Raw genomic sequence first — 121,896 nt, 5'->3', positions numbered from 1 at the left:
GGCAGGGGAATGGGGTTGAGAGGGATAATAAATCAGTCATGATGGAATGACAGAGCAGACGCAGCCAAATGGCCTAATTCAGTTCCTGTGTCTTTTGGTCTTGTCTTATGGAGAAAAATATTCAGTCAAGGCCAAATGGTCTAATTCTCTTCCAGAGTCTTATGGTCTTATGTCATGTAAAGTGAACATGAATAACTTAGGCCAGTTATTTCAATGAGATTGTTGGCAACAATTGGCATACAAATTTCTCCGTCCAAAGCAAATAATTTGAATTTAGTTGGAAAATGTATATGTCTCACTATATTACTGTGAGTTATTATGCCTTGTCTCAATAAATTATTACTCAATTGCAGTCAAACATTTTACCTCATCACAAGTGACTGCTTTTCTATTCAGACTATGACATAAACTGACATTTAAATAGTTTATAAACTCAGTACAGATGACCAGCTGGTCGAGCATGAACGGAATTTCCAGGTGGTGATATCAATTTTAAAAATGTTTAACTTGATCCCCAATATTCTTCCTTACTTTATTTTTTTAAGTCGAGTTAATCCATGTTTAAAATCGGTGTGCATCAGAGGTGAAATACATGTTATACAAGCAAGTTGAACATTTTGCATAATCTTTATTGAATGAAGTTCTGGCCTTTAGAAGAATAGGATTCAATATGTCATACAGGGATTTTTTTTCCATATCTGTTTTGATTTTGCTTTCAATTAGCATTATGAGTCAGGGTCATTTCAGAGTCAATGCTTCATGGGAAAAGTTATCTTTAGTTATTCGTTTTCTTCAGGAAATTAAATGAATTATAAAATCTGCCAGAAACAGTGAGAATTTCCTGTTTCATTCTAGGTAATGCAACTTCAAGGGGGCACAGGTTTCTTTTCCATGTTTTTATTCAGTTTCTCATTGAAAATCTGAAAAGCAATTAACCTACTAACTGGTACGTGTTTGGACTGTGGGGGGGGAAACTGGAGCTTCCGAAGGAAACACGGGCAGTCACAGAACGTACAAACCGCTTACAGGCAGTGGCAGGAATATGATCTAAATTATTATTGTTACTCTTTCACACATTTGATTACTAAAGTGAAAAGAAATTTATTATGTAATCACCGGCAAGCATACTATACCGCTGAATTTAAAATTATATTCATTGAACTCTGTAGCTGGTTTTCAGTTCAAATGGAAATAGTTAGACTATTATGTTTTGTAACTCCAAAACATAGAACTAAATTGAAAGAAAAAGGCAGAAGCCCAGAGAAAACAGGCTTTTACTTTAAGTAAGGTGCGTATGTTGACGTGGTGGCATGATGACGTTAGCCATTCATATACTTTTACTTGTAACCTGTAATGAATTATTTAAATGAATAAGAATGCTAAATCAAACAATATATTTACAATATTACTCAAATATTACTGAAATATTGAACATAGAACATAGAATAGTACAGCACAGTACAGGCCCTTCGGCCCACAATGTTGTGCCGACCCTCAAACCCTGCCTCCCATATAAACTCCCACCTTAAATTCCTCCATATACCTGTCTAGTAGTCTCTTAAACTTCACTAGTGTATCTGCCTCCACCACTGACTCAGGCAGTGCATTCCACGCACCAACCACTCTCTGAGTAAAAAACCTTCCTCTAATATCCCCCTTGAACTTCCCACCCCTTACCTTAAAGCCATGTCCTCTTGTATTGAGCAGTGGTGCCCTGGGGAAGAGGTGCTGGCTATCCAATCTATCTATTTCTCTTATTATCTTGTACACCTCTATCATGTCTCCTCTCATCCTCCTTCTCTCCAAAGAGTAAAGCCCTAGCTCCCTTAATCTCTGATCATAATGCATACTCTCTAAACCAGGCAGCATCCTGGTAAATCTCCTCTGTACCCTTTCCAATGCTTCCACGTCCTTCCTATAGTGAGGTGACCAGAACTGGACACAGTACTCCAAGTGTGGCCTAACCAGAGTTTCATAGAGCTGCATCATTACATCGCGACTCTTAAATTCTATCCCTCAACTTATGAAAGCTAACACCCCATAAGCTTTGTTAACTACCCTATCTACCTGTGAGGCAACTTTCAGGGATCTGTGGACATGTACCCCGAGATCCCTCTGCTCCTCCACACTACCAAGTATCCTGCCATTTACTTTGTACTCTGCCTTGGAGTTTGTCCTTCCAAAGTGTACTTACCTCACACTTCTTCGGGTTGAACTCCATCTGCCACTTCTCAGCCCACTTCTGCATCCTATCAATGTCTCTCTGCAATCTTCAATAATCCTCTACACTATCTACAAGACCACCAACCTTTGTGTCATCTGCAAACTTGCCAACCCACCCTTCTACCCCCATATCCAGGTCATTAATAAAAATGACGAAAATTAGAGGTCCCAGAACAGATCCTTGTGGGACACCACCAGTCACAATCCTCCAATCTGACTGTACTCCCTCCACCACCACCCTCTGCCTTCTGCAGGCAAGCCAATTCTGAATCCACCTGGCCAAACTTCCCTGGATCCCATGCCTTCTGACTTTCTGAATAAGCCTACCATGTGGAACCTTGACAAATGCCTTACTAAAATCCATATAGATCACATCCACTGCACTACCCTCATCTATATGCCTGGTCACCATTCCCATGGACAACGAGGACATAAAGATCCTAGCCAGAGGCTCAGTAATCTCCTCCCTCGCCTCATGGAGCAGCCTGGGGAATATTCCGCCAGACCCCAGGGACTTATCCATCCTAATGTATTTTAACAACTCCAACACCTCCTCTCCCTTAATATCAACATGCTCCATAACATCAACCTCACTCATATTGTCCTCACCGTCATCAAGTTCCCTCTCATTGGTGAATACCGAAGAGAAGTATTCATTGAGGACCTCGCTCACTTCCACAGCCTCCAGGCACATCTTCCCACCTTTATCTCTAATCGGTCCTACCTTCACACCTGTCATCCTTTTTTCTTCACATAATTGAAGAATGCCTTGGGGTTTTCCTTTACCCTACTCACCAAGGCCTTCTCATGCCCCCTTCTTGCTCTTCTCAGCCCCTTCTTAAGCTCCTTTCTTGCTTCCCTATATTCCTCAATAGACCCATCTGATCCTTGCTTCCTAAACCTCATGTATGCTGCCTTCTTCCACCTGACTAGATTTTCCACCTCACTTGTCACCCATGGTTCCTTCACCCTACCATTCTTTATCTTCCTCACCAGGACAAATTTATCCCTAACATCCCGCAAGAGATCCCTAAACATCGACCACATGTCCGTAGTACATTTCCCTGCAAAAACATCATCCCAATTCACACCTGCAAGTTCTAGCCTTATAGCCTCATAACTTGGCCTTGCCCAATTAAAAATTTTCCTGTCCTCTCTGATTCTATCCTTTTCCATGATAATGCTAAAGGCCAGGGAGTGGTGGTCACTGTCCCCCAGATGCTCACCCACTGAGAGATCTGTGACCTGACCTGGTTCATTACCTAGTACTAGATCTAGTATGGCATTCCCCCTAGTCAGCCTGTTCACATACTGTGACAGGAATCCATCCTGGACACATTTAACAAACTCTGCCCCATCTAAACCCTTGGAACTAATCAGGTGCCAATCAATATTAGGGAAGTTAAAGTCACCAATGATAACAACCCTGCTATTTTTGCACCTTTCCAAAATCTGCCTCCCAATCTGCTCCTTGGTATCTCTGCTGCTATCAGGGAGCCTATAGAATACTCCCAAAAGAGTAACTGCTCCCTTCCTGTTCCTGACTTCTACCCATACTGACTCAAAAGAGCATCCTGCTACATTACCCACCCTTCCTGTAGCTGTAATAGTATCCCTGACCAGTAATGCCACCCCTCCTCCCCTTCCCCCCCTCTCTATCCCTTTTAAAGCACTGAAATCCAGGAATATTGAGAATCCATTCCTGCCCTGGTGCCAGCCAAGTCTCTGTAATGGCCACTACATCACAATTTCATGTATATATCCAAGCTCTCAGTTCATCACCTTTGTTCCTGATGCTTCTTGCATTGAGGTACACACACTTCAGCCCTTCTACCTTACTGTCTTTACACCGTTTATTCTGCTTCTCTTTCCTCAAAGCCTCTCTATATGTTAGATCTGGCTTTACTCCATGCACTTGTTTCACTGCTCTATCGCGCCGGATCCCATCCCCCTTGCAAATTAGTTTAAACGCTCCCGAACCATGCTAGCAAACCTACCTGTAAGGATATTGCTCCCCCTCAAGTTCAGGTGCAACCCATCCAATCTGTACAGGTCCCACCTTCCCCAGAAGAGATCCCAAAGGTCCAAAAATCTAAAACCCTGCTCCCTGCACCAACTCCTCAGCCACGCATTCAACTGCCATCTCCTCCAATTCTTACATTCACTGTCACGTAGCACTGGCAGCAATCCTGAGAACGCCACCCTTGAGGTCCTGTTCTTCAGCCTTCTGCCGAATTCCCGAAACTCACACTTCAGGACCTCATCCCTCTTCCTGCCTATGTCGTTTGTACCAACATGTATCAAGACTTCTGGTTGCTTTCCCTCTCGTACCAGGATGTCGTGCACCCGGTCAGAGACATCCCGGACCCTAGCACCCGGGAGGCAACAAACCATGTGGGTGTCCTTCTCACATCCACAAAATCTCCTGTCTGCTCCCCTGACTATAGAGTCTCCAACGACGACAGCTCTCCTCTTCTCCGTCCCATGCTTCTGCACCACCGGGTCAGAATCAGTGCTGGAGGCCCTGCCACCGTGGCTCACACCTGGTCGGTCGTCCCCGCCAACAGTATCCAGGACAGCAAACTTAATATTCAGAGGAATGGCTACAGGGGTGCTCTGCACTACCTGTCTGCTCACCTTCGCTTTCCCCTCTCTGACTGTCATCCAACGACCTGCTTCCAACAGCCTAGGTGTGACTACCTCCCTGTAGCTCTCATCTATGACTGCCTCATTCTCCCTTATGAGTCGAAGGTCATCCAGCTGCTGCTCCAGATTCCTTACGCGGTCTTTGAGATCGCCCAGCTGTATGCACTTCTGGCAGATGTGACTCTGCGGGAGAGGGGAGTTCCCCCAAGACTGCCACATCTCACATGAGAGGCACATCACCGTCTATTAAGTACACAACATTCCTCCCTAAGTAACTATAAACTTCACCTCAATACAGAATGCATTTCAATTTATATTATAAATTGTACAGTATATAATCTATGAACCATATATTATACAATAGAACTATTATATAGACACTCACTGTATAGTAAATTTTAAATGATCCCATTCAGGCCTAAAGACAATTGCTAGGGAGGATTTCTCACTCATGTGGGATAATGGCTTTCTTGGCAAGGGTGGGAGTTTTCACTCTGTTTGGCGGGTGAGACTTGTAGTTGTGTAGGTGAGACTTGCAGGTTCTGAGGCCTCCTTCATGGTAATTGTAGGAGTTCACTCTGCGATTGCAGGAAATGGTTCTGACAGCTCTGAATACCTTTCTTCTGGACATGTGGCATCCCGAACACTGCATGACAAGCTTCTCGATCTGCTGATCTATCCCAGGCCACCAGACAAGACTTTGAACCTATGTTTTCACTTTGACCACACTTAGATGGTCGGCATGTAGCTCCTCCAAAACTTTAGCTCTCAGCTTGGATGGTACAATAACTGCCAGTTTTCACATAAGGCAACCTCTGTCAAAGACGAGTTTATCCCGGCACTGTTGAAAACGAGGGAATTGGAGTTTCTGCTGCACATTACAGCAATTTTGGGTTGCCATGTGGACATGGGACAGTGTGGGTTCTTTTTTAGTTTCCCATTGGATGAGCTCTGCAGTAAATGGGAGACTTTCAATTTGCATAAGAGAGAATACATGAAGGGAAGAGTCCTCTTCTGTAAATTTTTCAGGTACTTCTTTTCCGAGGGTAAACGGGACAATCTATCAGTACTTCCATCATAAGTCATTCACTTGAATTTGATATTTTAATTGTGTTCTCCAGGAGACAGAGCCCATCTCTGCATTTGTGCTGCTAATCTTAGCGGAGCATCCTTCTCTGAATTGAAAGTGGACCCTGGTGGTTGATGAGTAATGAGGGTAAACTCTCTCCCATACAAGTACTAGTTGAAACATTTTACACCCCAAACCAGACTCAAGGCCTCTCTGTACATCTGAGTGTAATTTTTCTCCCTGAGCGGTAAGGGAACATGATGCCACGACTGTATGGCGTTCACTTCCATCATTCATAAATAACACCTGACATGACTGCACCTATACCATAAGGCACAAGGTCACCGGGAAGCTTCACTGGAAGATGTGGATCATCCTGTGAGAGTACAGTCTCTGACATCACCCTTTCCTTCACCTTTTGAAAAGCTACCTCACACTGCTTTGTCCACTGACATTTCTTCCCGGTCTGTCGTAATGAGTTTAAGGCATGGAGGACAGGCACCTGTTACAGTAATCGACAAATCCTGAAAAAAGACCACAACTGTGAGATGTCCTTTGGCCACTGCTGGTCTTTTCTCAGCACACTTGTGTAATTCTTGTTCATCAATGCTGTGACCACAGTACGTGATGCTTGGTTTAAATAATTCACACTTGTTGCTTTGTGCTCTGAGTCTATAATCTTCGAGTCTTTTTAACACTATCATGTGATTTTGAAGATGTTCCTTGTCATACTTACCAGTAACAGTGAGGTCATTCAGGTAACACTGAATGCCTGGGCAGCCTTGCATCACCTGGTCTATAGCTTTCTGCCAGAGTGCAGGTGCAAATGCTACTCCAGAAATAAGCCTATAATAGCAATAACACCCTTTGTGAGTGTTTATGGTGAGAAACACTTTGGACCCTCTTCCATCTAATGACCTTAAAATCACCACAGTTCCTGACAGATCCATTCTTCTTGGCTACTGAGAAAACTGATCTTGCCCATGGGCTCCACTCAACCTTGGAAAGAATTCCTTTAGCCTCCTTGCGATCTAGATCACTGGCTACTTTATCACTGATGATATAGATGGACTTTGTAAAATTTGTGTGGCATTTTCACATAATACTATTTTACCCTTGACGTGTTTGAGTTTTCCAATTACTTTGGACACTGCTGTGGCATCATCTAATACCGTTCCAATTCATTTTCAGTTGATTCTATTGTAGGGGATGTGGCATGCAAGTGGTGGAGGGATCTCCAATCAATTTGACCTTGTCTCAGCCGATCACTTCCCCACAATGATGGCCTTCTTGATTTTACTACATACAAGCCCAAAGTGGCTCGTTGGTTGTTGTATTTCACTGTAACAGATGTCATTCCCGCAGGAGTTATCTCTTCTTCAGTATGAGTTCTTAGTTGGATATCAGCAGGCTTCAGTTCAGTATCTTTGAAATGCCATAGAAACCATAGAAAAACTACAGCACAGAAACAGGCCTTTTAGCCCTTCTTGGCTGTGCCGAACCATTTTCTGCCTAGTCCCACTGACCTGTACACAGACCATATCCCTCCATACACCTCCCATCCATATATCTGTTCAATTTATTCTTAAATGTTAAAAAAGCACTTACCACCTCATCTGCCGTCCAGACTCATTTTTGAAATGACTGAAATAGCTGAGTACGCCCACAGGAAAAAGAAACTCAGGGTTGTATGTGGTGACATGTATATACACAGATAATAAATTTTACTTTGAACTTTGATGTGTCTGCCAATACTACTCAAGCAAAAGGAGATGCCTCGAACTACCTGTCACCCAACCTTTCCCCTTGAGGGAGGTAATCTAACCGCCAAAGGAGAGACCTAATGCAGTCTGGTTACATGAACTCCTATGAAGATAGATTAAAATCCATTTTCGGTGTATTAAAGCGCGTTTGTCATTGTACCTGTAACTCAACATATTTTGTCCATATTGAGAATAAATTCGATTTGGGATTGAATTTCATCATGGAAGTTTTCCGCGAGCCATGGAGAGCAATTTGTATTTTCCAGTGGTGTCGAAGGGTGATGTGTTGGAGTGCGACAGGCAGAGAACCATTTCACCAGATGCCCCAGTGAAGATGTTCTGATATGAGTTATACAGAGTCCTGGGCGTCGACGCGTGTGCGTAATACAGATGGAGGGGCGTGGCTGCGTCAGTTTCGGCGGGGAGTTTGTTGGCCGAATATTTGCAGGAGCGATGGCGGCGGCTCTCAGGGGTTTCGGAAGCGTGGGTACAGCTCAGTGATGACTTGTGGTTACCGGTAAGGGTCTGGCGGCGCACGGCGAGCTCGGAAAAGTGGGCACAGCTCGGTAACCGGCGGCGGACCGGGGTTTGGCTTTATTGGCCGGCGGCGTTGTTTGGGGTTCAGTATGGCCGCTCCGGTAACAAAGCGCTGGCCCCTCGTTTGTTGTTGGGATGGCGCCAGGTCGTGGGAGGTTCACGTTTAATTTAGATAGGGATTAAAAGTAATGGAGAACAGAAGATCAGTATGTAGCACGGATACACAATGGGCTGCAGATGCTGGGAGTTAGTGTATTAATGGGATTTTATTTGTAAATGTTCTTGGTAACTTGAGATGTGTATGACTGTCATGAAACGTCAACATTTTTAGATAAGAGGAACTTATCTATAATTTAAGCAGGTTGTGTTTGTCTATTATTGTGAGTTAGATGAAGATCAGACCATATTTTATGAGTGGTGAGAACCAGGTAATTGCAAAGGGTTTATAAACTTTTGCATGCAACTGTAGCGCTTTATGGCTTAAGTACAAAACCCATACTTTAAAGGCCTCTCATTTTTACTATAGTGAAATGTCCTCTTAATCATCATGTAGCCTTATGGCATAGAAGGAAACCATTTGACCCTTCTGACCTCTGAGTCTGCTGTCTCAGAGTAATCTCATTAATGACATAATTTCTCTCTGACCCGTACCTCTCACCTCTACTGTACTCCTGTATGAGTCTGCTCAGTGTGCACTGGATCACATTCTTGCCTCATTCTGCTGAATCCCAACTCCTAAAGAGTTTCTGAACGGTTAATTCAGGCCCAGGAAATTTGTTGAAGCTCGATGGCATTGGCATATTTGTGCGATTTGCTTGCACCACTACTTTCCAGAAAGTAACCTTACTTTTAATATTCAAATTTCAAAGTAAATTTATTATCAAGGTACGTGCAGAACCGTGCAAAAGTCTTAGGCACATATAGGGTGCCTAGACTTGTGCACAGTACTGTATTTATCAATGTGGAGCAAAGAGCAAGTTTGTAAATGTGATGGATGGAAAGGATGGTGGAGCACCGCAGGAAGGATGTGGGACAGGTGGCAGAGAGGGATTGCCAAGGGCGGGAGTGGTATGGGTGCAGACACACCCAACCTTGAGACACTAGGCAAGGTCATTTGATTCCAAACAACTGGTTTACTGATCATTAAAGAATGTCTCTCTGGTGCTTCCCACTCCCTCCCCTCTCCCTTCCCCTTTTCCCAGCCATGTCCCTCTCCCTGTCACCTTTGGCTCTCAGTCCACAATAGAGACCCAAATCAGAATCAGGTTTATCATCAGTCACATATATCATGAATTTTTTTTGCAGTGGCAGTACAGTGCAATACATAAAATTACTACAGTACTAAGTAAAAGTCTTGGGCTATATATATATATACTTTTGCACAGTACTCTATATGTCACCATATAGAACCATGAGATTCATTTTTTTATGGGCTTTCACAGTAGGTATAAAGAAACACTATAGAATCAATGAAGAACCGCACATAAGCCAGAAAAACAACCCATGTGCAAAATATATTTAAAAAAGCAGTAAATATTGAAAATATGAGATGAAGAGTAGTTAACAGTGAGTCCATCAGTTGTGGGAACATTTCAGAGTTGGGTTGAGTGAATTTATCTCCTCTGGTTCAAGTGCCTGATGGTTGAGGAGTATTAACTGTTCCTGCACTCTGTGGTGTGGGTCCTGAATCTCCAGTACCTCCTTCCTGATAGTAGCAGTGAGAAGAGGGCATGGCCCAGTTGGTGAGGATTGATGACGGTTGCTGCTTTCCTGTGATCATCATCATCTTCAGGTGCCATGCCCAGATTGAGCTTTGACTGCCATGGCCCACAAACTCCGGTTTCGGGTCAAGTGGATCAATTCATTGGTATTCACTTCTAGTTCTCTGGCTGCTGTCTCCATCATCACAAACATGAGGAAATCTGCAGATGCTGGAATTTCAAGCAACACACATAAAAGTTGCTGGTGAACACTGCAGGCCAGGCAGCATCTCTAGGAAGAGGTACAGTCAACGTCTCGGCCCAGAACGTCGACTGTACCTCTTCCTAGAGATGCTGCCTGGCTTGCTGCATTCACCAGCAACTTTTATGTGTGTTGCTTGTCTCCATCATCATTTGTCTTTGCCTTCCTTTTGCTTTCTTCCCTTCAATCTTTCCCATAATTACCATGCATTCTAACTCCTCTTTCCTAATCACATGTCCAATGAAGTTACGTTGCCTTTGCATGATCTCATACATTATTTCTCTTTTTGTGCTTGCTCTGTTCATGACATCCTCGTTAGATATTTGTTTCGTCCATGATATTCTTTGCTTCCTCCTCAAAAACCACATCTCTGCTGCTTTAATTCATTTCCTCATGTTACTAGATATTGTCCAACATTCTGAACCATATAACGTAACATTTCAGTGCTCTGAGGTGGGTTGTCGTGCCTACGTTAGTGTTGGTCAATATACTCTTCATTCTTGTAAAGGTGTCTTTTGCCATCCCTATTCTTCTTTTGACGTCCATGTCGCACCTGGCATCTGATGTCACCCAGCTTCCTAAGTAGCAGAAGTTCTGTACTTGTTTTATGTCTTCGCTGTTTATTCTCAGCCTGCAGATAGGATTCTCCTTCTTTTTGGATATCACCATACATTCTGTCTTTCTGCGATTGATAGACCCATTTTTGCACTTTCTTCAACAATTGTATCAATCAAGTTTTGTAGTTCTTCCTCCGTATTTGTAATTAACACAGTGTCATCCGCATATCTGAAATTATTAATGTTTTCACCACCAACCAACCTGATTCTCAAGATGTCTCTCTTTTTTTGTAATATTGTTTCACTGTACACATTAAATAAATCAAGGGAGAAAACACACCCTTGTCTAACGCCTCTTGATTTTCGTAAACTGACTGACTTCTCCATCTATTCTTACAGCGGCAGTTTGTTCCCAGTACAGATTTCTGATTAGGCGGAGGTCGTTCGAATCTAGATCTAGAGTTTCCTGTAATATTTCAAATAACTTATTGTGCTTTATCAAATGCTTTTGTGTAGTCGATAAAACAAATAAGCAATTCTTTTTGCACTTGAATAGCTCATTCTGGTAGTATCCTTAACATCAATATCGCGTTTCTTGTACCTTTGTCTTTCACAGAACCACATTGTTCTTTACCTATTTCAGCTTGTATCTTACTCTGAAGCCGTTCAGTGCTAAGTCTGCTCTTTGCTTCAGGGATGTGGTTGGCCAAGTCCATCATGGAAGAGCTGGGCTCGGGCTCGTCCCAAAGAATCCTCAATGGCACAAGGCAACATCAGTGCAGAAGAGGTGGCTCGTGGTGGAGGAGTTGAGAAGACAGGAGGAGGCAGAGCGACACGCCAGGGGCGTCTCATTGGCCAGGCAGGGCCAATGGACTAATTGGTAGAGCTTGGAAAAGAGGAAACTTAGCTGGCGTGACATCTGGGAGATGGAGAGATCTCAGTTAAGTTTGGTCATCAGATCCACTTATGACCTCCTACCCACACCCCAGAACCTGAACCAGTGGTGGGGAGAAGATCCCATTTGCTTTCTTTGTCAGGTACCTGGATCACTAAGGCACATTTTAACAGGATGCACCACGAGCCTCACCTCACCCAGGGGTGGTACACTTGGCGGCATAACCAAGTTCTCAGACAGCTGGCATCAATCTTGAAACAGAGGCGAATCACCACAAATGCTCTCCCACAAACATCGACAGGAAATGTCCACATCACATGATTTGTACCAGCCGGCCAACCTCCAGAGCACCATATAACATCAAAAGATGTAAGTATTCTGCAGGTTGCTCGGGATTGGAAAATGGACGTGGACTTGGGAAAAAAAGCTTGTGTTTCCCCCAGACATTACGGCTACAACACTCTGGCCAGACATGGTCCTGTGGTCCACAACAGCCAAGCTGGCATATGTTGTGGAATTGACAGGACCATGGGAAGATGGTGTCGAAGAAGCTTATGAGAGGAAAAAGACCAAGCACCCTGAACTGGTAACTGAAGCTGCCCAGAATGGCTGGAAGACCAAGATTTTCCCTGTAGAACTGGGATGCAGGAGATTCGTTGCTACATCCACGACCAGTCTATTGAAGAAGATGGGGGTGAGGGGTCACTCCCTCCAACAAGCAATCAAATCCTTGTCAAATGCAGCAGAAGAAAGCAGCAATTGGATTTGGATTAAAAGGAAAGACAGCAACTGGGCTGCAATATGAAGACTGGAGGATATGGAACTGAGGGGGGTGTATCTGGGACGCCAGGTAGCACTGTTGAGCCCTCTGGAGACGCCATGGGCTTATCAACGAAATGTCAAAGAAGGAGGGTGCCCACCTGATGACCCCGATGATGTACCTACCATCCCTCCTTGTCACTACTCCAAGCCCACTGCCAAAATCGAGAGTGCCGACTTAGCATAGGGATTGAAACATCAAGTCCTAGTAGCTTTACTATATTACTAACTCTTTACTATATTACTATACTCAAAATTCTTAGAAGTATCTTGGTGATGTGACTCATTAAACTTATGGTCCTATGTAATTCACATTTTATTGCTCCAGGTTTCTTAGGAAGAGTGATAAATACTGAATTTTTTTCATCTCTTCTGGTATTATTCCAGTCTCATAAATGTCATTGATTAAATCAATAAGTTTTTCAATTCCATAATCTTCAAGGGCAATAATTTGTTCTATTACCAATTCATCAGGACCTGCTACCTTTCCTTTCTTCATCTTATTTATTGCATGACAAACTTCAGATTTTAAAATACTGTGATACACCCTTTAGATGTGCTCAACAGTGGGGAGGGCTTTACCTGTGACAGACTGGACCATATTCACTACTTTTTGTAGGTTTTTCTGTTCAAGGACATTGGTGTTTCTATATCAGGCTGTAATGCAACTGTACACCTATAGAAGTTGGTCAAAGTTTTAGGTGTCATGCTGAATCTTCTCCAACTTTGAAGAAAGTAAGGGTGCTGGACCCAAGACAGATTCTCTGAACTGAAAATACTGTGGAATTTTAAAGTTGCTGACCCTTACCACCTCTGATTCCCCAATGAGGACTGGTTCATGAAATTCCAGTTTACTACTGTAGTCAATAATCAGCTCCTTGGTCTTGCTGACATTGAGAGGTTATTGTTATGGCACCATGAGCCAGATTTTCAATCTCCCTCCTATAAGCTGATTTTTAACCACCATGAATTTGGCCAATGAGAGTGGTATCATCTGCAAACTTAAATATGGCATTGGAGCTATGCTTAGCCTCAGTTGTAGGTATAAAGTGAGTAGAGCAGGTGGCTGAGCACACAGCCTTGTAGTGCACATGCGATGATAGTGATTGGCAACAATATCTCCTGCACAATCCAAACTGACTAGGGTCTGCAAATGAGGAAATCAAGGATCCAGATGCACAGGGAGATATTGAGGCCTAGGTCTTGGAGCTTATTAATTAGTTTTGAGGAGATGATAGTATTGAATACAGAGCCGTAGTTAATGAAGAGCATCATGACGGATGCGTTTTTACTGTATGCATTTCCATAGTTGAGTAAAGATCCAATGAAATGGTATCTGCTGTTGACCTGTTGTGACAGTTGTGATTCACAACTCTCTCAACTTCAGCCCTCTCTTCTTGTGTGCCTGGATCTTGATGAACGTTTCCATGGCCTTGCTTGAACTTTGTTAGAGTAATCTAGCTTTTCATACTCTGAGATTTAGTATAGAAACAGAAAATGGTATTTGCCTATTGTGCCTGTGCCACCATTTTATGGCTTTCAACTAATTGAACTCCTGGCCCTTAAACATTTGGGTATTGATTATAACTGATGTTTCGATGACAAACCTTGCCATCTTACTTCGGGATGATAGGGTTTATAATCGATACCTGTACCCAGTTAGAAACCCGAGAAGTGTTTATTCATCATATATGCTGGGAATGTACTAGATCCTTTTCATTTAGGTATTTCCTGCTATTCTTCACTTCTAGTATTCTTGATGCTGTACCACATGAACATCTCTTTAAGTAACATTTTTACCAATCTTTCCTCAGTTTTTAATGTCTGTTTTTATCTAGAGGCCTCTCCTTTGAAGGCCACTTCAATCGTCTGGTAGCAATGTATTCTGTCCATCCCATATTCAGAGTTTGTCTGCTGCTGATGTTTTTCTGTTTGCTGATTTGCCTGTAGAGTTAATCTATACATACTTCAGCAAAATCCCTCCCTGCTGGCCCACTCCGACACCTCAATTTTCTTTGCTGATTTCACTTGTAAACTTAACTGCATCAAGCCAGCCACAATGCATAAAAACAAGAGCACAATGTAGATATGCTAAACTGAGGCTTTAGGTACACTGATCAAGTGTTTTATCGAATTAATTTTAATAAATTTACACATTTAGTCATTTATTTGATATAATTAAAAGAAGATTAATGTCTGAATGTTTTTGTTAAGTAGATTTATTAAAAATAATGACACAATAAATCCCTAACATGAGATTGTGCAGATGCTGGTCCAAAGTAACACACACAAAATGCCAGAGGAATCCACCAGGTCTGGCAGCAACTCTTGTTACTTGCTGAGTAGTAGTAGTGGTTGGCCAGTGTGCGCTGTGCAAGGCGGCGGCACTTTACATTAGCTCTGTTTGTTTGCTTGTCTTAATGTTCTTTCATTTGTTTTTTTACTGGCTGGCAACACTGCGAAATAGCAATGGACATTAATCTGTTTAAGAACATTTTCATCATCCTTCTGGCTCTTGGGATACTTTATTTCCATCGAGTGCTGTGACTAGTAACGGAGGCAATATTGTATATACGAGAGAGCAGCCACTAGTAGCCTGGAAGCAGCAGAAGCTTGATATTCCGGACGAGCTAAGATGGAGAAACTAAGGCTGCAGATCAGGTAAAAAGCAGCGCAACGAGAGATGGAGATAAAAACCATACCTCCCATCTATCATTGGGGAACATAAGATCACTGGCAAACAAAATGGAGGAACTAGCAATACTCACGAGGACACAGAACGAATATCAGGAATGCAGCGTTATATGTTTCACTGAGACATGGCTACATGAGTAATCCCAGATTTCAGCACTAATATGAATGGGTTTTCAATAATAAGAACAGACAGAGTTAATCTATAGTGCAGTAAGAGGAAGGGAGGTAGGTTTGCTGTGCTTGTGAACAGCAGATGGTGTAATCCTGGTCACATTTCTGTGAAAGAACAAATCTGCGGTCCGGACATCGAATTGCTTGCTGTGAGTTTACGTCTGTATTATCCACTGCGTGAGTTCAGCCACGCCATATTCCTCATTGTTTATATTCTGCCTTCCAGATGAAGTCCTGATGCTGTGTGTGAGGTCTCACACACACTACTATCACGAGTTCCATACTCTGCACCCCAATGGTTCAGAGAGTATCGGGAGAGTTCAACCATGTTTCTCTCTTGACAACTCTACTTACCTTTGATCAGTTTGTCAAGGATCATACAAGGGAAAATAAAACACTGAACCTCTTGTATGCAGTATTAAAGATGCACACAGCTCTCCCCTCACTTGAAAGTTCAGATCACAGCCTGGTTCACCTCATGCCCTTGTATGAGCCCAAAGTATAGCAACAGCTAATTACCACTAAGACAGTAAAGAAATGGTCTCCAGACGCCATCAAGGCTTTGAAGGGCTGCTTTGTGGTTACTGACTGGAATGTGCTTTGTGAACCATATGGGGAGGACATTAACAGACTTGCTGATTGCACCACTGGCTCCAATGTGTGTGGACACTGTAATACCATCAAGGACTGTTTGCTGTTTCCCTAACAACAAACCATGAATCACCAGTGATCTGAAGGCTCTTGTCAACCGCAAAAAGAGAGCCTTTAACATCAGGAGACAGGAATTGAAACTTGCAGAGGGAGCTAAAGCAGGAGATCAAGGTGGCTAAAGGGAAATACAGGAGAGAGCTGGAGAACAAACTTGGGCAGAGTAGTGCAAGGGTATTGTGGAGAGGCATGAAGAACATCACTGGCTTCAATCAGCCTGGCTCTAGAGCCGTGAGTGCAGCCATGAATGGAGTAATGAGTTAAACCAATTCCTCAGTAGGTTTGAAAATTGCCCTACTGTTCACACCTCCCCCCAGCACACCAGCCCAGGTGCTGAGGCACCCAGTACTTCCTCAGCACCAATGCCTTCCCCTTCTCCCTACTCCCCCCTCATGGATAACACGTGGATAACACATGGATAAACACCACAGGCTACCACTCTCTACACCCTCTCCTTCCCCTACATCTACTATCCACACCTCCACTTACCAACTGCTATCATCCCGATCTTCACCTCCCCCAGTCCCCACCTTCCACCAACTGCCCAGTTATCATGGACTTGCCTTCACTGCTGAGCAGGTGGGAAGGGCTCTGGGGAAACTCAGACATGGCAAAGCATTGGGACCGGATGGTGTGAACCCCAAGGTCCTGACGGAGTGTGCTGAGCAGTTGTGTGGAGTTCTCCAGGGCCTTTTCAATCTGAGCCTCAGCCTGGAAAGCATCCCGACTGCGTAGAAAACATCATGAAGGGCTGACGAAAGTCTTGAATGACTACAGTCTAGTGGCCCTGACCTTACACATCATGAAGACCCCAGAGAGGTGGGTCTGGTTCACCTCTGACCCCTGGTCAGATCAGCCCTCGATCCCCTGCAGTTTGCCTACATTGGAGTCGATGATGCTGTCGTCCACCTGCTGAACAGAGCCAATTCCCATCTGGATAATCAGGGCAGCACTCTGAGGATCATGTTCTTCGATTTCTCAAGCGCTTTCAATACTATGCAGCCCTCATTGCTGGGGAGAAGGTCTGTTCAATGCAGTTTGGCATTTCCTGCATAATGAACTAACTAACTGGCAGACTACAGTTTGAGTGGCTTTAGAGCTATGTTTAAGACATGCATATGAGCAGCACTGGGGTCCCACGGGGGACTGTATTGGCTCCCTTTCTGTTTACCCTTGGTAGCCAGAAGAAACTATAGTATACAATTAATGGATTTGATGAATCCATTAATCAATGGACAGGGTGTTTCTCTCTCCCTCTCTCCCCCCCCCCGCCCCCCCCATTTTGTGGACTCATCTGATTCTTGCTGTGGGCTAATATAATCAGAGCAATTGAATGTGGACACAAGGAGCTTCAGGTGATGACCCATAAACCTGAGACCATTCTCAGATAAGTAGATACTAATGTAAAATGCCAGACCTACCAAGGAGGCAATCTGTAATCTTGTTAGACTATGTCTGGGTCATCTCATTTAACTGGTTTGGACCAGTCAGAGTTGAAAGACCAAATACACAATGCTGGGGTGGGCAGAACCATGAAACAATGTTGGTTGTAGTCCTGGACTAGGTAGAACCAGTAAGAAGGTGATCCATGTAGTCACGTGACCTTGAGCCAATGGGCTGCAGATGAGGAAGACTATAAGAGTTAGGAGCTCCAAATATGCAGGGGTGATAACTCAACAGCGACCCGAGACCAACCGTTGCAGATAAGGAGGACCCCATGGACCCGTGGAGATCGGAACCATGAAGAACACGCGGTCAGCGTAGACCCCTTTCCCAGGTAATACCTTTTCTCTTCATTGACTGTTCACGGAGGGTCAGGGGTTCTAGTGGGGTGCACACAGGTGGGTAGTTTGTGAACCCACCTGCTTTTTAGTTGAGATGGTAAAAGTTACTTGTGGGCAAATACAGATTTTCTGTGCCTCAAGCAGTGATTCTTGTAACACCCTGTATACCTCAGACATTAGATACAAAATTGAGTCAGGTCACCTGCAGAAATTTTCTGATCTCAGCAATAGTTGAGTGTATAAAGGGAGGATGAACACAGGGCCCTGGTGGAGGGCTTTGTCAAATGGTGCAAGGTGGATCATCTGCAGCTCAATATCAGGAAGACAAAGGAGATGCTGATGGATTTTAGAAAGACTAAGCCTGCACTGCTCCCTGTTACTATTGATGGTGAGGATGTGGTGAAGACCCACAAGATCCTGGGGCTGCACCTGAATGACAGACATGAGTAGAGCACCAACACAGAGGCTGTGTACAAGAAGGGCCAGAATTACCTCGACTTCCTGAGGAGGCCGAGGTCATTTGGTGTATTCAGGCTTCTCCTTCGCATGTTCTACCAGTCTCTTGTCGCCAGCGCAGTCTTCTATGCGATGACGTGCTGGGGCAATGGCATCAACACGGGTGATGCCAACAGGCTCAATAAACTGATTAGAAAGGCTGGCTCTGTTATAGGAGTCAAACTGGGCATACTGGAGATTGTGGTAGAACAAAGGACCCTCGGGAAAATCCTGGCAATTCTGGACAATGTTTCTCACCTTCTGCATGCCACTTTGGCTGAATAGAGGAACACTTTCAGTAATAAACTAAGGCATCTGCACTGCTCCAAAGAGTGCTGAATGAAGTTATTCTAACCCTTGGCCATTAGTCTCTTTAATGAGTCAACCTGCAATGGGGAAGGTGATGACCCCCTCCTGTTTGACTGTTTTTAAGCTCTGTTTACCACACCTTGCTGTGACGGACTCCATGTGCAATACTACCATAACTTTTTATCTGTACAGTGTGAATGTGCCCCCATTACTGTATAATATTATAGTAATTCTTGTACTACCATTTTATCAGTGAGAACTTGGAAATATTGTAAATCCTGCAATATTTGATTTGTAATTCTTGTACATTTCATTTTTAAGGTAACTTATTTTTTATTCTAATTTGTATACCCATGCACTTGTAATGCTACTGTGACACTGTAATTTCCTTTGGGATCAATAAAGTATCTATAAATCCATCTTTTGGAAGGGAATAGAGTCAATGTTTCAGTTCGAAATACTTCAGGACTGGTAGAGAGTTTGGCCCAAAACATTGACTCTTTATTCCTTTCTATAAATGCTTCCTGTCCTGCTGAGTTCCTCCAGCATTTTGTGTGTATTATAATACTTAACATATTGCCCTCTTAATTCTCCAGAAGTAAAGAGTGATGAGCTTTTCGGGGAGTGTAATTTTTAAGAAAGGATACCCTTCATTTCCATAGCCTCGAAGCTGAGAATTTGGAATGGGTAGTTTGAAATGTAAGGTTTAGGACATTCTAAAATTTTTAAATTACATTTTTACCAATCTTTCCTCAGCTTTAATAGAACATAGAAATCTACAGCACATTACAGGCCCTTTGGCCCACGATATTGTGCCAACCATGTAACCCAATCTAGAAACTGCCTCAAATTACCATCCCACATAGCCCTCTATTTTTCTAAGCTCCATGTACCTATCCAAGAATCTCTTAAAAGACCGTATTGTATCCAGCTTCACCGCTGTTGCCGGCAGTGTCTTTTTTAATTATACGCACCACACTGTCTGGAAAAACTTGCCCTCTGTCCCTACTTTCAAACACCATAAACTGTGACTCCTCATGTTAGCCATTTCAGCCCTGGGGAAAAAACCTGACTATCCACATGATCAATGCCTTTCATCATCTTATACACCTCTATCAGCTTACCTCTCATCCTCTGTCACCCCAAGGAGAATAGGCCAAGTTCACTCAACTTAATCTCATAAGGCAACACACATAGAAGTTGCTGGTGAACGCAACAGGCCAGGCAGCATCTCTAGGAAGAAGTACAGTGACATTTCGGGCTGAGACCCTTCGTCAGGACTAACTGAAAGAGCTAGTAAGAGATCCACATCCTTCCTGTAGTGAAGTGACCAGAAATGACACATGCTCTTAAACTCAAATCTCACGGCTGATGAATGCTAACATACTATACGCCTACTTAGCAACACTGTCAACCTGCACAGCAGCTTTGAGTGTCCTGTGGACAGGGACCCCGAGATCTCTCTGATCCTCCACCCTGCCAAGAGTCTTACCATTAATACGATACTGTCTTCAAATTTGACCTACTGAAATGAGCCACTTCACGCTTACCTGTGTTGAACTCCATCTGCCACTTCTCAGCCCAGTTCTGCATCCTATCGATGTCCTGCTGTAACCTCTGACAACCCTCCAGACTATCCACAACACCCCCAACCTTGTGTCATCATCAAACCTACTGCCCCCCCCACCTTCTACTTCTTCATCCAGGTTATTTATAAACACAAAGAGGGGACCTAGAACAGATCCCTGCAGAACACCACTGGTCACCGTCCTCCATGCAGAATATGAAACACCTGCAACCACCCTTTGCCTTCTGTGGGCAGGCCAATTCTGAATCCACAAAGCAAGGTCTCCTTGGATCCCATGCTTCCTTACTTTCTGAATGAGCCTTGCATGGTGAATCTTAGCACATGCCTTTCTGAAATCCATTGCCATACCTAATAATTGCCATACCGGAAACCTTGGATGAATTATGAGGTCAAGTCCCTTTTAAAGGCTAGAGCTGCGGCTTTTAGGTCCAGGGATACCAGTGGCTACACGGAATCCAGGCATGAACTCCGGAAAGCCATTAAGGGCACCAAGAGGCAATATTGAGCCAAGTTGGAAGCCCAGGCTAACCAAAGGGATGCCAGTAGACTATGGCAGGGTCTAAATGAGATCACTGGACACAAAGAAAAGGCTGGAAATATCAATAACTGTGGCGCTTCTCTTCCTGCCGAACTTAACATATTCTACACAAGATTTGAACAGAAGAGGAGCGTCCCGCTCCCTCCGGATGAACCGGACCTAGTGGCATTGAGATTCATCGTCACTGAGGAGGACGTTAGAAGGGCCTTCTTGAAGATAAATCCAAGGAAGGAGACGGGCCCAGATGGCGTCCCAGGACAGGTTCTCTGGGCCTATGCAAGCGAGCTAGCTGGAGTGTTTGCTAACATCTTCAACTGTTCCTTACTTCAGTCTAAGATCCCCTCGTGTTTTAAGAAGGCAACGATAATCCCAGTGCTGAAGAAGAGCAAGGTGGCATGCCTGAATGACTATCGACCTGTGGCTCTGACATCAATTGCTATGAAGTGCTTCGAGAGATTGATTATGGCACACATCAATCACAGCCTACCGATCAACCTCGACGCTTTGCAATTCGCCTACCAGAGCAACAGGTCAACGTCAGATGCCATCTCTCTGGCCTTACATTCCTCCTTAGAGCACCTGGAGAATAAAGATGCATACATAAGGCTCCTTTTCATTGACTACAGCTCTGCCTTTAATACCATCATTCCCAATAAACTGATTCCTAAGCTCCGGAACCCAGGCCTTAGCACTCAGATCTACAGCTGGATCTTCAACTTCCTCACAGACAGGACCCAGGCTGTAAAAATAGGGGACAAGCTGTCCTCTACAATCACTCTGAGCACCGGTGCCCCACAAGGCTGTGTACTCAGCCCCCTGCTGTACTCACTGTACACACATGATTGTGTAGCCAAGTTTCCATCAAACTCAATATACAAGTTTGCTGATGACAACAACTGTAGGCCATATCTCAGGTAACGATGAGTTTGAGTACAGAGAGGAAATTTAGAACCTGGTGGCCTGGTGCGAAGACAGTAACCCATCTCTCAACGTCAGCAAGACGAAGGAATTGGTTGTTGACTTCAGAAGGAGTAGCGGACCGCATGATCCAATTTACATCAGTGGTGCACAAGTGGAACAGGTCAAAAGCTTTAAGTTCCTCAGGGTCATTAGGAGGTAGTGACCATAATATGATAAGTTTTAATCTACAATTTGAGAGGGAGAAGGGAAATTCGGAAGTGTCAGTATTAAACAAAGGGAACTATGGTGCTATGAGGGAGGAGCTGGCCAAAGTTCAATGGAACAATACCCTAGCAGGGATGACAGTGGAACAGCAATGGCAAGTGTTTCTGGGACTAATGCGGAAGGTGCAGGATCAGTTCATTCCAAAGAGGAAGAAAGATCCTAAGGGGAGTAAGAGGAGGCCGTGGCTGACAAGGGAAGTAATGGACAGTATAAAAATAAAAGAGTAGTATAACATAGCACAGATAAGTGGGAAGCCAGAGGATTGGAAAACTTTTAAAGAGCAACAGAAGGTAACTAAAAAGGCAATACACGGAGAGAAAATGAACATAGAACATAGAATAGTACAACACAGTACAGGCCCTTCAGCCCACAATGTTGTGCCGACCCTCAAACCCTGCCTCCCATACAAGCCCCCACCTTAAATTCCTCCATATACCTGTCTAGTAGTCTCTTAAACTTCACAAGTATATCTGCCTCCACCACTGACTCAGGCAGTGCATTCCACGCACCAACCACTGAGTAAAAAAACCTTCCTCTAATATCCCCCTGGAACTTCCCACCCCTTACCTTAAAGCCATGTCCTCTTGTATTGAGCAGTGGTGCCCTGGGGAAGAGGCGCTGGCTATCCACTCTATCTATTCCTCTTATTATCTTGTACACCTCTGTCATGTCTCCTCTCATCCTCCTCCTCCTCTCCAAAGAGTAAAGCCCTAGCTCCCTTAATCTCTGATCATAATGCATACTTTCTAAACCAGGCAGCATCCTGGTAAATCTCCTCTGTACCCTTTCCAATGCTTCCACATCCTTCCTATAGTGAGGTGACCAGAACTGGACACAGTACTCCAAGTGTGGCCTAACCAGAGTTTTATAGAGCTACATCATTACATCGCGACTCTTAAACTCTATCCCTTGACTTATGAAAGCTAACACCCCATAAGCTTTCTTAACTACTCTTTCAATATACTACTATATATTGAGGCAACTTTCAGGGATCTGTGGACATGTACCCCGAGATCCCTCTGCTCCTCCACTCTACCAAGTATCCTGCCATTTACTTTGTACTCTGCCTTGGGTTTGTCCTTCCAAAGAGTACCACCTTACACTTCTCCGGGTTGAACTCCATCTGCCACTTCTCAGCCCACTTCTGCATCCTATCAATGTCTCTCTGCAATCTTTGACAATCCTCTACACTATCTACAACACCACCAACCTTTGTGTCATCTGCAAACTTGCCAACCCACCCTTCTACCCCAACATCCAGGTCGTTAATAAAAATCACAAAAAGTGGAGGTCCCAGAACAGATCCTTGTGGGACACCACTAGTCACAATCCTCCAATCTGAATGTACTCCCTCCACCACCGCCCTCTGCCTTCTGCAGGCAAGCCAATTCTGAATCCACCTGGCCAAACTTCCCTGGATCCCATGCCTTCCAACTTTCTGAATAAGCCTACCGTGTGGAACCTTGTCAAATGCCTTACTAAAATCTATATAGATCACATCCAGTGCACTACCCTCATCTATATGCCTGGTCACCTCCTCAAAGAACTCTATCAGGCTTGTTAGACACGATCTGCCCTTCACAAAGCTATGCTGACTGTCCCTGATCAGACCATGATTCTCTAAATGCCTATAGATCCTATCTCCAAGAATCTTTTCCAACAGCTTTCCCACCACAGACACAAGGCTCACTGGTCTATAATTACCCAGACTATCCCTACTACCTTTTTTGAACAAGGGAACAACATTCGCCTCCCTCCAATCCTCCGGTACCATTCCCGTGTACAACTGGACATAAAGATCCTAGCCAAAGGCTTAGCAATCTCTTCTCTCGCCTCGTGGAGCAGCCTGGGGAATATTACATCAGGCCCCGGGGACTTATCTGTCCTAATGTATTTTAACAACTCCAACACCTCCTCTCCCTTAATATCAACATGCTCCAGAACATCAACCTCACTCACATTGTCCTCACAGTCATCAAGTTCCCTCTCATTGGTGAATACTGAAGAGAAGTATTCATTGAGGACCTCGCTCACTTCCACAGCCTCCAGGCACATCTTCCCACCTTTATCTCTAATCGGTCCTACCTTCACTCCTGTCATCCTTTTGTTCTTCACAAAATCGCACCAAGGCCTTCTCATGCCCCCTTCTTGCTCTTCTCAGCCCTTTCTTAAGCTCCTTTCTTGCTTCCCTATATTCCTCAATAGCCCCATCTGATCCTTGCTTCCTAAACCTCATGTATGCTGCCTTCTTCCACCTGACTTGTCACCCATGGTTCCTTCACCCTACCATTCTTTATCTTCCTCACCGGGACAAATTTATCCCTTACATTCCGCAAGAGATCTCTAAACATCGACCACATGTCTATAATACATTTCCCTGCAAAAACATCATCCCAATTCACACCTGCAAGTTCTAGCCTTATAGCATTATTTGCCTTTCCCCAATTAAAAATTTTCCTGTCCTCTTTGATTCTATCCTTTTATATGATAATTATAAAGGCCAGGGAGTGGTGATCACTGTCCCCCAGATGCTCACCCACTGAGAGATCTGTGACCTGACCCGGTTCATTACCTAGTACTAGATCTAGTATGGCATTCCCCCAGGTCGGCCTGTCCACATACTGTGACAGGAATCCATCCTGGACACACTTAAACTCTGCCCCATCTAAACCCTTGGAACTAATCAGGTGCCAACCAATAGTAGAGAAGTTAAAGTCACCCAAGATAACAACCCTGTTATTTTTGCACCTTTCCAAAATCTGCCTCTCAATCTGCTCCTCTGTATCTCTGCTGCTACCAGGGGGCCTATAGAATACCCCCAGTAGAGTAACTGCTCCCTTCCTGCTCCTGACTTCCACCCATATTGACTCAAAAGAGGATCCTGCTACATTACCCACCCTTTCTGTAGCTGTAATAGTATCCCTGACCAGTAATGCCACCCCTCCTCCCCTTTTTCTGCCCTCTCTATCCCTTTTAAAGCACTGAAATCCAGGAATATTGAGAATCCATTCCTGCCCTGGTGCCAGCCAAGTCTCTGTAATGGCCACTACATCATAATTCCATGTATGTATCCAAGCTCTCAGTTCATCACCTTTGTTCCTGATGCTTCTTGCATTGAGGTACACACATTTCAGCCCTTCTCCCTTACTGTCTTTACACCGTTTATTCTGCTTCTCTTTCCTCAAAGCCTCTCTATATGTTAGATCTGGCTTTACTCCATGCACTTCTCTCACTGCTCTATCGCTCTGGGTCCCATCCCCCTCGCAAATTAGTTTAAACGCTCCCAAGCTATGCTAGCAAACCTACCTGCAAGGATATTGCTCCCCCTCGAGTTCAGGTGCAACCCATCCAATCTGTACAGGTCTCACCTTCCCCAGAAGAGATCCCAATGATCTAAAAATCTAAAACCCTGCTCCCTGCACCAACTCCTCAGCCACGCATTCAACTGCCATCTCCTCCAATTCTTACCATCTCTGTCACGTAGCACTGGCAGCAATCCTGAGAACGTCACCCTTGAGGTCCTGTTCTTCAGCCTTCTGCCGAATTCCCGAAACTCACACTTCAGGACCTCATCCCTCTTCCTGCCTTTGTCGTTGGTCCCAACATGTATCACAACTTCTAGTTGCTTTCCCTCTCGTACCAGGATGTCGTGCACCCGGTCAGAGACATCCCGGACCCTGGCACCCAGGAGGCAACAAACCATGCGGGTGTCCTTCTCACGTCCACAAAATCTCCTGTCTGCTCCCCTGACTATAGAGTCTCCAATGACGACTGCTCTCCTCTTCTCTGTCCCACCCTTCTGCACCACAGGGTCAGACTCAGTGCCAGAGGCCCTGCCACCGTGGCTCACACCTGGTCGGTCGTCCCTGCCCACAGTATCCAGGATGGTAAACTTATTAACGCAAACACCAGGAACTCTGCAGATGCTGGAAATTCAAGCAATACACATAAAAGTTGCTGGTGAACGCAGCAGGCTAGGCAGCATCTCTAGGAAGAGGTGCAGTCGACATTTCAGGCCGCGTCCCTTCGTCAGGACAGCTTCCTAGAGATGCTGTCTGGCCTGCTGCATTCACCAGCAAATTTTATGTGTGTTGGTAAACTTATTATTCAGGGAAATGACTACAGGGGTGCTCTGCACTACCTGTCTGCTCACCTTCGCTTTCCCCCCCACTGACTGTCACCCAACAACCTACTTCCAACAGCCTAGGTGTGACTACCTCCCTGTAGCTCTCATCTATGGCTACCTCATTTTCCCTTATGAGTCAAAGGTCATCCAGCTGCTGCTCCAGATTCCTTACACGGTCTTCCAGATCGCCTAGCCGTATGCACTTCTGGCAGATGTCACTCTGCGGGAAAGGGGAGTTCCCCCAAGACTGCCACATCTCACATGAGAGGCACATCACCGTCTCAGGAGACATTGTAAAAACTAACTGCGAGCTAGCTTGTCCTCCACCTCTTCTAAGCCTCTCAATTTAAAGCTCCACTCCTTCACTGGCCGCTTCGCTTGAGCTATCCCTCTATTTATCTGTTTGAACTTTTCAAAATGTTAGGTCACCTGACCTCGACTGCCCAATCAGCTGCCTTCTGCTGAGTCTGAGCTATTCAAATCTTGATTGTCTAATCAACGGCTTTCTGCTGATCTATTCAAATCTTGATTGCACAGACCAACTGCCAAAACTGCTAGAATCTCTCGAGTCAAAGCCTTAAAGCTCCACTCCTTCACTGGCCCACTCACGCTCTCAGGTACGAAGGTAAACTGGCCAAGAATATAAAGGAGGATAGTAAAAGCTTCTTTAGGTATGTGAAAAGGAAAAAAATAGTTAGGACCAAAATTGGGCCCTTGAAGACAGAAGCGGGTGAATTTATTATGGGGAACAAGGAAATGGCAGACGAGTTGAACAGGTACTTTGGATCTATCTTCACTAGGGAAGACACAAACAATCTCCCAGATGTAATAGTGGCCAAAGGACCTAGGGTAATGGATGAATTGAATGAAATTTATATTAGGTAGGACATGGTGTTAGATAGGCTGTTGGGTCTGAAGGCTGATAAGTCCCCGGGACCTGATGGTCTGCATCCCAGGGTACTTAAGGAGGTGGCTTTAGAAATTGTGGACGCATTGGTAATCATTTTCCAATGTTCTATAGATTCAGGATCAGTTCCTGTGGATTGGAGGGTGGCTAATGTTGTCCCTCTCTTCAAGAAGGGAGGAAGAGAGAAAACAGGGAATTGTAGACCGGTTAGCCTGACGTGGGTGGTGGGAAAGGTGCTGGAGTCAATTATAAAAGATGAAATTACGATACATCTGGATAGTAGTAACAGGAGCGGTCCGAGTCAACATGGATTCATGAAGGGGAAATTGTGCTTGACTAATCTTCTGGAATTTTTTGAGGATGTAACTATGAAAATGGACAAGGGAGAGCCAGTGGATGTAGTTTACGTGGACTTTCAGAAAGCCTTTGATAAGGTCCCACATAGGAGATTAGTGGGCAAAATTAGGGCACATGGTATTGGGAGCAGAGTACTGACATGGATTGAAAATTGGCTGGCTGACAGAAAGCAAAGAGTAGCGATTAATGGGTCCCTTTCAGAATGGCAGGCGGTGACCAGTGGGACCGCAGCTGTTTACAATATATAATGATTTAGATGAGGGAATTAAAAGTAACATTAGCAAATCTGCCAATGACACAAAGCTGGGTGGCAGTGTGAAATGTGAGGAGGATGTTATGAGAATGCAGGGTGACTTGGACAGGCTGGGTGAGTGGGCAGATGCATGGCAGATGCAGTTTAATGTGGATAAATGTGAGGTTATACACTTTGGTGGTAAGAACGGGAAGGCAGATTATTATCTAAATGGAGTCAAGTTAGGAAAAGGGGAAGCACAACGAGATCTAGGTGTTCTTGTACATCAGTCACTGAAAGCAAGCATGCAAGTACATCAGGCAGTGAAGAAAGCTAATGGCATGCTGGCCTTTATAACAAGGGGAATTGAGTATAAGAGCAAAGAGGTCCTTCTGCAGCTGTACAGGGCCCTGGTGAGACCACACCTGGAGTACTGTGTACAGCTGTGGTCTCCAAACTTGAGAAAGGACATTCTTGCTATTGAGGGAGTGTAGCGTAGGTTCACAAGGTTAATTCCCGGGATGGCGGGACTGTCATATGTCGAAAGATTGGAGCGACTGGGCTTGTATGCTCTGGAATTTAGAAGGATGAGAGGGGATCTGATTGAAACATATAAGATTATTAAGGGATTGGACACGCTGGAGGCAGGAAGCATATTCCCGCTGATGGTTGAGTCCAGAACCAGAAGCCACAGTTTAAGAATAAGGGGTAGTCCATTTAGAACGGAGTTGAGGAAAAACTTTTTCACCCAGAGAGTGGTGGATATATGGAATGCTCTGCCCCAGAAGGCTGTGGAGGCCAAGTCTCTGGATGCTTTCAAAAAAGAGATGGATAGAGCTCTTAAAGATAGTGGAATCAAAGGTTATGGGGATAAGGCAGGAACTGGATACTGATTGTGGATGATCAGCCATGATCACAGTGAATGGCGGTTCTGGCTGGAAAGGCCAAATGGCCTACTCCTGCTTCTATTGTCTATTATCACAAATGACCTGACTTGGTCCGACTAAGCAGAGTTCACCACCAAGAAGGCCCAACAGCGCCTTTACTTTCTGAGAAAACTAAGGAAATTTGGCCTGTCCCCTAAAACCCTCACTAATTTTTATACATGCACTGTAGAAAGCATTCTTGTAGGGTGCATCACAACCTGGTATGGAAGTTGTCCTGTCCAAGACCGAAAGAAGCTGCAGAAGATCGTGAACACGGCGCAGCACATCACACAAACCAATCTTCCGTCCATGGACTCACTTTACACTGCACGCTGTCGGAGCAGTGCTGCCAGGATAATCAAGGACACGACCCACCCAGCCAACACACTTTTCTTCCCCCTTCCCTCCGGGAGAAGGCTCAGGAGGTTGAAGACTTGTACGGCCAGATTTGGGAACAGCTTCTTTCCAACTGTGATAAGACTGCTGAACAGATCCTGACCCGGATCTGGGCCGTACCCTAAGTACCCTCCAAATATCCGGACCTGCCTCTCGGTTTTTTTTTGCACTACCTTACTTTCCATTTTTCTATTTTCTATTTATGATTTATAATTTAAATTTTTAATATTTACTAATTTTTACTATTTTTAATATTTTTAATATTTAATATTTGTAATCCAAGGAGAGTGAAGCACAGAATCGAATATCGCTGTGATGATTGTACATTCTAGAAGCAATTGTTTGGCAACAATAAAGTATAAAACCAACAGCACAATACAGGCCCTTCAGCCCATAAAGCTGTGCCAAACATGTCCTTACCTCAGAAATTACCTAAGATTACCCATAGCCCTCTATTTTTCTGAGCTCCATTTACCTGTCCAGGTGTCATAAAAGGAGACGTTAAAGCTGAGGAAAGATTGGTAAAAGTGTAATTAAAAAGCTGTTCATGTGCTACAGAAGTGCTGCAGGGAACTATGGTAGGTGACTTAAAAGGTACTATATGCATAAGGTGCCGTGTAATGAGAACAAGTTGCTTTTTATGTACTTGGCTAAAGAAATACTGGCTTGTTCATGTCACTCGCTTATACATTTTCAAGGTAACAAATAAAGCCAGGGAAAGTGGATCATTATTCAAGGAGAAAAAGCCAGTTCAAATTTATTGTATTCAGCCATGCACATGTACACAGCTAAGCAAAACAAGGTTCCTCTGGGACTAGTTTGCAGGACACAGTACATGTGTCACACACAAAAATAAAGTAATATTAACGCATCTCAGAGGACCTATCCTGGACTCAACACACCAATTCAATCCCAAAGGAGGCTTCGTTAGGAGTTTGGGGAGATTTGGTATATCACTGAAGACTAAAAATTTCTACAGATGTACAACGGAGAGCATTCTGACTAGTTGCATCACCTCCTGGTATGTATCCTCCAATGCATAGAATTGCAAGAGACTGCAGAGTGTTGTAGATTCAGCCAGTTCTATTACGGTTACAAGCCTCCCCACAGTTGCTGACATCTTGAAGGGACAGATGGCAGCATTTATCATTGAGGACCCTCACCCTCTGTACCAAGCCCTCTTTTTCCTATGATCATGGAGGAGGTATAAGAGTCTGAAAACCCACACTCTGATTTAGAAACTTCATCTTTCCCTCTGGCGTTAGATTTTCAAACCAGTCCACGAAGCCATGAATGTTACTTGGTTATTCCTTTCATTGTACTGTTTATTTTTATAGTTGATTGTTTTTTTTTGTCTTTACACTGTTCTGGGGCCACAAAGCTAACTTCACATTGTATGTCACTGATTCTATTCTATTTGGCTGAGTATAGATTTGATGGTCTTTTAATTGTTTTGTACATTCATATGTATACACAGATCTTTCTAAACCCGTACACTTGAATTGATTTGTGAACCGTGTATTAATTTAGTGGTTTCTTATAATCTTAGTTGATGGATTTCTAAGACTCATAATTTCACTTTTGTTCTGAGACAGCCCATCGTGCTGTTCACTGCATCTTCTGGCTTTGTCTTTCCTCAATTCTTATTTTTCTTGTTCTTCAGTTCACTTTGGTTTTGGTCTCCAAAGTGCCCCCTCTGTAGGTTTCTTCATTCCTCTCTTAAAGGAATCATTGGTGACCGTATTTGCCCAATCTTGTCCCTGTTCCTCTTTCACTCACCCTCATGTCACTGATATGGTGTCCACTGTTCTATGCCAACTTTTTCTATGTAGTAATTTCTCTAGAAATATAGATAGCTATCTGATGTGCAGCATTTTAATTAAACTTGTGTATGAACCTGTTGCCAAGATCCAATGTGTGTGGTTTAACTCCTGCTGTGATCCATTCTTTTCCATCTGTATTTTTGGTAGAATTATTCAAAATACTTCATTGAAGAAGAATGAACGAAAGAAGAAACTAGAATTAATCTGTGCTTATACTCTCATTCAATTGGTGATAACATATCCTCCTCGCTGATGATGAACACTGGCACACCTCGGGTGCGTGCTTAGCCCATTGCTCTACTCTCTATATACACATGACTTTGGCTAGGCATAGCTCAAATACCATCTATAAATTTGCTGACAATACAACCATTGTTGGTAGAATCTCAGATGGTGATGAGAGGGTGTACAGGAGTGAGATATGCCAACTAGTGGAGTGGTGTCACAGCAACAAACTGGCACTCAGCGCCAGTAAGATGAAAGAGCTGATTGTAGACTTAAGGAAGGGTAAGACGAAGGAAAGCATACCAGTCCTCATAGAGGGATCAGAAGTGGAGAGAGTGAGCAGCTTCAAGTTCCTGGGTGTCAAGATCTCTTGAGGATCTAACCTGGTCCCAACATATCGATGTAGTTATAAAAGAAGGCAAGACAGTGGCTATACTTCATTAGGAGTTTGAAGAGATTTGGCATGTCAACAAATACACTCAAAAACTCCTATAGTTGTACTGTGGAGAGCATTCTGACAGGTATGGAGCACTGTCTGGTATGGAGGGGCTACTGTACAGGACCAAAAGAAGCTGCAGAAGGTTGTAAATTTAGTTGGCTCCATCTTGGGTACTAGCCTACAAAGTACCCAGGACATCTTCAGGGAGCGGTGTCTCAGAAAGGCAGCATCTATTATTAAGGACCTCCAGCACCCAGGGCATGCCCTTTTCTCACTGTTACCATCAGGTAGGAGGTACAGAAGCCTGAAGGCACCTACTCAGTGATTCAGGAACAGCTTCTTCCCCTCTGCCATCTGATTCCTAAACGAACATTGCATCTTTGGACACTAACTCACTTTTTTTTAATATACAGTATTTCTGTTTTTGCACATTTTGCAAATCTATTCAATATACGTAATTGATTTACTTATTATTATTTTTATTTTATTTATTATTTTTTCTCTCTGCTAGATTATGTATTACATTGAACTGCTGCTGCTAAGTTAACAGATTTCACATCACATGCCAGTGATAATAAACCTGATTCTGATTCAACTGCAGCTCTTTTGTCATCAATTTATGCTCCTCTGATCCTCTTCTTTCAACTGAAGGATCTTTTTAAGTTTATCCTTTTGCATTACTTTTGTTCTGACCTGACTCTAGTCTTTTCCCCATGCTGGAATTTTCTAGTATTGCTCAGCTACGTTTCCATTACTCAGCTTGCACCAGCTTCCTTGTCCCTGTCGATTTTAATTCTTATGATTTTTTTTCAAGGGATGTTGAGAGCTGAACTGGTGTACCACTCCAAGAAAAACCATACATACATACTGGTGTCTTAAGTCACTGCATTTCCTTATGATATGTGGTAGTTTTTTTTTGTTCAAGATTTCTTTAATCAAACATGTCCAAAGCAGAGTAGATGAAGGCAAGTTTATTTTGTTTTAGAAAAAAAAAGTTGCTTAAGAAGTTCTTTCTTTTCATTGGCACGCATTCAACCTAGTTTCTTGCCAAAGAAAATTGTTCAGAGATGGTATAGGAAGGCAAAAGTTAAGTGTTGAGAATGTGCAATGCTTCTGTTGTTTTTTGGTCTTGAAGGAAAACTTCTCATGGGTTTTGAGGATTTGGATCATTTCCCAAGGAATGTAGAGGAGATATGTTGCACTGTTGCCGTTTTTGAAGGCTGTTCAGTTATCCCAAATCTTGATTTTTGTTTCACAACAAATGCTGTAATTAGGACTTGTGGGAATTTCAGCCACGGTGCTTGGGTAGAATGAGTGCGTCATTTTCACTACTATACTATATTATATTCTCTGCTATATTCCGCATGCATAATATACATGCCTATGTACATATATCAATAATATGCCTAGAGCAAACTTGATGACATTCTCCATTTCCTAAACCAGTTATCCTGTGGCTTCTGAGTGAGATTATGACATTGGTGGGTTTGAACTGTGGTTTTGAATGCATTAATTAATGAACCAGAGTTATTTTGTGCTGACAGAGTAGTTTAGATTTGATTTCATTTTCTTGTTCTTGTCAACACACACGGATCATGGAGAGCCCCACAATTTTTACTCTGGATTATGGTGATCGTATGTCAGTAGCTCTTTTGAATATAAACTTGCAACAATGCGAGCCAGATGGAGTGTTCAACAGTCCTAAAGGTTTTACTGCTAAGAATTGATTCAGATATGCTCTTCCATCTGTCAGATTGTATGTAAGCAATAAGTAGGTGAAGTAGTTGTATGCTTGTGGAAAAATAACCTTGAGAAACTTTGATTGCAGCCTAATGCTGTTTGGTGCATTTTGTCTCCATTCTCTTAGATCCTCCTATTCATAAAGTTATTGCCACGTGAATGATAAGGGAAATTAAAAATCAAATTGAATGGAAAATGATCAATGGAATTATACTATTCTTTATCTTTAGTGGTGTTGTTTCTGTTCTTTTTCCAAACCAAAATTGGTGAGGGTGAACTTCAGCAGTTAATGTATCCTCTGCTATGTGAAAATATTCTTCCTAGACACAGTAGCAAAATTTTAAATATGTAAGAATTCAACACGTTTCTGAATAAATGACTTTCAGAATCATTGGAAAATTAATGCTGCTCATGGGAAGAGAGAAGAGGAATGTGTGGGGCAGCATGAATTACAAACAAGAGAAAATCTGCATATGCTGGAAATCCAAGCAACACATACAAAATGCTGGAGGATCTCAGCAGACCAGGCAGTATCTATGGAAAAGAGTACAGTCAACGTTTCGGTCCAAGACCTTTCGGCAGGCCTGGAGAAAAAGAGCTGAGGAGTAGATTTAAAAGGTGCAGGAGGGGAGAGAGAAACACAAGGTGATGGGTGAGACCTGAAAGAGGAGAGATGAATTAAAGAGCTGGGAAGTTGATTGGTGAAGGAGATACAGGGCTGGAGAAGGGGAAGTCTGGTAGGAGAGGACAGAAGGCCATGGAAGAAAGAAAAGGGGGAGGAGCACCAGACGGAGGCGATGGGCAGGCAAAGAGATAAAGGTGAGAGAGGGAAAAGAGCATGGGGAATAGTGAAGGAGAGGTGGGGAGGGCTTTACCGGAAATTCGAGAAATCGATGTTTATGCCTTCAGGTTGGAGGCTTCCCGGTCATGTTGTTCCTCCAACCTAAGTGTGGCCTCATCACAACAGTAGAAGAGGCCGTGGATAGACGTATCAGATTGGGAATGGGAAGTGGAATTAAAATAGGTGGCTGCTGGGAGATCTTGCTTTTTCTGGTGGACGGAGCTCAGGTGCTCGGCAAAGCGGTCTCTCAATCTACGTTGGGTCTCACCGATATACAGGAGACCACACAGGGAGCACCGGACACAGTATATGACCCCAACAGACTCAGAAATGAAGTGTCGCCTCACCTGGAAGGACTGTTTGGGGTCCTGAATGCTAGTGAGGGAGGAGGTGTAGGGGCAAGTGTAATACTTGTTCTGCTCGCAAGGATAAGTGCCAGAAAGAAACTCAATGGGGAGAGATGAATGGACAAGAGAGTCACACACAGAGCAATCACTGTGGAAGGCAGAAAGTGGAGAGGAGGGAAAGATGTGCTTGGTGGTGGGATCCTTTTGGAGATGGCGGAAGTTGTAGAGAATTTTGTGCTGGACATGGAGGCTGGTGGTTGCTAGGTGAGGACAAGAGGAACCCTATTCCTGGTAGGGTGGCAGGAGGGTAGGGTGAGAGCAGACAAGTGAAATGGAAGAGTTGTGGTTGAGGGCAGTGTTGATGGTGGAGAAAGGGAAGCCCTTTTCTTTGAAGGAGGACTTCTCCATTGTTCTGGAATGGAAAGCCTCATCCTGAGAAAATTAATTGTTCTTTCAGGGTCTCTGACTGGAACATAGATCCTCCTATGGTGTAAAACTGTCCAAGACTTTAAAAGAGCAATTCTGGTTTCCTTCTGTGTTGATCCATTTGTTTCTAATTGTCAATATGCTTTGCTTTTTTTTTGCAGAAGGCTACCATGATGGCAACCTTGGAAAGCTTATCAAATGATTCTTTCAGTTTGCATCAAAATGGACAACCGAAGAATGATTCTGGTAAAGAAAACAAACGTGTTTACAAACTTGCAAGTAAGTTATTTCTTCTGCTTTCGGATTCTTTGATGTCTTTCAATTTACATTAAAGCACAAAACCAGATGATTGGACTGAGCAGGGCACCATGAGGATGTTTATTTGGTATTTACTGTGGCAAGTGATGTTGTAAAAAAAACTAAAGATTCTTGAAATCAGAAATAATATTTCTGTATTGGCTTCCTTCCTGTTTATCCTGTATTAAAAGTAACATTAGCAAATTTGCAGATGACACAAAGCTGGGTGGCAGTGTGAAATGTGAGGAGGATGTTATGAGAATGCGGGGTGACTTGGACAGGTTGGGTGAGTGGACAGATGCAGTTTAATGTGGATAAATGTGAGGTTAGCCACTTTGGTGGCAAGAACAGGAAGGCCGATTACTATCTGAATGGTGTCAAGTTCGGTAAAGGGAAAGTACAACGAGATCTAGGTCCTTGGTCACCAGTCACTGAAAGTAAGCATGCAGGTACAGCAGGCAGTGAAGAAAGCTAATGGCATGCTGGCCTTCATAACAAGGGGAATTGAGTATAGGAGCAAAGAGGTCCTTCTGCAGTTGTACAGGGCCCTGGTGAGACCACACCCGGAATATTGTGTAGAATTTTTGTCTCCAAGTTTGAGGAAGGACGTTCTAGTTATTGAGGGAGTGCAGCGTAGGTTCATGAGGTTAATTCCCAGGATGGAGGGTCTGTCATATGTTGAAAGATTGGAGCGACTGGGGTTGTATACACTGGAATTTAGAAGGATGAGAGGGGATCTGATTGAAACATATAAGATTATTAAAGGATTGGACACATTAGAGTCAGGAAACATGTTCCCGATGTTGGTGGAGTCCAGAACCAGAGGCCACAGTTTAAGAATAAGGGGTAGACAATTTAGAACGGAGTTGAGGAAAAGCTTTTTCACACAGAGGTTTGTAGTTCTGTGGAATGCTTTGCCTCAGAAGGCAGTGGAGGCCAATTCTCTGGATTCTTTCAAAAAAGAGTTAGATAGAGCTCTTAAAGATAGCGGAGTGAAGAGATATGGGGCGAAGGCAGGAAAAGGGTTCTGATTGTGGATGATCAGCCATGATCACAGTGAATGGTGGTGCTGGCTCGAAGGGCTGAATGGCCTACTGCTGCATCTATTGTCTATAACTTGGACTTTAGATACAACACTGAGTCATGTCATCTGCAGAAACTCTCTGATGACTCAGCAATTTTGGTCTATAAAAGGAGGACAGGAAGATGAATACCGACCGGGCCCTAGCAGAGGACTTTGTCAAATGGTGCAAATTGAATCATCTGCAGCTCAACATCTGTAAGACAAAGGAGATGGTGATAGACTTTAGGAAGACTAAGCCTGCACTGGTCCCTGTTACTATTGATGGTGAGGATGTGGATGTGGTGAGGACGTACAAGTACCTGGGGATACACCTGGATGACAGACTTGAGTGGATCACCAACAGAGAGGCTGTGTACAAGAAGGGCCAGAATCGCCTCTACTTCCTGAGGAGACTGAGGTCCTTTGGAGTATGCAGGCCTCTCCTTCACATGTTCTACCAGTCTGTTGTCACTAGTACAACTTCCTATGCGGTGGTGTGCTGGGGCAGTGGCATCAGCACAGGTGATGCCAACGGGCTCAATAAGCTGATTAGAAAGGCTGGCTCTGTTATTGGAGTCAACTGGAAGCTGTGGTAGAACAAATGACCCTTGGGAAAATCCTGGCAATTCTGGACAATGTTTCTCACCCTCTGTATCTTACTTTGGCACTTTTAGAAGAGCACTTTTAGTAATAGACTAAGACAAGACAACTGTGCTACTCCAAAGAGTACTATGTGAGGTCATTCTTGCCCTCGGCCATAATGAGACAACCTATAGCTGGGGAAGTGAAGATCCCTTCCTGTTAGACTGCTTGAGGTAACTTATTTTATATTCTTTCTTCTCTTAAAATAGTTGTATATCTGTGCACTTATAATGCTACTGTGACACTGTAATTTCATTTGGGATCAATAAAGAATCTACAGTGATGCTAGAAAGTTTGTGAACGCTGTAGAATTTTCTCTATTTCTGCTGAAGTGTGACCTAAAATGTGATCAAATCTTCACGTAAGTCCTAAAACTAGATGAAGAGAACCCAATTTCATAAATAACACAAAAACATTATATTTGTTTATTAATTTGGAAAAATGATCCAATATTACATGTATTTGTTGGAAAAAATATGTGAACCTCTGGGGTAATGCTTTCTACAAAAGCTATTTGGAGTCAGGTGTTCCAATCAATGAGATGAAATTGGAGGTATAGGTTGAGGTGACCTGCCCTATAAAAAAGACACAAAGTCAGGTTACTAACAGAGTCTTCAGTTCTAAGAAAGGATCTGTTTATGTGCACTGTGCCTTGATCAAAACAACTTTCAGAGGACCTTGGAAGAAGAATTGTAGAGGTCAGTCCACAGTAGAGAAATTGTCTATAAATTGATGAAACTTGGTACTGTTGCTATTCTCCCTAGGAGTGGGCATCCTGTAAAGATCACATCAAGAGCATAATGTGCAATGCTGAAGGAAGTGAAAAAGAACCCAAGGGTAACAGCAAAAAGACCAAAAGAAATCTCTAAAATTTGTTAAATTCTCCGTTCATGTGTCCACTATAAGAAAAACACTGAACAGAATGGCGCCCATGGAAAGACACCACTGTGGGAACCACTACTCTCCAAAAAAAAACATCGCCGTATATCTCAAGTTTGCAAAAGACCACTTGGATGTTTTACAATGCTTCTGGGAACAATATTCTGTGGACAGACGAGACAAAACTTGAACCTTTTGGCAGAAATGCACATTGCTATGTTCGAAGGAAAAAAGGCATTGCACACCAACACCAAAACCTCATCCCAGCTGTGAACCATGATGGAAGGAGAATCATTGTTTGGAGCTGCTTTGCTGCCTCAGGGCCTGGACAGCTTGCAATTGTTGAGGAAACAATGAATTCAAAATCGTATCAAAGCATTTTACAGGAGAATGTCAAGGTAGCAGTCCATCACCTGAAGCTTAATAGAAGCTGGATAATGCAACAAGACAATGATCTGAAAGACAAGAGTAAATCAATATCAGAATGGTGTAAAAAGAAGAGAATATGTGTTTTAGAATGGAGGAGTCAAAGTCCTAACCTTAATCCTATAGAAATTTCGTGGGAGGATTTGAAGCAAGCGGTTCATATGAGGAAGCCCACCAACATCCCAGAGTTGAAGCAGTTTTGTAAGGAGGAATGGCCTAAAATTCCTCAAAGCCGATGTGCAGTACTGATCAACAGTTACTGGAAACGTTTGGTTGAAGTTATTGCTGTACGGCAGGGGTGGGGGGGGCAGTCACACCAGTTACTGAAAGCAAAGGTTCACATACTTTTTCCAACAAATACATATAATACTGGATCATTTTTCTGAATGAAAAAATGAACAAGTATAATGTTTTTTGTGTTATTTATTTAATTTGGTTCTTTTTACCTAGTTTTAGGACTTGCGCACAGATCTGATCACACTTTAGGTTATATTTATGCAGAAATGGAGAAAATTCTACACGATTCACAAACTTTCTAACACCACTGAATCTATCTAAAATCAGAAAATACTTGAGTTAATCAGATCTCACAACGTGCAAGGAGAGCGAAAGAAGTTGATATTTTTGTTGACCGAAAGCATGAGTTTCAAGTCACAAAAAGCAGTTAAGGGTAGAGAGATTGTACAGATTGTTAATCTATGAATAAAAAATTAAGTCATTTGAAAACAGCAGGTGTGTAAATAAAACCCTGATGTATTCATATATGAAATCCATAAGATGTTCTTCACATCAAGGGAATAATTACAATGTAATGTGTCTAAAGTCACCCATGAATCTTTTGGACATGGTAATCCTGAAATATGAAGGACATGAAGTTGAGATGATTTAAGTCAGGTACAGTAATGTACTTCCAATGTGGAAATGCCATTGAAGTTGGTTTAAACTCCATAGGTGCATACATTGAAGTTCAGTTGAGATAGAAAGCAACTTTAAATTCCAAATGAACCTTCATTGAAGCATCCTGTGGGACCAATTTCTGGTCAAGTAACTCACAGAATGAGAGCTGAGTTCAGTCACTGCTGGCTACTTGATTCAAATATCCTCAACAAATGCTATGATGGACTATAAAAGAACAGAGCTGACATTAAAGATCTGGGAGGAAGTGGTCTAGCTGAAGACATCTTGAATAGATATTTTGTGGAGCAATTTCTGAATGAACTACAGAAATACAACATGCCATTGAAGGACAAGTATCGCTTTGCAAATGTCAATGACCTCTTCTCGATAGCCATTTTTTAAAATGATACCATGTTCCCTGAACAGAGACTTACACATGAATAAATTTTTTTTCTGAAATTATAGAGTCATAGAGCAGTACAGCACAGAATCAGACCCTGTGGCCCAACAAGTGCCCACCCAGCTAATCACAATTTACTATGTTCAGCCCACATCCCTCTAAGTCTTGCCCCTACATGTACCAATCGAAGTGCTCCTTAAATGATACTGTTGCATCTGCCTCAACAATTTTCTCTGCAGCTCTACCCTCATTATCCTCTGTATGGACGAAGTTGCCTCTTAGATGCTTTTAAATCATTTCCTGCTTTACCCTAAATCTATGCTCCATCTTAGTTATGGACTTCCCTACCCTGGCGAAACAACTTTCATTCACCTTATCTATATGCCCCTTATGATTTTATAAACCTCCAGAAGGTAACCCCTCATTCTCATTATACTACACTCTAAGGAATAAAGACTTGGGCTGGCCAGCCTTTCTCAATAATTCAGACTGGCAACATCCAAATTTAGGAGGCACAGTAGCATAACCGTTAGCATAACTCTTACTGCACCAGCGATCCGGGTTCAATTCTGCCGCCGTCTGAAAGGAGTTTATACGTTTTCCATGTGACTCATGGGTTTCCTCCAGGTCCTCTAGTTTCCTCCCACCTTCCAAAGACGTACAGATTAGTAGGTTAATTTGTCACATGCTTGTAATGTGTGGCGTGGGCTTATTGGTGTGGAAAGGCTTGTTACTGTGCTGTATCTCTCCCCAAAAAATTCCTTGCAAATCTTTTCTGCACTGGTTCCAACATAACCATGTCTTTACCATATAAGTGTGACCAAACTGTACATAGTACTGCAAGAGCAGCCTCATCAATGACTTGTACAACTGCAAAACTACGCCCCTATTCCTATCCTCCTTGTCCTGAGTAATGAAGGCCAGCATGCTAAACACCACTTTCACCAGCCTGTCTACCTGTGATACTGTTTTCAACAAACTGCTTTTATATTTCTAGGTTCCTCAGTTCTGTTATACTCCCAAGTGCAACACCATTCACAATATAAATCCTAAACTAGCTTGACTTTCCAAAATTCCATCACCTCAATTCTTTATCGAAATCCATTGGGCATTCCTCAGTCCACTTCCCTGACTGATCAAGATCTTGTAATCTACGATGATTCTTTTCACTATCAACGATAGCTCCTAATTTCATGTCCTCCACAAACTTACTGATCAAACCTTATGTATTTGTTTCCAAATTATTTACATTATCAGTCCCAGTGCTGACCCTACAGAACACCAGTCACTGGCCTCTATTTTTTGATAAACAACCTTAAACTACTACCCTCTGCTTCCTGCCTCCAAGCCAGTTTTTAAATCCACTTAACTAATTCTCTCTGGATTCCATGGAATCTGTCCTCCTTAGACCAGCCTACCATGTGGGACCTTTTTGGTGGCCTTGCTGAAGTCTCACTCCACTGCCCTACTCTTATCTGCCTTTTTGGTTACTCTAAAATGTTCGTCAATTACGATTTCCCAACACAAAGCTATACTGACTCCCCTTAACTGTATTTTGTTGATGCTGGTATATCCTGTTTCTCAGAATTCCCTCCAATAAATTTCCCCTTAGCAGATGAATGGCTGACCACCCTGCACCTCCTGGCTTGTCCTTGCCACGCTCAAACATTGGAACAACATTAGCCACCTTCCACTATTCAGGAGCTTCACCAGTGGCTAACGATGAAGCGGATAACTCAGCAAGGAGCTCTGCAGTTTCTTCTCTAGCCTCCCGCAAAGTCTGAGACAAATTCAGTCAGGTCCTGTGGATTTATCCACCTCTATGTACTTTAAAGCTGTAAATACCTATTCCCTGGCAATATGAATGCACTCTGAAACATCTGCACTTACTTCCCTTATTTCTAAAGCAATCATGATTTTCTTCTTGGTAAACACTGAAGAGAAATAGTCATTCAAGATCTCACCTGTGGTTTGAGACATGGTGGCCCTGCTGGTCTCTAAGTGGTCCTACTTTCTCCCTAGCCCACCTGTTACTCTTCATATAGTTAAATACCTTGCTATGGTACAATGTCCTAGAATCGGTTCTTGGCCCAGGCGGTCATATCCAAGATGGTAGTTACAGAATACAAAGGTTGGAAAGGTAAAAAAAAAAAATGGGAATTGCAAACACAAAGATCCATGACATCATTTGCAGATCATGGAAATCTCAACTGTATCAGTATAGCTGTAATTACTTGATATACAGATAAAAAATGTGGAGTTCTTCAATGTGTCATCACATATGGTCAATGCAACTCAAGGAGGTATCAATTTGATAATACTCTTTCAACTGAAGAGTACTTGCATTAAACATCTAAATGTAAAACTGGGTCCTCTAAAGATAACATGGAAGAGTTGATGAGTACTGTGGTTTCTTTAGTCCCACTGTTTACTTACTTATAGTAGAGATCAGTATGGAGCAGTCCTTCCAACCCAACAAGCTGCACTGCCCAGCAATCCACCTATTTAACAGTAGTCTAATCACAGGACAATTTACAATAACCAATTAACTTTCTAACCGGTGTGTCTTTGGACTGTGAGAGGAAACTGGAGCGCCCAGAGGAAGCACATGCAGTTCACGGGGAGAACGTACATACTCCTTACAGATGGCACTGGAATTGAACTCCACAAACTCCAGAATGGCCCAAGCTGTAATAGCGTTGTGCTCAACTGCAAGACCACTGTGCCATCCAAACATCACCGAGGACCTTACGTAGTCTGTACACACGAGCTGTGTGGTGAAAAAGGCACAACAGCGCCTCTTTCACCTCAGATGGTTGAGGAGATTTGGTATAGGCCCTCAAACCCTAAGAACTTTCTACAGGGACACAACTGAGAGCATCCTGACCAGCTGCGTCACTGCCTGGTATGGGAACTGTACCTCCCTTAATTGCAGGACTCTGCAGAGAGTGGTGCGGACCCAGCGCGTGTGTAGTTGTGAACTTCCCATGATTCAGGACATTTACAAGGACAGTTGTGTAAAAAGGGCCCGTAGGATCATTGGGGACCCAAGCCATCCCAATCACGATCTATTCCAGCTGCTACCATCCAGGAAGTGATACCGCAACATAAAAGCCAGGACCAGCAGGCTCCGGGACAGCTTCTTCCACCAGGCTATTAAATTGATGAACTCACACAGACTTGAGTGTACTCTATATTACATTGACTGTTCTATTTATTATAAATTATAAATTACTATGATTGCACATTTAGATGGAGATTTAATAAGGATTTTTACTCATGTATGTAAAGGATGTAAAAACTAAATTCAGTTCAATTCAATTCAAGTCTGCATATGCCTTTTCTAAATTTGTTTGTGCATGCTCTGTCCTTTGGTACATGGGCAGATCACTGGGATCCAAAAGGAAGCAAAGTTCCTTGATTTAAATTCAAGAGAGAAAAGTCTGTTTAGGTGGGAAAACGGTCCATTCGGTTGGAGGCTGCTACAAAATAGGCCATTATCTCGGTAGATGAAATGACACCTAGTTTCTTTTGGTGAAAAATTTGAATCCAACTTTCTGTTCCTTACTGTTTTAACCTCACCTTTTCCCTTTGGATATCATTGGTGGTTTCTTGGCTAGAATACATTGTTAGTGTTACTGTTAAAGAACTTTTCTTTTTCGTTGTGGATTGATATGGATAATCTGCATCTTAGCTTGCTGTGCTTTACCCATGAGGGGTCAACACATTGTTCGCATATAATGGAAAGGTGTTTTGGAAGTGGCTGAGGAATGAATTTCTAGGAGGTTTGATTCTGTCATTGTAAGGCCCTAAAATTGTGTTGGACATTACAATAAGTATTCTTTTACTGTTTGGTTCCTGTTCTACAGTATGTTTAAACTTTTCATGTTAATGAGTACATGACCTGTCTAAAATTAAAACTGCTTTAAAGTCAAAGTTGCATTGCATTATTTTCTTAGATTTAGACTGATTACCATATAAAGAAAACTCATTGAAAAGATTAAGATTTTTAAATTGATATTTCAGAGTATTGCAATAACAGTTTAACCACTTTTTTTGAAGCGGAGATTAAAATGGATATCGAGAGACTCTATGAAGCAGTACCACACCTATCAAAATTTTTTTCCATTGAAGACAAAATTGGTGAAGGTATGTTTAAACAATTTCATTACCAATACTTGGAAACAACAGATCCCCTTGCATATTTATATATTGATCTTTATATCTTTTAATTGCTTTCTGGCATACCGAGATGTGAATCTCGTTCTCTTTAGCTCTTGGCCTTTAATGGGAACTGTTTTCCTTGTGAAGTAATTCAGCATCAGGCTTTAGTAGAAGAGTTACAGACATATTTACTGAGACCCTGACAGACATATCAAGAAAACAGACCTAACATAGTATGATATTTTTTTCCTGATGTATCATGAAATGCCAATAGAACAGATAATTTAATATTTCAATATGCAGTTCTGGCGGTGCAATGCAGATGAAATTGTGGATAGCCAGTCTTAAATTCTTGTACCAGTAATATAATTTTTGAAACTGATGAATACTCAACATCTAGATATACTAATACTCATTCTGGCATCACCATTATCCCATCCCCATGGCCATCTTTAAATAAATATGCCAAGAAAAGAGCATGGTTAACAGCATTTTATTGCAAATCGTTGTAGTGCAGTCCAAGTCCATTTTGTCTCGAATTGACATATTCTCTTCAACCTGCATTGTAGACTGTTTACTAAAGGCAACTCTTGTACTTTCAGAAAACCATCTGACTGAACAACAGATTTAATTTCAAACACTCGTGAAATTATTATAGTTGTCTTTGTCTAAGAAATGGTCTTCCATCCTTCAACAATATCTGTTATTCAGAGCTTGATGTTAATGACCCTGCTCCCTCCCCGTTATGTTTTATAACTCCAGAAACTAATTGAAAGAAAAACACAGGAGCCGGCATATGTTTTGTCTACTTAGTTTTTCTTTAGTGAGGCGCTCACTTATGATGTGCGGCGTAATGCCATTCATGTACTTACATGAATTAATAAAGCTTATTTACAATATTACTGAAATAGTGAATGTACTACACTCCTCCCTGCTTAGCTACAACTCAGCAGGTCAGGCAACATCTATGGAAATGAATAAACAAGTCAATGTTTGGGGCCAAGATCTTTCTTCAGGACTGGAAAGGAAGGGGGAAGATGCCGGAATAAAGAGGTGAGGGGAGGGGAGGGGAAGGAGGATAGCTAGAAGGTGATGGGTGAAGCCAGGTGGGAAGGAAAGGTAAAGGGCTGGAGAGGAAGGAATCTGATAGGAGAGGAGCGTGAGCAACAGGAGAAAGAGAAGGAGGAGGGATATACAAAATAGACATCCACAGCATAGTCAATTTTAAATTGTCCCAATCAGGCCTGAAGATTTAATTGCTGTGGAGGATTTCTTACTCTTATGGGATATTGTCTTTCTTGACAAGGGAGCGGGGTGGATCACTCTGCTTGGCAGGGGAGACTTGTAGCTGTGAAACAATCTCAGGTTCTGGGACCTCCTCCGTGGACGTTCTAGGAGTTCACTCCAGGACTTCAGGAAGTGGTTCTGACAGCTCTGGATACCTTTCTCCTCTGACAATTGATTCTACTCTCCTCAACTGATCATCAAATGACATGAGACACAATTTCCACTGTGTAGGAGAGTGGTTCAGTTCTGTCCCTAATCTTACCAAGTAACCACTTTTGATCATCTCTGTAGTCCTTTGCTAGGACTGCTTGACAAGAAGTGAAACATTGAACCTCCTTGTTTGAGGACCCCTCAATTTGCTTCAGCTGTTTGTTCTGTATCATCCTTCTGAGACTGGGTTTAAGGAGATCCAAGTGTGAGGTCAAGGGATGACCCAGGAACAGCATAGCTGGTGAGTTGTTGGTTGTGGAGTTCGCTGCATTACAATATGCAAAGAGGAAATTGGCAAGCCTCTGATTCAGTGTAGTATGTTCTGCTGACATGGCTTGCAGTGTGTTATTTAGATTATGGACAAACCTTTCCATCAAGCCATTTGTAGCTGAGTGGTACAGAGCGGATATAATGTCTTATTCCATTAATTTTCGGTAATGACTGAAACTGTTCTGCAACAAACTGGTCCATTGTCACTGAGTGTCCTGGAGCATCAGTTCTTGAGAAGAGATTTCTCAACATATCAACAGTGTGCAAGTTTGCAATGGAAGCCATTGGGTACAGTTCTGGCCACTTTGTAGCTGTATCCATTACTATCAAGAAATTTGTGCCTGTGAATGGTCTGACAAAATCCACCTGAATCCTCTGCTGAGGCAGTGAAGTTGTTCCCAGGTATACAGAGAAGTAAAGGAGGGGGCACCTGTGTGAAGGTCAGAGGGGCAGAGGTGAGGAAGCCCACTCATACTACCTGCTGGCGATTTGACAGGAAGTCCAGGATCCAGATGCACAAGATAGGGTGAAGGCTGAGGTCTCTGTGCTTCTTGTCAAGCTTGGAAGGAATTATGGTTTTGAATGCTGAACTGTAGTCCAAGAACAGTATTCTCACATAAGTATCTTCTTCTCCGGATGTGTAAGGACGGTGTGTAGAGCCGTGGCTATTGCATCATCTGTCAATTTGTTGTTGGTAGGTGAATTGTGGGGGAGGTCCAGTGTGGATGGTAGCATGCTACAGATATAGTCCTTGACCCGCCTCCAAGCATTTGCTTATTATTGAGGTGAGTGCAACAGGACGCCAGTTGTTCAAACATGTTACCTTGGTCTTTAGGTACAGGTGAGAGAAGGAAGAAATTTTAGTACACGGTCGTTATATTTTGGAGTGCACTGGCTGAGAGGGAGGTGGAGACAGACTCGTAACATGTGTGGCAAGGCATAGGAGGCTATGGAATTACTATTGGTGAATGAGATTGGTGAAACAGAAGTGTGGTCCAAAATGCCTCTGTCTTTAATATTCAGACACTACAATTACATCTGTACAATTTTAGTGGTTTCTTAGCACTACTCAAGACTTCTTTCACCATTCCTTACAGTTTCAGTGTCCTAATCAATATTTGTCCCACAGTAAAAATGCATTAAAAAAAATCCAGGCCTTATCACTTTTCTATTCTTCACATCTTACTGGTTGAATTGGATTTTTTTTGTTTCCCCAATGAGAAGAGTGATCACATTTTGAAAGTTCATGGTGGGAAGTACTGTGTAATATCCAACTACAGCAGTTGCATCACCCAGTCCATCACAGATAAAGCTCTCCTCTGCATTGTGTGCACCTACAAGGAACATTGTCACAGGAAAGCAGGATCCATCATCAGGGACCTCCTGCCACCAGCCAGGCCATGTTCCATTCTCATTGCTGCTATCAGGAAGAAGATACAGGAACCTAGGACCCACACCACCAAGTTCAGGACTAGTTATTACCCTGCAACGCTCTGGTTCTTGAACCAGAGGGGATGCCTTCACTTGCCCCATCACTGAATTGTTCCCACAACCTATGGACCTCACTTTCAAGGACTCTTCATCTCATGTTCTCAATGTTTACTGTTTATTTATTATTATTATTATTTATTTTTCTTTTTGTATTTGCACAGTTTGTTGTTTTGCTCATTGAATGTTGGTCCATTCTGTTGGGTGCAGTCTTCCATTGATTCTATTGTGATTCTTGGATCTGGTGTGTATGCTCCCGAGATTGTATATGGTGGCATACATCTACTTTGATAATAAATTTACTTTGAACTTTGAAAAGCAATAAGTAACATTTTTCTTTCCTTGATTGAATCAAATTTTCATTTACTGTTGTAAATTTCTTTTGTTTCAGTGACTGCATTTTAGTGTGTGGTCTGCCATCCAATGGCAGAATGAGTGTATTTTTTTATTTTAGCTCTAATTTTATATGTTAATTTAGTTTTGAACCTGTACAGCTTCTTCTCGACATCAGTAAACAATGAGCTTTTTTTCTTTGTTGTTAAATAGAACTGCCTTAGTTCAATATAACTTGCTTCTATTGATAGTTTTATTCCATCTGAACACAAGAAACATTGTTATTGCTGGAGGAATTCAGATAGCTTTTAATTTGCATTCTATAGTATGATTTACATTAAGGTATATTGTTTTTAACAAAATCCACCTGCTTTTCTTTTTCTGCTTTATTTCTGGAAGCAACTATCAGATACCTTGGCACCAGCACAGTAAACTGCAGTTTAAATCTCTCCTTTTTTTTAATACGGCATGCCAAATATGTGTTGATGTGCTGCTGATGTGTATAATTTTTACTTTTTGTATTTTATCTACAGTAAAAAATATTTATTGGTATCTAATTGTGTACTGAAAGATTAGCACCAGAATATTTCCACAAGATGTCATTACGTTTTTTTTTTAAGAAGATTTATTGTTTTTGTCCTTCTGCAGGTACATTCAGTTCTGTCTATTTGGCTACTGCTCAACTGAAGTCGGGTAAAGTAGAGAAGTTTGCACTAAAACATTTAATTCCCACAAGCCATCCAGTTCGTATTGCTGCTGAACTTCAGTGTCTGACAGTTGCTGGGTCAGTATCAACTCATATACTTAACTCTTCATCTGACTGCTCATATAGTTGGTGCAGAAAACATGACAAAATTTTATTTGCCATTCGATTACAGCTAATCAACAATTTTGTTGTCCAATAGGTAAATGAAATTTTGGATTAAATTGATAATAGGAAACATCATTTATGTTTATATTAAGGTTTTTTGAACTGATTTATTCAATAATTAATTGTTAAAATAATTGTTTCTCTGTTCAGTTGTAGAATTAACTTGACTAAAGATGGAGGTGTAATTTTAATAAAAATGCACTCACACTCCTTTAGTTATAGAAGAACCCGAGGTGTAGAGTAAAATGCTACTGGATGTTACTTTGGCTAAAAATACATATAGTTTGCTCTAAGTTGTAAAAAATCAATACCAAAATTACATTAGAAATTTTTTCTGTTTCTCTCAATTTCCTCCCTCTCACTTGAAGGATTAACTTGCACACCTTATAAGACTGGTAATCTTTTCTCCTTCATTGGTCCTGGACAGACTGGAAGGAGCTTGGCCTCAGTGAAGCCTCAGTTCAGCCAAGTCTCACATATTATGGAGTACTACTTTTCAGTAAGACCATTTTCTTTCACTTTATATCCCTGAGATGGAAGCCAGATAAATTCTATTGACTCAGGCTCTACAGCAGAATTCATTGGCTATTAGTAGACTCAGGATAAATACTGATGTTTTTTTGGTCTGTTGAGTACATTCACTTCCATCTCATGACAGCCCAATCTCTCTCAAATAGAATTAGATTTGAACACTGAATGCTTTTTGAAAATTTTTGCACTTTTGATTTTTGTTTACATATAGACCTTCATTTAGAATTCTGTTGCAGTGAACAAAGAACCAAAAGAAATTCATGAAAAATTATTGGCTGACTTTGAGTCTACCTTGACCTCTTAACAGTGACTATTGAAAACATTAATCAATACTGGAAAAAGATGCCTCTGTTTGAGGGCTATTTTACTAGGATATTTCTCCCCTTTTTTTTTCAAGCCTATAATTTGTATCATTAGCAAACTGGCAAGCTTCTTGGTGACTTGCTCACATTAACTTGTTCATTGAAAGGAGATCAAAAACTTCAAATGTTTGATTCAGCTATTAATGTACATATTGCCAGAATTAGGATAATGCAGTAGAAGTTCAGTTGTTTCTTCTGGTCTCCAAAACCACAGAAATAAGTCTTCAAATCTAATTCACTTTGAGAGATTAGGCTTGCATGATAGTTGAGTGAGTAAATGTAAGTTACATAGTACCCGTAGAACACTACAGCCCATCTAGTCCATGCTGAACTGTTGTTCTGCCTAGCTTCATTGACCCCGCACCTGGACCATAGCCCCCCCACACCCCTCCCATTCATGCACTGATCCAAACTTCTCTTAAATGTTGCAATCAAATCCATATCCACCACTTTGGCTGGCAACTCATTGGATACTTTCACCACCCTCTGAGTGAAGAAGTTCCCTCAAGTTCCTCTTAAATATTTCACCTTTCATTCTAAACCTATGACTTCCAGTTCTTGTCTTGCTCGATCTCAGTGGGAAAAACCCTATCAATACCTCATAGTTTTGCATACCTCTATCAAATCTCCTCCCATTCTTCTACACTCCAGAGATAAAAGTCCTAATAGATTCAATTTTTCCCTGTAACGTAGGTCCTGAAGTCTTGGTAACATCTTTGTAAATTTTTTCTGTACTCTTTCAATCTTATTGATATAATTCTGTAGGTAGATGACGAGATCTGCACACCATACACCAAATTTGGCCTCACCGGCATGTTACACAATTTCAAAATAATATCCCAACTCCTGTACTTAGTACTCTGCTTATCCTGTAGTTAGTTAACTGAGCCCTGCAGCAGCAACTGAGACTGTACGGTTTGTCTGGCTGATGTCCCAAGGAAACAGAGTGGAAGAAACAATGATCTTGCTGACTATCCAGGGCCTTGTGAAAGATAGTACTCTAACTGAATTTGCCGCAGGCAGAATCTGGTGTAACTAAAGCATCTATAACAAATAACAAATAGGTTTCATATAAGGAATTAAAAAAAAGAAAAAATGTTATTATTTAGTAGCCTTAATCAAAAGCCTTGCAGTCCCTGGACATCAGTGCAGGATAAATACTGGAAATATTCATGTCGAGAAGCCATATCTGTGGGAAGAGAAACAGTTAATGTTTCAGGTTGAATGCCTTTTGTTGGAATTGCAGGAATTCCTCAGGGCGGTGTCTGAGATTCAACCATTTTTAGCTGCTTTATCAGTGACTTTCCTTCAGTCATATATCAGCAGTAAGGGGATTTGGTAAAGGATGCACAATGTTTTGCAAATCAGCATATGAAGCATACAACAAGACTTAGACAACATTTGGTCATGATCTGTTAAGTAACAGGGATGAAGGCATTGATAGTCTCAGACAAATAAGTGTCTAACCATCTACCTTTGATACTTATTGGTATTACCATCAATGTACACTCACATTATCAATATCTGTAGATCACTATTGACTAGAAACTCAATCGGACCAGCCAAAAAATGCTGTAGCCATAAGCAGATCAGGCTTGGTATCCTGTGACTAGTGACTTGCTTCCTGACATCCCAAATCTTTTCCCATCATCTACAACGCATATTATTGGGTTCTACAGGTGAAATAATCCACACCACCCTGGATGAGTGCACTGCAAGGAACTCAAAGCAAAGGCCATTGAGGGCAAAGTGGCCTACCTGATTGACACCCCGAGTGGTTGAAGCTTGTACTATAAACAATATGTATTGCAATTATTTGTCCATGCAGTTATTTGTTACTCTCACAGCACCTCCCAAACTGACAACCGCTTCCAATAACATAGACAACATCAGCAGGCACATGGGAATACCATCACCTGCAGGTTCACTTCTCAGCCATGGACAATCATAACGTGACATTTTGTAGGTCTGTACTCAGTGCTGGGTCTAAATCTTGAAATTTCCTATCCCAAAGCATTGTAAGAATACTTTCCCCAAAAGGATTACAGCAGTTCAAGGAAGTAACTCACCACTGCCATGAGGGAAATTAAGGATTTGCGGTAAATGTTGACCATACTAATGACTTCCAAATGCTGAAAATTAATTTAAAAATGGATGCTAATCTATCACAAATTGACTATGTTAAAGAACTGTCAGCCAGTTTTCATTTCAATGTCCATTACAAGTTCACATTTGTACAGTATTGGTGACCTGTTTAATGCACCCTCTATATGTTGACTGAAAGTATATTGCCAAAGGTTAGGTAGAGCAACACATACAAAATGCTGGAGAAACTCAGCAGGTCAGGCAGCATCAACGGGAATGAACAAACAGTCAACGTATTGGGCCGAGACCCTTCATCAAGTAATTTGGATGGTTAACACTTCTGAAGTCTTTGCAATTCCATCTATGTATCTTTACTGGCCAAGATACTTGTTCTACTTCAATGTATTCCATTTCAATTTATAACAATTTTGTAATTACTTTCATACTGATTATAAGATATAATTTTATTTTGGAAGGCTTATTTAGCATTTTGTCTCCTTTTATTGATTAACTCTTCAAACTATTGACAAAATGTTAAAATGACTACAAATGTAGAACTGGAGTTTGGTCAGCATGTTGTTGACCAGTAAATAAAGAAATCAGATTCATTTGGTCACTAAAAATTGTTGAGGATGAATCTGATTTTTGATTGGGAGTAAATTTGTTTAATTATTGTTACATGTACATTGATACAGTGAAAACCTTGTCTTGCAAGGTTATAGAACAATTTCTTACAACAGTTGATTGAGGTAGTGTAAGGTAAAACAGTGAGTGTAAAATAAAGTGTTACAGTCAGATGAAGTACAGCACATGTAGACAGTAAGATGCAAGCTCAGAGCTTGAATTCTAAGGTCAGGAGTCCATCCTTTCGCACTAGGAAAATATTCAAGTCTGGAGCACATGAAAATTATCATATCAACTTCATTAATTTCGATCATTTTCGGGATGTAAACAATTGTTTGAAAGCTTGTGTCTGGTCATTTTCTGTCCCTTTTAATGGTGTAGCTAGTTTTGTCATTTTTTTTAAAGCAGGGAATGCTTGGTCAAGGAACATCTGTGAATATAGAATCTGAGTTAAGTTCTAACAGTTCCTACTTGAAGCATTAACTTGGTTTCAACCTCCACAGGTGTTGCTTTTTGACTTGGACATGTCCAACATATTCTTTTCAGATTTCCAGCATCTCTAGTTTTCTTTTGATTTTAGATAATTGCAATTTGATATTTAATATGATCCTTTTGCAACATTAAAATATGCTTATTTTATAGTATGGTAACTATTTTTGTTCAGTAGTCCTTGTAATGCTCAACTAGGTTGTTGCAAAGATGCATAAATAATACTGATCCTGCATTCTTTTAAAAACTAAATCCAAATAACTTGTGCATTTTTCTCTGCGGTCTCTTCATGCTATCCATGGGATGTGATTACTGTATAGCATTATATTATAGTAATTGTTGGTCTGTTGATTTGGAGCTGAGCTCAGATCCCATATCAGACTGGAAATAAAAGGAAGAACATTAATAGTGTCCAGGGGACTTGTGAAAGCCCAACTGATTGATTGATATTTTTCAATGAAGGGCATTTACTGTTATTCTTAGGTCTGCCTTTTTGGTGATTCTAAACTCCCAGTCCTCTTAATTACCCTCTGAAAGGATCTAGCAAGCAACACAAGGCTATTAGAGTTGTGTGTCAAGGTCAGTGGCACCACGATCCCATGTAAAATAAAAATGGAAAGGCATAATCCCAGAAAAACCTGCAACAGACTAATGAATCCTCTAGAGGTGAAAGAAGTGGCTTGAGATGTTTACTTTCAGGTTTTTCCCTCTTGTCCTATGATGAAATTAGTTAGCATTTCTTCAGGAATTTAGCTAAGGCTTTAGTGGGATTTTGTTGATTAAAAGCTTGCCATCTGCAGTAAGTTGGAGCTCATGCTTGTCCATAGAATTTTTTTTGCAGCTGTTTCAGAAATCTATTTTTTTTTTCTAATATTTTGAAGCTGCTGCTGCATTGTGGCTTTTCAGCAGTGAGAACCCAAAGTGTTGTGGAATGAACCAGAATTGATTAGAGAGCTTAAGGTAAAAGAACCCTTGGGGGCAAGTGATCATAATATGATAAAGTTCACCCTGAAATTTGAGAAAGAGAAGCGGAAGTCAGGTGCATCAGTATTACAGTGGAGTAAAGGGAATTACTGAAGCATGAGAGAGGAACTGGCCAAAATTGATTGGAAAAGGGCAGCAGCAATGGCTGGACTTTCTGAAACCAATTCAGGAGGCACAGAATATATATATCCCAAAGAGGAAGAAGTATTCTAAAGGCAAGGTGACAGAACCATGGCTAACAAGAGAAGTCAAAGGCAACGTAATAGTCAAAGAGAGGGCATATAATAGAGCAAAAGTTAGTGGGAAGTTAGAGGATTGGGAAGCTTTTAAAAACCAACAATAGGTACATTTAATGTCGGAGAAATGTATACAATGTACATCCTGAAATTCTTTTTCTTCGCAAACATCCATGAAAATGGAGGAGTGCCCCAAAGAATGAATAGCAGTTAAATGTTAGAACCCCAAAGCCATTGAGCACTCAAGCATGCAGCAAAATGTCAATAAAGATACAGACTTGCAGTACCCCAAAAACTATTCGTTCACCTGGTAATTTGACATCTCTCTCTCTCTCTCTCTCTATATATATATATATATATATATATATCTATCTATCTATCTATCTATCTATCTATCGGGGAAAAAGGATATCCCCGTTTCACAGTGAGAGAGGAGACATAACATAACAAACTCGCTGATTTATACTCGCTGTTGTGTCACTTTTTAGACCATAAGACATAGGAGCAGAATTAGGCCATCTGGCCCATCAAGTCTGCTCTACCATTCAATCATGGCTGATCCTATTTTTCTATCTCCTCCTCAACCCCAGTTTCTGGCCTTCCCCCCGTAACCTTTGATGTCATGTTCAATCAAGAACTCATCAATCTCTGCCTTAGTTATGCCCAACGACCTGGCCTCCGCAGCTGCATGTGGCAACAAATTCCAAAATTCGCCACCCTTTGGCTAAAGAAATTTCTCCGCGTCTCTGTTTTGAAAGGGCGCCCTTCTATCCTGAGACTATGCCCTCTTGTCCTAGACTCTTCTACCATGGGAAACATCCTTTCTGCATCTACTCTGTCTAGGCCTTTCAACATTTGAAAGGTTTCAATTAGATCCTCCCTCATCCTTCTGAATGCCAGCGAGTACAGACCCAGAGCCATCAAACGTTCCTCATATGATAAGCCCTTTCATTCCTGAAATCATCCTTGTGAACCTCCCCTGGACCCTCTCCAATGCCAGCTCATCTTTTCTAAGATGAGGGGCCTGAAACTGTTCACAATACTCAAGGTGAGGCCTCACCAGTGCCTTATAAAGCCTCAGCATCACATCCTTGCTCTTGTATTCTAGACCTCTTGAAATGAATGCTATCATGGCATTTGCCTTCCTCACCATTGACTCAACCTGCAAGTTAACCTTCAGGGTGTTCTGCACAAGGACTCCCAAGTCCCTCTGCATCTCAGATTCCTGGATTTTCTCCCCATTTAGAAAATAATCGGTACATTTATTTCTACTTCCAAAGTGCGTGACCATGCATTTTCCAACATTGTATTTCATTTGCCTCTTTCTTGCCCAATCTCCTAACTGTCTAAGTCCTTCTGCATCCTACCTGTTTCCTCAACACTACCTGACCCTCCACCAGTTTTCATATCATCTGCAAACTTGGCAACAAAGCCATCTATCCCATCATTTAAGTCACTTATATACAGCATAAAAAGAAGTGGTCCCAAAACCGACCCTTGCAGAACACCACTAGTCACTGGCAGCCAACTAGAAAAGGAAACTTTTATTTCCACTCACTGCCTCCTACCAATCAGCCAATGCTCTAATCATGTTAGTAACTTTCCTGTAATACCATGGGCTCTTAATTTGGTAAGCAGTGTCGTGTGTGGCCCCTCGTCAAAGGCCTTCTGAAAGTCCAAATACACAACATCATCTGCATTCCCTTTATCCATCCTATTTGTAATCTCCTCAAAGAATTCCAACAGGTTCGTCAGGTAGAATTTTCCTTGAAGGAAACCACGCTGACTTTGTACTATCTTGTCCTGTGTCACCAAGTACTCCATCAACTCATCCGTAACAATTGACTCCAGCATGTTCCCAACCACTGAGGCTAACTTGTCTATAATTTCCTTTCTGCTGTCTTCCTCTTTTCTTAAAGAGTGGAGTAACATTTGCAATTTTTCCAGTCCTCTGGCACCATGCCAGAGTGCAATGATTTTTGAAAGATCATTTCTAATGCCACCACAATCTCTAACACTACCTCTTTCAGAATCCGAGGGTACAGTTCCTCTAGTCCGGGTGACTTATGTACCTTTAGGTCTTTCAGCTTTTTGAGCACCTTCTCTCTTGTAACTGCACCCACTTCTCTTCCTTCACACACTACAACATCAGGCATACTGCTCGTGTCTTCGCAAAATACTCATTTAGTTCATCTGCAATCTCCTCGTCCCCCTTTGTTATTTCTCCCGCCTCATTTTCTAGTGGTCTTAGATCCACTCTCATTTCTCATTTATTTTTTAACATACTTGAAAAAATTTTTACTATCCACTTTGATATTATTTGCTAGCTTGCTTTCATAGAGTCTTTTCCCTTCTAATGATATATTTTTTTAAAATCTGTAGGTTTTTAAAAACTTCCCAATGCTCTAGTTTTTGCTCTGTTGTATGCCCTTCCTTTTGCTTTTACAATAGCTTTGACTTCCCTTGTCAGCCACAGTTGTATTATTTTACCATTTGAGTATTTTTTCATTTTAGGAATACACATGTCCTGTACCTTCCTCTTTTTTCCTAGAAACAAGCCATTGCTGCTCTGCTGACATCCCTGCCAGCAGCTCCTTCCAAATTACTCTGGCCAACTCCTCTCTCACACCACTCTAATTTCCCTCATTCCATTGAAATACTGCTACATCAGACTTTACTTCTCCCTGTCAAATTTCAAGTTGAACACAATCATATTGTGATCACTGGTTCCTAAGGGTTCTTTTACCCTAATCGCCTCCGGTTCATTACATAACACCCAATCCCAGTATAGCTGATCCCCTAGTAGGCTCAACGACAAACTACTCTAAAAAGCTATCTCTTAGGCATTCAACAAACTCACTCTCTTGTGATCCATTATCAGCCTGATTTTCCCAATCGACCTACATGTTAAAATCTCACATGACTACCATAACATTGCCCTTTTAACTCGCCTTTTCTATTTCCTGTTGTAACCTGTGGTCCACCTCCCATCTACTGTTGGGAGGCCTGTATATAACTGCCGACAATGTCCTTTTACCCTTGCAGTTTCTTAGCTCAACCCACAAGGATTCAACATCTTCCGATCCTACGTCACATCTTTGTACTGATTTGATGCCATTCCTTACCAGTAGAACCACACCACCCCCTCTGTCTACCTTCCTATCCCTCTTGATATAATGTGCAACCTTGGACATTCAGTTCCCAACTACAACCATCCTTCAGCCACGATTCAGTGACGGCCACAACATCATACATGGCAAACTGTAATATTGCAGCAAGATCATCCACCTTATTTCTTATACTATGTGGATTTAGATATAACACCTTGAGTACCGTATTTGTTGTCCTTTCTGACTCTGCATCCCTAATGATTTGATACTTAGCCTGTTGGCTACAACTAAGTCCCATCACCTGCTTGCCCTTCCTGACAATCTGACTGCACGCTACCTTTACTTTTTTACCATCCGTCCTTTAGTGAGTTCCTTCACTCCAGCTCCCACCCTCCTACCAAGTTAGTTTAAACCCTCCTCAATAGCTCTAACAAACCTGTCCGGGAGAATATTGATTCCCCCTCGGGTTTGGGTGCAACCCGTCACTTTTGAACAGGTCATAACTCCCGCAGAAGAGATCCCAATTATCCAAGAACCTAAAGCCCTGCCCGCTGCACCAACTTCTCAACCATGCATTTATCTGCCAAATCATCCTGTTTCTGCCCTCGCTGGCATGTGGCACAGGCAGTGACTTTTTCTGAGCTCCGTGCCCAGAGACTCAGGTCTCTGGACACACAGCCCACGGCAGCAAACCCGCTGCTCCCAATGTTCCGTGTTCTTCCGTGACGCCTCAGTCAGCTGCGCTGGCCTTGAATCAACCCGTCTCCAGAGCCACGAAAATCTGGCACCCTGAAGGCGCGCTAGTCTTCCAGCTGCATCCTTGGGATATCAAAAACTGGCTGGTCATGAGGCCCTGAGAGCAGGTCCCATTCCCACCAAGAACCAGAGTGTAATTCCAGGTCAGGGTCTTCAAAAGAACCTTGAAAAGGAAAAAAAGAGATACCAAAGATAGAAATAGAGCCGTTTCCGAAGATGCAAGCAAAGGATTAGCCATTCAGCACCATCATCACTTTGTTCTCGTTTCCAGAAGGCGACTTTAAAAAAAAAAGTCATTAAGGAAAAGATGAAATGTGAAAGTTAGCTAGCCAATAATATTAAGGACAATACCTAAAGTTTCTTTAGATGCATGAAGTGTAAGAGAGGTGAGAGTGGATATTGGACCGCTGGAAACGATGCTGGAGAGGTAGAAATGGGAGACAAACTGAACAAGTATTTTACATTATTCTTCACTGTGGAAGACACTAGCAGTATGCTGGAAGTTTGAGAGTGTCAGAGGTCAGAAGTGTCAAGTTGCCATTACTAGGGAGAAGGTTTTTGGGAAACTGAAAGGTCTGAAGATAGATTAGTCACTTGGCCAGATGGTGTACACCCCAGGGTTCTGAAGGAGGTGGCTGAAGAGCTTGTCAGGGCAATAGTAATCATCTTTCACAAGATTCTGGAATGGTTCCAAAAGTCTGAAAAATTGCAAATGTCAGTCCCCTCTTCAAGAAGGGAGAGGGGCAGAAGAAAGGAAATTAACCTCAGTGGTTGGAAGATGTTGGAGTCAGTTGTTAATAATGTAGTTTTGGCGCACATGCTAAAATAGGCCATGGTCAGTGTGGTTTCGTCAAGGAAAAATCTTGCCTGACAAATCTGTTGGAATTCTTTAAAGAAATAACAAGCAGGATAGACAAAGGATAATTGGTTGATGTGTATTTGGATTTTCAAAAGACTTTTGACAAAGGTGCCACAGATGAGGCTGCTTAATAAGTTAAGAGCCCATGGATAAAGCAGTGGCTGATTGGCAGGAGGCAAGGAGTGGAAACAGAGGGAGCCTTTTCTGGTTGGCTGTTGGTGACTTGTGCTGTCCTACAGGGGTCTGTGTTGGGACCGCTTCTTTTTACGTTATATGTCAATGGCTTGGATGACAAAATTCAGGATTTTGCAACATTTGCGGGCAATACAAATATAGATGGAGGGGAAGGTAGTTTTGAGGAAACAGAGACTACAGAAGGACTTGGACAGATTAGGAGAATAGGCAAAGAAGTGGCAGATGGAATACATGCACTTTCTGTCTCAAGTCATGCACTTTGGTAGAAGAAATGAAAGGGTCGACTAGTTTCTAAATGGAGAGAAAATCCAAAAATCAGAGGTGCCAAGTGACTTGGGAGTCCTGTGCAGGGTTCCCTTAAGGTTAACTTGCAGGTTTAGTCTGCACTGAGGAAGGCAAATGCAATGATGGCATTTATTTCAAGAGGACGAGAATATAAAAAGCAAAGATGTAATGTTGAGGCTTTATAAAGCATTTGGGAGGCCTCACTTGGAGTATTGTGAGCAGTTTTGGGCCCCTTATCTTAGAATGCATGTGATAACACTGGAGAAGGTGCAAAGGTGGTTAGTGAAAATGATTCCAGGATTTAATGGCTTGTTATATGAAGAGCGTTTGATGGCTTTGGGCCTGTGTTTGCTGGATTTAGAAGAATGAAGGGTGACCTAATTGAAACCTCTGTAGATTGGATGTGTAGAAGATGTTTCCTGTGGTGGGAGAATCTAAGACCAGAGAACATAGCCTTAGAATAGAGGGTCATCTATTTTGAGTGGCAATGAGGAGGATCTGGATGAATCTGGGAACTTGTTGCCACAAGTGGCAGTGGAGTCCAAGTCTTTATGTATATTTAAGGCAGATGTTGATTGATTCTTGATTGGTCAGGGCATGAAGGGTGTTGCGTAAATGAAATCGCTGGAGAAAATTACTGGTAGATACAAAGCGCTTCTTTATTTGACAAAACAAGATACAGCAGCATCATATGGAGACGCTTTCGGTGGAAAGGTTTGCTGGCTCAGCAAATATTTATGTGCTAGACACAAAGGACAATTCCATATTTACAAAGTATAGACAATGCTTTCTTTTGAAACTACGTACAAACTTCGCACCTCCTGATTCACATCCATCCCACAGACGTCAGCATCGTCTGGACTGGGTTCCAGCTTTTAGGAATGCATTGTTCAAAATTAAATCCACAATGCAGTTTCAAGGAACAGAAGACTCGTAATCAAAGCCATTTGCTAAATGTAAATGACCTAAACCCAAAAATCACTTTAACAAAGGAATATGGGAAGAATTCAGGAGATTGGGGCTGAGAGGGAAAATAGGTCAGTAGTAATACAATGATGGGCCAAATGGCCTAATGCTGCTCCTATATCTTATGGTCTGATGTTGAATTATTAACACTAATATAATTTTGTCATTTAAGTTGGTTTACTGTTACTCAAAAGTGATGCCGCTCTCACTGTGATGATCTTACTGTTAAATAGAGGTTGAAGGCAAAAGATGTGACTTGTGTGTGCTGTCTATGCTCAAGTTGCAATTCTACCAGACTCAAATGCGTACATTTGTTGATTCAGATTTGTAATCGGTGGTACATTTAGACAGAACATGCATGTTCTGTTGATAAGGATTTATCCTGTGTCTGGTGCAGTTGTCATTCTTAATGAGAAACCTTGAAGTGAGTTTGAGCAGATGTGCTGCTGAAGTTGCCTTGATGTACTGAGGTAATCAATCTGAAAGGAAGAGAGCTGTTTTTACAAGGAGATTGCACTTCTGTTTTGTACTACATCAACTCCTTTTCTGAGAATAAGGTATTTTAACAGATTACTTTAGACTTTGTATAATACAGCAAGTGGAAGTTTGTATTGTGTTTCAACAGAAGTACTTTTCAATATTTAATGCACTTTCAATGTTAACTATTGGTTAACCTGGCTATGTCAGTTTCCTGTGGAGTCTACCTTATCATCAAATTGGGCTGCATGTAGCTCTTGTCTATTAATGTAAATAGGCTTTTGTTGCCCCCTCTCTTCCAAATCATAGTTACTTTAACATGGGTTCAATGTCAACACAAAACTCATCTTATTACATGTGCTTGCGAGTTTTGTTGTGATAGCATCATATACGACCAAAGAAATCTGAGGTGTGGTAATTTGTAAGGTCAATGCCATTCAAATGTTACACAGTTATAATTTAATGCTACTTTAGTTAAACAAGGTCAAGAACACAATTATCAAAATATCTGCTTACAGCAAACTGTTCTTTAAAAATGGATTTGTATTTACATACATTGCTATGCTAAAATATAGTATATATTTTATGTATGTTTTAATATATATTAATATAGTATCTATTTTAGTATTTAATACAGCAACTGGACCAGATGGTGTACTTGTGTGGGTCCTCAGAGACTGCACTGACCAGCTGGCAGAGGGTTTTAGTGAAATCTATAACCTCTCTCTGTCCTTTCCTGTGGTCCCTGCGTGCTTCAAAATACCAGCCATCGTACCAATTCCAAAGTAGTCAGTGGCAGCATGCCTTGACGACGACAGATCGATTGGGCTCACCCCCTTAGCTGCCGAGTGCCTGGAGAGCCAGGTTATGTCCCACATTAAGAATGCCATCCCTGCTACTGTGGACCAGTACCAGTTTGCCAATAGGCCAAATAGATCAACCGGGGACATCATCTCCAGTTCTGCCTTCAACACTATACTCCCCAACACATTGACTGCCAAACTACACAATCTGGGATTCAATACATCAATTTTCAACTGCATTCTGGACTTCTTTACCAGATGCATCCAGCAATCAGACTAGGCAAGTACACATCAACCTCCCTGACCCTGAACACCAGTGCACCTCAGGGATGTATACTGAGCCCACTCCTTCTCACACTTTTCACCCATGACTGTGCCCTTCCCTGCCTATGCCACCAACTCCATCATCAAATTTGTGGCACCACAGTGACTGGATTAATTATAAATAACATTGCAATAGCATACAGAGAGGAGGTGCAGAAACTGAATGGTGCAACAACCATCACCTTTCACTCAATATCAAAAAAAAAAGAAATGATTATCGACTTTAGGGAATCAAGAAGGCATGAACAAGCTCCACTACTCATAAATGGTGAAGCAGTGGAAAGGCCTTCAGCTTTAAGTTCTTGGGAGTGCACCTCAAAGAAGAGCTCTCTTGGACCACCAACACCTCCTTGATAGTAAGGAAGGCTCAGTAGCACCTGTACTATCTTAGTTTAACAAGAGCAAACCTGCCCCAAAAGCTGCTGGAAAACCTTTATTGATGTGTAATTGAGAACATACTAACCTACTACATGAGAGCATGGTACATGAGCTGCAGCATGATCGACCGAAAAGCTCTTCAACGAGTGGTCACGACTGCACAGAGCATCATTGGGACACAACTATCAGATATGGAAACTATCTACAACTCATACTGTCTATGGTGGGCTTGTAACACAATGGACTCATCCCATCCCAGTGGCACCTGTTGAATCTCCTGCCATTCAGCAGCAGATACAGAAACATCTCTGCACAGACATCCAGACTGAAACAGTTTTATCCCAAGGGCTGTAGTGCAATGGAACAATGCCCCCCTACCCACCCATAGTCCATTGGCACTATGGACAGTCTCTTAAGTGCAATAGGTGGGCATGTGCAGTATTTAGGTTTAAATGGAGCAGCTACCTTCCTTTGATATCAGAGCTCTGTTGAATTTCATCTTTAATTCTTGATGCCATTTTATATTTATTCACTGCATTTTATGACATGGGCAAGTGCAACACTTGAATGGGGCAGCCACTATTTCTTGTTTTTAATTCACCTGTAACTTAGATGTCATTCTAAATATCTCAGATGTTATTTTAAATTTAGTCATTGTGTTTTTAGTAATTAAGTTGCCAATATGATGTTTTGCACTGAATGGAGTAGCACTGCAATCTTGTCCTCAGGAATGACAACAAAGCTCTAACTATAAAAATTCTTAATTCAATTCGCCTCTGAAAAAGGAAACTTTATTGCATGTTGCTAACTATCAACATTCTGATGTTAATAGGAGAATAAATAGCTCATTAAATAATATATTTTATAGATAAAGGATATGAAACAGAATTATCTTTTATGTATTTTAGTTAATGCGACCAAATTATTTATTTCAGGGGTGAAGACAATGTAATGGGAGTTAAATACTGCTTAAGGAAGGATGATCATGTGGTTATTGTCATGCCATATCTGGAGCATGACTCCTTTTTGGTAAGTTTTTAGTTCAAATTGCATTTGCTGCATCTATCCTCCACATTAACTTAAAACATGAAGCTATTGATTTTTATTTTAAACATCCACATTCTTTTTCAGGATCTTCTGAGTTCGATGAAGCTGGAAGAAGTAAGAGAGTACATGTATAACTTACTGAAGGCCTTGAGACGCATTCATCACTTTGGCATCATTCATCGTGACATTAAGCCAAGCAACTTCCTGTACAATGGGTGTCTGAAAAAGTACAAATTTCTTCTTAAGAATGTTTGTGTCATGATGTAATTAAAGCACATAGTTTGGCTAAAGAGAAGCTACACGTAATTTAATTGAATGCCAGAAATTTTTAGTAAGGTATTTTATTGAAAGCATGCTGTGATATAAGCCCAGTTAATACAAGTAAGTACTGCATGGATTTGTCTGAATAACGAGATTGAATTCTTTGATCTCATAATAAGGCGAGTCGATGAAGGCAGTGTGAGTGATGGATTTTATCAAGAGCTCTCAAGGTCCCATGTGGTGGATCAGTTATGAGTAAAAGCTCAGAGAGAGTCAAGAGAAAGGCAGATTGTATCCAAGATTGGTTCAAAGACAGGAAGTTGAGTATTGGTTGATTGCTGTTTTTCGTGACTGGGGTTCCAGAGTCCCAGTGTTGGCCTTTTGCTTTCTTTCACTTTGTAAAGAAATTACAAAAATTGGTTGTCTGCCTTACAATGAGTAGGAAAGGTTTAAACTGCTGAAAGAGATGGGTGATGTGTTCGGTTGTGCAGAAGAAAGACAAATGACATTTAATCCACAGAAGCATGAGGTAAAGCTTCCCCAAAGGCATTATCCTTATTTTTCAGGATAACCCCACATCTTGACTACGACATATGATTCTGGTCACAGTTTTACAGAAGAGATATAAATTCCCAGGAAAGAGTACAGAGGTGATTTTTGGAAATCTCCTTACTGGAAAGTTGTACTGCAAGGAAAGTGCGCATTGGCTAGAATTGTTTTATTTGAAACAAGGGAGATGACAGAGTGAAATATGTATAAAATTTTCAGGGGCCATGTTGGAGAAGGAATATCATAATTCCTTTAGCAGAGAGGTCAAAAATGGAAGGGCCTAGATTGAAAGTAATTAGCAAAAAGGTAGGAAGAGAGGTGAGGAAAATATTTTGAACTGGGCGTGTAGGGGGCTGAAAGCTATGGTAATAAAGGAAGACATTCTTTACATTTAGACACTGGTTGAAGAGCCGTGACTTGAAAGGCGGTGGGCATCGTGCAGGGAAAGTCATAAGCATGAGAAATTCTGCAGATGCTGGAAATCCAAAGCAACACACACAAAATGCTGGTGGATCTCACCAGGTCAGGTAGCATCTATGGAAATAAATGAACAGTCGAGACGCAGGAGGAACTCAGCAGGTCGGGCAGCATCCGTGGAAACGATCAGTCGACGTTTCAGGCTGGAACCCTTCATCAGGACTGAAGAGGGAAGGGGCAGAGGCCCTATAAACAAGGTGGGGGAAGGGCGGGAAGGAGAAGGCTGGTAGGTTCCAGGTGAAAAACCAGTAGGGGGAAAGATAAAGAGATGGGGGAGGGGAAGCAGGGAGGTGCTAGGCAGGAAAGGTGAAGAAGGAATAGGGGAAAACACAATGGGTAGTAGGAGGAGGCGGAACCATGAGGGAGGTGATAGGCAGCTGGGGGAGGGGGCAGAGTGAAATAGGGATAGGGGAAGGGAGGGGGAGGGAATTACCGGAAGTTGGAGAATTCTATGTTCGTACCAAGGGGCTGACCCCAGCATCTGCAGAGTATTTTGTGTTTATAATAAACAGTCAACGTTTCAGGCTGGAACCCTGAGTCCTGAAGACGGTTCTCGGTGCAAAATGTTAACTGTTTATTCATTTCCATAGATGCTGCCGGACCTGCTGAGTTCCATCAGCATTTTGTATGTGCTGGTAAATCAGATTGGGTTGAGTAGATCTTTTTGGGCTAGTAGAGTTGCAATTGGCCAGTTGGGCCTCCTTTATGTTGTATATTTTCCATGATTATATAATCATGAGATTTGACTCCATTCCTTGTGGTTTTACCACAATGAAAATGTTTGTGTCCTTTTGGTTAATGTGTCGTGGTTTATGTAATGCCAGTGGAGCAGACTGTGGATTATTTTGTCTGGGTGGGTAAGTAGCATAGACTTCTGAATGCCCATCAATTAATTTCCTGGTCACTCAACAAACTGGTAATGTGCGGCTTTTGACTGAGAGAAGAGTTAACCTTTATGTCAAATTATTTTATCTTTTTACTAATTGTTTGTCTCATATGAAATTGCAGATATGCTTTAGTGGACTTCGGTTTGGCCCAGGGGATACCTGACACTAAAATTGAGCTTCTAAAGGTAGTAAAGACAGAAGACCAACAGAGAAGTTGCATAAGGAGTAAATCAACTACCAGCTCTGGAAATAAGCTTCCCTATTGTGAAACGTCGAGTAAACTCTTGGTTCAACACAGTGCTGAAAAACAACCTATTAAAAGGCCCTGGCCCCCCACACAAGCTAAACCTGGAAAGGTTCTGTCTTTATTTTCATAACCGATTTTAGTAGAAACATAGAGAATATGGATAGGAGGGTGAGAGGGTTTTAGGCTAAATGCAGGCAAATGGGACCAGCTCAGGGGCAGCATGGATGAGTTAGGCCAAAGGGCCTGCTTTCAAGCTGTATTATTCTGACTATATAATAACAATAATAGTTCTTGTTGGTTTTGTGTTTGCACCAACAATTGCCCAGTTGTTTTTGTTTAATGGTAAATGGCTAAAATGTGCTTATAATTTCATAGAATTAATTGTGTACTTCATTCTTGTGATTTGCTGCTTCCTCTAAAAGTGTGGTGGTGTACAAGATTGGTTATCAAAATACACATCCCATTATCCAGGAAATGTCTTTCAGAATCAGGTTGTTATCACAGGCATACGTCTTGAAAGTTGTTTTGTAGCAGCAGTATAGTGCAAGTTATTAGAAAATGTATGATAAGTTACAATAAAAAATAAAATTAATAAACATCGCAAAGAGGAATAGTGAGTTGATGTTAATGGACCATTTAGAAATCTGATGGTGGTGGAGAGACTTGTGCCCATGATGTAGCTGGTTGAGTCTGCAGCCTCTTTTGATATTCTGCATTAGAAGCTCCACATCAGGTGATGATACAATGAGTCAGAATGCTCTCCGCAGTGCATCTGTAGAAATTTGCTAAAGTGTTCAGTGACACACTAAATCTCTTCAAATTCATGAAGTATAGTCACTGTCATGTCTTCCTTGTGATTGTATCAACGTGTTGGACCCAGAATAGATTCCCTGAGATGTTGATGCCCAGGAACTTGAAATTGCTCGCCTTTTCCGCTGCTGATCCCTCAAAGTTAAAAGTAAATTTTATTGTCAGATTACATGTATGTCACCATATACAACCCTAAAATTCATTTTATTGCGAACTTACTCAGCAAATCTGTAGAATAGTAGCTATAATAGAATCAATGAAAGATCAAATAGAGTGCAGAAGACAACAAACTCTGCAAATGCAAATATAAATAAGTAGCAATAAATAATGAAAAAATGAAATAACAAGGTAAAGAGTCGTTAAAGTTAGATCTTTGAGTGTAGGAACATCTCAGTGGATGGGCAAGAGTGTAGTTATCCCGTTTTGTTCAAGAGCCTGATGTTTGTGGGATCGTAACTGTTTTTGAACCCGGTGGTGCAAATCCTGAGACTCTTGTGCCTCCTACCTGATGGCAGCAGCAAGAAAAGAGAATAGCAGGGGTGGTGGGGATATCTTGATGATGGATACTGCTTACCTTTCAACAGCATATTATGTAGAAATGCTCAATGGTAGGGAGGGCTTTACCTGTGATACACTGAGCCAAATCCACTACTCAAGTTTTCTGATCAAAGGCATTGGTGTTTCCATAACAGGCTGTGATGTAGTCAGTCAATACATTTTCCACTACACACCTGAAGAAGTTTGTCAAGGTTTTTTGATGTCATGCTGACTCTGCAGATGATTAACGCTGATCACTGTGTGTTCTTCAGACTTCTATCCCATGAATTTCTTAGTCTTGGTGATGCTGAGTGTAAAGTTGTTGTTGTGACACCACTCAACCAGTTTCACTCCTATACACTGCCTCATCGCTATCTGAGGTTCTGCCAACAGTGGTGTTTGAGCTGCGCCTAGACCGTGGTCCTGAATGTAGAGAGGGTAGGACGGTGAGCTAAGCATGCATCCTTGAGGTTAGCCTATGTTGATTGTCGGCGAGATGTTATTTCCAGTCCACACTGTTGTCTTCTGATGGGTGAATCCAGCTGCAGAGGAGGGTTCAGCGGTCCAGGTTTTGAAGCTTATTGATTAGAACTGAGCTATAATGAATGCCGAGCTATAATTAATACATAGCTGTTTGATGTAGGTATTGCTTTTGTCCAGGTGGTCCAAGGCCAAGTGGAGAACTAGTGAAATTGTGTCTTCAGTAGACCTGTTGCATAATCTTTGTCAGAATTTACTTCATCTATATGGTATAATTTCAGAATAAGTCTTCATTGTCTTCTAGTAATGATGCCATGTCCATTCCAATATTAATTGGTTAAATCTAAACTTATTTGCACTCTTCCTCTTATGCAATGTGTTCCCTCAATCTTAGTATCTACTTTTTTGGCACATCGGGGCTTATCTTCGTGATAGGTTTCCCCTTGATGGGCTATTGGATGTTTAGAAAGCTCGATCCTTCAGAGATAATATGGGGTTTTTGCAGTTTTGTAGCTTGAATGTCCAAGATGAAACTTGGATCACCCAACAATGTAATTACCAAGATTTTGCTCTTGCAATCCTGTGTCAATTGTATTCAATTTTATTTTGAATGTTCTATGAGAAAATTTACTCAACATTGATCCTGCATTTGCAGTTTTGAGTCCATACTGCCAATGTTTTCATTTTATGTATTTCCCTTTCTGTGTTCTAGTTACTGTATTATGCCCATCTTGTATTGTTTTTAAACCAAAAATATATACTGTAGTCCAGATCTCTCAAGTATTTCCCCATTGCTTAACTCATTGATAGGAGTAGCTTTGTGTCTTTTTATTGCTTCCAAACCTTGCAACTGATTGGCAGAAACTGGACCTGTTTCAAGCTGTTGTCTGACCAGGCACTGCAGTCTCTTACTAGCTACAGATCTACCCCTTTTTTCCAGTTGCATACATTGTGCATTCCATTTTCCCTTTCATTTACTTGGCACATTGTCCTTGTCATTGCATTGACTGTGCAGATGAAGGGTCTCAAGCTGAAATATCAGCTGCCCCATTTCCCTATACAGATGCTGCCTGACTTGCTGAATTGCTCCAGCATTTTGTGTTTTTTTTTTGCTTCCTTTGCCCTGAATAGAGTTTCTAGTCATCTGACAGCACACTGATTATTTTTGTGTGCATATTGTCATTTATATACTCCATCCAATTCCTGCTGCTGGCCAAGTAACTAATTAAAATTATTTGGTTGATTATACTCGTAGTTGTGATTAATGGTATAACAGTATTTCATTATTTTTGTTATCATATCAGTTTGATAATGATTGTCAGGAATGTTGAAGTAAAAACAGCTTTTGCACTGGGTAATTGCAGAGGTTTATTGAAATGTTCATCCCAAACTTCGAGGCTTGTACCATTGCACAAATTTCAGCTGGATTGAATTTGTTTGATTACTGATCTATCAAGCCCTGGACCGTATGTTTGTTTGGAATTGTTACTTAGGCTTATTGGATTTACAGTAACAAGATGCAATTATATAAAATCGCTGCAAAATTGAAGCTCTGCTGGAGAAAGGAGAAACTGAATTTGCTAGAAGGATGATTGATAACCAGAGCATAGAGAATAGGAAGAAGAAGCTGAGGGGAGATCGGAATATTTTTTGCCCACTGATATTCATTCCTTGACAGCAAATTCCATGGCAGCATTCACAAGGAATTGCTTATATAATTACCAAAATGCTGGTGGGGGGGGCGGGGAAGGGGGTTGGGGAAGCAAGGAAGATGGGATGAAGTACAGAACTCTTGGCTAAAGCTATTGCTGTGTGCCAAGTGGCTGCTACCTTTACCATATGCATGGGATTCTGTTTCCCCAACATTATATGGTTCAGTTTCTTTCATTATCTGTCACTGTTTAGGGTTGCATGTTTTAAAACATTGTCAAAAATTACATTTAGGGCTTTGTTTGGGCTGTATATATATATATATGTTATCTTACATGTGTCACACCACCTGAAGCGCAAAAACAGATTTAAGTTTTTTTTATTGTAGGGGGAGTCTTCAGTTCCACGATCTGTATTTGGGGAAAGAAATATGAATGTTCGTAGTTCTGGAATTAGTGAGGGAGTAAATATAAAGGTAAGGAAACTACAGCAAGAAATTAAAAACACCTTGAATCAACTGATTTTTACATTGTACGCATTTTGGAGATTAACATCAGTTCTATTAGCTAACACCATGCTTCTATGACCTGAGTGATTTATGTGCTGTATGTAATCCAACAGCTGGATTTTTATTTTGGACAGTTAATATTAAATTAATAGTAGTCCAAACTGGATACTATACTTACTGACTTGAGTACCAACTGATTACCTTTAAATTACTGTAATTTAGTAATTTGACACAACAGCAATCTACTTGGTATTGAGAGCTCTTGAATTAATTCTAGCACTATTGGCTGTACAGTTAAGTTTTCATGTGACTGTCATAATAGCTAAACTTTTAAGCTGTTACTGGATGATGTTTCTGTTTTGTCACTCAAACAAAGCAAAATTCGTCATGGTCACTTGTTTGTTTTGCTCTCCTTCCATTTGCCTCTCCTTTTGAATCCTAGTACTTTCTTTATAGATCCCTGGAATATAAACCCAGTTAATCATTTGCATCTCTGATTTGCCACCTTGTAGCTAATAAGCCTTCAATCACGTGACTTCCGCTGTTGCTGATCTGCATATTCACACCTTATCTCAACTATTGATTCCCTAATTGCACTTCAAAGTCATCTCCCTCACCATGATTATTGTTCAGTTTATCTCGGTTTTAAATCCCTAGAGACTGTGTGACATGCTTGAATATTTGCAACAGACTGCAAATCTGCACAACCATGTTATATGCTATTGACCAGAGTTGCTTGGTTTTTCAGGATCACACAAAATGCTGGAGGAACTCAGCAGGCCAAGCAGCTTCTCGGGAAAAGAGTAAACAGCTGACGTTTCGGGCTACCTGCTCTGCTGAGTTCTTCCTGCATTTTCTGTGTATTAATTGATTTCCAGCATCAGCAGATTTTTCTCTTGTTTATTTTTCACAATCATACTGGACTCAAAAGATGATTTATTTCCTTAAAATTCTTGTCCACTGTCCTCTCTGCTCCGACTTCCAATAAGTTTTGAGCGCTTGTGCATTTGTTTGTTAAAACTGGGACCATCTGCTTGATTGCCTCTGCAACCTCCCTTACTTTCCTTAATTTTGTTATAGTATTGAAGCAGGGTGAACAGAAAAATCTCCATAATGAAACCTGATTCCAATTAGGCTTGGTTCACTAATCTCTCTCTCACATCCCTGGTCACTGTCACTCATAAACTTTCTGAGGTGCCCAGAAAATCACCTTCCTGTGCAAACAACTTTTTTCCTGTGGAGTTCTAGAATGGCTTTGTCGAGCACCTCTGCACTATCCATCATAAGCAGGACTTCCTGGTGGGCAAACATTTTAATTCCGATTCCCATTCTCATTCCAATGTGTTGATCCATGGCTGCCACTTGTGCCGAGATAAGGCCACCCTCAGGTTGGAGGAGCAGCACCTTATATTCTGTCTGGGTACCCTCCAACCTGATGATATATTGATTTCTCCTTCTGGTCCAATATTCTCTCTTCTCCCCCCCCCCCCCCCATTTCCCACTCTTGACCTTTTACTTCTTATCACCTGTCTGTTATTTTCCCCTGGGTCCCTGCCTGCTTTCCTTTCTTCCATTATCCACTCTCCTCTCTTTATCAGTTTCTTTCTTCTCCAACCCTTGACTTTTCCCACCCACCTGGCTTCATCTTCCAGCCAGCCTCTTTCCCCTCTCCCCACCGTTTAATTCAGGCATTTCCCTCCTTTCCCTCTCTGTCCTGAAGAAGGATCTCTGCCTAAAACTTTGACTGTTTTCCCTTTTCCATAGATGCTGCTTGACCAGCTAGCTGAGTTCCTCCAACAGTTTGTGTATTGCTTTGTAGCGTTGTTGTTAACCATCTTTTCCGGCTTGGTTCCCATGTAAACTGAAATTATTAATGGTTCTCTTTTGTCAGTGGCCATCAATCCCTTCTGCCATCCACAATCATCACTTTTCATTTCAAAAAATGGAATAATTTAACCCCCTGCACTTGGAAACAGCTGCCACATCTTAAACCCGCCTTTCCTCAGCAAATCAAACCTCACAAATCTGTCTTCCCCACAACCAAGATGTTGGAATTCCTCCAATTAGGTTTCTGTTGTTGCCATGGATGCTCCTAGTAAGTTACAAATAATTATGAAGCTGATAAACAATCCCTTCTTGGATTGTAGCCCATCGCAGTCTTTGGCAATCAACCAGATAGATTTCAACTCTTCTCCTTTATTGTTCATAAAAGAGCAGCTTTAGGGGTGTAACTGCTTCCAGTTTTATCTATTTCCAGTCATAGCCAGAGAATGATCAGTAAAGATTTTTCTTGAGTTATCCAAGATTCTAGTTTTGTCCTCTTTTTATGTGTTGCTCTGGATAGCCAGCATCTGTGTAGAAATCCTTGTGTTTCTGATTTACTCTCTCTTGTTCCCCTCAGTTCTGCTCCACAATCATTGACTCAGTTCATCTAGTATCTCATACTGCTCATTTGACTTCAAACTATTGAAATTATTCCCCTCTATACTAATGTTGGGAAGATTAAAACCATTGTCTTTAATTACTGCCATAGACTCTTGCTCCTGGCTTTTGATTTTATTAATTTTAAATTTAAAGAAATAGGAAGCTGCTTTAAAAACTTAGCAGGTAATGAGAGGGAAACACTATGTTTCAAGTTGATGGTCTTTCATCTGAAAGTCATCCATTTTCCTGGCACTATCTGTAGTTGATTTTTGATGTATGCAATGAACTGAGCTTTCAAACACTTCCTACACCTTCACCAAGACCACAGGGGTTGTGTTTGGCAGTGTAAATTCTACAGCTGTTTTTGCTCATCTGTGATATCCTCATGTATACTTGTAACCACCTGTATTCCACTATCTGCATGCTTGGTCATCTAGAAGTTCTACTGCTAACTCTCACCATCCTCTGCTTGCTGACTAATACTTTTTTTTCCAGTTTTGTAACTTGTCAGTTATAAATCCAATATACATTGTTTATGCAGTTTCCATTTCATCTCTATAGCCTCCTGCATCTTTCATACATTCCTTACCTTATCCCTAAACTCAGAAATTCTTTCCTAAGCATGTCTCACCCTTTCAAACATTCTTAAAAATTACTTTTCTGCCCAAACATAGGCTGTCCTGTTCTAATATCTCCCTGCATGATCTGTCTGAAACTTTGTTGGTAACACTCCTGAGACGATTCAAAGTTCAAAATAAATTTATTATCAAAGTACCTGTACTGTATGTCACTGTATGCAACCCTGAGATTTATTTTCCTGAGGGCATTCAGCTTAAATATAAAGAAACACAATAAAATCAGAAACCATGCACAAGACGACCAACAAATGTTCAAAAGACAATCTGTGCAAATACAAAAAGAAAAACAAAACCAAAATAATAATCATAATAAATAAATTAGCAATAAGTATCGAGAACATGAGATGAAGTGAGTCCATAGGTTATGGGTATAGGTCGGTGTTGGGTGAGTGAAGTTATATTCTCTGTTTCAAGAGCCTGATATTTGAGGGATAATAACTGTTCCTGAGCCTGATGGTGTGGGTCCTGAGTTGCTCCTGTACACCATCGTGACGACAGCAGTGAGAAGCAAGCATGGCCTAGGTGGTGAGGGTCCTTAATAAATGCTGCTTTTCTGCAACGGCGCTCTGGATACATGTGCTCAATGGTGAGGAGACCTTTGCCTGTGATGGACTGGGCTGTACCCACTACTTTTTATAGATTTTTCCAGGTCTTGTTGCAACCAGTCAGTATTGCATATCTGTTGAAGGTTGTCAAAGTTTTAGATGACATACAGAATCTTCGCAGACGACTGAGAAGAGGCGCTGCCGTGCTTTGTCCCCCAACCAAGAATCCCAGCGACTGAGCCGAACTTGGCAGAGCCCACGTGGCGGGGGTTCAGGATATCATAAAGAGAGTAAAGTCATCTGCTGCCCCAAGGCCAAGTGGTATACCCTACAAGGTGTATAAGAAATTCCCAAAACTCCTCCAGAGGTTGTGGAAGATGATGAGGAAGATTTGAACCAAAAGCTGTATCCCACCAAGCTGGAAAATGGCTGAAGGGTGCTTTGTTCCCAAGGAAGAAAGTTCCTCTGCAATCACTGAGTTTAGGACAATCTCCCTCCTTAGCGTGGAGTGCAAGATATTCTTCTCGGTGCTTGTGAAAAGGCTGACCTCTTACTTAATGGAGCACCATAATATCAGCACATCCATCCTGAAAGATGCCATTGTGGGTTTTTCTGGGTGCCTTGAACACACCTGGAATCAGCCATTGATCCGCGAGTCCGGGCAGAAGAAAGGCAACCTCACAGTTGTCTGGTTAAACCTAGCCAACGCTAGCGGGCCAATTCCACATATCCTCATCCTGGACCACTACCACATCCTGCCAGTAACGTGAGACAGGATTACCAGCTTCCTGGGAGGATTCAACTCAGCCATAGACCAGGTAGTGAGCCCCCTTAAATTGAGAAAGATCATTGGCAGCCCATGCCTGGGACGGCAAGGCCTCGGCTCTGCACACTTCCAACAATGGGGGAGTGCAAGTGCAAGGGATAGGCATGACATGGTCCAGGCAGAGGCACGGAACCGTGACGGCGAAAAGCGGTTATCGAAGGCAGTGGAGTTGGGGGTCACAGGGTGCCTTGAGGAAATGGGATCTTCCCAAGCACAAGATCACTTGGGCAGAGCTTTGGAGTCTGGAGCTGTTCCACATGTCTTTCCTCCTGCGATTCATATATGATCCTTTCCCTACACCATCACAGTTGCACACATGGGGGAGAGAGAGCTGCAAGCTTTGTGGTCAGTGAGGTTCACTGGGATGTGTACTGTCAGGATGCAAAACAGCTTTAACGCAATGAAGGTATGGGTGGCGCCATGACAAGGTCCTGCTGTCCCTTGCTGACCTACTGGAACAGGAGAGGTGTAAAAAGAGACCAGTTGGCAGAGAGGCAAACAGGGCAGTCATTTTCATCAAGGAGAGGGTCACGCCAGTCATACAGTATTAAAGAGGCCTAAATCCAATCTGCTGAAAACTGCCTGATTATGGGAGATGAGGGTCAATGTGAGGAGGAAGCTGCAGTTCCTGGAAGTGGTGCAAGCAATGCCTTGACCAGACATCGTACTGTGGTCCACTGAAGACAAGAAAACCATCTCGGTGGAGCTCACAGTACTATGGGAGGAAGGATGCAAGGAGGCTCACAAGAGGAAGGCTTCGCAGAACCAGTCCTTCGTCCAGGAGTGCAGGGATAAAGGATGGCAGCCATGGCTATTCCACTGCAGATTGGCTGTAGAAGGTTCCTAGAAAGTTTGGCATGGAGGTTGCTGTCTGTGCTGGGCCTTGATGCTTGATGAAAAGAGCAAAAACCAAGCAGCTCGCCAGATGGGGGAGGAAGCAGAAAGAGCCTCTTCCTGCATATGGAGCAGGCAAGAGGAATTGAGCTGGAAGTCAGGAGCAGATGGGCAGTGACTTGGCCACCACTGCTGACCTGCCAACTGGAGAGTGTAATAATGCTTACGCGTCAAAACATGAACCAAGCAAAGATCTGTCACTATGAACTGAAAATTAAAGGTAATTATGAATATTCAGAATATTCTGGTTGCAGAAATTGAAGAATAAGCATGGCTTTAAATTTTTGTAAAGATTTTAAAGATAAAACATTTACCGATTATGAAGCAGCAGAGAAATTCATTAGTTTGCCAAGATCATCGCTGATAAAAATCTAACACCAGAACAAGTCTACAATGCTGATTGTTTTTGTACCTTACATAAGCCTAAAAAAAGTAAAATACAAATACAGTGTACTGTAACCTTGTTGTCAAAACACGGTATCTTAGGTGAAGACTGAAAGCCTGCCGTTGTTTGTTGTTTAACAGCTTATTCAGGTAATCTCCCAATGCTGCTGTGCTGCTTTTCTTATCCTGCACACATTATGTTTACATTATATTAATGGTGGGTAATAATTTTTACTGTTAACTACATGTGCGTGATGAATAAGTGTAAGACAAATACTGCTTTCTGGTAGCGCATAAGTTCCAAGTTGGAAATGTTGGCTATCCCAAAATATCTCAAAGTATATTCCAAAGTCCAAAATCCCAAACACTTCCAGCCCCAAGCATTTTGAATAAGGTTTACTCAACTGGTATCATCAAAGACTTTGAATTGAGAATGCCCAATAAATTTAGTTAATTAAATATACTTTAAATTTAGTGATTCTGATATTAATATGAATGCTATTCTTATGTGTCAGGTAATATTTGAAGAGAACAAAACAAATCTGTTAAATGTCCTCAGAGCAACATGCAGAAGAGTTTTCTCTGAGGTTGCAAATGGAAGTTTGTGCAGGTTGAACTGAAGTGAAACTACACCTTAGTTTCTGTGCAAACTAATTTGTATGAACCATTATTTAAAATAGGATGTGAATTAGTTCATTCAACTGATGTATTGACTCCGCGATGATTAATAATACTATTGTTCTCATAATATGAATCTATGGGATTCAGTAAATTTTTGAGAAGCAAAAAAATAAATTGCCTTTAAGAACTGCTGTTTACTGAGTGATATATACTTACTGATATTTTGGGATCTTAGTATTGCATCTTCATAACTTGCATGTGACTTTCAAAGTACTCAGGAAAACCAGATTGCAAACACGTGAACAGATTGGGCAGCCATTGGGTGACTGCTGGTTTAGATACTTACTGAATTTGCTCATGAGTTTCTCCTTTCTTGGACTCAATTTTTGTTTTACAGCCAGCAAGATCTACAAAGACTGCAGATATAACCTCCAGGAAAATATTAGTGGCCAAACGCAAAGTGGGATCACCAAAAGGTGCTTCAAGTTGTTCAATCCGGAAGCCCAGCATTTGTCCAGCAAACCTGACCTGTGATTGTTATACCACAGACAAGATTTGCAGTGTTTGTCTTTCAAGGTAAAGTAAAATGTACTACTTAAGAATTAGTTCTTTGTTAAGAAACATAAAATAGCAAAATGAATTGTTTTGTCACAATACCAGAACATTATAATTTAAAAAGTCAGTCTTATTTAAATATTTGAGGCAATTGTATAATTGTGCACACGAGATTCTGCAGATGCTGGAAATCTAAAGCAACACACAAAATGTTGGAGGAACTCAGTAGGTCAGGCAGCATGAATAGAGAGGAATAAACATTCAACATTTGATGCCGAGACCTTTCATCAGTACTGGAAGAAGGGCTTCTTCCCCCCTCCTTCTGATCCTAATGAAGGGTTTCAGCCTGAAACGTCAGCTCCTTATTCACTTCCATTGATGCTGACTGACCTACTGAGTTCCTCCCACATATTTGTGTTGTGTAATAGTGCAGTAAGATTGTAAACCATACTTACCAGAAATTTACTTAATATTTGAAACATAAACTATTATGTTATAACATGGACTAAACTCAAAATTAAGCTTACGGTCTCTATTAATATGTAACGATGTCAACCTCCCTTGCACTTGACACTTCTTTATGAACTGGTATCTTTGACTTGCAGGTTAGTACAGATTAAGGACAGTAGCCCTTATGTACTTGAGCCCACAATGGAAAAGATAGATATTCCTTCAACTCATTTTGCTTACTATCGTTGAAGGCTTTAGTTCTGAGTTTGAGAACAATCTTGGATGTTTAGCTTTCTGATCCACATTCAGTATTCTATTACCCAATCTGTTTAGAATAGAGGAAACTCTGGTTTTTGCCATCCTGTTGTTCTCTTGACATCCTTGGAAACAAGTTTTGTTTCCATCTTCCTCTCGCATTGTATCTAGTCCTGCATGAACTAACTGCATTCACTGCACTAGGTGGCAGTCTGCTCAAAGTTTAACTTATTTAGATGTGAAGCTGTTGACCTTAAGGTTATGGCCAAAACAAACTTATCTAATTCTGGCAATTCAGCAGAGAACCACCAGCAAGGTCCACTTGGTGGGTCAGCATGTTCCTGACTTGCCACATGTCATTGCAGAAATCAAAAGCATGTCTGCTCTCCGCAGTTCATCTCCCTTCCTCTGCAGCTGAAATCTGCGCTGAAACCAAGAGCAGAATGTAGACATACTAAACAGAGCCATTGGATATGCTTGACAATTATACAGTCACTGATCAGCAAGTGCTTAATCTTCTTTAATTATATCAGATAAATGTCTAAATGTGTTTAAACTTAATAAAGTAAATCCCCACTATTTTCAGATGATATGAGGCATTTGGATGTCTTTGATTAATAGGAGCATTTAGAAACTTGGGAAAGAAAGAGTTGGAGTAATATTCATTCTCACTGTAGGCTCAAGCTCATAATTACATTAATGGAGAACCATTAGGGCAAGGTCTCAGGATCTACCTCTTAAGGTCTGAGAGGGTAGTTTGGGCTGTGAGGCCTGGGGCTCCAGTACAACTGTCAGGAGAGGAAAAACTTCATGCAGCTATTTAGAATGTAGTTGAGCACAAGGTGTGGGCTGTGTTGAGTGTAATCTAACCTGTCCTTATCCCTCGTTCGTTGTACCATTTACCACTTGCCTGCCCCAGACATTCACATCATCATTTTGGCTTTAATCCAGCAGTTCCCAGCCTTTTATATGCCATGGGCCAATACCATTAAGCAAGGGATCCGTGGACCCCAGGATGGGAACCCCTTCTTTAAGTATTAAACCACACCTTGTTCGGTCCACCCAGTACTCTCTTCTTTGAAAGTCACAACACAGCTGTATTTTCAGCTATCTACCCTTTATCCTATTTTCGCATGTCATTCCTGTAACCATAAAACTACTTTAAACAAATCTTTGCTTCCATCTCAAAGTTAAAAATAAAATTTATTATCAGTGTATATACATGTCACCACATATTTGCTCAAATTCACTGTTAACCTTTTATTTTCTAATTACAATTCTGTTTTCTCTCACTTTGGCTGGTGAGACACAATATTTTGCAGTCAGCTAATAAAACTAATAACTATTCTATTAAATATACTTTTTCTGGACTATGATCACTACAATCCCACAGCCTGTAATTTCCCTTTGGGAGTTGTGCTTTTGAACCATGTGTATGACCTGGTGTTTTGCAGTATCCTGAAGGATTTGGTGAACTGCATTCTCGGGAATACAAGCATGACTGCACCGGCCATTGCTGGAGTGGACTCAGGGTCAGATTAAAGTGGCAGGGCCCAGGCCCGAGAACAAAAACACTGACTGATGTTTAACTGATTTTAAGTGCCAAGCCAGATTAGAAAGATTAAGGCATTGAGGCCAAGGTTGTTAAGGCAAACTGGCTCACTCCTACGTAAGGCTTTGCTCACCTCAGCTCTGAACTGGTTCCATGGCTGTGGACTCACTTTCTGCTGGTCATGTTCTGTGCATTATTTGTTTACTTACTGCGTGCATGATTTGTTCTTTGTTCATACATCAGATGTTTAGTGGTCTTTATGGTGTAGTGTTTTATGTGGATTTGATTGTATTTCTTTGTTCTGATGCTGCCTGGAAGAAGATGAATCTAATTGTATACAGTATACTGTACATACTTTGATAAGAAGTGTATTTTGACTTCTCCAATAAACAGAAGTCTATTCAAAGGCATAGTAGAACTAGATTCTTACCACTAACATTCCTGGGGTCATGATTGATCAGACATCAACTGTACCAGCCACATAGTAAAGTAGATCTAAGAATGAGTCAGAGGCTGGGTATCATATAGTGAGTGACTCACCATCTGAAACCTCAAGCTTTCCCACCATCCACAAGACAGGTCAGGAGTGCGATAGAATGAGTGGAGTGCCATCAACTCTGTAGAATCTCAACATTGTCCAAGGCAAATTAGACACTCCAACAACCTCCCTTAGCATTGATTTCCTAAACAGTGGCTAGTAAGTTTGACGATTTACAAAATGCATTGTAGTTATTCACCCAGATTATACCAAAGACACCTCCAAGACCGGCAATCTTGTGAGATCATCAGGCATATGGAAACGCCACCATCTGTAGGTTCTCCTCCCAAGTGGCACAGCATCCTGACTTGGACCTGTATCAATGATCCTTCATTGTCACTGGGTGTAAATGCTGGAACTAACTAACCAACCAACAGCATTGTGAGAGTAACTTCACCACGAGGACCACAGTGGTACAAAATGACTGTTCACCAGCTTCTCAAGGGTGATTAGGGATTGTCAGTAAATGCTGGCTTTGCCCGTTGTGTCAGAATGAAAAATTTAAGAGGAGATCATTAAGATGGCTCACCCCTGACATCCCAGAAATGTTGCATTATCTGCAAAACCAAATTCAGGAGTGTGGTTGAATACCACAGTTATTGTGGATTTCCAGCATCTGCCGAATCTCTAGTACAGGTGCACAATCCCTTATCTGAAATCCTTGGGGCCAGTTACATTTCGGAATTCAGAATTTTTAGGATTTCAGACCCCTGCCCCCGATACCAAAAAAACACGTGTGCTCAAGTCCCTTATTTAACTTGTCTCAGTGCGGTGGACTTTAGGACCCAGCGGAGCACCAAACGTACGCACATCCTCCCGTATACTTTAAATCATCTCAAGATTACTTATAATACCTAATACAATGTAAATGCTATGTAACTAGTTGTTATACTCTATTGTTTAGGGAATAATGACAAGAAAAAATTTTATTTCCAACAGAAACATTCAATAAAACATAAAAATATACAGCTTTAAACAAACTGAATCAAACACATCGTAAGTGACTTATTGGAATAAATGTAGAACGTCACTGTCACCATAAAACTTCAGTAACTTGTCTTTCTGTTTATTTAAATCATACACAGTGGTAGTTCTGACACTATTCAGTAAGACGCTGCACAGACACACCACGATCAAGCTTCTGCAATAACTCCACTTTCTGCGTTATTGATAATGATAGATACTTCCTTCTCTTTTTCTCATTGTTACCCATAGGGGTATCTGCAGCTCTTTTTGACATTTTCACAGTGAAATTAAACACAAAGTCAACAGTGAACACAAAATATCAGCGAACAGCAAATGTACGTGTAACCAGTACGAGCGCTGAGCCACAACTGACGAATGGCGGCCTCTGCTAGTGGCTGCCACATCACACCTGAGTGACGTCAGCTGTCGGCGAAAAAAGCTTTGGTTTTCGGAGTGTTTTGGATTTCAGAATTTCGGATAAAGGAATGTGCACCTGTATTTATTAATTCCCTTCAGCATTGCCACAAGTGACAAAGGTGTTTACCTTTTCCAAAACACTCCACATTTTGTACACATGTTCTACATTCATAACCTCTGTTCCCAAATCTACACGGTAAGAGAGTGAATTGGAGCAGTGCCACTGGAAGTTACCATCCAAATTGCAAGCAATTCTGATGGGCTAAATCATGGAACTTCCAACCCGACTGCTTTGTGAGACAACATTCTTCAGGACCGCATTGTTTCAAGGAGGCAGCTCAGCTATACCTGCTCAAGTGCATTTGGAGATGGGGTAATAAATGCTACCCTTCCCAGTGAAATGAATACTGAAAAATTGAACTCAAGTCTGGGGCATAATTAAAATCTCAAAGAAGTGAAATGGAAAATCTACTAATCCAAAACTTTATTGTACTAAGACAATCCAAGTGCATTTGTCAGAAATGTGAAATATGCTGGGTGGTGGGATTTGATGCTTTTGCTGTTGCTTGAGCTTGTGAGGGGGAGGAGGGGACACTTTGGGGTTCTAATGTTTCCTATCATTGATTCTTTTTTTTCTGTTTCATCGATGTCTGCACTGAGTAAGGATTTCAGGTTGTATACTGTATACATTCTCTCATCTTAAATTGAATCACTAAAACATGTTGAGGCTTATAATCTGAGTTTTACAGCAGCCAACTTAATTGATATGTTATAGTGGGGGAAAAAATTAACTTAATCGTTGCTTGATTCTTGAGAGGTTATTTACAATGCAACACACAAAACAAGGGAGGAACTCAGCAAGTCAGGCAGCATACATGGAAATGAATGAACAGTTGACCTCTCTTCAGGACTGGAAAGGAAGGGGGATTTCTGGCATCTTCACCTTTCCAGTCCTGAAGAAGGGTCTCAGCCTAAAATGTTGACTGTTTATTCATTTCGAAGGATGCTGCCTGTCTGCTGAGTTCCTCCATCGTTTTGTGTGTGTTGCTTTGGATTTCCACCACCTGCAGACTTTCTCATGTTTGGATTACTTGCATGTTATCAAATAAACCTAACTTTATTTTTGTTAGACGTCAGCAAGTGGCACCAAGAGCAGGTACTCCAGGATTCAGAGCTCCAGAAGTCTTAATGAAGTGCCCTCATCAGACTTCAGGTATGGAAGGGTTAAAATAATTTTGTTTTGGTTTCAGTAGGAAACCAAGCTTAAGTAATGTGGGAGAAAGGTGTGTGGGTTGTTTCAGCATTTATGTTAAATCACCCTTTTCCTTAAAATTTCTTCAAAACAAAGACTTTTTGTATGTTCCCCTTGAGAGGAAACATTTGCCTGTGCAGGTCATAAAGCAATTGGGGATAGCTCAACACGCTGGTCTTTTCCTTCAAATAGACCAATTTTGATGAAATATTAGGAATTGTGACTTTGGCCAGGTGTTGAGTTACTGTAATTGTTGGCATTGAGTTTTTTTCATTGGAACTTGCTTGGATGCGTTATTTACCCCAAATTTGAATTTCATGGACTGAGAAAAGTACAAAGGAAGCAACCGTGTTTAGTACAAAGTTGATAAAGTTCTCTTTCAAGTTTGTAAGGGAACACCAACAGATGTTTGGTGTCATTTATAGTCTCTTAACATAGAAACATAGAAAATAGGTGCAGGAGTAGGCCATTCGGCCCTTCGAGCCTGCACCGCCATTTGTTATGATCATGGCTGATCATCCAACTCAGAACCCAGCACCAGCCTTCCCTCCATACCCCCTGCTCCCCGTAGCCACAAGGGCCATATCTAACTCCCTCTTAAATATAGCCAATGAACCGGCCTCAACTGTTTCCTGTGGCAGAGAATTCCACAGATTCACCACTCTCTGTGTGAAGAAGTTTTTCCTAATCTCAGTCCTAAAAGGCTTCCCCTTTATCCTCAACTGTGGGATAACTGTGACCCCTCGTTCTGGACTTCCCCAACATCGGGAACAATCTTCCTGCATCTAGCCTGTCCAATCCCTTTAGGATTTTATACATTTCAATCAGATCCCCCCTCAATCTTCTAAATTCCAACGAGTACAAGCCTAGTTCGTCCAGTCTTTCTTCATATGAAAGTCCTGCCATCCCAGGAATCAATCTGGTGAACCTTCTTTGTACTTCCTCTATGGCAAGGATGTCTTTCCTCAGATTAGGGGACCAAAACTGCACACAATACTCCAGGTGTGGTTTCACCAAGGCGTTGTACAACTGCAGTAGTACCTCCCTGCTCCTGTACTCGAATCCTCTCGCTATAAATGCCAGCATACCATTTGCCTTTTTCACCGCCTGCTGTACCTGTATGCCCACTTTCAATGACTGGTGTATAATGACACCCACGTCTCGTTGCACCTCCCCTTTTCCTAATCGACCACCATTCAGATAATAATCTGTTTTCCTATTTTTGCCACCAAAGTGGATAACTTCACATTTATCCACATTAAATTGCATCTGCCATGAATTTGCCCACTCACCCAACCTATCCAAGTCACCCAGCATCCTCCTCACAGCTAACACTGCTGCCCAGCTTCGTGTCATCCGCAAACTTGGAGATGCTGCTTTTAATTCCCTCATCCAAGTCATTAATATATAATGTAAACAACTGGGGTCCCAGCACTGAGCCTTGCGGTACCCCACTAGTCACTGCCTGCCATTCTGAAAAGGTCCCGTTTATTCCCACTCTTTGCTTCCTGGTCTGCTAACCAATTCTCTATCCACATCAATACCTTACCCCCAATACCGTGTGCTTTAAGTTTGCACACTAATCTCCTGTGTGGGACCTTGTCAAAAGCCTTTTGAAAATCCAAATATACCACATCCACTGGTTCTCCCCTATCCACTCTACTAGTTACATCCTCAAAAAATTCTATGAGATTCGTCAGACATGATTTTCCTTTCACAAATCCATGCTGACTTTGTCCGATGATTTCACCACTTTCCAAATGTGCTGTTATCACATCTCTGATAACTGACTCCAGCAGTTTCCCCACCACCAACGTTAGGCTAACCGGTCTATAATTCCCCGGTTTCTCTCTCCCTCCTTTTTTAAAAAGTGAGGTTACATTAGCCACCCTCCAATCCTCAGGAACTAGTCCAGAATCTAACGAGTTTTGAAAAATTATCACTAATGCATCCACTATTTCTTGGGCTACTTCCTTAAGCACTCTGGGATGCAGACCATCTGGCCCTGGGGATTTATCTGCCTTTAATCCCTTCAATTTACCTAACACCACTTCCCTACTAACATGTATTTCACTCAGTTCCTCCATCTCACTGGACCCTCTGTCCCCTACTATTTCTGGAAGATTATTTATGTCCTCCTTAGTGAAGACAGAACCAAAGTAATTATTCAATTGGTCTGCCATGTCCTTGCTCCCCATAATCAATTCACCTGTTTCTGTCTGTAGGGGACCTACATTTGTCTTTACCAGTCTTTTCCTTTTTACATATCTATAAAAGCTTTTACAGTTAGTTTTTATGTTCCCTGCCAGTCTTCTCTCATAATCTTTTTTCCCCTTCCTAATTAAGCCCTTTGTCCTCCTCTGCTGAACTCTGAATTTCTCCCAGTCCTCAGGTGAGCCACTTTTTCTGGCTAATTTGTATGCTTCTTCTTTGGAATTGATACTATCCCTAATTTCTCTTGTCAGCCACGGGTGCACTACCTTCCTTGATTTATTCTTTTGCCAAACTGGGATGAACAATTGTTGTAGTTCATCCATGCAATCTTTAAATGCTTGCCATTGCATATCCACCGTCAATTCTTTAAGTGTCATTTGTCAGTCTGTCTTAGCTAATTCACGACTCATACCTTCAAAGTTACCCCTCTTTAAGTTCAGAACCTTTGTTTCTGAATTAACTATGTCACTCTCCATCTTAGTGAAGAATTCCACCATATTATGGTCACTCTTACCCAAGGGGCCTCTCACGACAAGATTGCTAATTAACCCTTCCTCATTGCTCAAAACCCAGTCTAGAATAGCCTGCTGTCTAGTTGGTTCCTTGACACGTTGGTTCAAAAAACCATCCCGCATACATTCCAAGAAATCCTCTTCCTCAGCGCCTTTACCAATTTGGTTCACCCAATCTACATGTAGATTGAAGTCACCCATTATAACTGCTGTTCCTTTATTGCACACATTTCTAATTTCCTGTTTAATACCATCTCCGACTACTACTACTACTCACTACTACTGTTAGGTGGCCTGTACACAACTCCCACCAGCGTTTTCTGCCCCTTAGTGTTATGCAGCTCTACCCATATCGATTCCACATCTTCCCGGCTTATGTCCTTCCTTTCTATTGCGTTAATCTCATCTTTAACCAGCAACGCCACCTCACCTCCTTTTCTTTCATGTCTATCCCTCCTGAATATTGAATATCCCTGAACGTTGAGCTCCCATCCTTGGTCACCCTGGAGCCATGTCTCTGTGATCCCAACTATATCATAATCATTAATAACAATCTGCACTTTCAATTCATCCACCTTGTTACGAATGCATTGACACACAAAGCCTTCAAGCGCTCTTTTACAACTCTATTAGCCCTTATACAATTATGTTGAAAAGTGGCCCTTTTTGATGCTTGCCCTGGATTTGTCGGCCTGCCACTTTTACTTTTCTCCTTACTACTTTTTGCTTCTACCCTCACTTTACACCCCTCTGTCTCTCTGCACTGGTTCCCATCCCCCTGTTGTGAACTAACCTCCTCTCGCCTAGCCTCTTTAATTTGATTCCCACCCCCCAACCATTCTAGTTTAAAGTCACCTCAGTAGCCCTCGCTAATCTCCCTGCCAGGATATTGGTCCCCCTAGGATTCAAGTGTAACCCGTCCTTTTTGTACAGGTCACACCTGCGCCAAAAGAGGTCCCAATGATCCAAAAACTTGAATCCCTGCCTCCTGCTCCAATCCCTCAGTCACGCATTTATCCTCCACCTCATCGCATTCCTACTCTCACTGTCGCGTGGCACAGGCAGTAATCCCGAGATTACTACCTTTACAGTCCTTTTTCTCAACTCCCTTCTTAGCTCCCTATATTCTCCTTTCAGGACCTAGCTCCCTATATTCTCCTTTCAGGACCTATATTCTCCTTTCAGGACCTTATATTCTCCTTTCAGATGCCATGTACGCGATAAAATATTGAAAGACAGATTGGTATGCTATTGCATGCAACAGTTGAAGACAACTCAGAAACTTGGCTTTTCAGTAACTATTAGCTTCCCAGTGTTTCCCTTGCTACTGAAAATAGGCATAAAGTTAAAATTGAGAACTTTTACATCGAACTGGATAATCTTAGGTTATCATCAACAGTGGACAGGCAAACCTTGGGGAGCAACTCATCAAATTTCTCATTCTCAGGGAGGAGACATTTTTTGTTGTGAGGGCCTAATTAAGCTTCTAATTATCAGGCCAATAGGATGTATTTTAAAGCTGCAGATATTTGTTACACTGGATTTTACTGATATCAGTTTAAAAATGTTTTGAGGTTCATTTCACAAATTTAACTAAGAGATAACCTTGTCCAGCAAATGATATTTGAAATGTGTATGTGTTCTTTACAGTCTAATAAAACAAATACTACTAAAAATAATTTTGCTGTCACGACATTCAGATGTGACGTGGATAATTAATTCTTTTATTAGGTATCATAATTGTGTTGGCAAAGTCAAATCCATTTCAGTAAAGGAAGCTCCCTACAGTACATATTGAGCTAGCAAATACATATAAACTAAATTATGCCGTGTATGCATGCCTTGTGTTTTTCTTTCAAATAAGAATCAGTCATCCTTTACGGTAAGAATTTTTAATGCAATGTTTGTCACTATGGAGTTTTCATTAAGTAATTCAACTGGTTGAATATTTCAAACTCAGAATGCTTCAAATGAACACAGGTTCATTTTGAGTTCCGAAATCCACTTCTATTTTCCATTCAATATGTTCTATTCAAGGCGATCCCTGGGACTTGATGGCATGCTTCCTGGCATGCCAAAAGAGATGGTTTTGGAGATAGTTGATACTCTGGTTTCATCTTCCAAAATTCCATTGATTCTGGAATGTTCCCCAGAGACTGGAAGCTAGCAAGTGCAATCTCTCTCAGAAAAGAGACAAACACAATAGGAAGCTGCTGAATAGTTAGCTTGACATCATTAATGGAGAAAATGCTAAAATCTTTTGTTAAAATAAAACTAAACAAACTGATGATAGGATGCGACAGAGTATCTTGGAATTATGAAGGAAGTAATTTTTGAGAAATTTTGAGCTTGAAGCAGAATTGAAACGTGAAATAATTTGTGTGGTGTGTTTGGAACTACAGAAGAGCTTTGATATGGGGCTATGTGAAATTGTTAAACAAAATGAGAGAACTCAGTATTAGGAGTAATCTACAGGCAATCTCCCCAATGTTAATGGACAGAAAACAAATCAGTTATTTTTGAGTTTTGAGGCAGTCTAGTTGGGATCAGGCTATTCAAACTATAAATAATTTGACAAAGTGGTATGGATAAAATGTAGTATTTCCAAGTTTGCTAGTGATACGAAACTGCATAATTTCAGAGGGAGGTAAACAGGTTAAGTGAATGGGTAAGGATGGTATGTAATATGAAAAAAAATGTCATTCACTATGGAGAAAAGATACAAAGTACATTTTAAATTGTGAAAGATTTAAAAGTTGGTGATTTTCAGAGGGACCTAGCTGTCCATGTACATAAATCAACAAAGTTAACATGAGGCACAATAGAGGTTAAAGGCAGCAAGTATATTGGACAAGCAAAAGAATGCAGATGGTATAATTTCATATATTGCAAAAGGACTTCAGTACAATAGTTTTGTATGAATTGTTTTGGATTTTGTTTAATATTTAAATATCTTTTTGAATATCAGAAATTTTGAACATTTGACAGCTTCCCCACTTACCTCACCTCACCCTACCCAGCACTACATACTGCATGTCATATGTCAGCATGCAGAACCTCTCCACTTGTGATCTAGCCAACCCTCTGGGAAAATTTTGGTTGTCTGGATCAGTCCAGGCAATTTTGTGGCTTGTACAGTAGAAACCAGCTTGCTTCTGAATTCAGATTCTGGGTTTTTAAGTAAATTACTGGTCACATAGTTGTCAATGTTCTGTGTCCATATACCATAGGCACCAACTTGTACATCAGAGGGAAAGTGTTTAACTAACACAAAAGTATTTAGTGGGTTGAAGTAGAATAAATATTAACCAGTCCAACCAAACACCCATTTTGTTAGTTAAAGACTGATTGAACTTTGCAATTTGTCCCCTTTTTCAAATCAATGTAATACGATATGTACAAGTAACAGTAAATTGAATGACTTATTTGATCATGGAATGGCAAATGAAAGGCAGATTTTCATAAGAGCTTCAATATCAGTGTCATCTTGTGGGATGTAAATTTTAAAATTTGTATGTGACAGCACCTTTTATGTTAGAGTTTTTTTGTTTGTAGATCAAAGTTTATAAACTTAGAACAGTTTTTTAAGCTTTGTAAATTCTATTGTAGTGGTTTTAAAATATGTGTTAGGAAATGAATTACCTTTAGCCTGGCTTTTTATGTGTGGACCCAGGTTATGCTTTTGTTTTGCAGCTATCGACATGTGGTCTGCAGGCGTCGTCTTCCTTTCCTTACTGAGTGCCCGTTATCCATTTTTCAAAGCCAGTGATGATTTAACTGCATTGGCACAGATAATGACTATTCGTGGATCGAAAGAAACCATCCAGGCTGCTAAGTTATTTGGTAAGTAATATGCATCGTAAAATCATTTATTTTTAAGATCATTGAGTGTTTTCTTTATATTTTTAAATATCCAATAATTTCATGTCAAAAGCAATGTTTGGGCATAGTTGTATTTGTCACAGATTTTTTTTTAAATAGTCTTTGAATATTGACTAGCATTTATGCTCAGGAGTTTTCTTTCTATGCGGAACCAGAGCACTAACATTGACAATTGAACAAAAATATACATTTTGACACAAATATTTTCTTCTGTCGTCACAGCCCCTTGTCACTCAGCTCATTTTATTCTTCGGTAATTACATAAGAACATAAGGAATAAGAGCAGGAGTAGGCCATCCGGCCCATCGAGCCTGCCCCGCCATTCAATAAGATCATGGCTGATCTGTCCGTAAACTCAGCTCCATCTACCTGCCTTTTCCCCATAACCCTTAATTCCCCTACTATGTAAAAATCTATCTAACTGTATCTTAAATTTATTTAGTGAAGAAGCCTCAACTGCTTCCCTGGGCAGAGAATTCCACAGATTCACCACTCTCTGGGAAAAACAGTTTCTCCTCATCTCTGTCCTAAATCATCTCCCCTGAATCTTGAGGCAATGTTCCCTAGTTCTAGTCTCACCTACCAATGGAAACAACTTTCCTACTTCTATCTTATCTATCCCTTTCAAAATTTTGTATGTTTCTGTAAGATCCCCTCTCATTCTTCTGACTTCCAGAGAGCATAGTCCCTGATGACTCAATCTCTCCTTATAGGTTAACCCCTTCATCCCTGGAATCAACCCAGTAAACCTCCTCTGCACTGCCTCCAAAGCCAGTATATCCTTCCTCAAGTATGGAGACCAGAACTGCACACAGTACTCCAGGTGCGGCCTCACCAGTACCCTGTATAGTTGCAGCACGGCCTCCCTGCTCTTGAATTCAATCCCTCTAGCAATGAAGGCCAACATTCCGTTTGCCTTCTTAATAACCAGTTGTACCTGCAAGCCAACTTTTTGCGATTCATGCGCAAGCACTCCCAAGTCCCTCTGCACAACAGCATGCTGCAATCTTTCACCATTTAAATAATAATCTCCTCTTCTATTGTTCCTTCTAAAGTGGATGATCTCGCATTTACCAACGTTGTATTCCATCTGCCAGACCTTGGCCCACTCACTTAACCTTTCTAATCCCTCTGCAGACTCTCCACATTCTCTGTACAATTTGCTTTTCCACTTAGTTTAGTGTCATCAGCAAATTTTGCTACGCTACACTCAGTTCCCTCTTCCAAATCATCAGTATAAATAGTAAACAGCTGCGGGCCCAGCACCGGTCCCTGTGGCACCCTACTCACCACTGACCGCAAACCGGAGAAACACCCATTTATACCAACTCTCTGCCTTCTATCAGTTAACCAATCCACTATTCATGACAATACACTTCCTCTGACTCCATGCATCCATATCTTATTTATAAGTCTCTTGTGCGGCACCTTATTGAACGCCTTCTGGAAATCCAGGTATACAACATCCACCTGTTCCCCTCTATCTACTGCACTCATTATGTCCTCAAAGAACTCCAGTAAGTTTGTCAAATAGGTCCTGTCCTTTCTGAATCTATGCTGTGTCTGTCTAATGGAACCACTCCTTTCTAAATGTTTTGCTATTTCTTCCTCAATGACAGCTTCAAGCATTTTCCTGACTACAGATGTTAAGCTAATTGGCCTATAGCTGCCGGTCTTTTGCCTACATCCTTTTTTAAAAAGTGGCGTGACATTTGCTGTCTTCCAATCTGCTGGGACCTGCCCAGAGTCTAAAGAATTTTGGTAAATGATTAGCAACGCGTCTACTATAACCTCCACCAATTCCCTCAGCACCCTGGGATGCATCCCATCAGGACCAGGGGACTTATCTACCTTCAGGCCCTCTAGTTTGCTTATCACTATCTCTGTAGTGACAGTGATTTTATCGAGGTCCTCACCTCCCATTTCGTCCATAACATCCTTCTTTGGCATATTAGACATGTCCTCCACCGTGAAGACTGACATAAAATAGTCGTTCAATGCCTCAGCCATTTCCATATCACCCAATATCAATTTTCCCTAATCGTCTTCCAAGGGACCTACGTTGACTTTAGCCACCCTCTTCCGCTTTATATATTTATAAAAACTTTTGCTATCTGTTTTTATATTTTGTGCTAATTTACTTTCATACTCTATCTTCCCTTTCCTTATTTCTTGTTTAGTTGTTCTTTATTGCTTTTTAAAGTTTTCCTAATCCTACAGTCTCCCACTACTCTTTGCAACTTTGCACGCATGAGCTTTTAATTTGATACTACCTTTTATTTCCTTGGTTATCCAAGTAATTCCAGTCAGACCTCATGCTAAACATCCTCCCCAAATTTCCCTTTTCAGATTTCATTATATCTGCATTTGTTTGGTGAATCTACTTGGCTTCCCTAGTGGGAATATACTGAACTTCAGCTTTCCAGACAACCTTGCTCATGACTGCATGCCTAGGTTCTGCATATACAAGTTTGTAGATGATACCACTGTAGTGGGCTACATCTCAAATAAAAATGAATCCGAGTACAGGAAGGAAGTAGAGCTTAGTGACATGGTGCCATGACACCAACCTTTCCTTTTATGTCAACAAAACAAAGGACCCTAGTCATTGACATGCTCTTGTCGAATTGAACAATTTTAAGGTTGAGAACTTCGACTTCCTAGATTTGAACATCACCAATAGCCTACCCTAGTCTAACTACGTTGATGTCACAGCCAAGAAAGCTCACCAATGCCTCTACTTCAAGAGGCTAAAGGAAGTTTGCATGTCCGTATCAACTCTTTAAATTTTTTATTAATGCACCTTCGAAAGGATTCTATCTGAATGCATAACAGCTTAGTATAGTATCTGCTCTGCACATGACTGTAAGAAACTGCAGAGAGTTGTGGACACAGCTCAGCACATCACAGAAGCTGTGCGGACTTATTGATGCCTCTCATTGCTTCAGTAAAGCACCAGGTGTAATCAAAGACCTCACCCACCCTGGACATTCTCTCTTGTCCTGTCTCACATTGGGCAGAAGAAATGCAAGTCTGAAAGCATTTACCACCAGGCTCAAGGATAGCTATCCCACTATTATCCAAGCTGTAAACAGACCTCTTGTACAGTTAGATGAACTCTTAGCCTCACAATCTACCTCATTATGATTTTGGACTTTATTGTTTACCTATGCAGTACCTTTTTGGTAGCCTTTACACTTTATTGTGCATTGTTATTGTTTTAGCTTATTCTAGCTCGATGTACTGTGTAATGATTTTATCTGTATAAATAGTATGCAAGATAAGCTTTTGGTAATGGTCACATCGTACATAGAATCTGATTTATTATCGCTGACATGCATCCTGAAATTTGCTTTGTGGCAGCAGTACAGTGCAAAATATAACAAAAAGAGCATGCTGGTTCTTGGTACATTTGACAATAGTAATCCAAAATTTCAGCAGAGTCCGTGAGCTTTGTGATGGCTTTCTCGCCTGTGAATCATCGAGATTTTGCCTTTCCAGTTAAAATGTCGAGAATCATCTTTGGCTGAGGTATAGCCTCATGCTGCTAATGTTTATGAAATTGTACTTCAACATTAACATCACCCTCTAGGCAGAATAGAGAAAGGAAGAGATTGTAGGGCAGAATAGAGAAAGAAAAAAATTGTAGGAAGTTGTAATCACTGTTTTCTCAGCAGGGTAGCAGTGGAGCAACACTACATCTTGAAGTTGTACACATTTATCATGGTGTATCTTGTGTTGATTTACCCAAGTTACAAACATTATTACAGTCAGGGCAGAGCTGCAGGAGCCTGAAAATCCTTAGGTACAGCCTCTTCCTGCCTGAAATCAGATTTCTGAATGGTCCACGAACGCTACCTCATAAGGGCCAGCTGGTGGCGCAGTGGCATCAGCGCCGGACTTCGGAGCAAAGGGTCCCGAGTTCGAATGCAAGTCGGGCCACCCCCTGAGCATGCTTTCCATCCATGCCGGGTTAAGCGTCGAGCTAACCACTCTGCCTGGTTAAAAAAAAACAGGGGTCAAGTCAGGAACGTTCATATCGGGACCCGGTTAATCCGAAAGGAGACCAATCCTGACACTACGCGCCAAACTAGACTGGCTGACGGTCTGGTGCGACACGCTAGGAAGGACTACCTCGTAATTCCTTTATCTTTTATGCTGTTTACTTAATGTGTTATTAATAGTAATCTAATGTCTTTGTACTATACTGCTGCAGCAAAACAAGATTTCATGACATTTAAGGCAGTAATGATATACCTGATTCTAATTCAAATATAGGACAGATGGAGCTTCTCTGAATTGCAGGAAAAAATGGTTGACAACATATACAAGTTGTTGGCATCGTTCTGTCTCGAAAGACAGTGGGTAGGTAGCACTGTCAGCTGGTGGTAATGCACTTCCTAGAGTGGTTGAGAAGTCCTGCTCTGGAGTGGCAGACTCTTCCACACCGCCTGCAGGTGAAGGAAGATGGACGTCCTGTTGGAGCGGCTCTCCTTGTCTTTCAAGTTCTCTTGGCAGCCAGCTTGTTGACGTGGGTATTTTCTGCTCTTTGCATGCCCAATGGAACTGCCAAACTCCAGGCAGCCTGCTCGTCTCCCACATCTTCCCAGTTGTTCACATCAATGTTGGTCAGCTTCAGATCCTTTTTGCAGTTAATGTTGAAGCGAATTTGTGGGCGACCAACTGGGCATGCACCCCCTGCCAGCTGCCCATACAGCAGGTCTTTCAGGATTCAGCCAGAGCCCATTCACCTGCTATGTCCTAACCATCTGAGCCACCTCTGGCTGAGGGTAAACGTGCTGGGGATACCTGTTGTAAGACCTCTATATTAGTGGCCCTGTCCTGCCAAGCAATGTGCAGGATCCATGTGAGCCAGCGCAGGTGGAAGCTGTTCTGTTTCTTCTCATGAGTAGCATAGATTGTCCAGGTTTCTCTGCTGTAGAGGTGAGTGCCAAGAACACAGGCTTGGTACACACACAGCTTGGTTTTCTCAGTCAGATGGCTGTTGCTCCACACTCTTGTTCAGCCTAGCCATGACAGCTACAGACTTGGCAATTCTGATGCTCAGCATTACGTGACAGAGTGTTTGTAATGGTTGGCCGAAGATAAGTGAAGTAGTCAATCACCTCCAGAGTGTGACTGTCGATTGTGATGGATGGGGGCAGTCAGTGTCCTAGGGCATACTTGTTGTCTTCAAGTTGATGGTCAGCCCAAACTCCTTGCAGGTATGGGACAGGTGGTCAATAAGATGCTGCAGTTGGGTTCTGTGTGGAACTTAATGCTGCGTCATCAGTGAACATCAGCTCACGAATAAAGATCTCGGAGCGAAGGCAAGCAAAGTTGAAGAGGTTACCATCAGCTCTGGTATGTAGGTAGATGCCGTCAGCTCATTCTCCAAAAGCATACTGAAGCAGCATGGAGAAGGTGATGCTGAGAAGTGTTGAAGCCAGAATGCAGCCTTGTATACTCTGCTTCTCGCTGGGAAGGCTTCCAAAGTTGTGCCATTAAAGTAGACAGTACTGTGCGTCTCTTCATGGAAGGAAGTAATCATGCTCAGTGGTTTGGAGGGCAGCCTGTCTTCTGCAGTAACTTGAAGAGCCTACTTTTGCTGACCAGAACAAACACCTTTGTCAAATTAATGAATGTGATGAAGAGTGACAAAGTGGGAATTGTAGTAAAGAAGCTGCACCACTGTAAGGGGAAGAGTTAACTGCGCATCAACATTTGCTGTGCATTCAGTGCCAAACAAATTTATTGACTGCTTTGAAGAGACTATGGGAGTCTCCACCTCTGATGACAACTCAATCGAGAACAAGTTGTCCTGTCTCGATGATACCATCTACAGCTATAACTGCGTTCAGTAAGAGGGAACACACGCAAGCAGACTGGCATGAGGAAAGTTTGGGAGGAAATGGACCCAGTGACTGAAGCTAAACAAAGAGCCCTCCTTGCCTACAAGAATGATCCCAACCCCTGCACCTGATACACGAGAAACAAGGCCCAGAAGACTGCCCACCGCCTTGCCAACAATTACTGGCTGAACTTGTGCAGCAGTGTCCAGACTGCTGGAGACACAGGGGTTGCCTGAAGCATGTATGAAGGCATCAAGAAGGCCCTCTGACACCAAGGCTGCCCCTCTGAAGTCTAAAACTGGAGAAATCTTATCTGATCAAGGCAAGCTTTAATGCTGCATTGAGCACTACATAGAGTTGTACTCGGCCCAGAATGTGGGCATAAGCACTGCATTCGGGGCTATCCCAGATCCAACAGTCATGGAGGAGCTAAATGCACTACCAACACTAGAAGAACTCTGCAAAGCCATTGACTATCTTGCTTGTGGGAAGACCCCTGGAAATGGCGATATCCCTCCAGGAGACCCTCTGAAGTTCTGGGAAGACCCTCCAGAAGTCTTGAAGAATGGCAAACAAGCATTGCTGCACCATCAGCACAAGCTCCTCTGTCTGCTGGGAGAAAGGCTACGTACCAGAAGACATGAGATACCAACATAGTCACCATGTAGTGTCCAATATTAAGGACCCCCAGCACCCAGGCCATGTCCTTTTCTCATTGTTACCATCAGGGAGGAGGTACAGAAGCCTGAAGGCACACACTCAGTGATTCAGGAACAGCTTCTTCCCCTCTGCCATCCAATTCCTAAATGGACACTGCCTCACTTTTTAAATCTATATTATTTGTTTTTGCATGTTTTTTAATCTATTCAATATACATATTCTGTAATTTATTTATTAATTTATTTTTACTTTTTTCCTTCTCTATTATGTATTGCATTGAACTGCTGCTGTTAACAAATTTCATGACACATGCCAGTGATAATCAACCTGATTCTGATGTACAAGAACAAGGGTGACCACAGTGGCAGTAACAACTACCTCAGCCTTGTGGGAAAGGCCTTTGCCCGAGTCTTTTGGGCTGAACGTATCTATGCAGAGTTGCAATGTGGTTTTAGAGCAGGCAGATCCATTGTGGCTATGATCTCACTATGCCAGCTGCAGGACAAATGTTAACAGCAACATATACAAGCATCTCCCATCATATTTAGCTGAAGTTCAAGATTTAAAGAGTAAAGAGCATACAGAGTTGGACCTCCAGGACTTCACTAGAAAATTAATACCTGGCTTTATATTAAAAATAATGTTGGCTTTCTGAAAATTGCCTGGCAGTATTGAAAAGTTTAATATAAATGTTTCAAAACTGAAGAAAGTCCTGAGCTGGAAGTTTTGACAAAAACACAATATTTAACCAAGTAAACTGGCCAGATGTTTTGCATAATTGACATTGAAATTTGAAAATAATATGTAGTTTATTAGAACACAACAAATGTGTGCCTCCTTTTACTAGAGTTCATTTGAAGGAAATTTTAGCATCAGGTCTATGTATCATTTGAAGCTCCTGATAATGACTAAATTTGTTCCATATTTGATCCACTTGAGACTACCACATGCAAAGAACACGTTAATGTTTCTTTCATGGAAAGTATGCCTTTAGTTTGAAACTGTACAGGATTTTTAAAATATTACATTGTTATTGCATGAGTGTGGGTTGTTTATTGGGTCTGTTTGCATATGGGCATATTTAATTCAATAAATTGCTCCATGGAGTGGTTGGTCATCAAATCAGCACACTCCCTTTTTAGGTCATAATGATGGGCTTTCTCATTGCCAGATGTAATAATTTCTTTCTGAAATGACTTGTACGTTTTGATGCAGTTCCTTGTGGGTGCACAAACATGTTTTATTAATTATATATTTGTAAGACACTGCCTGTGCATGGAGCACATTGCCTATGGGTGTTTAGATTGCCAGATGTAATGGCCTAAGTGAAAGGAATTTCAGATAATTTGATGCAGTTCCTATTGGGTGAAAGCTGGCAACAGGAAGATATAATTGCAAACAGAAAAGTTAAACTGGCATAATATATTGCATTGTCCACCCACTGAGTACAGTGCGTAATATTCTGTAACAAATGATGTGGAAGATTTGCATGAATGTCATTGTAGAGAGGTGCTGACCATAAAGAAATAAACAGCGATCCAGGTCTGTTCTCTGTTATTTTGGGTGCTCTATGGAGACCTTTTAAAGTATGAAGAATGCGATAGCATTCATATGCAGAAGAGGTTTTCATTTGTGAGCAAGGAACAAACCCAAAGGAAGTAAATACAAAATAGTCACTAATGAAGCCAAAGAATTCAACAAGGAAGTGAGACTTGCATGTCTAGTGCTTCTAATGATCTCAGGGTACACTAAGTCACCTCAAACCAATATATTAGGTTTAAAATATGGTTAATGTGATCTTACTCCACAAACGCTAATTGATAATTGTCTCAGTATTGGGCCAGGTCTTACTTGAGCAGCTTGCATGTGTCTGAACTTCACCAAAGTTCCAACCTTAAATGTGCAATTAAAAATTGTGGACTTGAAACAGATGATTAGTTGTGTGGGACTGATTGCTTTCTGCAGAAATTTCAGAGCAATATGTTTTTAGTAATCTTGATCGAGGTGCCAGAAGAAGGCAGCGTGTTGGGATATCTACCTTGCTTTCTTTGAAACGGTTCTGCTTGCGAAAACAGATCTACCTAGGTTTAACATTTCATCTGAGAGGTAGCTGCAACAACATGAAGTGTCAGCCTTTATTCATCTGGTGAGTGCAAAAACCTAGGCTAATACCGAAATAATTTTGAGCTTGCAACTTTTGACCACATGCCTTCAGTTGAGCCAGACTGACACAAAATTATTTTTTATTGTCATGAAGGAATTGGAATGTGGAGCTTGTGTGACATTGGACAAATTGTGCAGCAGCAGCAATTTTGATGATTGGGTAACATAGAAAACATACAGCGCAATACAGGCCCTTCGGCCCACAAAGCTGTGCCGAACATGTCCCTACCTTAGAACTACCTAGGCTTTACCCTTAGCCCTCTATTTTCCTAAGCTCCATGTAGCCATTCAGGAGTCTCTTAAAAGACCCTATCATTTCCGCCTCCACCGCCGCCGTCAGCAGCCCATTCCACGCACTCACCACTCTCTGCGTAAAAAATTACCCCTGACATCTCAGTGAGCCTAACATTAGTGAAAAGAAATAAGGGGATGGAGATCATCTACACTTGGGGAAGCAGCAATTAGTCAAACTTTAATGCATGGCTTTGTTAGGGAGTGATCATGTCGCAGCAACTTGAATGACTGAACATTTTGAAAAAGTTGATGAAGACAGCATGGTCTTGAGGCGTACAGTACTGTGCATAAGTCTTAGGCACGTGTATAGCTAGGGTGCCTAAGACTTGCATAGTACTGCTGCCAAAAAAAAAACAAATTTCATGACATATGTGAGTGACAAACCAGATTCTGATACGGGTCTATTGTGGACTGAGAGCGGGAAGGGGCCAGGGAGGGGGAATCATGGATGGGAAAAGGGGAAGGAAGAGGGGAGAGAATAGGAAGCACCAGCGAGACATTCTGTAATAAACCAACTGCTTGGAATCAAATAACCTTGCTTGGTATCTCAGGGCTGGGAGTGTCTGCACCCCTCCCCCCCCCCAGCACTGTCACATGTCCCACATCCCTCCCGCAGCGCTCCACCCTCGCCATTCCCAACATTCTTTGATCCCGCCAGATTTGCAAATTTGTTCTCTGCCCTATGTTGGCAAATACAGTACTTTCCAAAAGTCTTAGGCACCCGAGCTATATATGTGTGTGCAAAAGATTTTTGCACAGTACTGTACGTGGACTTCAGTAAGACCTTTGACAAGGTCCTGCATGGGAGACTAGTGCCAAATGAGATCCAGAGAAAGTTGGAAAATTAGATCCAAAATTAGTAGTAGTGGTAGTAGCACAATCACTCGAGTAGAGTATGATCTCGTAAGGGGTTGTCTACTCCAGTACAGTGTGGAAAGAGTAAGTGATGGCTGTGGTTAGTCATTAGATCTTTTAGTTCATTATCTCCTTCTGCAGTTGCTGTTCGTTCTCTGAGGCACAGTAGAGGTCTCTCTCATGTAGAGTAGCTCTCTCTTGAACAGATTTCCTCCAGGTGTATAGAACATAGAATAGTACAGGCCCTTTGGCCCACAATGTTGTGCCAACCCTCAAACCCTGCTTCCCATATAAGCCCCCACCTTAAATTCCTCCATATACCTGTCTAGTAGTCTCTTAAACTTCACTAGTGTATCTGCCTCCACCACTGACTCAGACAGTGCATTCCACGCACGAACCACTCTCTGAGTAAAAAACCTTCCTCTAATATCCCCCTTGAACTTCCCACCCCTTACCTTAAAGCCATGTCATCTTGTATTGAGCAGTGGTGCCCTGGGGAAGAGGCGCTGGCTATCCACTCTATCTATTCCTCTTATTATCTTGTACACCTCTATCATGTCTCCTCTCATCCTCCTTCTCTCCAAAGAGTAAAGCCCTAGCTCCCTTAATCTCTGATCATAATGCATACTTTCTAAACCAGGCAGCATCCTGGTAAATCTCCTCTGTACCCTTTCCAATGCTTCCACATCCTTCCTATAGTGAGGTGACCAGAACTGGACACAGTACTCCAAGTGTGGCCTAACCAGAGTTTTATAGAGCTGCATCATTACATCGCGACTCTTCAACTCTATCCCTCGACTTATGAAAGCTAACACCCCATAAGCTTTCTTAATTACCCTATCCACCTGTGATGCAACTTTCAGGGATCTGTGGACATGTACCCCGAGATCCCTCTGCTCCTCCACACTACCAAGTATCCTGCCATTTACTTTGTACTTTGCCTTGGAGTTTGTCCTTCCAAAGAGTACCACCTCACACTTCTCCGGGTTGAACTCCATCTGCCACTTCTCAGCCCACTTCTGCATCCTATTAATGTCTCTCTGCAATCTTTGACAATCCTCTACACTATCTACAACACCACCAACCTTTGTGTCATCTGCAAACTTGCCAACCCGCCCTTCTACCCCCACATCCAGGTCGTTAATAAAAAGCACGAAAAGTAGAGGTCCCAGAACAGATCCTTGTGGGACACCACTAGTCACAATCCTCCAATCTGAATGTACTCCCTCCACCACCACCCTCTGCCTTCTGCAGGCAAGCCAATTCTGAATCCACCTGGCCAAACTTCCCTGGATCCCATGCCTTCTAACTTTCTGAATAAGCCTACCGTGTGGAACCTTGTCAAATGCCTTACTAAAATCCATATAGATCACATCCACTGCACTACCCTCATCTATATGCCTGGTCACCTCCTCAAAGAACTCTATCAGGCTTGTTAGACACGATCTGCCCTTCACACAGCCATGCTGGCTGTCCCTGATCAGACCATGATTCTCTAAATGCCTATAGATCCTATCTCTAAGAATCTTTTCCAACAGCTTTCCCTCCACAGACATAAGACTCACTGGTCTATAATTACCCGGACTATCCCTACTACATTTTTTGAACAAGGGGACAACATTCGCCTCCCTCCAATCCTCCGGTACCATTCCCATGGACAACGAGGACATAAAGATCCTAGCCAGAGGCTCAGCAATCTCTTCTGTCGCCTCGTGGAGCAGCCTGGGGAATATTCCGTCAGGTCCTGGGGACTTACCTGTCCTAATGTATTTTAACAACTCCAACGCCTCCTCTCCCTTAATATCAACATGCTCCAGAACATCAACCTCACTCATATTGTCCTCACCATCATCAAGTTCCCTCTCATTGGTGAATACCGAAGAGAAGTATTCATTGAGGACCCCGCTCACTTCCACAGCCTCCAGGCACGTTTTCCCACCTTTATCTTTAATCTGTCCTACCTTCACTCCTGAGTATATTGAGTGCAATGTCTTCCCAGTTTTTAGATGTAATGTTGAGTTTCTTCAGGCTGATTTTTGATGTTATCTTAGAAGCATTTCTTTTGCACACCAGGAACTCACTGTCCTTCCTTCAAATAGGAGTAAAGGAGTTTGTGGTACGTGAGTTAGGCATCCACTATCCATCGGAGTTGGCATTGCTTTATCGTGGTGCAAAATTGGTGTGGTATTGAATGATACAGGGTTGTTTTTGCAGTTGGAACTAATGGAATACCTGGGAATTGCCTCTGAGACCTTTTACCCTTCGTTAGCTATGAATATGTGGATTGTGAATGTGAGAAATATGGTCCTACATTTACAATCCAGTAAGTCAGCTGACATGAAAAATATATGGTGTAATAGTGAGAGGCTAATCCCATACTACAGTACAGTATTGATGGGCACAGCATTGGCAAGTACAACTTAACCATGATGAAAATTAGGTGATGCATTTTTGTTATGACTCGTAAGGCAAGGATATATATGTACAATAAATGGTGATACCCCGGTAGACCAGTGCAAGGATGCTTGAAGCAATTTGCTCAAGTATACAAGGTGATCAAGGAGTATGCGATATTTGTCTTCATTAATCAGGACACAGAATGAAGAACTGAGGTTATGGTACAATCTTAAAAAAGGGGTGGTTAAGCCAAGCTGAAGTGCTGTGTTCGGTTTTGAGTGCTGCACTACAGGAAGAATGTGATTGTACTAGAGAAAGGGTGAAGATGAGAGTTATGATGAGAGGCTGGATAGCTGAGAGACACCTGACTAATTATATGCATCATGAAGGCATTAGATAGGAAAGAACATTTTGTCCCCATTGCAAAGATGTGAAAGAATACTGTGCATACGTTTAAGAGGTAGGGTGGGGGTCTGACTAAACAATTATTTCTCCGAGAGAGTGGAGGCTGAGTCTCATAGTGGAAGTAACAAACAGTTTCCAAGAGGATCTCAGTGGGTGAAGCAGCTTCCATTTGTTGGGCGTTTGGGGGAGTGTTGATAAATGAGTTCCACACGGGTGTAGTTCATAACACTAAGGCACTCATCAGTGTAACCGAAAGAGACGGGGAGTAGTGCCAGAGGAGGTATGGACGAAGGACAGTGGTTATAGAGGTAGGAGTGACAAAGATTTCAACATCTTGATGGGCCTGGAACTTGTAGAGTAGTGGGCGAAGGGATACAGAGGCAAGCTTTCCATTGATGACTGATTGCTCGGCATCAGAGAGGTGACAAGAGAAGGTCAAAGTAGATATATTATACTACGCTGAGATTCATTTCATTGCAGGTATTTACAGGAAAATAAAGAAATACAATGGAATTTATACATAAAGACTGGCAAACAACCACTGTGTATTTTGAGGCTAGCTGAATACTTGAGTCACCAGAGCACAGAAATCTGTGAAAAATGAGAATAGTACAAGTGGATACATGATGGACAGCATGAATATACTGGGCCTAATGGCCTGTTTCTGTACGTTGGCTCTAAGAAAATAATGTTTCCATAAACTACCAGGTGCTCAGTTACAGTTTATCCTTCCAATGATATAAGACTTCCAAAAATAACAGATAGACATCAAATCTGGAGGCCTAGCTTAGCAACGCAATCTAATGAATTAAACATATCCCTTTCAAAATAAGGGAACTTGTGGAATTTAGTTCAAGTATTTGTTGAACCACTGGCTCCTCTGTGCCACCCCTTTCAGAAGGCTCTAGAATCTTGGGAGGTCAAAATGTCCTTCTTGGCAAGGTCCAGATTATTAATAGAAAAGTCAGTGCTTGCAATGTATTAAATAATTTCTGCTGCTGGCAAAATGCCCTGAATGTATAAGATTTGAGGAAGTTATCATTTTCTTGGAGGCCACTCCAGACGTTGCATGTTTGTTTACCTGCAGTGCATTTTAACTACAACGTTAAATTCTGCATTCTGTTTTCTTCTTACTACTTCATTGTATTTGTGCATGGCAGAATCTGAAGTTTGGATGTCGTAAAGTCATAATCATAGAGAAGTACAGTACAGAAACATGCCCTTTGGCCCATCTAGTCCACGCCAAAACCATTTAAACTCCCTTCTCCCATCAACCTGCACCAGGACCATAAACTTCAATATCCCTTCTATCCGTGTACCAATCCAAACTTCACTTAAACGTTGAAATCAAACTCGCATGCTCACTTGTGTTGGCATCTCAATCCATGCTCTCACAACTCTGAGTGAAGGAATTTCCCCTTGTGTTTCCTTTAAACTACTCACCTTTCACCCTGTCTAGATAGCACACAGTTTTTCCACTGTGTTTGATTTTATCAGATGCGAGGTAATGTCACAGCTCTATAAAGCCCTGGTTAGACCACACTTACACTTGGAATATTGTGTTCAGTTCTGGTCACCTCATTATAGGAAGAATGTGGAAGCTTTGGAAAGGTTGCAGAGGAGATTTACCAGAATGCTGCCTGGATTAGAAGCATTTTGAAGCACTATCTTATAAAGATAAGATGAGTGAGCTCGGGCCGTACCTCTGTATCCCTTCGCCCGTTCCTCTCCAAGTTCCAGACCCATCATGAAACTTACTCTTTGGAGCAAAGAAGGATGAGAGGTAACTTGTTTGAGGCATAGATCAAGTGGACAGCCAGAGACTTTTTCTCAGGGTGGAAATGGCTAATACAAGGGAGCATAATTTTAAGATTATTAGAAGAAAGGGAGATGTCAGAGGTAAATTCTGTACACAGGTAGTGGTAGAGACAGGTACATCAGGACATTTAAGAAACTTTTATATAGGCACATGAATGATGGGAAAATGGAGGGCTATGTCAGAGAGAAGTGTGAGGTTGATCTTTGAGTACGTTAAGACGTTGGCACAGCATCGTGGGCTGAAGGGCCTATACTGTGCTGAAATGTTCTATGTTCTATCTTGTCACACATGACATTAATAGTAAAAATAATCTAAGGGATATAGTTCACACCTCAGTGATTAGAATTATTTTATTTTTCTGGCCTAAACGAAATTATAATCCTTTATGCCTAGTTTAGTTGGCTTTCGGAATTAACTTGATTTGTCATCAGGGCTATGGTAAGGATATCATAGCAAGGGTGTTTGTGAAGCTTAAAGGGGACCCTTAAACAAAGATGCAGTAGTAGTATGGCAGATGAAGTATGAAACATCTTGGAAATGCTTTAAATATATAAGTTCAAAGTAAATTTATTATCTAAGTACATATATGTCACCATATACATGCCTGAGATTCATTTTCTTGCAGGAATACTCAATAAATCCATATTAGAAGAATAATCATAATAGAATCAACTTGGGCATTCAACCAGTGTGTAAAAGAGAACAAACCATGTAAATACAAAAATAAACAAGTAATAATAATGAATAAATAAGCAATAAATATCAAGGACATGAAATGAAGAGTCCTTGAGAATGAGTCCATAGGTTGTGGGAACATTCCAATGATGGGAAAGTTTTGGTTCAAGAGCCTGATATTTTTTAATAACTGTTCCTGAACCTGGTGGTCTGAGTCCTGAGGCTCCTGTACCATCTTCCTGATGGCAGCAGCAAGAAGAGAGCATGTCCTGGCTAGTGGGATCCCTGATGATAAATGCTGTTTTCCTGCAACAATGCTTCATGTAGTTGTGTGGATGGTTGGGAGTGATTTACCCATGATAGACTGGGCTGTATCCACTACGTTTTGTGGGATTGGTGTTTCCATACCAGGCTGTGATACATCTAGTCAATATACTCTCCACTACACGCCTATAAAAGTTTGTCAAAGTTTTAGATGTCATGCTGAATCTGTGCAAACTCCTGAGGAAGTCGAGGCGCTACAGTCCTTTTTTCCTAATTGCACTTTCATACCAGGCCCAGGACAGGTTCTCCGAAATAGTAACACCAAGGAACTTAAAAGTTGCTGACTCTCTACCTCTGATCCTCCGTTGAGCGCTGACTCATGGACCTTTGGTTTCTTTCTGAAGTAATAATCAGTTTCTCGGTCCTGGTGACATTGAGTAAGCAGTTGTTGTTAAGATATTACTCAGCCAGACTTTCAGTCACCCTCTATGTGCTGATTTGTTACCACCTTTGATTCAGCCTATGACAGTGATATCATTGGCAAACTTGAACAGTTCTTAGCCACACAGCCATATGTAAAGTGAGTAGAGGAGGAAGATGCGGAATTAAGGTTTAGGAAAAATTCTCTACACCTCTCAACAGTACTGTCCTCCTCAGTCTGTTGTCAAAAGGAAAACAGAACTAAGAAGTCATACAGTATTAGCTTTTTGCAGGATAGAAGCTATAAAATGGATTGCAAGTAGTGGCATTGTTTCTTTTCCCAGTCTGCTGATACAGTTCCCATTGTCTTTGCCAGTTATGTGTGCTGGCAGTTTGCAGATACATGAATTCAGTTTAAATGAGGCACATCGAGACCAGTAGATTTTGATGCCAATAAGTGGCTGCTTCAATTAGTTGAAGATTCATGGAAATAGTTAAAAAGGTATAGAAAAAAAAACTGAGTAACAACTTGTGTATTTAAGTGAAATACAGAACAAATTAGAACACTCTCAATAGTACTACTGTATTAGTTCTGAATGGTTATCAATGGAGGAATTCATCCAGTGTATCCAATGAACAAAATCAGCGCAGACACCTGGTGCAGATAATGGTCTACCTTCATAAAATACTGTCGTTAGTTGCATCCTCCAGATGTTCATTTTCATTGTAAGATGACTGTTGATACCTTCTAATTCTTTGTAGCCCTCTACGTGCTGAAGTAGTGAAATTGTTTCATTTTCACTCCCACCTATTTGTGGCATCTCCAAACCTGAATGCTTGAAACTGCAGTGAGCAAAACAGTTCTTGCTGCTTATGTCTTGCCAACTATCAGTGACAGAAATCACTGCTTTTTGAATACAAGTACGCGAAACTGACGCTATTTAAAAAACTGTCCGCTCTTAGCACAGTAAAGCATCTAACGGCCACACAAGTGTGTGTGACTGACGCCAGTTAGAATCTACTTGGCCAATCTCCTGTCCCAATTAAACAATATAGTGTCCCAAATCAATTTTCTCGATTAGTTTTTGTTCTATAAGAGGTGTTCCAAATACGAGGGGTGATTGATAAGTTTGTGGTCTAAGGTAGAAGGAGTCAATTTTAGAAAACCTAGCACATTTATGTTTCAACATAGTCCCCTCCTACATTTACACACTTAGTCCACTGGTCGTGGAGCATACGGATCTTGGACCTCCAGAAAGTGTCCACAGCAGGGGTCATTGATAAGTTCGTGACCTAAGGTAGAAGGAGATGAGTTATACAATTCTCGTTACATGCACATGCAGTTCAACTCTGAGTGATTATGCAGAAAGTTTGAAGTTAATAACTCATCAGGGGTGACTGATAAGTTCGTGGCCTATGGTAGAAGGAGATGAGTTATTAACTTCAAACTTTCTGCATAATCACTCAAGGTGTTGAACTGCATGTGCATGTAACGAGAGCTGTATAACTCATTTCCTTCTACCTTAGGCCACAAACTTATCAATCACCCCTCGTAAGTGGCTGCCACAATTAATCGGTGGCCCAATTAACCAAAATCTACTGTCTTTGGTAACGTCTTCGCTAAGAGCAGTCAGAGTGCAGGTCACACAGAATTACCACCTTGTACACAGCAAACTTCTGATGATGATATCACACTTAATCATTGGGTCATGTGTACCATTGGACTGGTTGCCTTTGAGAACAAGTGTTTGTACAAACAATTCCACTTGGAGTACAGAAAAAAACGTTTGTTACATCCCTGCATTCCTGTACTTTTCATTAGCAGATACTTGCAGCTCCCAGTAGGAAGCCTGTTGTTTCATATCTGGAGCGGGGGGATACTGACAGCTCCAGTAACCTTAGACACTTTTATCCAGATACAAAAAAAACTAAAATTACTTCTAAAAAAATCAGAGTACACAAAATCTGCTTTGAATCATTTAGGTAGAGATGCTTTAAGATAGATTACAGATTGTTATGGAAAATAGATAAGGATGGAAAAAATGTGATGGGAGCTGTAAAAGACCTGGAGCTAGTGTTGGGATTTCCCTCCCCACCCTCCATTTACTTACTATGTTTATTAAAATGTAAAACTTTTGGTTGCAATGTTGGTCAGTGTTTGCATTTCATCCCCAAATGTAATTTCACAGCAGTAGTTCACTTGGATATAGTGACTGATCCCTGAGAATGAAGACTCCTTCAGGATAGTCATGTCTATAGTACTGTCATACCTCAATGTTGGAGTTCAGCCAAAATATTATTTTTATGCATCAGAAAATTGATGTTTTGTTTTCCTTATTTAATGAAAATATACTGTCTGAATTTAAAGGATTAGAATCGTATCTAGTGGCAGCACTGCAGCATAGCGGTTACCCCAGTCATTCTAAAGCACCAGCAATCACTGATTGGGCTTCGATTCCCACTGCTGCCTGTAAGGAGTTTGTATGTTTTCCCGTGACCACGTGGGTTTCCTCCAGGTGCTCCGGTTTCCTCCCACATTCCGAAGATAAATGGTTAGGGTTAGTGAGCTGTGGACATGCTGTGTTAGTACTAGAACTGCGACAACACTTGTTGTAGCACAATCCTCACTGAATTGATTTGATGCATGTTTTGATGTACGTGTGACAAATAAAACTAATCTTAAAGCTTATTTCTAATTTCCAGGTAAGGCTGTGTCGTGCAGTAAGGAATGTCCGAAGCTGGATTTGAGGACTTTGTGTGAAAGGCTCCGAGGAACGCACTGCTCCAGTAAAAGAAAGTCAAACCAAAGGAGTGAGCAGGTGGATTGTTTATATAGCTCGGGCACAGTGCAAGTTCCAGATGCCAAGAATGATGAAACAGAGGGTGCTTCCTTGTCATGCACACAAGAAGTTCCAAACCAGCTCAGAACAGTGAAACAGGATATTCAGTGGAACTCTGATTTCAAAAGCAAAGCCAAATCTTCAGACACAAAGAACTGGTGTGGAGTCCCAGATCTAGCCTATGATCTTCTAGATAAGCTTTTAGATTTGAACCCGGCAACCAGAATAACTGCAGAAATAGCTTTGAAGCATCCATTCTTCGAAGGCATGTAATTGTTTTTAGGATACTTAATGATCCGTATTGCGTCTGTGGTTAACTACTGAAATGCACGTCAATACGTTCAGAATTTTCTACTAAAACTAACCAGCCTCTTTAGGTCAAGTTTTTCTGTTTCTTGACATTACTTGTGAAAACTGCTGTTTCTTCAGTCGCTAGCTCTGACTTGATAGTGAATCTGCTTTTTATTAAAAGGCATGAAATTCGTGCCTTTAGTGATTTTATTTAAAATTTTAATTTTCTCCCCAAGATCTTCAATACCAAACAGTTTCCCCTCCAACCAAGGGAACGCAAGGACTGATAGCATGGTGCAAGGGTCAATAGCAGTCTACGTGTCTACACAAAGATTGAAGGTTTTGGGCGGGTTTTCCTAATGAGAAAATGGATCTAAATTTTATTTGAAAACTGAATGATTTGCACCCTTTATTACCAAAAGCTCAGTCATAACCAATGTCTTGTTTTCCATTTACACCCTTACTGCAAAGCAATGATCGTCAATAAAATGATAGTTTATTGAAAAATGGTGTTTGTCACATTTCTTGGTCACAATCATTGTTAGTTACACTGATACTGAGGGTTGCATTGATGCTGATGCAGAATTAGCTGAAGTTTTTGCTAACAAATGATTGGGCACTAGACCCAAATCCAAATAAAACCCATTTATTTATGAATTGTTGGTAATTATCATTACAGTCACCCGTCAAGCGCTTGGTAAATGTGCTTAAATAGTTACGTGAGCTTTTTAAAGACAATGTACTCCTTAGATTTGAGGACAAATTAGCTACCAAACTGTTCATAATTTTATTTCGGATGCATATTTCCCAAAATATTAAACTATATGAAAATCCCTTTTGTTTTTGTTTATTGCATATGTACTTGATATAGATCAAGGCACCTGTTTAGGAAGGAAAAGCAAAGAGGTCCTGAAGAGAGAATTTAGAGGGCTAGGCAGAAAGCGGAGAAGCAGGACTTCCAGGGTAGTAACTTCTGGATTGCTACCTGTGCCATGTGCCAGTGAAGGTAGAAACAGGATGATCTGGCAGATAAATGCATGGCTAAGAAGCTGGTGCTTCAGGTTCTTGGATCATTGGAATCTCTTCTGGGGGAGGTACTGTATTACATGTGTGTGTGTGTATAATATATATATTTTAAAAAGGGGGCGAGTTGCGTCTGAACCCAAGGGGGACTAATATTTTTGTGGGCAGATTTGTTAGAGCTGTTGGGGAAGGTTTAAACTAATTCCGCAAGGGGATGGGTACCAGAGTGAAGGGAATCAGAACAGGACAGATGGTAAAAAAGCAAAGATAGCGTGCAGTCAGACTGTTAAGAAATGCAGGTAGATGATAGGATAACGTTGCAGCCAGCAGGGTGAGTATCAGTGTGTTAGAGATGCAGTTATCAAAAAGGGTAGCAAATACAGTACTAAAAGTGGTATAGCTCAATGCATGGAGTATAAGAAATAAGGTGGATGATCTTGTACTTTTCCAGATTGTTGGGAATAGTGATGTGGCCATCACTGAATCATGGCTGAAGGATATTTGTAGTTGGGAGCTGAATGCCCAAGGTTACGCATTGTATCAGAGGTATAGAAAGATAGTTAGAGAGGGTGGTGTGGCTCTACTGGTAAAGAATGGTATCAAATCATTAGAAAGATGTTGAATCCTGGTGGGGTGAGTTAAACTGCAAATGTAAAAGAACCCTGATGCCAGTTATATACAGGCTTCCAAACAGTGGCTGGGATGTGGACTACAGAATACAATGGGGAAATAGAAAAGGTGTGTCAAAAGGGCATTGTTATGATAGTCGTGGGAGATTTTAATATGCAGGTCGATTGGGGAAAATCAGGTTGGTAATGGATCTCAAGAGGGTGAATTTGTTGAATACTGACGAGATGGCTTTTTAGAGCAGCTTGTCATTGAGACTACTAGGGATCCATTATACTGGATTAGGTGTTATGTAATGAATCGGAGGTGATTAGGGAGCTTAAGGTAAAGGAACAATATGAGTTGCAACTTGAAAGTTGATGGGGAGAAAGTAAAGTCTGATGTAGCAGTATTTCTTTGGTGTAAAGGAAATTACAGTGATATGAGAGAGGAGTTGGCCAAAGTAAGTTGTGTTACATGCTCAAGGAGATCTGGGTTTTTTTGTGAGAATGATGTAATGGTCTTTTGGAGGTTACCTGATGTGACTTTCCTGCCGATGTGAGGTCACGTGATGACATGTGCCCCGTGACTATATATGGGTCGACTCAGGTGACTCAGTGGGATTTTTGAGTTTGTAGATTTCCAGGTAGAACGTGTTGTGCGTCCGTTTCTGTTGCGTTTGTTTTTGTGACGCAATTTCATTTTTAAAACGGAAGCTGCGTTCTCTTACAAGATATTGTATTATTGGACTGGAAATTTTTGCTAGATGTGTTGATTTACTCAATTCCAACATTCGAAGGGAGAGTGAAGAATTCATCGAAGTGCAGGATCGAGAGGAGTCGGCATCATTTGGCAGTTTAATAAACGATCGACCTTATTGAGTCTTCGTTGGAGTAGTAGCTACCTGCATCGAGATAACTCTTGCCAGAAACAGCAAAGAGTTCATGCAAAAAGGTGCTCTCTCTCTCTCTAAAGGAATTTAAGGTCAGTCGATTTAAACAGTTTATTTTCGGCATCGTGAATCCTGTGGACAGAACCAGCAGTAAAGGTGCGTTTGTGAAGAAATCTTTCTTCAGAGAAGTCTCTCCCAATTGAACGTGTAAATCTGATGGACTTACGAAGTTATCGCTTTAAGAACTATATCTAACTGTATTGCTTTAAGAACTGTTTTCGCATTTAACGCTTTAAGAACCAGAGCGGAGTGGAGTTGGTGAACGGCTGCATATCTGTTAACTTCCGGTTAAAGTTTTCCTTTGTTTTTTTCCCTTATCGTTTATACGTGTTTAATAAGTGCTTGGTTGTTTTTATATAACCTGTCTCGATTAATATTCATTGTTGCCGGTTACGCAACAGTTGGAAGGAGACGCTGGCAGGGATGACAGCAGAGCAGCAGTGGCGTGAGTTTCTGGGCAAAATGAGGAAAGGTGCAGGATAAATGTACTCCAAAAATGAAGAAACACTCAAGCGGCAAAATAGCATAACTGTGGCAAGGGATATCAAAAATAATGTAAAAGCAAAAAGAGAGGGCATACAACAAAGCAAAAATTAGTGGGAAGATAGAGGGTTGGAAAGCTTTAAAAACCCCACAGAAAGCAACTAAAAAAATCTTTAGGAGGGAAAGATGAAATATGATAGCAAGCTAGCAAACAATATCAAGATGGTTAGAAAAACCTTTTTCAAGTATATAATAAAAATAAAAGAAATGGAAGTGGATATAGGACACTAGAAAGTGAGGCCAGAGAAATAATAATGGGGGACGAGATGACAGATGAACTGAATGAGTATCTTGCATCAGTCTTCACTGTGGAAGACACGAGTAGTGTGCCAGATGTTGAAGGGTGTGAGGGAAGGAAAGTGAGTGTGATTACTATTACGTGGGGGTAGGTGCTCAGAAAGCTGAAAGACCTCAGGATACATAAGTCACCCGGACCAGATGAACTGCACCCTAGGGTTCTGAAAGAGGTAGCGGTAGAGATTGTGGAGACAGTAATGATCTTTCAAGAATCATTGGACTCTGGTATGGTTCCGGTGGACTGGAAAACTATGAATGTCACTCCACTCTAAGAAAGAAGGGAGCCAGTAGAAAAGCTAGAGACTGGTTAGCCTGGCCTCAGTAGTTGGGAAGGTATTGGAGTCAATTGTTAAGGATGAGGTGATGGAGTACTTGGTGACACTGGACATGATAGAACTAAGTCAGCATGGTTGCCTTAAAGGAAAATCTTGCCTGACGAACCTGTTTGAATTCTTTGAGATTACAAGGATCGATAAAGTGGACGCAGTGGATGTTGTATATTTGGACTTTCACAAGGCCTTTGGTGAGGTCCCACACATGAGGCTGCTTACCAAGTTCAGAGCCTATGGTATTACAGGAAAGTTAAGATTATCATGTTTAGAGCATTGGCTGATTAGTAGAAGACAGCGAGTGGGAATAAAAGGTTCTTTTTCTGGTTGGCTGCAGTAGTGTTCTGCAGAGGTCCGTGTTCGGATGACTTCTTTTTATGTTGTACATTAATGATTTAGATGATGGAATAGATGACTTTGTTGCCAAGTTTGCAGATGATACGAAAATTGGTGGAGGGACAGGTAGTGTTGAGGAAACAGGAAGGATGCAGAAGGACTTAGATTAGGAGAATGGACAAGAAAGTGGCAAATGAAATACAATGTTGGAAAATGCATGGTCCTCGCACTTTGGAAGTAGAAATAGATGTACCGACTATTTTCTAAATGGGGAGAAAATTCAGGAATCTGAGATGTAAGGGAATTAGTCCTTGTGCAGAACACTCTGAAGGTTAACTTGCAAGTTCAGTCAATGGTGAAGAAGGCAAATGCAATGTTAGCATTCATTTCAAGAGGTCTAGAACATAAGAGCAGGAATGTGATGCTGAGGCTTTATAAGGCACCGGTGAGGCCTCACCTTGAGTATTGCGAATAGTTTTGGTATCCTTATCTGAGAAAAGATGTGCTGGCATTGGAAAGGGTTTAGAGGAGGTTCACAAGGATGATCCCAGCAATGAAAGGATTATCATATGAACAATGTTTGATGGCTCTGGGTCTGTACTCACTGGAATTTAGAAGGATGAGGGGGATTCCAATGAAACATTTCGAATGTTGAAAGGCCTACTTAGATGTGGAAGGGTGTTTCCCATGGTGGGGGGGGGTCTAGAACAGGAGGGCACGGAGTCTGGATAGAGGGGCGTCCATTTAAAACAGAGATGTGGAGAAATTTCTTTCCCCAGAAGGTAGTGAATCTGTGGAATTTGATACCACATGCAACTGTGGAGGCCAGGTTGTTGGGTGTATTTACAGCAGAGATTGTAGGTTCTTGATTGGCCACGGCATCAAAGGTTACAAGGAGAAGGCTGAGGAGGGGAAAAAAGGATCAGCCATGGAGCAGACTTGATGGGCCGGGTGGCTTAATTCTGCACCTATGTCTTAGGGTCTGTTTAATTTCCAAGTTGTGTATTTGTGAATAAGAAGCAAAACTGCATTTCTGCCAACTTAAATGAAAAGGATTGAAACTGGAGCTTCAAAGGGCACAAACTCAACTTTCAAATGTTATTTGTAAATGCTGATGGCTATCCGTTTGTTTTGGGAACTGCATGTGTAATAGGTGTGTATGTTTGACTTGGAAATGGTTTGACTTTAGTACTGCTGTTACTCCTGCCACTGGACAGTTGATCGATGAGCTGTTAGTTAAATCAGAACTTTTCACCGGATAACCACCCAATAACCTCTTAATATCTCTCCATATCTGAAAACTGGTTATTTTCCAATCAGTCTTTCAATTGTTTTATTTTTTTTATTGAGAGATACAGCGTGGTAACAGGCCCTTCTGCCTATTGAACGCACACTGCCCAATTACACCCATGTAACCAATTTAACCTACCATCCCATATATACTTGGCAAGTGGGAGGAAGCCCACATGGTCACAGGAAGAGTGTAGAAACTCCTTTGGAATGAACCTGCCTGTTACAGTGTTATGCTCACCACCACATCATCGTACCACCCTCATCTTTCCATACTAGGCCCCAGCAACTACTTTTATCTCTTCCATAAAGTGCCTCTGAATGCCTTGTTCTGCATGGAATAGACTATATATTCAAGTTGTTCCATGCCTCGTAGACACTCGATGGCCAGAGGAGGTACCTACTAAAGTGGCCACTGAGTGTGGCTACGTGGCAGTGAACAATGTGCTTTGCCATTAGATCACTATCAGCCACATTTAATGAGCTGAATGTAGTGACTTCAGTGTTCATTATATTTGTCATTTCTTATGATTACAGCTCCAGATTAGTGAAGTTCCAAGGTTGCGGTTCATCTGTTCAGTTTAAAGCAATAAAATACGTCAGTGGAGCTGTGACAGGATGAACTGGCTGGAAGTGGGCAGCAGTAAGGTGGGTTTTGTACCCGACAATCTAGTGATTGAAATTAACCACTGTAATGGGAAACTGATGTTAAGTTGATAGTATTGTGTTCTGAAATAGTGAATTTATAATAGACATGTGGTTCTCTAGACTTCTTGGAGCCTGTAATCCAAACCTTCTCTCTCTCCCTCCCCCCACCTTCTGCCCCTCCCACCGCCATCACTCCTGCCAAGATAAAGTGTATACAGCATCTGGAGTTTAAAGTCATTCATCTAATACACTTCTGAAATGGAGAATGAATCTACAAAGAATTGGGTATCTGTTCCATTTTGTAATCCACTGTTTCCTCAAAGTTCATTTTGAATTTTGCTTTTTATTCACATTCGCTTATTATTTTGCTCGAAGTGCATGATGATGCATTCGTTACAAACAGGCTGCTAACTAGCTGGATGACCTTTTACGAAAACAAACTAGCACTGTAATTCCTCCTGGAGCTTCTCATTAGTAAGGACTGTACTGTGAATGCTGTTTGCACTCAGAACTCAAATTATCACAGACTGCAAGTGCAATCAAAGTGCACCCACTCGTTTGCATCACAAATCTGGGACCAAGGCAGGTGAACATGCTTCTCAATTAACCTGTATTTTGCAGAATACTGAAAATAACACTTCCTGAGTTAACCATTTCTGTCTGTTTCACTGATATCACTGCCCTCGTTTGTTTACTTTGTCTTGCACTGCTTTCCATACAATTGCTTCATTCTCTGGAATTTTGAAGGTTACGTGTTCATTTGAAGGAAGTTTCAAGATATTGAGGGGCATTAAACAGAGGATTTAATGACTGTTTGCTGACAGAGCAAAAATTAGATTCAGGCATTTTGCAAGTGAAGTTAGGGAATAATTCTACACTCAGAGTGATAATAAAAGTTTGGAATTCACCTCTGCAAATGCCATTTGATATTAAGCCAATTGTGAATTTTAAATTTTAGATTTTAGTTCACCAAGGGAAATGTGGAAAAGGCAGGAAATGAAATTAACTTACAGAGCAGTGCTAATCAGCGGAATGGCAGCATATGCTTGAGGGCAGCTCTGTATCATTTCATGATATATGAGGACTATAGTTAGGGTAAGTGCAAGTAGGCTATTTCCACTGAGGTTGCATCAGCCCAGAACTAGAGAATGAAGGGTGAAGTATTTAAGGGAAACATGAGGGGGAACTTCTTCATTCAGTATGATGCCAGTAGAAGTGTTTGATGTGAGTTTGATTGCAACATTTGTATAGGTACATGGTTGGGAGGCTATGGAGGGCTATGGTCCAGGTGCAGGTCAATGGGACTAGACAGGAAAACAGTTTGGCCAGGATTAGATGGATGAAAGGTCCTGTTTCTGTGCTGTAGAGCTCTATAACTTAAATATGATAATGAAATGGGAATTACATTGGGTCCGAGTAAGAGATACTCGTCCTTATGGTACAGAAATGTACCCCTGTTGTATCTTCCGAACAGCCAATATGATCAAAAAGATTAAATTTGATACAAAGGGTCAGAATATGTGGAGCTTTTTGAAACTACTCTAAGAGTGTAAATGACAATAGATAATAGGTGTAGGAGTAGGCCATTCGGCCCTTTGAGCCAGCACCGCCATTCACTGTGATCATGGCTGATCATCCACAATCAGTATCCAGTTCCTGCCTTATCCCCATAACCTTTGATTCCGCTATCTTTAAGAGCTCTATCCATCTCTTCCTTGAAAACATCCAGAGACTTGGCCTCCACTGCCTTCTGGGGCAGAGCATTCCACATATCCACCACTCTCTGGGTGAAAAAGTTTTTCCTCAACTCCGTTCTAAATGGACTACCCCTTATTCTTAAACTGTGGCTTCTGGTTCTGGACTCAACCATCAGCGGGAATATGCTTCCCGCCTCCAGCGTATCCAATCCCTTAATAATCTTATATGTTTCAATCAGATCCCCTCTCATCCTTCTAAATTCCAGTGTATACAAGCCCAGTCGCTCCAATCTTTCAACATATGACAGTCCCGCCATCCCGGGAATTAACCTTGTGAACCTACGCTACACTCCCTCAACAGCAAGAATGTCCTTCCTCAAATGCTATTGATATGCAAAATTAGCAAGTCAATTTGCAACAAAGGTTCATTTAGTATCTAAGTATGCAACGCTGAAATCCTCCTGGTAGTCATGAAATCAATAAAGAGAAAAAAGGCAGCACAATCAAAACCTCCCAAATCCCGCCCCCCAACTCCCCGCACAAAAGAAGAGCAAAAATGGAACAGGCACATCAACCCCCAATCCTTCCTCCCGGACAAAAAAGCTAGCAAAATAGGCAGGCACATCGACCCCCAAATCCCCCTCCCCACACGCAAAAAAAAAGAGAAAGATCGGGTGAAAAACACAATATAAAAACCTATAAAACTGAAAAATGGTCTATAGTCCAAGTCCATATCCAAAACGCAGAAGACCTGTGTAACATTCTCTGGGCACAGCGGCAGGCTCCCCCCTTTCTGGTAGCAGAGTGATCAGAAGTCAGGCAGCTTGCACTCATCTTCCCAATTCGCCTCGATGTTCCAATCTCCCTTGTTGCTTTAATTGGCGCACAATGGAGTCAAATATTCAAAGAGAATAATGTTATGGTATCTACAGAAGAAAAGTGTATGCAGTGAATTCCGGTTAATTGGGCCATCAGTTAATCGGAGCAGCTGCTTATTTGGGACAACTCTTAAAGAACAAAAACTAATTAAGAAAATAGCCGGGATTATAGGTGAGTATAGGAATAGAATGAGGTGGAGGATAAATGCGTGGCTGAGGGATTGGAGCAGGAGGCAAGGATTTAGATTTCTGGATCATTGGGACCTCTTTTGGGGCAGGTGTGACCTGTACAAAAAGGACAGGTTGCACTTGAATCCCAGGGGGACTAATATCCTGGCAGGGAAGTTTGCTAAGCCTACTGGGGAGAGTTTAAACTAGAATTGTGGGGGGGGGGGGTGGGAACCGAACTAAAGAGACTGTGGAAGAGGCAGTTGGCTCACAAATAGAGAAAGCTTGGAGACAGTTTGTGAGGGAGGATAGGCAGGTGATAAAGAAGGGACGAGCTCAGACTGACAGTTTGAGATGTGTCTATTTTAACGCAAGGAGTATTGTGAACAAAGCGGATGAGCTTAAAGCATGGATCTGTACTTGGAGCTATGATGTGGTGGCCATTACAGAGACTTGGATGGCTCAGACAGGAATGGTTACTTCAAATGCCAGGTTTTAGATGTTTCAGAAAGGACAGGGAGGAAGGCAAAAGAGGTGGGGGTGTGGTACTGTTGATCAGAGATAGTGTCACAGCTGCAGAAAAGGTGGATGTCATGGAGGGATTGTCTACATAGTCGCTGTGGGTGGAGGTTAGGAACAGGAAGGGGTTTTTTATAGGCCGCTCAATAGTAACAGGGATATCAAGGAGCAGATAGGGAAACAGATCCTGGAAAGGTGTAATAATAACAGAGTTGTCGTGGTGGGAAATTTTAATTTCCCAAATATCGTTTGGCACCTCCCTAGAGCAAGGGGTTTAGATGGGGTGGAGTTTGTTAGGTATGTTCAGGAGGGTTTCTTGGACACAATATGTAGATAAGCCTACAAGAGGAGAGACTGTACTTGATTTGGTATTGGGATATGAACCTGGTCAGGTGTCAGATCTCTCAGTGTCAGAGCATTTTGGAGATAGTGATCATATTTCTATCTCCTTTACAATAGCATAGGAGAGAGATAGGAACAGACAAGTTAGAAAAGTGTCTAATTGGAGTAAGGGGAACTGTAAGGCTATCTGGCAGGAACTTGGAAGCTTAAATTGGGAACAGATGTTCTCAGGGAAAGGTACAGAAGAAATGTGGCAAATACTCAGGGGATATTTGTGTGGAGTTCTGCATAGGTACGTTCCAATGAGACAGGGAAATTATGGTAGGGTGCAGGAACCGTGGTGTACAAAGGCTGTAGTAAATCTAGTCAAGAAGAAAAGAAAAGCTTACGTAAGGTTCAGAGGGCTAGGTAATGTTCGGGATCTAGAAGATTGTAAGGCTAACGGGAAGGAACTTAAAAAGGAAATTAGGAGAGCCAGAAGGGTCCATGAGAAGGCCTTGGTGGGCAGGATTAAGGAAAACCCCAAGGCATTCTACAAGTACGTGAAGAGCAAGAGGATAAGACATGAAAGAATAGGGCCTATCCAGTGTGACAGTGGGAAAGTGTGTATGGAACTGGAGGAAATAGCAGAGGTACTTTATGAATACTTTACTTCAGTATTCACTATGGAAAAGGATCTTGATGATTGTAGTGATGACTTGCAGCAGACTGAAAAGCTTAAGCATGTAGATATTAAGAAAGAGGATGTGCTGGAGCTTTTGGAAAGTGTCAAGTTGGATACGTTGCCGGACCGGATGAAATGTACCCCAGGCTACTGTGGGAGGCAAGGGAGGAGATTGCTGAGCCTCTGGCGATGATCTTTGCATCATCAATGGGGATGGGAGAGGTTCCGGAGGACTGGAAGGTTGCAGATGTTGTTCCCTTATTCAAGAAAGGGAGTAGAGATAGCCCAGGAAATTATAGGCCAGTGAGTCTTACTTCAGTGGTTGGTAACTTGATAGGGAAGATCCTGAGAGGCAGGATTTATGAACATTTGGAGAGGTATAATATGATTAGGAATAGTCAACATAGCTTTGTCAAAGGCAGGTTGTGCCTTACAAGCCTGATTGAATTTTTTGAGGATGTGACCAAACATATTGATGAAGGAAGAGCAGTAGATGTATTGTATATGGATTTCAGCAAGGCATTTAATAAGGTACCCCATGCAAGGCTTATTGAGGAATTAAGGAGGCATGGGATCCAAGGGGACATTGATTTGTGGATCCAGAACTGGCTTGCTCACAGAAGGCAAAGAGTGGTTGTAGACAGGTCATATTCTGCATGGAGATTGGTGACCAGTGGTGTGCCTCAGGGATCTGTTCTGGGACCCCTTCTCTTCGTGAGTTTTATAAATGCCTGGATGAGGAAGTGGAGGGATGGGTTAGTAAGTTTGCTGATGACACAAAGGTTGAGAGTGTTGTCGATAGTGTGGAGGGCTGTCAGAGGTTGCTAGGTTGCTGCGGGACATTGATAGAAACTGGGCTGAGAAGTGGCAGATGGAGTTCAACCCAGATAAGTGTGAAGTGGTTCATTTTGGTAGGTCAAATGATATCGTTTCCGTTAAATAAGGGCCCTGGACAATTCTGATTTGATGGAGACAGACGTGAAAGCACAGAGGAACATCTGGAGAAATTTCTGAAACGCACTTTCGCTGCTGTCGTTATTGCACGGTCGGGAATCTTCCGGAGGGAAGGCCTCAAAATCCCTGGCTTTGCCTGCTGTTGGCGACTAAGATTGAGGTCGAATGGTTCAGACAGAGAGGGCGCTCAGTACTCGGTGTTGGAGAGCTGAATCGGAGGCCCGAAGTTTTCGGATGACTCAGAGTCGGACTGTGGTTGGCATGGCAGGGAGAGTTTTTCTTCCTTCTCCCGTCTGCGTGAGATGTGGGACATTTGAGAGACTTTGAACTTTTTACTGTGTTCATGGACTTCTTCATCAAGTTATGGTATTGTTGGACTGTTGTAACTATATATTATAATTAAAATGTCCTGACGAAGGTTCTAAGCCTGAAACGTCGACTGTACCTCTTCCTAAAGATGCTGCGTGGCCTGCTGCGTTCACCAGCAACTTTGATGTGTGTTATAATTATGTGGTTTTGTTAGTTTTTTCAGTCTTGGCCTGTCCTGTGTTTTGTGATATCACACTGGAGGAAATATTGTATCATTTCTTAATGCATGCATTACTAAATGACAATAAAAGAGGACTGCGTGTGTTCATAATCTAAATACGATGTCAGAATATAGTATTAATGGTAAGACTCTTTGCAATGTGGAGGATCAGAGGGATCTTAAGGTCCAAGTCCATAGGATGCTCAAAGCAGCTGCGTAGGTTGTCATAGTCATAGTCATACTTTATTGATCCCAGGGGAAATTGGTTAAAAAAACCGTGAGAAAAAATACAACAAATAACCTAAGTTTAAAAAGTAAGAAATGGAGCAACTGTAACAGGCTGCATGCACGACCGGCGCATGCGCACAGGTTTCATTTGGTGGTTAAGAAGGCATACGGTGCATTGGCCTTCATCAATCGTGGAATTGAACTTAGAAGCTGAGAGGTAATGTCGCAGCTACATAGGACCCTGATCAGACCCCACTTGGAGTACTGTGCTCAGTTCTGGTCACCTCACTACAGGAAGGACATGGAAACCATAAAAAGGGTGCAGAGGAGATTAACCAGGATGATTAGATTGGATTAGATTCAATGTTATTGTCATTGTGCCGAGTACAGATACAAAGCCAGTGAAATGCATTTAACATCTGACCAGAAGTGCAAAGAATAGTGTTATTTACAAAATAACTGTGAATAAAAAAAGTGCTACAGCTCACAAATATAAAAGTATTGAGACAGTACAATACATATGCAATACTGCTTACCGCTGTGATGCTAACACTGTGTCGCTGTGAGGTTCAGCAGGGTCACAGCCTCAGGGAAGAAGTTCTTCCTGTGCCTGCTGGTGCGGGAGCGGAGGCTCCTGTAGCGCCTACCGGATGGGAGGAGAGTAAAAAGTCCATGGTTAGGGTGAGATGCATCCCTGATAATGCTTTTCGCCCTGACCAGGCAGTGTTTATGGTAGATGTTGTCAATGGTGGGCAATTGGGTGCCGATAATCCACTGGGCATTTTTCACCACATGTTGGAGCGCTTTGCGGTCCGATATGGGACAATTGCCATACCACACTGAGATACAGTTGGTGAGTATGCTCTCAATGGTACAGCGGTAAAAGTCCATCAGTATCCTGGGACAGAGGTGAGCTTTCTTCATGCTCCGCAAGAAATAATGGTTGCCTAGATTGGGGAGCATGCCTTATGAAAACAGGTTGAGTGAACTCGGCCTTTTCTCCTTGGAGCAACGGAGGATGAGAGGTGACCTGATAGAGGTGTATAAGATGATGAGAGGCATTGATCGTGTGGATAATCAGAGGCTTTTTCCCAGGGCTGAAATGGCTGCCACAAGAGGACACAGGTTTAAGGTGCTTGAGAGCAGGTACAGAGGAAATGTCAAGGGTAAGTTTTTTACGCAGAGAGTGGTGAGTGCATGGAATGGGCTGCTGGCAACGGTGGTGGAGGTGGATACAATAGGGTCTTTTAAGAGACTTTTGGATAGGTACATGGAGCTTAGAAAAATAGAGAGCTATGGGTAACCCTAGTAATTTCTAAAGTAGGGACATGTTCGGCACAACTTTGTGGGCCGAAGGGCCTGTATTGTGCTGTAAGTTTTCTATGTTTCTATTATTTGGGACATTATGACACTTAATTGGGGCAGGAGACTGTTGCTGAACAATTTCCAACTAGTGTCTGTAACATGCACGTCGTATGATTGTTACACACTACACCTTGCTTAGAACAAGCAGTTTTTAAATAGCGTCACTTGTGTGTTTGTGCTCAAAAAGCAGTGATTTTGTCACTGACAGTTGAGAGAGTAATTAACAGTGAGGCAATTCAGAACTGTTTTGCTCACTGAGGTTTCAAGCATTCAGGCTTGAAGATGCCAGAAACAAGCTGGAGTGAAAATAAAATGATTTCACTACTTCAACAAATTAGGAACTACAAAGAATTTGAAGGTATCGATAATCCTCTCGAATGTTACAATGAAAATGAAGATCTGGAGGATGCAATTGTTGAAGGTATTGTTTGGTGGCAGTCCACTATTTGCACCAGGTGTCTGTGCTGATTTTGTTAATTTGCAGTCAATCAAAAGAACATGTCAGCTTACACTGAATTAATTCCTGCATAGATAACTAATAGGAACTAATAGTTTTATAGTACTGTAGTAGTTCTGGTGGTATTCTGATTTATTATGTATTTCAGTTAAGTTCATAATTTGTTACTCAGTTAAACAGTAGTTTGTCTTTTTTATACCTTCTTCACTATTTCCATGAAACTTTGGCTAATTGGGACAGCTGCCTATTTGGGCCAAAATGTACTGGTCCTGATGAGTCTCAATTAACCAGAATCCACTGTATTTCATATAGTGTTCAGGAAATGCAAACACGAGTCAAATCGAAATGGATTCCAGTGACAGATCTTGTTGCTGAATGGCTTTTCATAGAGTTGAGTAACAATTTTTCAGAACACCAAATGGGATAAATCTTTCAAGATCAGTAGCATTGAGTTTTTCAATAAATACAGAAATGAGAACAGCTGAGGTCACAATAAAAAGTGGTTTCAGATAACAGAACCAAAGAAAAGGTGCCAGTTTACTTGGCTGTGAAAAGTAACATTAAGAAATGGCAAAATTAGGTACTTTAAATTTTCTCCTGCTTCATTACTTTCCAGAGGGTGTCTCATAGGGTTCAGTGTTGCCCTGGGATATGATCTAATAACCATGATTTTTGTCTAACTTGGGTAATATTTGGACACATTTGAATTAGTGGGGTCTATTTGTTCTGTGGAGGCTATTCCTCCTAATGAGGCTATTGGGTAGAGGGTAAGCATTTGCAAGATTGGTTTGTGTTTCTTACCCTGACATTTTCACAACCTGTTTTAGCTATGGCAACAGTAACTGCCCCCTGCGTTGCTCTACCCAGTGCTGTGCAATTAAATCTGATTACTTTGCACTTACTTGTGGCCTTTTTTGGGGACACGTGTCCTGTCCACAAGAAACAAGGTAATTATTATCAGGCCAGTTACAGATAAGTAAAAAGCTGCAGGTGCTGGATATCTGAATCAAAAACTGAAATGCTGCAAATACTGAAAGCAAGAAGCATCTGTGGAGAGAAAATCCTGATTAGCATTTCAGCCTTTCATCAGAATGGGGAGAGTTAAGGGGAGAAATGGACAGTATGTGGAGAGCCAGAGACACTAGATGACATGATGTGCCAGCCTGAGAGGGAGGAGAAGACTTGTTAATCATAGAGCACAGAAACAGGCCCTTCAGCCCATCTAGTCTGTGCCAAACCATTAATTGCCTCGTCCCATTCACCTGCACCCAGACCATATTTCTCTATAGCCTCCTATCCATGTAGTTTTCCAAATTTAGCTTAAATGTTGAAATCAACC

The 121,896-nt window shown here is 41.7% G+C and overlaps 1 protein-coding gene across 1 annotated transcript; it reads left to right on the top strand.

The window, feature by feature from the left end:
- Positions 1–8,112: 8,112 nt before the first annotated feature.
- Positions 8,113–107,466, top strand: cdc7 (cell division cycle 7 homolog (S. cerevisiae)). The gene is made up of 12 exons (XM_063065047.1): positions 8,113–8,218; positions 34,890–35,007; positions 43,395–43,481; positions 47,733–47,868; positions 62,355–62,448; positions 62,551–62,693; positions 64,762–64,996; positions 68,753–68,839; positions 75,602–75,780; positions 81,068–81,150; positions 87,609–87,758; positions 106,305–107,466. Exons 2-12 carry the CDS (start codon positions 34,899–34,901, stop codon positions 106,712–106,714), a joined length of 1,713 nt encoding a protein of 570 aa, XP_062921117.1. The 5' UTR covers positions 8,113–8,218; positions 34,890–34,898; the 3' UTR covers positions 106,715–107,466.
- The last annotated feature ends 14,430 nt before the right edge of the window (positions 107,467–121,896 follow it).

The sequence above is a fragment of the Mobula hypostoma genome, chromosome 12 (genome assembly GCF_963921235.1).
Source record: "Mobula hypostoma chromosome 12, sMobHyp1.1, whole genome shotgun sequence".
In the NCBI taxonomy this organism is placed as follows: Eukaryota; Metazoa; Chordata; class Chondrichthyes; order Myliobatiformes; family Myliobatidae; genus Mobula; species Mobula hypostoma.
The sequence above is the reverse complement of the archived record's forward strand: the minus strand, read 5'-3'. Positions and strand labels throughout refer to the sequence as shown.

Coding starts and splice junctions, on each gene's coding strand:
- cdc7 (XM_063065047.1), top strand. CDS start 34,899: ATGATGGCAACCTTGGAAAGCTTATCAAATGATTCTTTCAGTTTGCAT. Junction 43,482..47,732: donor TGAAGACAAAATTGGTGAAG/GTATGTTTAAAC, acceptor GTCCTTCTGCAG/GTACATTCAGTTCTGTCTAT. Junction 64,997..68,752: donor CACAAGCTAAACCTGGAAAG/GTTCTGTCTTTA, acceptor TTTTTATTGTAG/GGGGAGTCTTCAGTTCCACG.